Below are 129463 nucleotides of genomic sequence, written 5' to 3'. Positions count from 1 at the left end.
AGGTCTGTTATTCCTAATAAATGCAGCCAAGCACATTTTTTAGAAAAGAATCTTCCTTCACTTGGCTTTTGCCTGTGCCTCAAACAAGGAGGTCTTTCTCATTTGAAAACTTTCTGTAAATGTCCAGGAAAAGCAACCTGATCACCTGGTCCTTTTGTTTATTTGTGAGTCAATCCCATTTCACAGAAAGAAAAACACACCTGACTACATGAAACTGATGCATAAGCATGAATTCTGTTAACAGGAAGAGGACTGTCTGCTTATGTGAAGCATGTTCTCCTGTTTCCCAGAAATTTTTGCTGAGGTGGTCAGTTTCTAAAGTGAGAGTCAACGTTGTTTTTCCTTTGATGGGGTAGGATGCAGGCTTTATCTCAGGAAGTTTAAATAGATTGATGCAAGATAACACCTTCCACGAAGAATGCCTGGAAAGCATTTGGCTTTAGAGAAACAGAGATCAAATCTGTGAAATGCTTTATATTGGATTACATAGACATTCAGAGAAGGTGCAGTTTTTTGAGTTTCACACATCTCTTCATAAGGAAAATAACGCAAATATTCAGATCAGGAAAAGAAATAGAACAAGCTATTAATATCCGTGTTACTTTCAATCCAAGTTACTTCTGCAGACAAATGACAAGATTGGTTGCTAATTAGATTTCCCCCTGGGCACAAGACACTTGTTCTTGCTCATTGCAAGATTACAAAATATGCATATGTCATTCAACTAAAAATGAAATCTGCATGATTCATTTGGTTCGTAACTAACTGCACTGGGATTTTTTTAAAAAATGTGGGCACATAAGTGACACTGGAAGAAGGTAAGTCCACAAGTGGTTCTGCCTCAGCCTATTGCTGAACTCCTTATTTATCCAAGGAAAAGATTTTTTTACGACTCAGTCATAACCTTGAAATCAAGTGAAGTCTGCATTCATAAGAATGTTCACTTCAAAGCTAACGCCCTCAAGATCAACAGGAGTTACTTGAAAACCGCTATGTTTTCTTTATGACAGTTTCAGGATGAGAATATTATAGGGTAATGAACCACTTCTTTGCAGAAATCTAATATGCACAATAAAGCTTCCTCACATTCCAAGTCACTAGGCCTTTTTCTGTGCCCCCACTCTCTGCAAACATGAACTTTCAGTTGAGTTTCTTTGATTAGACACACCAAGTGGGATAATATTTCAATATTTCATGAAAGCTCTTCCATGTGCATTGCCTTTTTTCAACCCACACTTCCCTGTATAAAAAGTTAATAAATGTTTCCCTTCAAAAATAATTTAGGCCATTAGCAGGGTAACCCCTATTATTCAAAAACAGTTTTATTGTTCAAAGACACAAAAGCCAAAAGGAAAAGAAAATATTCAGTGGGCAGCCTTAAGAAGGCCTATAATAAATAGTTCCTTGTATCTTAACAAAATCCGTAACACATAATTGAATGGAAAGTCTTGATGTTATGGCTCATTAAAGAAGACCTGGATGTGGGGGAGAGCCAAATGACAAAACTGTCAGTAATTTCGGGCCCGAGAAACTTCATTTATACTAGCAAGAGTGAATGTAGAATAAGAAGACCAAAGGCATCTCTACTCCAGTATTTCTCAACCTTGGCAACTTTAGGAGGTATGGACTTCAATTCCCAGAATTCCCTAGTCAGAATTCTTGGAATTGAAGTTCACACTTCCTAAGGTTGCCAAGGTTGAGAAACACTGCTCTAGTCCCATGATGGTGAACCTATGGCATGCATGCCACAGGTGGCATGCAGAGCCATTTGGGCCGGCACACAAGCTGCAGCCAAACTTCCCTCACTGCGTATGTGCATAGCTCACAGCTGATTTTTGGTGTTTTCGGAAAAACAGGAAGTGATGAAACAGGGCTAGATTTTGGCCTACAAAGCTTGTAGAAGCCTGCAGAAGCCTTCCTCAAGCCTTTGAGAGGCCAAAAAAGCCCTCAAACCTGCCAAAAATCAGCTGTGAGGTCCAGTGCAGGTAAGGGGGTGGGGGGAGTGGTGGGGATTGTGCGTGCATGCATAGGGGACATGGGGGGCAGGCATTGCCTTCTGGGTGCTGACACATGAGTGCGAGCGTGCAAATGCACGCTCAATTTTTGGCACAGGAGCCCAAAAAGGTTAGCCACCACTGCTCTAGTCCAACATATTGTTTCTCACATTCAGTCAGATATCTCTGACATCAATCAGATGTTTTTAGGTTGCCTGTAAGAAGGACATGAAAACAAGCATTTTGTTGGCTTTGCATCCCAGCCACTAATATTAAAAAGCAATTTGTTTCTACAACTGGAAGAAACATCTAACTATCATTCATAGCGTACCATATATAATGTTCACAATTACTTTATTTGGCCTTTTCTGGCCATATAGTTTATAGGGTGATACCAGTTTTCGGGGGAGTATCAATGTTTTTCCAGGAAACACTTAACAGTTCTATCAAACTGCTCCTCAATTTCCTTCATTTCTAGCAAGTATTCCTTGTTTTCAATCATTTGGGTTGCTTTTTTCAGCATGGTTTCCAGTTCCACAAATCACTAGCTAATGATATTGTTGAACAATTTTCAAAGCACAATCATATCACAGACTTATATGAAAGCCCTGCAATATTGACAAATTGATTGATTGATTGATTGATTTATCTATTTCTATTTATTTATTTCAAACCGCAGTGTGAAATTGGTCTTTTTTTTTTGTATAGCAAATACATGTTAGGTATTGAGCTCCTCAGTCTAAACCCAAGAATTTTTCCCTGAGGGTGACTTTCAGCTCAGATTATACATGCATTTGACTTTTGTGACAACGTGTTTCCCTTTACATTTGGTGAAACTGAATTATATCCGCCATTTTAATGCACCTCATCCCACTACCACCTCTGCGTTTGGGAATCCTTTTGTGATTTATTACCCTAGGTAATTAATGCCATCGATAACCTCTCCACATCCTCTCCGATTCTAAGCAATTAGTATTCAGGCTGAAAAACAAAAATCCCAGGACAAACCATGAATAAATCCACAGTTTTATGTCTTTGTTGTACAAATTGTTCCTGTTTTTTAATTAGCTACAGTTTGCTGTAGTTAGAGAGCCTTTCTTCCTATTTCATGACAGCTGAGTTGGCAAGGGTCATTATAAAAAAAAGACCTTCTGGGTACTCAAACAAACAATTATTGCTATTAATTTGGTTTATATGCCAACTTTCTCTTCAAAATGATTGGGCAAGGAAGCTTTTCTAAAGTGTGGAGGAGTGCATTCCATGGTCTGAAAGCGACTTAGAAGAAAGTTCTCTCTCCTGTGTCCCATTAGGACTCTGAAAGTCAACAAGATTTTTCATAGGAGAGATGGCTCCTCAGGAAAGTCATGTACTACTTGAAAAGTATTTGTAAATCAGTGCAGAATCTTTCAGCAATCTGGCATCTTGCACCAATTAGCAATTTCTGGACATTTCTGGCCACGTGACAGTGAATTGCCATGCAGTCACCAAGACAGGATGTGACCAGGCCATGGATACCTTCTTCCAAATCCCAACCAATGAGGGAATAACTTCAGCTGGTACATTAACCCTGGCTACAGCACAAATGGTTTTCTTGCCATAACAGCTCTATCAGAATAAACAACTCCAAGTCGCAAGTCTGTTTTCCCTTAACAATAACAACAGACAGGCCACGGCCTTTCCCACATGCCTGTAGACATTTTCAGAGAACAAAACAAGTATTGTACATACCGTGTTTCTCATATAACAAGGCCGGGTCTTATTTTTTTTTGCGCCCTGAAAAAATGGCTAGACCGTCTTTTGGGGGGTGACTTAATTTCCCCCCCTTGCATCCTCGGGTGGGCAGGTGGTGACAGTTTGGATGTTGACCTCAGCATTGATGGGGCACTTCGTATTGGGAGACCTTCCGCCACTGTTGCTTTCCCTTCTCCCCGTGCTGCCACAGCATTTGGAGCAATGCCAGGGTGTTTGGCACAGCCACGTGGGGCCGACCAGGGCTCCTCCCTGCAATGCCCCATGCCGTGTCCTCCTCCGAGTTGAGCCCCATCGAGTGAGCGCCTCTGCCCAAGCCGCTGCAGCATTTGGAGCTGGTGGTGCATTTGGAGATGCGTGGGGACTGGGATGGGATGGGCAAGGGGTGGAAAGGATGGGCGGCTTCGGGCTCTCTCCGCCGGACCCACTGGCCAGGGAAGCAGCGCTGCCATCGCCTAACCTCCCTGTCCGTGGATGGGTGGGTGCTATCACTGCCTCGGGCAACCTGTCCCAGTGGCCCCTTCAGGGTCAGACTGGAGGGACTTGGGAAGCCAAGCTCGGGTCGGCCCAGCTCTTTCACTTGGCAGGCAAGCGTGCACCCGCAGCTTGCTTTCCCGGCTCTGTCCAGCCCGCCCGGTTCCGGCGTGGCCCTGGCGGGATGAGCAGAGAGCCCAGCAGGGAGGCGCTTGCTGCCTTGACCAGAGCTCCGCCACCGGGCAGGAGGGCCCACCTGTCAACTGTGCTGGGCACCCCAGGCAAAGCTCTTCGTGCTCTGCCTGGCACCAGGCAGGGATGGCGGCTGGGCGCTTCTCCCGGATTAGGCTGATCCTGCACTGCGGCCCCGAGAGATTCACCTCCCCACATGGGGTTGGGCTGCCTTCTCGGGCAGAGGAGGCTTTGTCATACCGGTAGTAGGGCGTCATTTTTAAAAGAATGGGATTTGCCTTCGAATGATGCCTGGGAAGGCGGTGACAGGAGTGCCTGAAGCTGAGTGTCTCTGCCAGGTTCCAGTTGCAGGGAGGAGCCCTGGCTGGCCACACATGGCTGCGCCAAATGCTGCATGGCTGTGCCAAATGCCACGGCATTGCTCTAAACACCACAGCAGCTCAGGGAGAAGGGAAAGCAACGGTGGCGGAAGGTCTCCCAATACGAAGTGCCCCACCAATGCCGAGGTCAACGCAGGCAGCACCATATCCAGGTGTGCAACAAAAGTACTTCCTAACGGCAAGCCCCCCCACCATTCTCCCCCATTTTGCATGTCTTAATATAGGCCTTAATTAGAGGGGAGGGGCTTAATTTCATTTTATGCCTATAAAACATGCTGGGACTTCCTATTGGGGGATGGCCGTATTGTTGGAGAAACACGGTACATACATGCATAGAGACATATATAAAGAACTGAGTAACTCTGAGAATGTGATTTTTACCTCTGGATAAATGTAAGAGTATGAAACATCTTGTTCAGAAAATTGGTGTGGCTCTTTGCTAATAGGTTTCATGAGTAATAATTGCTTCCTTTTCTTCTTAAGTAAGGAAGTGTATATTGTGAAGCTCTCCATTATACACCTGTATCTTTCCCTACAAGGCAAGCTATGGAGGCCATCTCAAATTCATTTTCAACTTAACCCTTTGAGGGCAACCATAATACTGATGCGGCCCTCAATGAAATGGAATTTGACACCCCTGGTCTACAGGAAACTATCCCACTGCTGCTGTATCTCTTCTGTCTGTTTTGAATCATTGCTGAATACCATTATATGTATGCAGGATATAATAAGCAAACTAATTTGTTTATTCCTCTGGCTGTTTTGCCCTCTCTCTTCCCCAGCTGGTGGAGGAACATCTACCAATCATAGAACTGCTGAGGATTTTTTTTGGGGGGCAGGACTGTGACTGCTGAAGATTGTCTATCAACTCTAGACTCCCTCTGAACTTCTCCTTCTACTGCTCCTTCTGTTGCACCCAGGGTTAAATAAGTTTTACGGGGGAGGGGTGTGTGGAGTTTTGAATCACAAGCAACATTTTGTTCCCCTCTCCTTTCCTTTCTTTATACATGCAACAAATGCCAAGTTCCAGATCTCTCTATGTAATGCTTGGGAAGCAACGAGAGATGGTGGTCCTACCATATGTGATACTACTTCAGCCCTGAGTGTTGCTGATAAGGGGCCCAAAATTACATTACTTAACATGCTGTCAGATGAGTAGCCTGTTGCTATTTCACAATTCTGATGTAAATCGAGGGCATTGGATGACTTCTTTCAGAGGATATAGAAGTTAGAGAACAAGAAAAATGTTCAACCCTTCATTGAGACACCATTGAGCTGACTTCTTGATCCCCAACATACACTGAGGAAAGAACAGAAACACTATAAAACAGTGCCTCCGATTATCATAGGCCAGCCTTTCATAACCTTATTATCCTTTGACATAATTTTCAGGTTTCAGGGAATCCTGCATGAAAATTATACAACAAAAAAACAAAAATGTCACTTGTATTTTTCTTCTAACCTACACAATCCATGTTTTACAATGTTTAAACAATGGCAAAGCAGCAGGTTGGCATCTGCATCATAGTGTATAAAAATTCCCACCCCTGCAAGCACTGCAGTGTGTCAAGTTCAAAAACCAATGTTTTTTTTTAATCACAATCTCTCACAGAAATCACCTCTTGTGGAATTCCAGTTGAGAAAGGCTACAAATAGTCCAGTAAATACCACACTAAATAGTATCAAAACCTAAAGTCGAATAGGACCAAGTGGGACATAGTATCCTATCCAGATCCCTGCACAGGTCATCCAAAAGAGCAACTAGTGCAATCTCTGTCCCTCATCTGAATCTGAATGTTGACTGTCAAAGTGTTGAAATAATTCACTTATTCTAGGGTGTTGAGGCATTGGTCTGCATATACAGATATAATTAAGACAGAAAGTCATTTTTGTTCCCTGTTTTAAAGGTCACATCCATGTGCATTCAGTGACATTTACCATGGAGAAAGCAAACATTTATATTTCAGATACAGATGGTTTGAATGAGACATCTCCTTAATCACTGGTGGCTAAAGTTGAGTTTTTATCCTCTCAGACCCTATATGCTGACATTACGTAGTCTGCAAAAGATGTGAGGAGAATGAATCTGGTTCTTGGGCCTGATGCAGTTTCCCGCTATTCTTTTAGAGTGCACAAGAATTGGGGGCGGGGGGGGGGGGGATAATGTGTGATTCTGGACATTTACTTAAGAAAATGTTGAGAACAGAAACCGTAGGAATACTTGATCAGTATGTCTAAGCTGGGGCTCTACAGAAATCAGCAGAATGTTCTCTGTCCCTCCTCCTGTTTTCCACCTGTGGATATCTTCTTAAAGCTATCTTCAAAAAGATCTGAGTGTGTCTACGTTACATCTTTGAAGCAATTCCAAAACAGCTCTAAAACTGTTTGATCTTATGACATTGACTGTGTTAAACGACTGAGCTAATTTATTTCTGGGTTGGCTATTGGGTATTTGAAGTTGCAGCAAAGTTGGACTTTATATCAGCATTATGGCAGTTCTACAGAGCTTATGGGCAGGCTTTTTTCCCCTCTGGGGGAAATGTTTCATCTTACTTCCTATTTCACAGAGCTTTTGTTTTCCCCAGTGCCTCAGATAAGTCATGGCTTCTTAGCTCGATAGTTGTCCTCCATAGCAGCATTTCAAGGCAGGTGGTGGTGAAGGCAAAATTGCAAGTCAGCTTCAAATGAGTTTGAGAGACTGGGAACTGGAAGTGGCCTAAAACTGTTTAGCAATGTATTTGCTTGAAGCATTTCTGCAGCAGGAACTATCACAATGCATAGTTGATCCAATTATCTGTCTGCTATGAACAGCCAGCATGGTGGCTGTTCAAAGATGGTAACCAGCATCAAGTGAAACTTCTAGAAACTGAACTGAAATGACTGGATGAACTTATCCAATCAGAGAAATATGAATTTAAGCATAAATTTCACTACTAACCTAGTCACCCCAATTTAATTTATCATAGCATTAAATCTATTGACTTTGTATTTCATGGAAATAGCCTCCAGAATCGAATTACAATGACATTAATCTGATACTGAATGCTAACAGAACAATCCAGGTATGTCTAAATTGGGTCTCTACAGAAAAGCAGCAGAATGTTCTCTCTCCCTCCCCCCTCCTTCTGTTTTTCACCTGTGGATATCTTTTTAAAGCTATCTTCAAAAAGATCTGAATTTAGCATTGTTGTTTCCCTTGCCTTTAAATTAAGGATCATTATGGTTAAAGAGAAAAAGAACAAAAATAGAATGATACAAATGTTATGCTCTAGGCTGCCATATGCCATATGGATAAGAGGGGGGAGGGAGAAAGGTTGAACATCAAGTTTGTTGCAAACATACACTGCCATGTACCATTTTTAACATTTGACTCTGACAATAACTGCAAGAGGCTCTGAGGAAGCTGCTAAATATTCTTCCAGATATAGTGCAAGAGTTATAGGCCTTGAAATGCAATCCGCAGTATGAGTTGGAGATAGTGCTCATAATTCTAATTCAAAGTTCTTTAAAAAAAAAAACATTTCTGAGCTTCCAGGCTTTGTGGTTAAAGAACACACGAAGGCAGAACCATAAATTATTTTTATTTACTTCTGTGTCTGCATACTGACGGGTCTATTCAATGATGCTCATTCATCTGATTTTAGTTGGGATTCTTTATGCATGTGTTGTCAGCATCTGCCAAAGGGAAAAAAGAAGGAAACTGCTCTGGAAATGCCCTTGCTAGGCTTATCTTTATTTCTAAAGTATCTGCATATTTCTTTTCAGGCTCCAGCATTAGGAAAACAGAAGTTTGCACTTTTTACGTGGATAACTGCTTTGGAACATTTCAATGATCAGCGGCTGCCTCATTGAATAAATGTAATTTGTTTTGTTTGCATTAACTAAGGCAGTGATGGCTAACCTTTTCAGCATCGAGTGCCCAAAGTGCATGCACACAAGTCCCCCGCACATGCGCCCTGCACCCTGTGCATTGGGCCCCGTCGCCCATGAATGCGCGCACGTCCCCCCCATATGGCCACATCGCTGGATTTTTTTTAGTAAGGTCAGCACCAGGAAACAAGTAAGACAGCAAGATTAAAAGGTTTATCTAAAGTTATATGCAAAAGAAGAAGAAGAATCAGTCCTTAGTTTTGACAGGAATAAAAATGGCTTTTTAGCTTTTAAGAACTTGGATTAGAATTTCAGCTGTTCTGGAACATTGGATTCTTTCTTGGCAAATGTTAGGAGAGCAAACTAAACCACATGTTTCATAATATCAGGACTAATCTGATGACCTCTTTCAAATTCCTGATGTCATGATTGTGAATCTGCCTATAACCATTTACTTTGACCTTTTCAACATGCTGATACTTTGCATAACATTCTACCTCTTTCGGTGTACTCAAAGCCATTTTTTTCCTAAGAAAAAGAATATGCTTGTAAAAATGTCATGCTGAGAAACTGCATTGCTTAGGTTTCAACAAAGGAAAATCTGATCCTTGTATTTCTTTGCATAAATACTCTCAAAGCAATAAACACTTCCAGTAAAAATTGAAATCTTTTTCATTTATAAAACAGCAAAAAGGCTGTACTCCTTTGAAAAGCAGAAAAAAAAAAACAATTTCAAAGTAAAGTTTAATGAACAGATTTAACCATAATATTCTGTTTTAAATCCAAAGATTCAGCCTTTTCATAAATTGTTGTTAAAATGCGAGATTTACTTCTTTTTATATTTTTTCTGTCAGGCACAGATTTAAGATTCACACTGGAAACCCTTCAGTAGATATTAAATAAAGATAGTGAGGCAATTGTATTATGTGAGGCACTTTTTTTTAGCAAATAGATAAAACATTAACGAATAAACTGGTAGAATCCCAGTTTTCAACTTGGGAGGTACTAAAGGAGCTTTCAGAGTAGCTCCTGACATCCACAAATCAAGGACTTTTATAGTCACCACATAATGTTCATGTGTGGTTAAACATTTAAGTTAAAACCATCATAAGCCACGTATCCATTTGGCACTCTGTATTTTCCCAAATGTTTGTAAGAGAGAATTCCAAGCGATCCTGGCTTACCATGAATGATCATCATATATGTACACATGATTCATTTGCAGCTCAATTCTTTGCCAATTCTTCCCACAACTAGGAGCATTTGAACAAATATGAAATTAAAGCTTCATATGTTATCTGACTTTCTGCCCCCAACGGAGTCAGAAATTAATCCAAGGACAAACCCTGTTTATTATTTTTACACACCCTGTTTCTAATACAGTTCATGTAATACTGTATGCTATGTTGTTGCTGCTGGTGCTGGTAGTTAGGAAAACTGATTCCCAGGAACAGTAGTCAATAGGCAGAATCTATTATCTGGAGCTTCTTTGAGATAAACTATGATTCTATGCTATATTTTTTCTTGTACCTACATTCTTACACAATAGCAACAAATAAGCTATGATTTTTTGCTATTAGCTATACAGAATACCAGATCTCAGACATTTTGAAATAATGAGAAAAACACTTGAAAACTAGATACATGGGGAAAATATGCAACCCTTTTTAATATTCTTTATAGATCTAAATACATAGGTAGGTGCTATTGTCAATGTCTAACCTCAATGCTTTGAAGCCTGCTAGAGGAGATTAACTTCTTGATAAATATTATAAAGAAGGGAAAGCCCACAAGGAAAAAAAAGAACCGGGCTTTGGCTCTAGATGAAAATGCCAGTCTCTTGGAAAAGGAATACAGTTTGTCCTCTATGTATAAATTGCAATGATCTGATGCTGTAAACGACCCTAAAATATATTCCCAGTATACGGTTTGTAAAAATTTGGTAGACTGGATAGTAAGACATGAAAATGTCTCTTACCTGCTTAAATGTGTCATCAGACAATGTGTCTTATAGTGAATGGGCAGATAAATATTCCCCTCCACCCCTCTCATTCTCACAGCCTGCCTACTGCCCCCACCCCCACCCCCCGGTCATCTCAGATGGTAAGCTACTGGCTCATGTCGCCATCTGACATCTTCTTTCAAGAGTGATCTTTAGTGCTTGCATACAGCATGCAAAGCCCAGAGTTCCTCAATATATCCTTTTTTGCTAGGGAGGTTGTTGCAAATAAAAAATGACTCAAGGGGAAAGGAGGAAGAAGCTGTATGCTGAGAGAAATAGAGACCTAAGAGAATCTTCCAACCTCTAACTTGGAATTCCCAGGAAGAAAACTCTGGCAGCTAAAAAAAATTGATACAAAGATAGCATCTGTTCCAAGGATCAGATCCAAGGATTGAAGGAACAAGGAAAGCCTAAGAGTTGAGTTTTGTATGTTTTGCAATACACACACACACACACACACCTCTAGTGACTGCTGTCTCTATACAAGCACTGTGCAGTCCTAAAGCGCTTTGTGCAACGTGTTTGGGACAATTCAATATTCTTATCTCCTTTGTTTTATATTTTACATGGAACTATTTAAAGCTAAGAATGCTTTATCTTCTTTTCCCTCTTCTTTCTTTTTAATAAGCTTGGATTCTATTTATCTCCTGTATGAGTGATTTATCTCCCTAACCAAGGAGGAGGAGAGGAGCGGATTTCCAAAAGCATACATATCAGTGCTTACAGGGTCAAAAAATGGACCTATAGAATATCTTCCCCCTAGGTCATTTTTTTTCCTTTTTCCTTCCAAATGAGCTGTTGGGTCTCTGTCTCTCACATTTGATGTGGTTAGTGGGGAAGGTGAAGGCATCCCTTTGAAAGACAGGCAGTGGGAGCAAGAATTGCAGATTACTACTACCTCAGGGCAAGAGTCACAGTTGTGTTATGTAGTGCAAAAGGATATCTGAGAGGAAGACTTTAAGACACTAGCCTGACACTGTAACTTCAAGCAGATACCTGCTGCTTTGCGAGGAACCATATACTTTCCCATAAAAAGATATTGAAGCCCCTAAAAAATACCAAAGCCCCTAATACTGTATTAGCCCCTAATATCCGCTCAGTGTCACTTTGACCATGATATGGGTGGCAGATAAATTTGAGGGGGGGGGGGAGAGGGATATATATATATATATATATATATATATATATATATATATATATATATATATATATATATATATATATATGTCATTGGTTATTCGGGTTTTCTCCCGCTTAAGATTAGAAGTATCTAGGCAACGTTTCGATGAAGTCTCATTCATCATCTTCAGGCTTGTGTCTTCAGCTCTGTGCTTCTCAGAGCCTCTCAGAGCCGGGATAACAACTAACATTTAAATACCCTGGAATTTAAGTTTCATTAAAGATACATCACTCCCGAAGAAGATTGGAAAAAGCAACGAATGAAAGGAAAAGGGGAAAGTTTTTTTTTTCTCACTCTCCTTCCTTACGGTGATAGCAGATGAAGAGAAATCAGAAAAACCCACTTTGGCATCAGCAGGTAATCAAATTGGAAAATTAAAGCCAAGGGGACAATAAAGATTTTTGAACATTGGGGAAAAAAACCTTTTTTTTGCTATAAGTGGGAAGGGAGAGGAAAAGAATTAATATTAAGATTTTGCTGGAGGAGGCTGCTTAGAATATATAAGATCAGAGCTAAATTGTAACAAGACTTCTAAAAGATACATTCTAATTGGAACTTTGTAACTGAATTGTAACCCCAGGAAGAGAAAGTATAAAAAGAAGAAAATGTTAAATGAAACAGTCTGTGTGTATTTGGATTACTTGGTGACTTTGGGACTTTTGGAAATTATTATTTGAAAGACTAAAAACATTTGGGTTGTTTAAAAAAAATTTCACAATGGTATTACTTGTTGATGAACTGAAAATGGAATTTAAAAAGCTAAAAGAAGAGGAACAAGAAGGGAAGGGCTCTTCTGGATCTGTTTTCCATTTTTTAGAAATGGCTATTTCTACCTATCAGAAACTACAAGAACAAGAAGATTGGGATGAAGAAGAAGCCATCTTTAATGAACAAACAACTCTAGCTGGGGAAGAAAAGGGAAAGAGGGGAAAGAGAATGGAGAATTCAAGACTTAAAAAAACAACCAAAAGAAGAGAAAAATAAGGTGAAAAATTGATACAATGTCAGAAAGCAACAGAAAAGAGGAATACAGAAGAGGGTGGAGATTAAGAGGGTGGAGATCAAGAGACAAGTGGGTAAAAGGCTAGACTGGAGAAGTAAGGAAGGGAAAAAAGGAAGAGAAGTTACAAAGGTTTGAAACAAGATGTAAAGAAACAGGATTTATTCAGAGATAATGGGTAAAAATATAATTAAAAAAGAGATTCTGCAAAAGTACATAAGATTGTATTGTTGTATTTATATTAATAATATTAGAAAACTGGAACATTATATGATTATAAAATGGGACAAAATATTAAAAGGAATGTGTAAAATGCTTAAGATTTAATGATAGAGTTTAATTTGCTATGGATTATTGTTTTAATTATATTATAAACTTATTATTCTTTTTTATTTTAAAATGTAGTATGTAGCTTTAGAATGTACTAAGCAGAATCAGAATGAAAATTATATATTATTTTAAGTGTTAAATTTAGGGGAAAGATATAAAGGTGACTTACTTCAATCAGTGATTACAGGAGAAATTTTGTGTTAATGAGAAAAGATAATAGATAATTGTAACAGAACAGACAAAAGATATAAGCATAATGATTTAAATTGAGATGAAATAAATAAAACAGAATTAAGAGAGTGAAAAGAGGGGAGAAGCTATATAGAAAATGTAGAATGGTTAATACGATATGAAATGGGATATAAAGTGAGCATGAATTCAAATTTATGTCTTTACAAAAAGATGTAACCCGGGACTAAGGCGCTTTAAGAAATGAAGTTTTATGTTTTCATGTTTTGTGTTTTGTTTGTGTATGTTTGTTTATTGAAAATCAATAAAAAAATTTTTTTTTAAGGAGCAGCTTTCTGATTCCCCACCCCCACCTATATTTACAAACGCAGAGGAGATTCTAACCAATTCCCATGTGCTGTGGATTACAACAAAGAAAGCAAAGAAGCAACCACACCAGAAGAGGAGACAAGGTAAATGAGCGGGAATTTTAAACAGACTAAGGAATGGGGGGGGAGGAACTCCTCTGCCTTCAATCTTTCTGACTAATTTATGCTCACTGGCTAACAAGATGGGTGAAATTCATCTCTTAAATAGATGGAATTCTGATTGTCATAATTCAGCTGTTCTTTGTTTTATTGAAACCTGGCTTAATCCACAAATTCATGGGGACAACACCATATACATCCCAGGATTTTAGACATTTAGATCAGACAGAATTGAAGAGACATCAGGTAAAACAAAGGGTGGAGGATTATGTTTATATATCAACAAAAGCTGGTCTCAGGATATAACTATAATATATAAGTTTTGTGATGAAAACTTAGAGTCTTTAAACATCAACTGCAAGTCATTTTACTCTCCACGTGAGTTCTCCTCATTTCTCCTAATAGCTGTGTATGTTCCTCCACAAGCCTGTGTAAACAAGGTATTATGAACTCTTGCTGATCAAATTATGGAGGCTGAAGCCAAACACCCAGGTTTCCTTCCCATCATTTTAGGAGATTTCAATCAAGCAAATTTAAGGAAAGAGCTCCTAAAATATTTCCAGCATGTAAAATTGTCCCACCAGAGGCAAAAATACTTTAGACTACTGCTACACAACAATAAAAAGATGCATATAGGTCTTTACCACAAGCAGCTGTGGGACACTCTGACCACTGCATGATTCACCTTGTACCTGCCTACAGACAAAGACTTAAAACCATTAAACCAACAATTAAATCAGTGAAGACTTGGTCGGATGTGGCAAAGCAGACCTGCCTTGATTGCACTGATTGGAATGTTTTTGAAGATGCCTCTGCAGACCTAGATGAGCTCACAGATACTGTAACATCATATGTTAACTTCTGAGAAGATTTATGTGTACCAACAAGGAACCTGCAAATATATAGTAACAATAAACCTTGGTTCACAGCTAAACTTAAGCAGCTATGTCGTTGCAAAGAGGAAGCCTACAGAAAAGGTGACAGAATGCTATACAACCAGGCCAGAAACATATTAACAAGAGAGATAAGAGCAGCAAAAAGAAACTACTCTGAAAAGTTAAAGAATCAGTTCTCAACAAATGAACCAGCAAACATGTGAAAAACTCTTAAAAACATCACTGGCTTCACCAAACCTCCTTCCCAGGCAGAAGGAAATCAACAACTAGCAGATGACCTGAATGTGTTTTACTTCAGGTTTGAAAAGAAACTACAGCCACCTATCTCCGCAACCCACATCTCAAACACACCAACAACAGCCAAGCCTCCTACAACTGGCCCCAATCCATTGGGCTCACAACCTCTGGTGATCACAGAAAAAGAATTTCAAGATCTATTACACAGACAGAAGCCAGGAAAAGCACCAGGGCCACACAAGATAACTCCTTCTTGCTTAAAAGTCTTTGCTGACCAATTGGCCCCAATCTTCACCCGAATCTTCAATAGATCACTAGAGATGTGCTATGTTCCTTCCTGCTTCAAACGTTCTACCATCATCCCAGTGCCAAAGAAGCCCTCCATCAAGGAACTGAATGACTACAGACCAGTTGCTCTAACATCTGTAGTTATGAAAACCTTTGAAAGGCTTGTTCTGTCCCACCTGAAAACCATCATGGATCTGCTGTTAGATCCCATGCAGTTTGCATACCAAGCAAATAGATCGACAGATGATGCTGTTAACATGGCTCTGCATTACATCCTACAACACCTTGAACCTCCAAATATCTACACAAGGGTCCTCCTTGTAGACTTCAGTTCAGCATTCAATGCCATTATTCCAGACACTCTTCTAAGTAAATTAAACCAACTAGCGGTACCTGAACACACTTGTAAGTGGATCATAAGCTTCCTAACAGACAGGAAGCAGAAGGTGAAGCTAGGCAGAATCACATCCGATAACTGTACAATCAGCACAGGGGCCGCCCCAAAGCTGTGTGCTATCTCCACTCCTCTTCTCCCTATATACCAATGATTGCAATGACTATATACCAATGACTACAATGACTGGAAAAAAGATTCCAGCTGACAAATAATCTCCAGTACTTTTATATTCTTGCACAAACTCACTAATCCCACCCAGATGCAACATTCTTTCTACAAGCTCCCACCCATCAGCATTCTGCAAGAATTCACACCATGAACATAAAATTCATCTTGGTTTGCCAACACTTGCATCTGATCCCTGACATATGCTCAAATGTATACAGCAGTATCATTTTTCAAATGGCTCATAGGCTTTAATACTCTTTCCAAGAGACCTTGTTTTAAATGCTGCAAGGAAAAATTGTTTTTGGCAATGGTTCCATTTGTTTACTTTTTTTTCCCTCCTATCTAAGTGATGGATGAAATTATAAGAGACATATTTAGAATCTGGGGAGGAGGGGGAGAAAGATAGTGTTGAAGTCTATATCTGTGGCATTCTGAGATGTCACAGGTTCTTTTCTGAACTGTATCCAATTAGACTGACCCAGGCTCAAGAGAGACACAACTAACACTGGAGTCTGGACAGGTATTTTATAGAGAGAGAAAGTAGAATATAGGAGAGAGACAAATAAGAAAAAAAAAACATTCACATACAGATTGATAAGTTTCACATTTCAGTTTTATATCTTGGGGTTTGTTTGTTTGTTTCATAATGACATCTCCTCAGCCCCCGTCATACTGAAACTGGGGGAAAGGCTTGACAGAGAGAGGAGGAAGGCAGCACTATCCCACACAGGAAAGGAAAAGAAGTCATCATTGAAATAATCCAGGGAATCTCTTCATTTGAATAAGATTGTGTTGCAAAATGTCTATGTTCTGCATTATCTGATAAAGTTCTAAAAGTGCCACGTTTTAGAATTTTAATTCTCTGCCTTTTTGATAACATCATGTGGGAAGAAAATCAGATTATCTAAGAAGAATGTCATAACAGGGAAGGTATTCAAGAGGTACTATTTCTCCAGATAGAAAAATGCTTCTGCACAAAATAGTTTTCCACCTATATGATATTTGGGTTGGTTTTTTCACTGAGTATTTCAGCATGTGACAAACCCACTCCAGCCGCTATTTAAAATAATAAGACGTCAGGTATAGATTTACAATGTCAGCCAAGTTGAAATGTGAAAGATGGAAGATTGGTAGCCTTAAAAGAAATTGAAACCTCATACTGGTAGATTATAAATTTAATCCAAATGCTAATGGGGAAAGCATTGCTCATTTTCCCCTCCCCTACTGCTTTTCTATTCATAGACAAAAAAGAGGCATGTCCTTGAACTTTGCATTAAATAAAGCTCACAAATTTAAAAAGCAGCATAAAATGTCATTTAGTCAAAATATAATTGACTGAACAGTTGCAATTAAAACTGAATTAAGAGTGAATTGAATTAATATCAAATTGACTATTCACATTTAAATGCGTTGAAACAAATTACTCACATATTTTGCATTTTTTCTCTAGGATTTTTCCATACAGGACAGCTTAATTCTCACATATAAACACAATAAATAGCGTTCTTAAAACATTGTTAAGAAAATTTCAGGTACCCATTAGAAGAATATACTTAATAATGTGTGTAAATAAACCAGAAAAAGCAACAGCCTGCAGAACCTAATTTGGTGCTGAAAATTATTATAATGCTCATTGTAGCTTTGAGAATTATAGTTTGCAGGTGTGACAAATTAGGTAACTACCAAACATGAATCAAAGTATTACATCTATACATAATATTGTTACCATCTGGAATAAAATAGCTTTCTTGTAGTAATTATTACTATGCTACATTATTACATATTAAAGCTATACATACATATCAACACCTGGAACGCTCTACCCAACTCCATTGTTACAGCCTCAAACCCTCACGGCTTCAACCTCAAACTGTCTACCATGGACCTCACCCCATTCTTAAGAGGTTATATACATATTAAAGCTGCAACCTACATTAATGTAAATCACATTAAACACAATGGAGTTAACTTTTGAGTAACTACAGATTTCACATTAGATCTAGCAAGTATCCTAAGCTTGAGCTAAAATAAGTTATCTAAGACTATTTAAATTAAAAGTACACACTTCTTTTTTTTGTTGTTGTAAATTTTATTTGAGTTTTCACAAAAAAAATACAAATAAAACATCTTTTTTGAAAGTAGCGTAATCCCAGGTTACATTTCTTCGTACAGACACAAATTCAATTTCATGCTCATTTTTATGTTCTATTCCATATCTTATTACTGTTTTACATTTTCTGCATAGCTTCTCCCCTCTTTTATTTTTCTCAGTTTTATTTTAATTATCTTGTCTCAATTCAAATCATTATATTTATATTTTTTGTCTATCCTGTTTCAATTATCTATTATCTTTTCTCATTAAACAAAGTTTCTCCTGTAGTTACTGATTGGAGGATGACGCCTTTATATCTTTTAAGTTTATCCATTTAACTCTTGTTTAGGCTTCAATATATACCCTAAAGTTATAACATTCAATATAATAAATGACTTCCATTCAGATTCTGCTTGGTACATTCTTAAAATACACACTATATTCTTAAAAAAAAAGAAAAATTATAAATATATGTAATTAAAACAACACATTCCATTCCAATTCAATTCTATCATTAATGTTAATATTCATTAAAATCTTAACGTCTTTAACATTACTTTTCAAATATCATACTTCTATGGGAACAATTATAAGCTTTCCATAATTAATCCCCCCCTTCACTTATATTTTATAAAACATTAACTAACTAAAATGTTCCTGTCCCTTCCAAATTCAATTTTCTCATTTATTTTATTTCACTTATTTTATTAACAAACATTTCACTAAATACACTATTTTATCCCTCATTTTAATCATACATCGTTTCCAATTTTCTAAAGTTATTTCTATTACTAATATAACAATACAATCTTATGTACCTTTACAGAATCCCTTTTTCAGTTAAATTTTCACCCATTATCTCTAAATAGGCCCTGTTTCTCTATATCTTGTTCTGGTCCTTTGTAACTTCTTTTCCTTTCCTTCTTCCCTCTCTTCTTCTCTCTCCCCTTTTTACCCCCTTGTCTCTCTACCTCTGTTTCTCTCTTCTGTATTACCCTCTTCTGTTGCTTTCCAGTATTATACTTATTTTTTGAATTATTTTTCTTTTCTTTGGTTGTTTTTTTAAATCTTAAATTCTCCATTCTCTTTTCCCCCTTTCCTTTTTCTTCCCCACATAGAATTACTTGTTCATTAAAGATGGCTTCTTCTTTGTCCCAGTCTTCTTGTTTTGCAGATATTTCTTGTTGTTTCTCATAGTCCCAAATCTCCATTTCTAAGAATTGAAAAACGAAGCCAAAAGAACCTCTCCCTTCTTGTGCATCTTCTTTATACTTTTTAAGTTCCATTTTCAATTCATCCAGAAGTAGTGCCATTGTATAAATTTTTAAACAATCACCCGATTAATTTTAGTCATTCAAATGCAATAACCAAGAATCCAAAGATCACCAAGTAATGCAAATACATGCAAGCTGTTTCTTTTTGCTCTTTTTTTCACTTTCTCTTCCTGGGGTTCTACTGTTTAGTTACAAAGTTTCAGTTAAAATGTATCTTTTAGAAGTCTTGTTGAAGTTTTACTGTAGATTCTTTTTAATTTCAGACAGTTTCCTCCCTCTTTCCAGATCCTGCCCTTTTATTCTTTTTCTCTCCCTTCCTGCTTATGAAAAAAAAAATAGTGTCCAGAAATCTTTATTATCCCTTTGACATTTTGTTTTATTTTCAGCTTAATTGCCTGTTGATGTCAAAGTGGATTTTTCTAATTTCTTCTTTAAGTCTCTTAGTTGTCAGTACAGGGAAAGGGAGAGAAGAAAAAAAAATCCAAACCTTTCCCTTTTCACTTTCCTTCGCTGCTTCTGACTCTTCTTTGGGAGCGATGTTATTTTTTTGTAAATTTAAATTCCAGGGTACCTTAGTTGTTGCTTTTGCAATTTAACCTGGTCAGCCAAAACTTTCACTTCTTATCTTCCTCCTGCACATTCTTTTCCGGTCGAGTTCTTCTTTGAGGTGGCCATTTCTGACCACCGCTGCAACCGCCTTCGGGAAAGGGAGTAATGGCCAGCTGAGAAGGAGAGATGAGGCTCTCCTCAACCCTGCTGGCAGTCTCCCCCCTCTTCACCACCTCTACGGAGTGGCTTAGCCCCAAAACCAGCTGGCTCGGGGTGCTCCAGCGGCGAGCCCAGACTGAAACAGCACATGATCACGGATTTCTGTCTGTCGCCGAAGGAACTCAAACCGGAAGGGCCAAAAGTACACACTTCTTTTGTTGTTGTTGTTGTTATTGAAGAGCAAACTTTTCCACTTGCCTCGGTGAATTAAACAACAATGGCAGTTATTGTTAAAATATTGTGGCAGTTATATGATTATTTTTTAACTATTTCAGTATTTTTATTTTAAAGATGAATTGAGTGAATGGGGGAATTTGGTGATGGTCTGGTTAAAACCTGATGTGTTGTGTTAGAGAAATCTTAAAGAATAGATGAAATACCAGCAGCTGAAGAAAGGCAAAACTTCTGGCTCCAAAAAGAAGGAATAACAGACTACTCCATCTGACACAGATAATTGGAAAGTTTTTGCAGATGTTTGCATAAACAGCTTGATCTGAGTATAAGCATCTTGAAAACAACATGGCAATAATTGTCTGCAGCATGGATTCGTCAGGAGGAAGGCCTGCCAAACTCAACTTATCTCATTTTTTTAAATTAAGTTTCTTAGAGTAATTGATTGTGGAAGTACTACAAAAAATATCTTGATTTTAGCCAATCGTGTGGTGCAGCAGGGAAATTAAACGTAGGCTGGATAACATGGCAATAAAATAGATTCACATCACACTCAAGGAAAGCTCATTAGCAGAAAAAAATGGGATGTTTAGTGTTGAAAAGAAAAACCTAGAGGGCATATGACAGCCCTCTTCAACTACCTGAAACAATGGTAAATTGAAGAAGATAAAGAGATGGTCTCTATCATCCTATAGTGCAAAGTAATTTATAATAAATCTCTGTTTAGAGAAAGGCAGAATCTGACAATGTTAGGAAGGAAAGTTCAAATGCTAAGAGCTATTGAGCAGATAATGAGCTCCCTTCACAGGGTGTCTTCAATCAGAAGTGAAAAGGCTATCTGCCAGGGTTTATTTCAGCCAGATTCCTTTATTAAGCAGAGGATTGGAACTGATGTCCTAATTGATGTCTTTCAACAATATGATTCTAAGAGGAGGCCCGAGATCTACAAAAAATACATATATATTTGTCTGCAACAGAAACATTGACTCCGTATTGGAATGAACCAAATTAGAAATAATTTCACAGAATCCTCATAGAAGGGGTAAGTAATTGCATTCAGTTAGATCTAAGTAGAAAAATTTTAATAATACCATGAATTCAATAGCTGGAAAAAAATACAAAATTGGTGGTAAGGAGAAGAGATAATTGGAAAAACAACTGTGCTCTGCTGAGCCGTGTCAAAAAGTCATGTATGCACCATATATGGAATTATACTTTATTTTCGCCTAGCATAACTTTAAATTATGTTGTTTATCATTGTTATCAGACAATCTGCTCTTAAGCTGGTTCTTCTCTGAACATGCACTTTTCTATTTATTCAATTTCTATATCTTTCCCATCTCAGTAAGTCTAAATTGCTCTAAATACGTTGCATCGTTTCCTATGATTAGCATCCAATTGATGCCGGTGCTGTGTGATGGGGCTGTGTGTGAGAGCAGGTAACAGGATATTTTTTTCCACAGAAATGAGTGATCAGTAGTGCCCTCAATGGAAAACAGAGCCCACTGAGCTAGTTGAAGTCATTCTTGTTAGTTTTGCCTCTATAGCTGTGAGTTTGCAAAGTAGAATACCCACCATTTTTCTATATTAGTCTTTCTTGCTTGCTTGGTTCCTCTTTCTTTCTGTTGTGGTCTGCCGGCGGCCTGCAGAACTGGCAGCAGAGTTGGACAGTGGGAAGGAACATGAGCCAGTCCTGGAGTCTAGGGAGGACTCAGACGAGGCATCTGTGTCCAACCCAGAGATGGGGCCAGGGTCATCTGAAAGTTATGTGCTGACTCTGGAGCCAGAATCTGACATCAGTGAGGCAGAGGAACAATGGGAGCCTGTTCCCAGTGTGCGCTTGCGCAGAGCTGCCAGAATTGCTAAATGGCAATTTAGACATTGGCAGCATTTCAAGGGAGATAAAGGTGGGTGCTTATCAGCCTCATCCTGGATGACTGTGGCAGACTTCTGTTCATAAACTGTTTGGGACTAATTACAGGCTGTGAATGCATATAATCCATAGCCATTGAAATAAAAACAAGGGTTTTGGGAACGGTGTGTGATTGTTACTGTATCAGGAAGCCTTGGTCAGAACACTTTTTTTCTTTCTCTTTCTTGCTTGCTTTCTAAAATTGTAATGTTGCTAGATGAGGTACTTTTATGTAAAATCCCAATAAATAGAATTTTACAGACATTCTGCATTATTTGTGATCATTTTAGCGGGTTCAAAAAGGGGGATCATTCCCCTTAACAGAGGATAAGGCCTTAGGTACAAAGTTAATTCTTTATCTGTGTAAAGGAAATACTGCTCTCCATACATATATATATATATATATATATATATATATATATATATATATATATATATATATATATGTGTGTGTGTGTGTGTGTGTGTGTGTGTGTGTGTGTGTGTGTGTGTGTGTGTGTGTGTTTTCTGAGGTTCTCACGGGTATTTGTATGTGGATCTTTGGTTGTTCGGGTTTTCTCCCGCGTAAGATTCAAGTATCTAGGCAACGTTTCGATGAAGTCTCATTCATCATCTTCAGGCTTCTGTCTCCGGCTCTGTGCTTCTCAGAGTGATGTGAGATTGCAGCTGCTTCTTCCTTTTAACTGCTAGTGGGGGTGGGACTTGATTGGGTGGGGGCTTGGCTGTGTTCTGATTGGGTGGGGGTGTGTTCTCATTGGTAGGGGGTTTGGCTGTGTTCTGATTGGTTGGGGGGTTAGCCGTGTTCTGATTGGTTGGAGGCGTGTTCTGTTCAGGTGGGGGCTTGGTTGTGCTCAGGTTAGTCTTAGTTGCTGGGGGATTTGAGTTGGTGAGCTGTGATCTTGCTGTTTGGCTTCGAGTTCGTGGTCATGCTGCATCTTCATAGTGGGTGTCGGTTTGCTTCATGTATGGCTCGGAGGGGTTTGAAGTGGGTAGTGATGCAGCTGCAGTGCAGCTTCTGGTCCATGGTCGTGTCTCATCTTCTGAGTGGGTGTGAGTCTGTTTTCTACATGGAAGTGTGGTGGTGGCAAAAATACAAACAAATAGAAGGAGCACCCATGGGATCACCCCTCTCACCTGTCATCACAAACCTCTACATGGAACACTTTGAAACACAAGCTCTAGAAAAATACGACCACAAACCCAAACTCTGGCTCAGATACGTAGATGACACCTTCATAATCTGGCCACATGGGAAAGAAAAACTGAACAACTTCCTCACACACCTCAACAGCCTACACCCCAAAATACAATTTACCATGGAAACAGAAGCCAACAATCAACTTCCCTTCCTAGATGTCTTGGTATACAAAAGATCCAATGGCTCCCTAGGACACACCATCTACCAGAAGAAAACACATACAAACCGCTATCTACATGCACTCTCACACCACCACCCAGCACAGATCAGTTCCGTAGCCAAGACACTCATCTCCAGAACAAAATGCTTAGCCGATGAACAACACCAAAAAACCGAACTACACACTCTCACCAACGTACTTACAGCCAATAGAATTCCAAGGAATGAAGATTACCCACCTAATCCAAAAAGAAATCCCAACCAAAATCCAAGACAGAGAACAAGAAAACGGCAAAGCCCTCCTCCCATATATAAAAGGCACTACAGACAAAATCAGCAAGATCCTCCAAAAACACAACATCAAAACAGCATTCTGCACAAACTGAAAAATATCCACCATCCTAAGAAACCCCAAAGACAAAATCGAATTAGAAAACCAAGGAGTATACGAAATCCCCTGCACTGCCTGCCCTACCACATACATTGGACAAACTAACAGAAGAATAAGTGCACGCATTGAAGAACATAAGAACTCAATCAAAAAGAAGAAACGACCTCTTCCCTGGTCCAACACCTCAAAGCCACAGGACATGAAATTGATTTTAAAAATACCAGAACTATCGCCAAAACCGAACACTTCAACAGCAGAATAATCAGAGAAGCCATAGAGATAGAAAAACGCCCACACAGCATGAACAAACGAGATGACACCTCCGCCTTCCAGCCATTTGGAAACCCGCCCTCATGAACAGACGAGTACCTAACATGAAGAAAGACACCAGACCCACACCCATGAGAGCCACACAAGATGCCACCACCACACTTCCATGTAGAAAACAGACTCACACCCACTCAGAAGATGAGACACGACCATGGACCAGAAGCTGCACTGCAGCTGCATCACTACCCACTTCAAACCCCTCCGAGCCATACATGAAGCAAACCGACACCCACTATGAAGATGCAGCACGACCACGAACTCGAAGCCAAACAGCAAGATCACAGCTCACCAACTCAAATCCCCAGCAACTAAGACTAACCTGAGCACAACCAAGCCCCCACCTGAACAGAACACGCCTCCAACCAATCAGAACACGGCTAACCCCCAACCAATCAGAACACAGCCAAACCCCCTACCAATGAGAACACTCCCCACCCAATCAGAACACAGCCAAGCCCCCACCCAATCAAGTCCCACCCCCACTAGCAGTTAAAAGGAAGAAGCAGCTGCAATCTCACATCACTCTGAGAAGCACAGAGCTGGAGACAGAAGCTTGAAGATGATGAATGAGACTTCATCGAAATGTTGCCTAGATACTTCGAATCTTACGCGGGAGAAAACCCGAACAACCAAAGATCGATCGATCTATCTATCTATCTATCTATCTATCTATCTATCTATCTATCTATCTATTTAATTAAAACCAGTGGTGGGATTCAATTTTTTTTTACTACCGATTCTGTGGGCGTGGCTTGGTGGGTGTGGCAGGGGAAGGATACTGTCAAATCTCCAGTCAGAGGAGGTATTTGCCGGTTTTCCAAACTACTTGAAATTTCCGCTACCAGTTCTCCAGAACTGGTCAGAACCTGCTGAATACCACCTCTGAATAAAACAATGCAGACATTGAAAAAATACTTTAATATGAAGGAATTGAAATTAAATGCAAATTAAATCCTTCACTAGCAGATTTTAAGAAAGTAAATCTACCTACTCAGATATATAAATCTACCTTCTCAGGTAGGCCTGTAATAATTAGTTAACCATCAAGAAGAAAATAATCCAGCCATCAATTTATGATGGTGTCTCATGTAATTAGCAGACCTTTAATTTGCAGTTGCAAATAGGTAGCAAAGTATATCAAGTAATTGATGGCTGCTACATTCAGCATCAGCATACGTTATAGTCTGTGCAGATTTGCCCTAAGGAGAACATAAAATACAGCTGTAGTACTATTTTCTTTTTCTGCATGCAGTAGAATAAATGAACTTGTATGCAACCAGCCATATCAGTTTGTAAAAGTGCATGGAACAAAAATATCTTCCATATGTTGGATTTCCAATTAAACGTGTGTTTTATGTCTTCTTTAGTACAGATACAGATTTGGCATCCAAGTAAAACATAGAATAATCCTGTAACTATTCAATGGCATTTTCAGGATCATTAATATCACTTGTAGTAAATCCTTACTTTTTAAAAAGATTCTGTTGTGTTTTAATGCATAGCCTCTGTTTAAATTACCATTGTCGAATTTATTGTCAACGTCAAACCGAACCTGGCAGAACCCATTGTCTTATTCATCATTGCCACATAGTACAAGAAGGCAGGGGGAATAGTTGGAAGGAGGTTGGAATGCCTTATTAGAACACAACACAGAGCTTTTTCCTGGGAACCAAGGGCATCTCCCCAGGTGAAGAAGTCAGGAAGGAGTTCCTGAGGAGACTACCAATTAACTTAACATGATCAGTGACACTCGGGGGGAGGGATTTTCCTGTTTTAATTATGCTGAAACCACAGGAATTATTCAGTGTTGGTTTTATCCTAAGCATGCCGATATGATGTACCCAATAAAGAATTTCTTTGAGGAAGACAGCAGCCTCAGAGCTCTAATGCGCTTGGGTTGGTTAGTCAAAACCTTGACACTTATTTCATGTCTGGTTTTTGTAATCCCATTCCATAGTGCTACCATGACAAAAGGATTCTTATTCTTCTGATTATTTATTTATATTTCATATTTTTACAGCCCAACTCCCTTTGTATAGCCACTTGATTCACCAAGTTGGATGTGCAAAAAATCATGATAGCTTCAGAATTGAAGGAAACTAAATTTCTACTCCAAATAAAGTTAACCTATTTTAGGCTGAGCGAATACACCAGAGCAAGAGTTTGTACATCAAGTGTATACAAAGCGGGGTGAAAAGTGATCTAATCAAATATGTGCTTCAGAAGATATATAGTGAAGTGAAGTATTGTCCGGTAGGTGGAGCCAGTGCAGGGAGTCAAAGTTATAGGAGACAAATAATAGATTAGCACAACTATTCTAGTTTCTAATACATTAAAGTTCAGATCCACATACCTTGTATTATATACTGTATACTCTTAACATTCAGCAGAAATTATTTCAGTGAAGTTAACTATGCAGCAGCATCTGCACATAAACATCTGTATGTATTAATGCCCCAATCAGCAACTCTCTAAATAATTTATTTGGGAAAGAGTCCTGATTTTTAGTTTTGTCACATATTCAAAATGGTTTGATGGTTTTTAGCTGCCCAGGATTATATTGTGCAAGATGGGAAGCCATATAAATCAAAATGCAGTCAACAAAAGTATTCCTTATTCCTTTCTCTGTAAATAGGTTAAGAACATGTGACAAGTCCTTCTGCAAAACTTTAGAGAATTCAAAAGGGGCGTGTTGTTTTTTTACATAGGTAGAACTACCTACCTTAGTAGGTAGTTTTAAATCTACAGATTACTGTTTAAAAAGAAGTATATGATTATATTAAAGAGATATGCTAAATATCTAGCTGCCTTTTTCAAAATCTTCACTGCAGCAATGGGGCAATATTTCTTTTGACTGATGAACAACATGGGCAGTCCACTTTAATGGCATCAAATTTTATTTTTGTTTTTTCTTAAGAACCCAAAATTTTTTCATAAAAATAAAGGCCACATATTCCACAAAAAATTACAAAATTAGCAATGTTTACAAAATATATTGTGCATGATGGGGGGAAAAAGAACAATGCACTGAAGAAGAAAAGACTATATTTTATATATAATGGAATTTAGGAGAAGAAATTTAAATACAAACTGAGGTTTTTTAAAATAAGATATGCAATTATTATAAAAACAGTACACCTAGCAATATTTCTGCCAGTGTGATTACTGGACCAACAATCCTTCAGTAGAAATTAGAGAAAAGTTTGCAAACTAACCTAAGAAAATCCATGAATTGAAAATGTCCTCCAAAACACAAGATATTTTCAAGTAATAATAACTTATCATTAAGAAATCCACCCACACAGTAGAATGAAACTACAAGGCACTTCTCAGGAATTTAAGTTGCAGTGTCATAGTTAAATGAAAAGGATTTTTTAAAAAAAATGTACAAGAAGCTTTTGAAAATAAATCAAGGCCACACATTCACATGAAACGCCATCTGGTTTAACAAACTTTATACATGTTTGTATTCCAGCTCCCACAAAGAACCAAATGTTTTTCCCTCAGTGATGATGTAAGTTTTTCCATAGTTCTTACATAAACTGACATTTTAAGCAAACTTGCTTAAAGTGCAGGTCTGGATCAGATCAGTGCCTGAGTGAGAAATCATTTGGTCACCGTATTATGTTGCCTTGAATTCTGTGAAAGAAAGATGGCATAGAAGTGGATCTTGTATCCTATCAGGCAACCCTCTCACAAAGCATCCATCTTTAGGTTGTTTTGAGCTTTGTAGGGTGCCAACAATGATCTACGTTTATATGAACCAGCATAGAAGAAGGAGAAAGAAAAGGAGAAGAAAAGAGTTTAAGCAGTGAAGTGAGAAGTCATACAGGTCTTGTATTTAAAACACTGCGTCTACTTCTTAGAATTAATTTACTGTCCAGTAAAAGTTGTTGCTTTTTTGCTCCTTTCTAAAAAGTAAAGCAATAAATATACATCATTCTCTGGAATATCTTGTCATTTGAAAAATGTATGTTTATTCATCAAGTATTAAAACAGACTTAATCTTGAGTCTAGCCAAACAAGTCAGTGTTAATGGAGTACTAAGAATCAAATCCTAAATGGCCACAATTTACCTCCCACACACAAAAACACAATTCCAATTTCCCCTTCCCACTCATAAACATAATTTCCATTATTCTTCCAATACGTGGCAGCTAATTCAGTTTAATTTTTAGTGCATTTCCATTTCTTTCTCCCTCCACCTACTAGCCCTAATCAAGTATTCAGATGTAGGTTTCAAGGACACAAAAAGATGATAGCGAGGACTAGCATGCTGAATTCTCTTTCCACCACCTTTCATGTATTGAGGATTAATTTACAAAATTAAGTTCTGTAACTTAGAAAGGACTTCTGTCTTTCCTCCCTCCCTCCCTTCCTCTTCCTTCTTTCCTTCTCCCTCCCCTTTCTTCCCTCCCTCCTTTCCTCTTCCTTTTTTCCTTCTTTCCTTCCTCTCTGCCTCCTCTTTCTTCTCACATCCAGTTTAAACTTCCTTCCAGTTTTCCCTTTGGCGTAATAAAAAATAATGGGCATAATGCAAGTTAGGGAGGGTGAACATGGGTGCAGTGCATATTGGGGAGGGTGTGTATTAAAGGTGCCGCACAGGTTGCAGAGGATATACAGGGTGCAGTACAGATTGAGAAGTGCACAAGTGGCTGTTACCCTAACCCAAATGGACTGTGGAGGTTGTGTGGATGGTGATACTGAGCAAGTTATGATCTTCCTTGTTGGCTTCCCCTTTGCCTTGTAAGAAGTTGTCAGGGAATACTGAAAATTAATATCGTATTGCTGTGGTAGCATTACACATGGCTGAAGTGGCTACAATTTCCCCAAATTTCATTCCCACAGGAGCCATGGGTCCCGGATTTTTTATGCATTCTATATGTTAGTCCATTTGAAGCATGTTGATTCATAAAACAATTGCCCTATCATGCGCCATTTCACAGACACAAGAGTTTTAATAGTATACAGATTTGTTGACTTTTTCTTCATTTGTGTTATTCTTAGTTAATTATGTTATTAGTGTTATTTTGTGACCTTCTGACAAGCAAAGTCAATGGGGGAACCAGATTCACTTAACAACTGTGTTGCTCACTTAACAACTGCACTAATTCACTAACTGGGGCAAGAAAAGTCATAAAATGGGGCACTTAAATGTTTCACTTAGCAACATCAATTTTGGGCTGCATAAGTTAAGGCCAAAAGTGGAAATACTGATAGAAAGAGCAAAATAAAATGGTGAGCTTTCAGGAAAATCCTCAAAACACCTGTACAGGTTTCTAAAACATGGCCTTTGTGAGTTGCAATGTTCCCAAAGTACTACACTTCCCAGAAGTCAAACTGTTGTGTTAACAATTTGTTAACTATCATAGCTAGTTAGCTATTCTTTTTAAAAAAAAATTTTTTTAAACAAAGCTTATTTAAATTTCATATATTTAAAACATTTAAAAAGAAACAAACATATAAACAAATATACAACAATCAAACAACAATCAACTTCCCTTCCTAGATGTCTTGGTATACAAAAGATCCAATGGCTCCCTAGGACACACCATCTACCAGAAGAAAACACATACAAACCGCTATCTACATGCACTCTCACACCACCACCCAGCACAGATCAATTCCGTAGCCAAGACACTCATCTCCAGAACAAAATGCTTAGCCGATGAACAACACCAAAAAACCGAACTACACACTCTCACCAACGTACTTACAGCCAATAGAATTCCAAGGAATGAAGATTACCCACCTAATCCAAAAAGAAACCCCAACCAAAATCCAAGACAGAGAACAAGAAAACGGCAAAGCCCTCCTCCCATATATAAAAGGCACTACAGACAAAATCAGCAAGATCCTCCAAAAACACAACATTAAAACAGCATTCTGCACAAACAGAAAAATATCCACCATCCTAAGAAACCCCAAAGACAAAATCGAATTAGAAAACCAAGGAGTATACGAAATCCCCTGCACTGCCTGCCCTACCACATACATTGGACAAACTAACAGAAGAATAAGTGCACGCATTGAAGAACATAAGAACTCAATCAAAAAAGAAGAAACGACCTCTTCCCTGGTCCAACACCTCAAAGCCACAGGACATGAAATTGACTTTAAAAATACCAGAACTATCGCCAAAACCGAACACTTCAACAGCAGAATAATCAGAGAAGCCATAGAGATAGAAAAACGCCCACACAGCATGAACAAACGAGATGACACCTCCCGCCTTCCAGCCATTTGGAAACCCGCTGTCAGCCTCAAGATCTCTTCAGGTACCCCAACTGCTATCTATCTCCTTTATTTCTCCCTTAGTTTCTCTACTGCTAGGTTTACTTCTTTCGGCTGTCATTAGCAACGGGGGAGGGGTAATTGTGGGGGGGAAGAGAGCTGGAGGTGTTTTGCATTCCTTTACTGTGGGCAGAAGAAGGAGGGGGTATATGATTTCTTCTTTCCAACTTTCCATTTCCTTGCTAGCCTCTATCCTTTTTTGCACAGCTGCGAAGTCTTATCAAAATATGTCAAGGTCAACGGACAGAGGCCTCATCACCACCTGAAGAGGCCCACATGATCATATTCAGAACTTTTAATTGGAAGAGACTTCTGAACTTCGGGGGGTGGGAACAATTCCATTTCTTTGTATGTGTGATCTGCGCGCCAAATTCTCAGTTTCGGAATTCCATTTGTAGCTTCCTTTTCATCTTCCAGTAAAAGAAGAACTTTGCTCTGAACCATGGAGTCCGAGTATTTCTTTCTTGGATTTTGAAAGGAGCACACATTGACATTATTCCGAAAGTCCCATCAGCCCACCCGGAGAAAACACCAATTTTTCTTCCGAGGGGGTTTTCACATCATGTCATCTCCAGCCGGCGAGGAGGATGAGCAGGGAGCTGTGGGGGGGCAGCCAATGCTGTTACCAGAGATGCCAGCCACCGATTTGTTAGCTGACCTTACACTGGAAGAAACTCCAGCTGAGATGCCTAGATGGTCGTTAGGAGTTGGATGGAGAGATCCGGAAGACCCCCCCCTCCTGGAATCACTGTAAGTCGAAGAGGTGCGAGGGAACGGCTGTGGCAAGAGGGGGAGGAGATGGAATGCAGGCTGGATCAAGCCGGGAAAAGCTTTAAGGATGCTTCTGAGAAACCCGGCAGGGCTCCAACATATGAGGGGGAAGAGAGAGCGAGTTCAGCCTGGGGAAGTCGGGCTGCCACCACCCCCCTGGCCCAGCCCACGCCAGCGCAACCACCAGCCCCCATCTGGGGAGCCCCAGCAGCGGGGGTAATGCCTAGAAGACGCCACCTGCCCTCCTTAGATGTGAAGTTTGGAGGAAATCCCAAGGATTTGGGGTTTTTCCTGGTGCAGGTTGGAAGCTATATGGCAGAATATGAAAGGGAGTTCACCTCTGAAGCAGCCAAAGTAAGATGTGTTACCAGGACCCTGGAGGGGATGGCAGCTGACTGGGTGGTGACTCTGTATAATGATAACTCCCCCCAACTGCGAAGCCTTGATGTTTTCATGACTGCCTTGAGGAGGAGGTTTGAAGACCCTCTGGCGGAGAGAAGGGCCAGGATCAGAATGAAAACCATAACTCAAGGGGGAAGATCAGTTGCTGACTACACCCAAGAGTTTAGACAGCTGGCATATCGCATCCGAGGCTGGTCCCAGGAGGCTCTAATAGAAGCCTACAAAGATGGCCTAAATGAAGAGGTATACCACATGTGCATCTCCAGAAGGGATCCGCATGACTTGCAGTTGTGGTACCTGCTAGCGGAAGAAGTAGAAATAGATCTAGCCCGAAGCAGACGCCGAGGAGGCCCTGCATGGAGCAACCTGCTCCCTCCCCGACTCCGAGAGATCCCTAAACCCCGAAGGGGAGGGGTGATGACAAGGGCCAAATCCACTGCCTGTTTTCATTGTGGGAAGGAAGGCCACCGAATTGCGGATTGTCGAGTCAAACCAGATCCAAAGAAGGGACGGGGCCCTGGAAAGAGGCCCGAATCCTCCCCAACCAGGCCTCGCGAAACCGGGCTAAAGATAGGGGAGGTTGTAGAAGTTGCTCCCCCAGCGGAAAAAGAGCTGGGACCTCCGACTCCTCCCGACGAGAGTGAAACCGACTCGGAAGACGACATCCCGGTAAGTCCTAACCGGGGTCCCCTTACCATCCCAATTAAGCTAAGGGTGCCCACATCTGGTACCGAGGGGGAGATGTTGGCCTTATTGGACTCGGGGTGCATGAGGTGCCTAATTAGCATGAAAGTAGTTAAAGGCATGGGCATTGGACTAAGAAATTTGAAAACGCCCATATCCTTTTGCCAATTGGATGGGTCTGAAGCGGGAGGTTGCCCTGCATGGTTCATAACGGAGCCCTTAGAGATGACCATGGGAACCCACAGCGAGACCTTGTGTTTTATTGTGGCTCCCGGGATGGAACAGTCCCTAATCTTGGGGTTGCCCTGGCTTCGGAAATGGAATCCCCAAGTGAACTGGAGAAAGGGGTGGATACGGATTCGTACTGACCAACCTCCGGAAGGGGAGGAGCAACCCCCCCTGGAACCGGGGGAGAATCCCCATCCGAAGCCCCAAACCCCTGCTGAGACAGCTTCCACAGGGGCCGAGCGCATAGAAGGGGAGGAGAAAATCCCGAAAGAGTACTGGGACCTAAAAGAGGTTTTTAGCGAAGAGGCCTCCGATGAGCTCCCTCCCCATCGGTCAACCGACTGCAGCATCGAATTTCTACCGGGAGTGACGCTACCGAAACCAAAGATGTATTCGATGACCCCAAGGGAGTTAGAGGAATTGAGATCATTTATCGACAAGAACTTGAAACGAGGGTTCATCCAACCTGCCAGACCTCGAGTGGCGGCCCCTGTAATGTTCCGTGAGAAGAAAGATGGCTCCAAGCGCTTGGTGGTGGACTATCGAAATTTGAACGCGGTGTCCGTGGAGAATGTGTACCCCCTTCCTCTAATGAAGGACATGTTAGCTCACCTGGCCAAGGGGAAGATCTTCACGAAACTGGACTTGAGGGAGGCTTATTACCGAATCCGAATTAAAGAGGGAGACGAGTGGAAAACTGCATTCAACTGCCCGATGGGTTGCTTCCAGTTCAATGTTCTCCCGTTTGGCCTACAGGGGGCACCAGCTGTTTTCATGCAATTGATCAACCAGGTGCTTCACGAACATTTATACAAGGGGTTTTTGGTCTACCTGGATGATATCCTTATCTACTCGGAGACCAGAGACCAACATGTGAAACTGGTACGGTCCGTGCTGCACAAACTGCGCGCTGCCAAATTGTACGCCAAATTGTCCAAATGTGAGTTCCATCAAGAAAAGATTGACTACCTGGGATATCGTATCTCACCCGAGGGTCTCGAGATGGACCCAGAGAAGGTACGAGCCGTGTTAGAGTGGGCCCCACCGAGAACCCGAAAACAACTTCAAAGTTTCCTTGGATTTGCCAACTTTTACCGGCAATTCATCCCATGCTTTGCTAAAATAGCCATGCCTATCACCAACCTCCTAAAAACAAAGGGAGAAGCGAAGCCAAAGCCCAGTCAGCCGTTGAATTGGTCTATGGAGTGCCAAGCCACTTTTGAGAAGCTAAAAAGACTATTCGCTGCAGAACCAGTGCTAAAGCATCTGGACATGGATGTCCCCTTCGTGATCCAAGCTGATGCGAGTGATGTGGCGGTAGGAGTAGTCTTACTTCTGTTAAACAAGAAGGGGACACTACAACCGTGTGCCTACACCTCCCGTAAATTAACTGACACTGAACGTAGATGGGCTGTCTGGGAGAAAGAAGCTTTTGCAGTCTGCTGGGCTCTAATGACCTGGAGGCATTTTCTGGAAGGCGCGAGGTACCCATTTGAGGTTTGGACTGATCATAAAAATCTGGAGGCCTTAAAAACGCCTCGGAAATTATCTCCTAAGCAAGTTAGGTGGGCCCAGTACTTCAAACGATTCAATTTCTTTCTGAAATACATCCCAGGAGGAAAGAATTTTATGGTGGATGCTTTATCTAGGATGCCACAATACAACAGTGTTCGAAAAGAAGTGATAAGTCCGATTGTGCCCACCACACAGCTGGCAGCACCAGTGGTCACCAGAGCGCAAAAGAAGAAACAAGAGGCAGATCTGTCCAATGATTTGATCGAACGATTTAAAGAAGCTTTGAAAACAGATGAATGGTTCCAGGCAAATGCGAATAACTGCACCGTTAGAGATGGGTTAGCCTGGATGGGAACGAAGCTGTATGTACCAAAAACATTGAGGAGCCAAGTATTACAACAGACTCATGATTCCAAGGCAGCGGGTCACTTTGGTTTCGTGAAGACCTTACACCTGGTGAAACGGCAGTTCTGGTGGCCCTCCTTGAAAAAAGACATTGAAACTTATGTAGCAAGCTGCCCAGTTTGCGCCTCAGCTAAGAGACCTCCTGGTAAGCCACCAGGTTTGTTACAGAATGTGGCCAGACCAACTGCCCCTTGGAAGGAAATCTCTATGGACTTTATAGTAGATTTACCTGAGAGTGCTGGGCACACGGTCATCTGGGTGGTGACCGACTTGTTTTCCAAACAGGCACATTTCATACCTTGCTCCAAGATTCCCTCGGCGAAGTCGTTAGCCAAACTGTTCATTATACACGTCTACAGACTGCATGGTGTTCCTGAACGTGTAATATCAGATCGAGGGGTTCAATTTACCTCGAACTTCTGGAGGGAATTTTTGAAGTTAATAGGCTCCACCCAAGGTTTAAGCTCCGCCCACCACCCCCAAACTAATGGGGCCTGTGAGAGGACTAACGGGGTGTTAGAGCAATATCTCCGGTGTTACATAAATTATCAGCAAGACAACTGGGTGGATCTGCTACCTTTTGCAGAAGTGGCGTATAACAACTCCGTTCACAGCAGTACTGGTTTTACCCCTTTCAAAGTGGCCACGGGACAAGATTTTGTACCCATACCTGAACTCCCTCGCGAGAAACCCAATATCCAGTCATTGGATGACTGGATATCTCAACTACAACTCAATTGGCCAGTCGCTCGTAAAGCTCTGGACGAAGCGCATCAATCCCATAAGAAGTTTGCGGACAAGAAGAGAGCCCCACAAAAGTCGTATCAAGTAGGCGACAAAGTATTCCTCTCAACCAAATATCTGCAGACCACTCAGAAATCAAAGAAGTTAGGTCCTAAGTATGTGGGGCCTTTCCCTATTGAGCGAATTGTGAATCCTGTGACGGTTCAATTGACTCTACCAAAAACTCTTCGTCGCATTCATCCTGTTTTCCATGTTAGCCTGCTAAAACCCGAACATACCTGTACATTGAGACCGACCCAGACTGATCCCCCCGTCCCATTGTTGATTGAGGGTGAACAACATTTTGAGATTAAAGAGATTTTAGACTCTCGGAAATGGAGGGGTCGTCTACAATATCTTGTAGCCTGGAAACATTTTCCCCCCTCTCATGCTGAGTGGGTGAACGAAAAAGACGTTAGGGCTCCTGACCTGCTAAAGAAATTTTATACTAAGTATCCTGATAAACCATAAGAATGTATGCAATGCTTAACATATCTTTTTATTCTCTCTTACAGGGACTAATGTCCTTTTTCTAGGGGGGTCCGAATGTCAGCCTCAAGATCTCTTCGGGTACCCCAACTGCTATCTATCTCCTTTATTTCTCCCTTAGTTTCTCTACTGCTAGGTTTACTTCTTTCGGCTGTCATTAGCAACGGGGGGAGGGGTAATTGTGGGGGGGAAGAGAGCTGGAGGTGTTTTGCATTCCTTTACTGTGGGCAGAAGAAGGAGGGGGTATATGATTTCTTCTTTCCAACTTTCCATTTCCTTGCTAGCCTCTATCCTTTTTTGCACAGCTGCGAAGTCTTATCAAAATATGTCAAGGTCAACGGACAGAGGCCTCATCACCACCTGAAGATGCCCACATGATCATATTCAGAACTTTTAATTGGAAGAGACTTCTGAACTTCGGGGGGTGGGAACAATTCCATTTCTTTGTATGTGTGATCTGCACGCCAAATTCTCACTTTCAGAATTCCATTTGTAGCTTCCTTTTCATCTTCCAGTAAAAGAAGAACTTTGCTCTGAACCATGGAGTCCGAGTATTTCTTTCTTGGATTTTGAAAGGAGCACACATTGACACCCGCCCTCATGAACAGATGAGTACCTAACATGAAGAATGACACCAGACCCACACCCATGAGAGCCACACAAGATGCCACCACCACACTTCCATGTAGAAAACAGACTCACACCCACTCAGAAGATGAGACACAACCATGGACCAGAAGCTGCACTGCAGCTGCATCACTACCCACTTCAAACCCCTCCGAGCCATACATGAAGCAAACCGACACCCACTATGAAGATACAGCACGACCACGAACTCGAAGCCAAACAGCAAGATCACAGCTCACCAACTCAAATCCCCCAGCAACTAAGACTAACCTGAGCACAACCAAGCCCCCACCTGAACAGAACACGCCTCCAACCAATCAGAACACGGCCAACCCCCCAACCAATCAGAACACAGCCAAAACCCCTACCAATGAGAACACACCCCCACCCAATCAGAACACAGCCAAGCCCCCACCCAATCAAGTCCCACCCCCACTAGCAGTTAAAAGGAAGAAGCAGCTGCAATCTCACATCAGTCTGAGAAGCAAGAGCCGAAGACAGAAGCCTGAAGATGATGAATGAGACTTCATCGAAACGTTGCCTAGATACTTCGAATCTTACGCGGGAGAAAACCCGAACAACCAAAGATCCAAATATATGTACATATATACATTTTGCAGCAGGTATTGAGCATTGGTTACACTGGTTTTTTTTTCTTTTACCCCATAACATTGACGTGATCTACCTTGTTACAATACGTTCCTCGTTCTTTTAACGTTTTAATTTCACAGAATATTTTATGATTAAACGCACGTCCTTCATAGTTTCATAACTTATTCAGTTGTCAAATGTTGCTTTTTCTTTAACCATTCATACCAACAGTTCCAAACTTTATAGTATTCACTATCTTTATTGTTTTTTTAGTAATTTGGTTAGGCTATCCATCTCTGCACACTCGTGAATTTTTTTAATGACCATCTCCTCTAAAGGGACAATAGACAGTTTCCAATTTTGTGCATAGCTTATTCTGGCTGCCGTTATAATGTGCAAGATTAAATATTGATTTTTTTTTCTATTTTTGAATCTACCATACCCAGCAAAAAGGTTTCGGGTTCAAGTTTTACATCTTGCTTAGTTATATTTAGGATCCAATTTTTAATATTTTTCCAAAACTTCTGGGCATATGGACATGTCTACCACATATGAAAGTATGTTCCCTGGACGCAGTTACACTTCCAACAATTTGGGGGGAGGTTCGGAAACATCTTAGCCAGTCTCGCAGGTGGCAAGTGCCAACAATACACCATTTTATACAGATTCTCTTTGTATGAGGCTGACATAGTTAATTTGTAATTTATTTCCCAAATATGTTCCCACTTGTCTAATTCAATACTGTGGCCCACATTTTTTGCCCAAATTATCATACACTCCTTGACTATATTTCTTCTTTTAATTTGTAATCCAAAAGATATTTATATATTTTACTAATCAATTTCCTTTCCTCTCCATGTCAAATCTTATCTAATTCTTGGTAGGTCATATTAAAACCAAATTGTTCTTTATCTTTTTTTGTAATGCGTTTGTATCTGCGCATAGGGCCACCATGCTATTATCTCTTTTCCTTGAATTTGTATTTGATTCCTACTCTTTAACTCTCCGGTTTCATGCAATAGATCTTTATATCTTACAATATTATCAAAATCTAAAATGTTTGGATGTGTAACTGCCTTTGTTGTAAATAACCAAAGTGGGACCTTACAATAATGTATTTTTTTAATCTTTTCCCAAATAGTTAATAACACACTCCTTATATAATGCCTTTGAAAGTACAAGTGGTGTTTACTCTTTCCATCCCACATAAATGTGTGCCATCCAAGGTGGAGATCAAAGCCCTCTAATGTTAAGATCCTTTTATTCATCAAATTAACCCAGCCTTTGAGCCAGATTGCTATCGCAGCATAGTAATATGTTTCAAAATCTGGAAGACCAACGCCTCCTTTTTTACTATTGTCCTGTACTAATTTATATTTTATTCTGGATTTTTTCCCCTGCCATATAAATTTGGATATATGTTTATTTAGTTCTTCAAAAAAGTTTTTTCCCAACTTGACTGGCATCATCTGAAATAAGAACAACAATTTTGGCAAAATATTCATTTTTACTATTGCAATAATAGAGATATTTGTAATTTAGCCCAATTATCTAAGTCTTTAAATATTTGAATTGTTAATTTATCGTAATTATCTTTTTTAATTGACGAGCACCTAGCTGTCAGCCATATCCCCAAATATTTTACTTTATTTACCACCTGTATCCCTAATCTGTTAGTTCTTTCTTTTGATCATTTGTACAGTTTTTTGTTATCACTTTTGTTTTTTCTTTATTAATTTTCAACTCTGCCACCTTTCCAAATTGTTCTATTTCTTTCATCAAAATGGGTGTCATTTCCAGGGGATCTTCCACTTTAAATGCCATTTCGTCAGCAAATGCTTGAAGTTTGTACTCCTCTTTTTTAACTTTTAACCCCCTGATCTCTTGATTTTGTCAGATTTGTACCAGTGTACTACTAATATATAAAGCAGGGGAGCCAAGGGGCATCCTTGTCTTACACCCTTATTTATCCTTATATTATCTCTACTTTCCCCATTTATTAATATTTTTGCAGTTTGGGTATTATATATTGTTTTAATGAATCCTAAAAAAATTTCACCAAATTTCATGCCTGTCAATTGTTTAATAAGAAAATTCCAATTCAAGTTGTCAAAAGCCTTCTGAGTCTCTAAAAACATCAGTGCCATTGTTTTAGTTGTGTGTACCCTCATAGAATTCTAAAACATCCACAATTATTCTTCTATTTGTCTTCATTTGTCTATATGGTAGACACCCATTCTGGTCAGTATGAATAATCCTGCTTAATATTTTCTTTAATCTTTCTGCCAATATTGTGGCCAAAATCTTGTAATCTATGTTTAAAAGTGATATTGGCCTGTAATTTTGAATTTTTTGTAGGTCTGATTGCTCTTTGTGAATAAGACTTCATTATATAAGTCTATCATTAACTCTTCCAATAATTTTTGAAACTCCTTATAGAATTCAGATGGAATTCCATCCAGGCCCAGGGTTTTATTTGGTTTTTGGGCTCCAATTGCCTTTCTAATTTCTTATATCGATATTTTATTATTTAAAATACATTTCTCTTCATCCGTAATTTCCGGCAAAATTTTTTTCCTTCAGATATTGGTTAATAAGTTCCTCTGGTACTTCTTCTTGATTGTATGGATTTGTAAAAAAGTCCTTAGCAATATCTTTCTTTTCCTTAACCTGAGTACATATTTTCCCTTCTTGTTCTTGGAGAGCTACAATCATTCTTTTTCTTTGTTCTTTTTTTATTTTATGGGCTAACCACCTCCCTGGCTTATTTGCATTTTCAAAATAATTTTGTTTTACTAATTTAGCTTTTCGGGCAAGGTCTTCCTGCATACTTAAACGTATCTTATGTTTTACCAAATCTAATTCTTTATTAATATTTTGCTTATTCGGATCAATTTGTCTACTTGCTTCTAGATCTTTAAGTTTCTTTCTCCACACATTTTGTTGTTGCCTTTTTTCTTTATTCTTTTTAATACTGTAGCCAATAGTTAAACCTCTCACGTAAGCTTTTGTTGTATCCCAGAGGTTTTGAAGGGACGTATGTTCTCTCTTATTTATTTCAAAAAATATTTTCAATTCTTTTTTCACCATTTCAATATATTCATTATCTTTTAGTATACTATTATTAAATGTCCATCTTCCAATCATTCTCTTTCCTTTCCATTTAATTTGAATAGGGTTATGATCAGCCCATACATTTGGCAAGATCTCTATATTTTCAATGTTTTCCATTAAGCCTGGGTCCATCCATATCTGATCTATTCTGGACCAAGAGTGATGGGGATTGGAAAAGAAACTATATTGCTTTTTAGTTGGATACAGTTCTCTCCACACATCCTTCATCCTATTTTTTATTTTTTTGGAGCTTTTATAGCCTTTGTCCTTGTCTGAAATAGCATTTAAATCTCCTACAATACATACACTTGTATATTCAGTTTCTACTATCTTGTGATGGAGTTTATTATATAATTCTTTTTGATTTACATTCGGGGCATATACTATAACTAACAAAATCTTTTTCTGGTTTAATATTATTTCTATAAATAACATTCTCCCTTCATCATCCTTGTATACTTGTTTGTGTTGCAGCCAATTTTTTATATATACTACGATGCCCCTTTTTCTTTGATTTGAAAGAGCCCAATACATTTTTCCCAAATTAGTATCCTTTAGGAGGTATGCCTGTTTATCTATGATGTGTACTTCTTGTATACAAATTATGTCTGCATTTTGTTTTTTAAGTTTTTCAAATGACTGTTTTCTTTTTAACGTTGAGTTTAAAGCATTGATATTAACTGAAAATAGGGTGATTTCTCTGTTTGTGTTACTGTCTGTGTAGAACATTTTTTGTTTCTTTCCTTGTTCTGGGTTCTCTTGTACTTGGTCTGTTGTCCTCTTCTACTTCTCTAAGTTTCTGAGGTTCTAACTATGGTGCAAATTCTTTCTCTTTGGAGAGTTGTTCTTCCTGACTTCTTGTATTTGAATTTTCTCCACTTTCATGTTCTTCCTCAGGTCCCAGATATCGTTTGCGAAATTGATGCGCTTTCTCTATTGTGTCAATTTTATATTTTTTGTCCTGCCATGTTACTACGAACCCTTCCGGGGTGAGTCATCTAAATGATATACCATTCTTAATTAACTGAGATGACAAAAACTGGTAGCCCCTTCTTTGCTCCTTAACTCTCCTAGGTATTTGCTTCAATGTTACCACTTCATGATCTTTATATATCAGTGGCTCGTCTCTTGTCTTGCTGTATAGTATGTCTCATATCGTTGGATGTGGACTTCTCGGGGTAGTCTGTCTTCGGGCGTAATGTGTATATATTCTGTAAACCTCATTGATGTCATTCTCAATTTCCTGTTTGTCTTTCTGTAGGGCTGTTGCTATCAAGTTTGCCATTATTTCACGTAGATCTTCCTTTTTATCTTCAACAATGTTCTGGAATCTCCAATAAAATGATGCTTTTTCTAATTCTATATGCACCACAGAATCCAAAGTTCACAATATAAGACTTTCCAATTTTGTTCCAATTCCTCTAATCTCTTTTCCACCACCTCAGTTCTTGCCTCTACTGTGTTTAATTTTTGTTCATTTTTTGTCTTTGTCCCCTGCATCTTTCTGATTTTACTATCCAAATTTTGTATCTCGTCTTCACTCCTCCTATTTCTGTTCTCATTTCTCATTTCATGTCTTTGTGATTCCCCACTATCAGTTTATGGGTTTTTACCATCAATTCCCGCATCATAGCAAGTGTTGACTGTACTGCCTGAAAACTTTGGGTAGAACTTGTCTTTTCTGCCAGTAACATTGCGTCAATCAATCTCTGTCCCAGAGGTGAAGATGTCACTGTTGTAGGTTTCTTCCCTGTTTTTACATTTGTAGTTATTGTTGCCATTTTAACTATTTGTAGGAACTCTCTCCAATCTACCATTAACTATTCCTAGTAAAGTTACATTGTCTTCTCCTTTGAATACACTATACATATTAATACATATATTGTTAATTAAGAGTTTTCTATTATAGATAGTCCCAGACAAATCTTATTTCTATTTCTTAAATACTCAAATATTCTAAGGTTTAGAAAGTTAAATATTAATCCAATATAGATATAGTTAATCCACCATAAATACAATTAAATAGATTCAAGTATGCTTAACCAGAAAACACCAGACCTATATAATTAATTAATTAATGTAAATAGTTAAAGCACCCAGTTCATTAATATATTTGAATTCCTATATATATGAATTTATCTATTTCCTTAAGATTATATATTTAATTGAAGTAAGTCTAATTTATTTTTTTTCCCTAGATTTCTTATATACTATTTTTAAACAAAAATTGATTAGTATAATTTATCAGTAGAAGGATAAGATAAGAATAGTAATATTATATAATTATTCTTTGAATATCTAATTCATATGCTTATAGAATCACTTTCCAACAATTATTCAATTAATCTAAAAAATTCAGTCAATATTAAGCAATATTCTATACACAAATTTCTAATATTTACCTCTATCAAATTAGTTTTCTACCAACATCACTTAAATATGTTTGTATTTTACCAATATCTTTTAAGTCAGATCCAGAGTCTTTTTGTTAACTGTCTTACAACAACTCTTAATTCAAAATGTCCTCATTCCAAGTTGCATAGTCACTTTCTCCATTTCGTTTCTTCTTTCTGTTTGTGTATTTTCTTCTTACTCTTTTGTTCTTTTACTCCCACAGTCACAGTTCCACTTATAAACCTTAAATAGATCTTCCTTGTTTTGTTGTCAGAGTTGTCTATTAATATTTATCAAATTAAAGTTTCTTTTCCCCAGTCCTTTCTTCTGATCTTTCAATGCCTCAAAAGTTCTTTTCCAAGTTTTACACTCTTAACTGTCCTTTCATTTTCCTATACCACTTAACCACTTCTTTTTCTTTTTTTCCCCACTTCTCAAATAAACGGACAATAAGGTTCTGTAGTTCACTCCTCCACTCACAAAGCAAATGTTATTATCTCACCCTTCGTGTCCTCAAGTTTCACGATTCCATTAGTCAGCATAAATCTCTGCTGTTGTTTCGCTCAGCGCTCCTGTCAATAGTTCTGCCGCTTCACCACACCACTCAAATCAGAGATTCCTTTACAATATAAACCAATATTCTGAAAATATTCTTTAAATACGCCTTTCCAGTGCTCAGCTTGCTGTTTCCATCTTTTTGCTTCTTTTAATCAGCTGGGCTGCTGCGTCTCTCATTCCGATGATCACGATTTCCCTCTTCTGCCGTTGGTTTTCAGGGGGTTCTTCTTCCAGTCTCCAGGATCACAGCACCTCCCCAAGACCTCCGTGTCTTCCCCTTTCTTTGCCTACCCCTCTGGGGTCCAACACGCTCCAAAAAGCCACCAACTGGTGAAAATTGGAATCTTTCAGAGCAGCGATCTGCTCCTCAGATCCACACCGACACGGTGCCCAACTGGAAGACTGCTAGTTAGCTATTCTAAACTTTCCTTAAACATTTACTTCATACATTTTTTTCTATCCCTCCTCCCTAATTTCTAATGCAATAAACATAATGTAGTTTAAGAAAGGAAGCATACAAAAATACATTTCCATAACATAACCACAGTTTTTTTCATGTCAAAACTTTTAAACTTCATAGTGGTGAAAAACAGCAGAAATCTGTGTAAAAACGTAACTGTGTTTTGTAACTGTTGATGTTGGCCGACAAGATTGAGTGTCACTGCCAAGCTTTATAATGAGGAACAACTTTAAAAATTAGCCTCAAGGTAAAGCTTTCATAAAAACACTTTTAAAAAGGACAATTAGTGGTAAACCAACAATGACAGTAGCAGAGAAGTAGCCTATGTTTAAATTAAATACCAGTTGGAACAAATTCTAGAATGCCAAACTGAGTGGAGTTCATGTGTATATGTGCATGTTTGTGTGTGTATCTCACAAGACATGTAAAGTTTCTTCACAAAATCCCAAAAACTTTAACCTTAGACTGTCTACTGTTGGCCTCAACCCATTCCTAAGAGGTCTTTAAGGGGCATGCATAAGCACACCAACATGCCTACCATCCCTGTCCTAATGTTCCCTTTTATTATTACCCATTTCATGTATAAATAATCATGTTTATACCTATATCTGTTATCTAATACATACTTGACTGAATAAATAAATAAATAAATAAATAAATAATGCTGTTGATCTGTTTTAGGACATGCTAGGAAATTTAGTTGTCCAAGGAAACAAACAAGACGTCATCTGTCCCATTTTCTGCAGAAGACAAAATGACTGCTGGATACATCTGACATGCTAGTAATGAGTTGGTCTTCTCCATCAAGCATCAGGATTAACAGCCAATTTAAAGGGGGGAAATCTAGTTGACCAGAATACATAGTTCTATGTTTCCCAGGGAATAAATTTGGCTGTATTAAGTGTGAGATTTTGATACATTCTCCCATAATCTTGTTTACACTTTATGTTTAATTGTTTTTAACAGTTATTTAAGACTTTCTTAAATATTGGTTTTATTGTATGCCACCCAAAATCATATGTGTTATAAATCAAAATAAATTTGATGAATAATTGTAAATAAGCAAATTTTGTGAGCTTAGGCACAGCCATAGTTCCTGAGATAGTTACTTCTGTCCCATAGTTGGATATATTCATGATCTGAGTATAGTTGAGTCAAAGCTATTTTTCAGATATTTCATTTAATAACATGTTTTATCATTTGGAAGCCCTAGAGTTAGGTTTTTACCTGCTCAAATAGTATCAGATCACATAAAGTTTTAGTCATACTTTATAGCATCTTATCCATGATGGTGCTTCTAATGCAATGGCAAGCTGGTTGCAATTATGAGTCCACTGAGCAATGTGTTTCTTCATTTAAATGGTAATGAAGCCAAGCACATCTTTAATTTACAAAAATGATCAAGTCATAAAAGATGCTATATAGCAGGATAAGCATTTTGGGGTAATGGGACACACTCTTTGCTGGGGATGATGGGTACCACCAGGAGTGGGATTCAATTTTTTTAACAACCAATTCTGTGGGCATGGCTTAGTTGGTGGGCGTAGCTTGGTGGTAATGTGACTGACTGAGCGTGGCCAACTCAGCATCACTCACATCAAGGCACGCATCTCCTCTCCTGGCCTCTTATGATTGTGGGGATGCTGCAATAGTCACAAGTGTGAAAAATGGTTATAAATCACTTTTTTCAGTGCCATTGTAACCTTGAATGGTCACTCCACACAAGCAAAGTACCAGCAAAGGAGGGAAAAAAACTCCAGAGATGTTCCTGAGACAGGAAGTCTAGTCCTGCCAAGAATGTAATAAGGGTTAACGGAGAGGCAGTTTCTGTAAGCAACACCAGAATGCTTCCTTCCTGCCTTCCTTACAGGATTAGGCCATTTAGTTCTCCGAACTGCTTAGAATGTTAACAACCGGTTCTACCAAATAGGTGCGAACTGGTAGAATCCCACCCCTGGGTAGAAGTGCGCTGCGCAATCATGCGGATCATGCGCACATACGCAGAAGTGCACAGCACGGATAGTGCAGGTTGCACACACATGCACAGGGGGTATGGGGGGCATACATTGCCTTCTGGGTGATGGCATGCATGCGCAGAAGCACGTGCGCAATTATCAGCACGGGAGCCCCAAAAGGTTAGCCACCACTAGCCTAGGAGATTTATACATATATATATATATATATATATATAAGTATCCACCCATGGGAAAGTTATAACCAGGGGTGGGATTCTACCAGTTCGCACCTATTCACTAGAACCGGTTGTTAACATTCTAAGCAGTTCGGAGAACCAGTTGTTAGAAGAAATTACTGGCCTAATCCTGTAAGGAAGGAAGGAAGGAAACATTCTGGTGTTGCTTACAGAAACTGCCTCTCCGTTAACCCTTATTACATTTTTGGCAGGACTAGACTTCCTGTCTCAGGAACTTCTCTGGAGTTTTTTCCCCTCCTTTGCTGATATTTTGGTACTTTGTGGAGTGACCATTCAAGGTTACAATGGCATTAAAAAAAGTGACTTATGACCATTTTTCATACTTATGACTGTTGCAGCATCCCCACAGTTAGGAGAGGCCAGGCAAAAAGATGTGTGCCTCGATGTGAATGATATTGAGTTGGCCATGCCCACCAACTAGGTGGCCAAGCCCATAGAACCAGTTGTTAAAAAAATTGAATCCCACCCCTGGTTATAACTATTTGTAGACCTGTTATGTAAGGGGAGGAGAATTTATTAGGGTTTTTTTTCTCAGCATCCGGCTGGGGTGGATTCTTTATGTTTAATGTTGGATTTATTTGATATCTAGGTCATTGTTTTCCTTTTTTGCACATGATTTTCCCTTTTTTGTTGTTAGTGTTGGATGTATGTTTGTCTGTTTTGCATTTTATTCTTGTTGATAAAACAAATAAATACATATACATAAAAGTAGCCATTCATGACTTTAATGGTAGTGAAAGAGAAAGTGGGGAAAAAACAACGTAACTAAGAAGAGCAATGAGACCACCCAAAAGTCAAAATAGGTAACAAGAGATGCCTTTTCTAATTCCCACTGAATATGGGGAAATTGGTTTAAATATCTCATGTACCAATAGAAGAGAATATTTGTAGATCCTAGTTGAACTGTGGGGTCCTTGGTGCTTTCTGCACTTGGTTGGTTTTTTTGCAGATATTTCATTAGCCAACTACCTAGGGCTCCACATATCTTATCTTACTTCCACCCAGAGAATATTTATGAGTCTGTATAAAGGGGAGGAACTTTTATATTGATTTAGATATAATCCTGAAGGAAGTTCCTGGGAAATACAGCCAAGTTAGTTTGTAAATATTTAGCACTTTAGCAGTAGTGTGGACAATTATGGAATTCATTTTTTCACTGAACAATTTACAGACAGAAAGCAGAATAGCTGTCATACCCATTAGAATCTGACTCTGAGGGAGAGGAGGAACAGCCAACAGGGAATAGGAGTGTGGCTCTGGAGATTGTGGAGGAAACTGGGGAAGGGCACAGGCCAGCTGGGCATTCAGAGGAAGACCCAGGCCCATCCCCTCTTCATCCTAGGGCATTCAGGGAGGAGCGGATAAGGGAAAAATGTGAATGGCGTGGTCTACAGGGGAGGAAAGGGCCTTGATCCTCTTCATGGGCTGCAGCTGTGAGGGCTGTTTAAAAGGACAAACTGCACATGGGCCAATGCTGGAAGCAAAGCATGAAAATATGTCTAGTCTGTCAGTTCTTATCTGAATTCTGGCGTCCTTCCCAGTGTGTGTGTTTTGATATCTGTGGATGTCTTCAAGCCCTTATCCTGCCTTGTCTCATTAATTTTTCAGTGTGGTTTGTGCACTGGTTACCAGTATTTAGCAATACTAGAGGACAATAAGCTGTTGTTCAACAATGGTCAAGGATGCTGAACAACAAGATCCTCCCTACTCATAAGGACAATGCACAGCCCATTACAAGATTGAAATCCCATAGGCCATCTTGGAAAACAGCTCTTCACTTAACTTCTACCCAGTTTAACCCTGAGAAGAGGAATGGTCAAGGTTCCTCCTTGTGTCCTGACAATTAATGATCCTTGCAATAGTGGCAAATATCTGTAGCCTGGAGAAAGGATGAGGGTTCAGGTTTGTTCTCAGAGTTTGTAGTTTGGTTTCCGAATGTTTTGTTACCAGGCTAGGTAACATCTTCAACAGGATTGTCAGTGTCAGCGTTCTATTTATAAGGGCTTCAGGTGTGGGTGTGTCAAGTGATGGTCTTGTGATGGGTCAGCTGTGAATCATCAACGAGTCTTGTGACAAGGAGATTATCTCAGGTCAGGGTCATTGGGAGGTGATGGTGGGGAATTGCATGGGTTGGTTGAGGGTCGGTGCTGTCTCTGATTGGCTGTGCTGTTGATTTGGATTCTGAAGGGTTCGTAGGCTAGTTGCAGGTCAATGTGTCTGTTGATGGAAGTGATGCTTGTGGAATGCCAGGCTTTGATATGAGTGTGGCAGATGGTAGTGTGGCCAATGATTTCTGTGTTGCTCCAATCAAACTGGTGCTGTTCGGTGTCAGGGTGGTAGAAATTAAACATTTGGGACTGTGGCGTTTGAGTGCCAGTCAGTATTTATGGATCCTGGTCTTTAACTTGAACATCCCATGTAGAATTGGTTGCACTGGTTACACTTGATATTGTGGATTACATTGTTTCTTTCATCCTTCTGTAGTTTGTCTTTGGTTCCATTATTTTTTGTTCCTAGAGAATGGAAATAAGTTTCATTTGCCAATTGGAATCTGCATCGCTACTGCAAAGTTCTATATAAGAAATTAATGACCAAATAAACTAAGATGAAAATATCAACCTTCATGCATTAAGCAGAGAAACTGATTCACTTTACTTTATGTTTTTCACTGTGGTGTGTAGACATTTTAAAATGGCATTTTCTTCTGTCTCTTGGACAATTACAACCAGAAGAATGGGGGAGACTTCTCCAATGATACTGCAGTAAAAATAATTCCTTTGTTCTATGCGATCACCGTGGCTTGACCTAGAAAAGCAGCACTGCTGGCTTGTGGATCAAACACTCACCAGCTGTTCTCAGAAGCCCAGCCTTAGCAACCTATACTTAGACATGATATGTGTGTGTGTGTGTGTGTGTGTGTGTGTGTAGCTTTTGTTAAGAACACAAAGGACTCCAATCTCCTGAGCAACAACAGTGTTTTCTGTTTTATATCAAGCACACCAGTCTGACAAACATCTGGTAAAAGAATGCAAATAGATCTACATTAAAATGTATCAGATCGTAACAGAAAAAAGCAAGGTGTCTCCTTTTATTTTCTGCTCCCCATCTTTCACCCTTCTGTTCTACTGTTTCACTACTTTCACACAATGTGTTGCTATTGCTCCTTGCTTCCACCACTTGTGTTTCCCCAAATGAGACTCTTCTGCCTTCATTTTCAAGCTCTGCATCTTTCCTTCTTTGTGGAAAATGAGTTACCCCTCTTGCTACTTCCTGATGGATCTTAACATTACCCCAACTACCACCAGTAGCCTACGCTGCTGTGTTTTAATTCCTTCTCAAAGCTCCTTCTTGGTCCTTTATGTACACATTTCTTCTTGTGGAAAGGAATGAAACTAAGTTCCACACACTAGACAGAGTTGAAAATCCAGTTCTGGTGCTACCCATATTGTCCTCTCCTAAACCGACCAATGTGAAGAAAATGTGTATGTACAATAGTATTGTTATGCCAGATGCTTTTCCCTTGGTCTTGATGTGATCTTTGCTGTGGAGATTTCCTCAAGCAGCTTTCCTTTCTCATAGAATGCTATACTTCCTAAATATCTGTTTCATCTTTGATGTTTCCCATAATACTCAGCTGCTAGTTGAACATCAGCACCTACGGGCCAGTAGTAGAAGAACAGATATGTCTTTAATAGGGAAAAACTTTGAAGTGTAAGCATGCATGAAAAATAAAAGATCCTGTTATTTGATATTGAGAATAGTTAACCTGCGGAATGCTTTGCCAGCAGTTGTGTTAATGGAAAGAAAATGGGGAGGAGATTCTCAACTGAACAGCAAGCATCCTTTCCCTACATCTTGGGAACGTAGTAATTAAAATAAAACAAAACCAACTTCTCATTTCAGGATGATTGTTCAGATTGTGGAGAACATTTTAAATGAGGTCATTTGAGGAAAAAGGGGAAGCTCCTTTTCCTTCTCCTTCCTAGGCACACAACAGCAGGAAAAAGGAGATCTGTGTAGATACAAATGTGATGATGAACATTATTATATCAGGGGAAGACAGGATCTATCAATGATTAGCTTAAACTAAAGGCTTTATTGAGGTAATCAAATTTCATGACTCTGCAGGTTGTGATGAGCTAAAGTTCTGGAAAGATTATGCCTGCATCTCAAGATTTAGTCTCTTCTAATCAAACCAAATTTACAATACTTAGGTTAGAAAAGCTATGTCTGTATACATGGAGGGGGTGCAATGTCTCAGCAGTTGGAAGCTGGAAGCTGAGAGTCCAGGTTCAAGACCTGAGTGCTGCACAATGGGGTGAGGTCCCTTTACTTGCTCCAGCTCCTCCCACTTAGCAGTTTGAAAGCATATAAGACATGGGAAGATAACAGTGTTCCATGCACCTCAGCATATAGTACTGCTGGCCACATAACCATGGAAGTGTCTTTGGACAATTCTGGCTCCCTTGGCTAAGCAAAGGAGATGAGCACCATGCCTCAGAGGTAGAAATGACTCGATGGGGTATACCTTTATCTTTTGTATACATATGTGTAACTGCACCACCACAAAAATGGTTCATATCCTATCCTTCCTTTTGGACTCAGATTTAAAAAGTTAAAATAATTGGTAAGTGGTTTACTTTTGAGTCCTGCTTGAGTTCTGATCATAGAAGGGCTTTTTCGTGTATTGGAATAGAATTTTCCTTTCAACTTCAGGATATGATTAACAAAAATATATTTTTTAAAAACTTCATGACGGTACAAGAATCCCAGATACAGATTTCACAAAGTCCTTCTGCCTAGATTTAATTGTGAATATTCTATGTAAACCAAGGGATTATAATGTCTCTCAATGACCTTTCTTACATTTGATTGAATGAGGATGTTTATTTATTTCAGTGAAGTTATTACAAAGCATAATGCTTGTTCCTTCTTGGGACAGGATATCCAATTACTCGAAGTCTCAAAGACCAGCTTTATGATTCTTACCTATGTTGATAGTCTAGTTGTACAACCCTTGTTCAGGCTAAGGGTTTCACTTTCTTTTGAATAGATTCTATGTTTGCATTCAGAAAAATATTCAAGACCAATACAAACACCAAATGCAATGAGTAATAATCAATGGCACTTTGATTTCAATTTAATAATATTTGTCCTCTGTTACCTTAAATTTTTCGATTCATTGAAGCAACAATTTTTGAAGCTCTCCTTGAAGGCATATTCAGGGCTGGGTAATTGTGTTATAAAGTTACAGGGAATCTTGGACCCTAATTCAAAATAACTGCCTTCTGCCTAAGACAAGGCCAGGATGTTGAAAATTAAAAATATAATTTGATATTTCAGATATCTTCTTCAAGAATGAATTATTGCCTCTAGGCTCTATGAGATAAAGACTACAAACAGAGATGTACCATGGTTCTAAGCCAAATCCCTTACTACTACTAGTGCCAGATTATTAAATCTAAAAGAAGGCTTCCTTGGCACTTCCTAGTAGTAACAGCATGGTGGTTGATAGTCAGAACAGTTAAGCTGGAGAAATGGATTAAAATCCCATTTTCCTCTTCCCAATGACCACTCTTCTTATTCTGGAAAACTTACATGAATTTGGGCTAACTCTGAGAGATAGCAGAGAAATAACAGAACTACAGAGTTGGAAGGGACCTTGGAGGTCTTCTAGTCCAACCCCCTGCTCACTCAGGAAACCCTAAACCATTTCAGACAAATGGCTGTCCAATCTCTTCTTAAAAACTCTTCCAGTGTTGGATCACCCTCTTCTGAAGGCAAAGTCGTTTCATTGATTAATTGTTCCCACTGTCAGGAAATTTCTCCTTTATTCTAGGTTCTTCTCTCCTTCATTAGTTTCCATCCATTGCTTCTTGTCCTGCCCTCAGGTGTTTTGGAGAAGAGATTGGCCATCTTTTCTTTGTGGCAGCCCCTGTGATATTAGAACACTGTTATCATGTCAACTCTAATCCTTCTTTTCAGGACAGAGGAGCCTAGCCTTCTATGGTCCATGCGGTTGCGAAGAGTCAGAAATGACTTAGCAACTGAACAACAACATTCCATTTCTTAGGGTAAGAAAGGGAGACTGGGATTAAGCTGATTATTAAAGAACCTATTATGATAATTAAATGCAGTTTCACCCAGTGCCCAACAGAGAACTAAGTGGAATAGTCAGATTACAAGTTCATAAGAGACATAAACTTTTGGATGGAATCCACAGTGGATAGATAGGTGTATATAGAGGAAGACAACTGCTTGGCAGTTCCCTCAAAAGCTTGAGAACCCTTTAAATCCTGGTGTGGGAATATCTCAATTTGTCAACGTGGAGACTTGTCATAGTTATTAGGAATAAAAAGTGTAACTACCCAGTTGTAGGAATGGGTTATATGTCTCCCATGTCTGGGAAGCAGAAATCCAGGTCACCACTTCATCACAGAAAAAAAAGCTAGTTTTATGATTCTATTTGTCGCCATATAAGGTTGTCAGGATTTGTTACAGACCAGATATGGTAAGCCTGAGACCACTGTACCCCAGCTGCTCATTTCTCTGCATCAAAAATAGTTTGGAATTTTCCACCATAAGGAAAAATCCATCATTATGAATCACTGCTTAAGCTGTAAAATGTTCATGAATTTGTAGAAAAGTGGGAGAAATTAATATTCAGTTTCTGTTCTGAATATGTTACAGAGATTTTGCCTCATGCCTCTTAGACTCACAGAGTAAGAATTCTCAAGGCCTTTAGGTTCTTTCAGGTATCACTAAAACTTGCTCATTCTCATACATCAACATGAAACAAATTCTACCAGTTTTCCAACCCCCTGATAAGATTCTAACCAAAAGCTGGCTCTGGTGAATTCAATACTAAATGCAATATGGGAGAATGAAATCCAACAAGTATTTATTTTATTTATGTATTTATTTATTTTGTCAAGCGATTATAAGATAACAGGTATAAATATAAACATAGTTATGTATACATGAAATACATATAAGAAATATATATAAGATACATATAGGTTAGATTTTTTATTTAACCATTGCTCAATATACGCTGTAAAATGTGTGTGTGTGTGTGTGTGTGTGTGTGCATATGTGTGTGTGTGTGTGTGTGTGTGTGTGTTGTTGATTTGTCTGTTTTAAATGTATGTCAAATAAATGTTTTTTTCTAGAATAAAAATTTAAAAAAATAAAAAAAGATACGTATAGATTACATCTAAGAAAAATAAAAAGAAACAACAAAAGAAAAAGAAATAATAGGACAGGGATGGTAGGCACGTTGTTGTGCTTATGCACACACCCTACAGACCTCTTAGGAAAGGGGTGAGGTCAATAGTAGACAGTCTAAGGTTAAAGTTTTTGGGGTTTGGGAAGAAACCACAGAGTCAGGTAGAGTATTCCAGACATTGACCACTCGGTTGCTGAAGTCGTATTTCCTGCAATCAAGTTTGGTGTGGTTAACCTTGAGTTTGTATCTATTGTGTGCTCTTGTATTGTTAGGGTTGAAGCTGAAGTATTCATTGACAGGTAGGACATTGCAATATATAATTTTATATGCTATACTTAGATCGGACCGAAGACGGCGTAGTTCTAGGTTTTCTAGGTCTAGAATTTCAAGTCTGGTGGCATAAGGTATTCTGCAACGAGTAGAGGAGTGGAGAACTCTTCTTGTGAAATATTTCTGGACTTTCTCAACTGTATTAATATCAGATACGTAATGTGGGTTCCAGACTGATAAGCTGTATTCAAGCATTGGTCTAGCAAATGTTTTGTATGTTCTAGTTAGTAGTGTGATATTACCAGAGAAAAAGCTACATAAGTTTAGGTTAACAACTCTTAATGCCTTTTTGGCTATGTAGTTACAGTGGGCTCTAGCACTTAGATCATTAGAGATGAGTACGCCAAGGTCCTTGACAGAATTTGGATCATTAACAAGGTCTTGACTATTCAGCTTGTATTTTATTTTTTTATTTTTTTGCCAATATGTAAGACAGAGCATTTATTTGTTAAGTTTTGAAGTTGCCATTTGTTTGACTATTCTGATACATAGTCAAAGTCTTTTTGAAGGGTAGCAGTATTGTCTGTGGTGTTGAATAGCTTTACATCATCAGTGAAGAGAACGCAGTTGCTCTTCATATGATCACAGAGATCATTTATGTAGAGTATTAAGAGAGTTGGTCCTAAAACGCTGCCTTGGGGGACACCACTGTTGACAGGTACAGGATTTGAGAAGACGCTCCCAATTATGACCATTTGTTGTCTGTTTGACAGGAATGCTTCCATCTAGTTATGCAGGTGTCCAGAGATACCATTGTGTTTTTGCAATGTAAAAGTTGCAGATTACAGGATAGTTTTTTTCTGAAACCGAATTGTTTATTAGAGTAGGTTGTCTCTAAGTGGAGGATAATGGATTGGTTAATAATTGATTCCATGACAAATTTGGCAAGAAGCTGGTCCTGAAAGATTTTTCAAAGATTATGCTTAGAGGTTCAGCTATGGCAGTGGATAGCTTTTTAAGAAGTAGGCACATATTCCATCCAGTCCAATAGATAGAGATGGTTTTCGATTGCATAGTGCTTTTTCAACATTGTCTTCTGTAAAATCGATATGTATTAGATCATTGTAGTTGTCTGTGGTTCGACTAGGAAATAGTGGGCATAATCCATTGCTGTTTACAAATACTGAGCCAAAGAATGTGTTAAAGACATTGGCTTTAATGGTGTAATCATTGCAGTCTTTACCATTAGGTCCTTTCAGGGGTGGGATGGATCTTGAGTCTTTTAGTTTGTTGTTTACAAAATTGTAGAAAGCGTGAGTGGAATTGGTGTGTAGAAGGTTTTCCTCTTGTTTAATGTGATAATTGGTGAATTCAGTCTTTATATGGTGGCATAAATTTTTGTATCAGCTTTTGAAGTTGGCAACGTGACCAGATTTGTTTTTCCACCAAAGTGATTTCTTTTTGGATTGAAGCTATTGTTATGGGTAATTTGTTTTTTCTGGTTTTGGGAGTTGTTATTGGTACATATAGTTTGATGACTCTTTTGACACCAAGTAAAAATATGTTATAATGGTCTTCAACAGTATTGCATCCAGTGAATAGAAATTGCCAATCAAGAGATGAGAGATCATTGTCTATAAAATCATAGTTGCCTTTTTTGAAGTTATAATTAGGGATCCCGTTGTTATGATGATTTTTGTGTGGACGTATGTTGAGACAAAAGTCAATCATGTTGTGGTCACTGTTGGAAAAGGGTTCTTTAATTTGTATTCGGTAAATTGAATTAATACTATTGCAGAAGATGAGATCGAGGCAGTTGTTAAGTCTAGTATTGTTGGTTATTATTTGTTCCAGTCCCAGATTTGTTACAGCATTGTAGAAGGTTGCATGTATGTGTTCAGTTTTACATTCGTTTAGGGTCCAGTAGGAATGAATATTTACAAAGTACGAAACCAAAAGCAAACAAAAAACTTGTCTCAGAGATTGGAGATTATGACTAGTCTACAGATTGATTTGATTGTCATTCACTGCATCTCTATCCACCAGCTCACCTGATCCACTTTCTGCTATTCCACCCCTGGCACTGAATCACTTATCTAACAAACCGAGAACTTGAAACCCCTGGTCAGGGACATTGCACACTCCTAAAAATACAGTGAACAAATAGTCTGCCTCCGGTTGAAACGAAATGAATTTAAATTCTCACCTTTTGATAATTGCCCAGTGGTGTTCCTTCTGTGCCAGAATTTCATTATGGCAGGTTTCTTTCCCTATTTATAATGATGCAAATGTTTGCTTAGCTGAATAGTTCTATTTATTATTTGCCATGTTTATGAAAGCACTCAAATGCCTTCTTTGCTTGTAACTATAGGTCAAGAAAATGCTCAGATTCGCCCATTTAAGTGGGTTCCATAACTGTAATGTCTCCCTGCCGTCTGCAAAATGTGCTGATGAGCTATTCATTCACGAAGCTGTAAGTCTTCTGGGCTCAACTAGCTTTGAAATGTAGATTTGCAGATTGCCATTTCTTTAATGCTTTAGCAAAAAAAAAGACATTTTCACCTAACAACAATTTTCATGAAGATGTTATATGTTCTAAAAAATGATATGCAGCAAACCTGTGTATCCTCAACTCCTCAATTTCTTTTAAGACGCTCCCCAAAAGATGTAGAATGCTTCAGTATTTGCTTGAAATTAGTTTAGCACTGCTTCCACCAAGCTCTAAATTGCAGTGATCTAAAAAAAAAACATCATGAGTTTTACAAGCCAACCACAATAAATGCTAATCACAGCTGACTAGTTGAGATTAAACAAATTATAGCTCATGTAAAAATGAAATTAAAATGTTATATAAAGTTATAACAGAGAAAGAAAGGGAACAGTCCTTGTAAAACTCAAGTGTTTTAGTTTTTCTGCATCATAATGTAACACAGATCAAATGAACTGATAATTTTCTATCCACTGCCTGTCTCCCATTTTCCATTATGCTATTATTGGAACTAGCAAAATGTAGGCATACTGTACTAAGGAAGGCAGTCAGGATAATACCGTTCTATAAGCAATTCCCATCATAGAGACTAAACAAAGAATGGGCTGTTTTCTAAGGAGACCTTCTTTTTTGTTTCATGCTTTAGCTATGGAAACATTATAGTACCATCTAGTGACAATTTGCAAATATTACAATACAGTAATATTCTACACACAAAGCGGGTCTAAGTCACCATCATATACTGGAAACAAGCCTGGTAAATAAGTTGCTCCTAAGTCCAGAAATAATACAAAAGCTGCAATTTATTGTTGCTGCCACTGTCAGAAAATAATGAAACTCTTTGTGTTGGCTCCATGCAGGATTTTGCTATCTCTGTATTCTTACCAAAAGATGGGCAAATGAAACAGGAAGCAGTTATTAAAATCTCAGTAAGTAGGAATCAGAGGAAGGAACTGTTCAGTCCTACTCTTCAGATCCATACTGATACTTTGTTCCCCCAATCACCCCCAACCTGGTCCTCCCAAACAGCATGGCTAAACAAAGGGAGTGAGGTTTGAGAGGGTTGTTCCAAGGCACCCAGGCAGATATGGTTTTCTTCCTTTTATAATATGTTATTATATAGTATTGTTTTTGAGGATAAAATGTATGACAGAGAAAAAGAGAAAAACGATGTATGCCAAAAATGCAGGTGACTGGCAGCCAGATGGCAGCTAAGAATGGAAATTGGTGTTTTTATTACCATCTCATGGTCACCTAAAGTTTGTAGCCTAGAGATCATGGAAACAGGCACATATACCTAGATACATCTCATGTTCTGCCATCAAAATATTATGGCCTCTATACTCTAAGGCAGGGGTCTCAAACTTGCATCATCACAGCATCATCATGCGACATCATGTGATGTATTGTGACTTTCCCCCCCTTCACTAAATTGGGTGTGGGCACATGATGCATCCAGCCCACGGACTGAGAATTTGACAGCCCTGCTCTACTGCATTTTGAGCCCAGGTGGTGCAGTGGTTAGAATGCAGTATTGCAGATTAACTCTGCCCTAAATTCGATCCTGGCTGGTTTAAGGTTTGCTCAATCTCTCATCCTTCCAAAGTCAATAAAATGAGGACCCAGATTGCTGGGGGCAATATGCTGACATTGTAAACCATTCTTATGTTGTAAAGTACTATGTAAATTAAACACGTAATCATGTGTTAAAAATAGCTTATGGCTTAATACAACGTATAAAATGTATGCCATTATGGATTATTGTTATATATAATCCAGGTTATCATGATTTAACAAACCATGGTTTATAAATCTGGCTTAGTGTAATGTCTGAACAGCACCTAAATAATTTTAAGCTGTGGATTTAGCCTGAATTGATAAAGTCACATCTGAAAGAATCTATAACTTTAGGCTTGTGTTTCTCAACTTTAACCACTTTAAAATGTGTGGACTTTAACTCCCAGAATTCCCCATAGAATGCTGACTGAGGAATTCTGGGAATTGAAATCTACACATCTTAAAATAGCTAAGTCTGTGAAACACTGCTCTAGGTAATGATCATTTCTACTTATGGCATTTTGGGGGGAAAAAATTTGCTCTTTGCCTTCAAAGTTTAAATTGCTTCACACCATCTAAGAGAGAGAAATGAGAAACAATCAATAATAAATGATAAAAGTAAAATCCACTTGGAATTTTACTAATCTAAACAAGTGTTGATCTATATTCTTAAAGTTGCACATCTTGATATTTAAATGTAAATATAAAAACGAAGGCCATTTCCTGCCCTAATAATCTATTGCCCTGACCATTTGTGCTGAGAATTAGACACATGGTCTGTATTCAGTAGGTGGTTTGCATCGTGAGTGTTACTGTGATCCAAGGAATGGATATGGCAATTTTCCTTTTCCTTTTTTCTCTATACTTTTAAAGATAGGTGATTGAATAGGTAGTAGATAATTGATAGGGTACCAATTTTCTTTCCCCATTTTATTTACTGGAATTTACCAGTGTATCAAATCTCAAACCACCAAACAGTTCATGAGAACTCAGTTACATGGGTGCACACAGCTGCCTTAAAGTGAAGGCGCTTCTATTTCACCACTATTTTTATTTCTCAGCCCCCCAGAAGCTGTTTGCTTCTGGAGCTCTAAATGTATTGACTCTCATCACTTTATATTCTGTGGATCACAAAACTGCTGGGAGTAGAGAAAGCAAATAAGAGATGTCCCCTTTGTTCTTTTCTGTATCAGCTTCCCCTTAATTAACACTCTTAAACTCTACTTTTCAGCCTGTTTCCTTCAAGACAAATAATTTATTTCCTTCTAGGGATGCGGTGGTTAGGATGCTGTAGATTGTTAAAGATCCACACCTCAGTAGTTTGAAATCTGAATGCTGTGAGATAGAGTGAGCTCCCACCACATGTCCCAGCTCCTGCCAACCTATCAATTCAAAAGCATGCAAATGCAAGTAGATAGATCCCACATATAACCATGTGGGAAGGTAACAGCATTCTGTGTTTCATCATATGCTCTGTGCTGCGGTGTGATGTCATGCTGGCCATATGATTGTGGAAATGTCTCCATGCAATACAGGCTCTTTGGCTTAAGAAAAAAGAAATTAGTACTGCCACCTAAAGTCGGTCACGATTAGCAGGATAAAACCCACAGGGACAACTTTTTAGGATGATACAAAATATTTCATATAGAAAACATTATATAGACAAAACAGGTAGCTTCGTATCTGGACTAAAACTCAGGAGCCAGGATAAATATGAGTTTTTTCCAACTTGGAAAGAGGATGTCTAAAATATTCCTAGCTTTCCAATAGTTTCTTATTTTGCAAAACTTTCTTAAGTTTCAAAGAAGATAAAATACAAGGAAATGGAAAAAAGTTGAAAGAAAAAAAAGGGAGGTCAGGAAAGAAGCAAAACTGGGAGTATATGAAAAAAGGAAAAGAAAAATATAGAAAAGAATAACTTCCAACTTTTTTGGGGGGTGGGGGACATAAAATACAACAACCTTTTGCTCTGAAATTAATCATTGGACATACTGTAAATAAATAGAAATTTAAAAATTCATAGACATTTTTAATTGTCAAATTGCAAATAAAATAAAATTTTATTTCAATTTATGTCAAGCAAAAATTCCAAAAATGGTTTCAACATAGAAACAAAGCTAGACAAAGCCTTTCATTTAATCAAAGTTGTTTCGCAATTCCACTCTGCAAAAATTTGTGCATTTTCCCATTTCTCTGTGTGGGAAAGTCTTGCTGTTGAGCTTTGCAATAGTTTCCACGGCAGCTGAACTGAAAATACTGTATATCAGCTCAGCTTATGGTCATGATAGTTCTAGAGTTACTTTCAAAGTGGAACAAAATCCTCATGCACAATTACCTTAAATCATACCATTTGATCGTCTATAGCAGTGGCCTCCAACCTTTTTTGTGCCACGGCCCGGTACCGGCATCACAAAATGATCCGCGGCCCGGTACCAGCATCAGCACACATGACAAGGCAAGGCAAGCCGAGCGACCGGCCAGCCAGCCGTCCCCCGCTTCTCCCCGCCACCTTCAACTCCTCCTTTGTACCTTTGTCGATGGGCTTCACTTTGGGACGGCTTCGGGATGATCACTCGGCTCGCCTTGCCTTGGGTGCTGAAAGAATCCTCGCACCTTAGTTTCGTTCGAAGCCCCCCCCCCTTCGATGAAACTAAGGCGCGAGGATTCCTTCAGCACCAAAACGCCACTTTCCAACTGGAAAAGCTCACTTTCTCTTCAAACAAGATGGCGGCACCCAGCAAACCGGTGGCCTGGTAGGAAATGTTCGCCCGGTGGTTGGGGACCCCTGGTCTATAGTGATTCTCAGCCATCCCGGTCACAGTTGTCCCAAAGGTGTTTTTATAAAAGGCAACTGGACTTTCTGGTTTTTCTTTGAAGACATTTTGCTTCTCATCCACATACCAGCCTGATCATTATATTAATTGACAGCACCTCTCCAAAGTTTCAGGCATACGTTTTTTTTTTAACAAAGAAAAATTTGGAGTATTTTATGTGATGGGTGCTAAGATCTGAAAATTGTATTCTAATGAATCATGTGCATGAAAAGCATTTTTCTGTAAAATGGAACTATGATTCCTCTATGTGAAATGTGAATATTCTTTGTCAGCTGTCTCAATATTGCAAACTTATGTAACTTTTTAAATAAACAAGGACATCTGAATCTAAGTATTTTTATATTCCCCTCCCGAAATCAAACACACACACACACACACACCACATATACATATACTATATATACATATACTATGTATACATATACACATACTATGCATACGCATATATACACACGCTCACCTACACATACACATACACCCTGTATTTAAAGAAGCCTTCTCTGGATGTTATTAGATGTCTAAAATAGTAGCATCTTTCTTTGCCAAGATTGAAGACAGTCAATATTATGCTCTAAAGTGCTAACTTTAGCACCTTCATAATCTAATTGCTCTATAGTTTGTACTTATATATAAACTACCTGCTTGCAAAACTTACTTTATTTAGCCAGATGGTCGGCCTGGTGTAAGTGTTCATATATAATCAACTATTTTGAAACAAGGAAGTGCTATTAACATAGAACAATATTTACATGAAATATTGAATATTTGCATGCAATGTAAATAAGGACTCAAGCTATATTTGGTTAAGGAACATTTCCAAATAACACACCATCTACAGTACACTGCAATTCTTGAGAAACCAGTGAGGTTACTTGTAAAAGACTGGTTTCCTGATAACCAATAGTAATTAGGATTGAAAGCTAGAAAGAGATGTTGCTTATCTATGTATCAACTAATATGCTCTTCAGGTGAGGAGTCAAAAAATCCTGCATAATCTAACGATTGTGTGAAGTGAATGTTCTCTTAGAACAGGAAACATTTATAATGACTTCATACATACAAGATGATTCTGCCTTCTTGATGAACAGCTTCTGCCTTCTTCACTACAATTATGGCAATTCAATTCCAAAGTACTTTTCAAAATTAAAATAAAAAACCCCAAAGCATTATTCTGTTGAAAATCTGTTACAGAACAGATAATATAGACTTTGATGATCAGAAGCAAGCCCAGAAGCCATCACCTTCAACTGATATTTGCAAGCCTGTTCTTTTGTTGTTGTTTTTCTCAGTTAGCTTTTTATACTCACAATAATGCTGTTTTCTTAATGGACAGAGGTTATTAATACCTACTGGTTAGAAGGGCCCAGGGAATATGAATCAGAGAGACTGTTTAGTATAGTGATACACTTGATCAAGAGCAAGTGAGGTACTAATGCCACTCAATAAAGCCTTAGTAAGACCACACCTAGATTACTGCATCAAGTTTTGGTCATCACACTATAAAAAAAGAATGTTGAGACTCTAGAAAAAAGTGCAGAGAAGAGCAGCCAGGATGATTAGAGGGCTGGAGACTAAAACATATGAAGAACTGTTATAGGAACTGGGCTTGGCTAGTCTGGTGAAGAGAAGGACCAGGGTAGACATGATAGCAGTCTTCCAATATTTGAGGGGCTGCCACAGAGAGGAAGGGGTCAAGCTATTTACTAAAGCACCTGTAGGCCAGACAAGGAATAATGGATGGAAACTGAACAAGGAGAGATTTAACCTGGAAGTAAGAAAATTTTTGACAGTGGGAACTATCAACCAATGGAAAAGCTTTCCTTCGGAAATTGTGGGAGCACCATCACTTGAGACTTTCAAGAAGAGATTGGACTGCCATTTGTCAGAAATGGTGCAGGGTCTCCTGCTTGGGCATGGGCATTGGACTAGATTACCTACAAGATCCCTTCCAACTATGTTAATCTATAATCTAATCTAGTGCTTTAAGTCACCAGACTAGAAATTGGGGGATTGTGAGTTGTAGTCTTGCTTTAGGCACAAAGCCAACAGGGCCACCCTGTTTTTCTCTTGGCCCTAGGACAGGGGTGTCAAACTCACAGCCCTTGGGCCAGATACATCACACGCTAGCCACACCCGCGCCCAGTTTAGCAAAGGGGGAAAAAGTCACAATGCATCATGTGACAATGCTGTGATGACATGAGTTTGACACCCCTGCTCTACAAAAATGGAAAACCATTTCTGAAAACTTTTCAAGAAAATTGTAGGGACTAATCCAGGCAATTGCCAAGAGTCAATACTGACACTCATCTAAAGTGCATAGGTATTCTCTTACCAATTTCTTGCCTATTTTGACCTGCCTTCCTGATTTTATCCCACTGATTTTAATATTAATTCTGAAGAACAGATTAGTTCCTAGTTTTTTTTTTAAAAAAACCCTCTAATTCCCATCAATGAGAGTGAATATCAAATCAAATGTTTCCCCAAACAAGTTCTTATGCATGGGGAAACAATATAATGAAGATGGGCATAAATGTAGTCTCATCTCCTCAGCTATCTGTTGGGAGTGTGGTTCATTTACCATGTAAAATTCCTATAGCTCATTTTGATGCTACTCCCAGAAATATTGAGTATACTTGTGAAATATAGTTTTCCTGTGGTTTATGTATATCGCTTCCAGGGCTGGGGTTCAGCCGGTTCGGGCCGGTTCAAGTGAACCAGATGTTGACATCCAGTTCAGCAAACTGGTAGTTCTATCAGCTGGCCCCGCCTACCCCGCCCCTTACAGGAGTCCCCACGAGGCCTGTCTGGCTCCCAGGTAAGTATAGGAAGCAAGGGGGTAGAGGTTCAGCCTCCTGGGAGCAAAAAAGGCCCCGGGGGGTGGTGCTGGACCCTCTGGGCACTGTTTTGGGCCTAGAAAGCCTCCCTGGAGCCTCCTTGCAGCAAAAAATGGGTGCAGGGAGATCCAAAATGGGGCACGGGGGGGGGAGTCAGGAGGCTTTCTAGGCCCTAAACAAGGCAGGGGGAGAAAGTAAGCCTTCAAGGGAGGAAGAAAGGAAGAAAAGGGAGAAAGAAAGAGGGAGGGAAGGAAGGAAGGAAGGGAGAAAGAAAGGGAGGGAAGGGAGAAAGCAAGCAAGAGGGAGGGAGGGAAGGGAGAAAGAAAGAAAAAGAAAGAAAGAAAGAAAGAAAGAAAGAAAGAAAGAAAGAAAGAAAGAAAGAAAGAAAGAAAGAAAGAAAGGGAGGGAGGGAGGGAGGCAGGGAAGGGAGAAAGCAAACAAGCAAGAGGGAGGGAGGGAGGGAGGGAAAGAAAAAGAGAGAGAGAGACAGAGAGAGAGAGAAGAAAGAAAGAAAGAAAGAAAGAGAAAGAAAGAAAGAAAGAAAGAAAGAAAGAAAGAAAGAAAGAAAGAAAGAAAGAAAGAAAGAAAAAGGGAGGGAAGGGAGAAAAGAAGAAAGAGGGAGGAGGGAGGGAGGGAGGGAGGAGGCAGGCAGGCAGGCAGGCAGGCAGGCAGGGAAGGGAGAAAGCAAACAAGAAAGAGGGAGGGAGGGAAGGAGAAAGAAAAGAGAGAGAGAGAGACAGAGAGAGAAAGAAAGAAAGAAAAAGAAAGAAAGAAAGAAAGAAAGAAAGAAAGAAAGAAAGAAAGAAAGAAAGAAAGAAAGAGGAAAGGGAGGGAAGGAGAAAAGAAGAAAGAGGAGGGAAGGGAGAAAGAAAGGAAGGAAAGGAAAAAGAAAGAGGGATGGAGGGAAGGGAGAGATAGGGAAGGGAAAGTGAATGAGATATAGATGGATGGATGGATAGGAGGAGGGAGGGCGAGAAAAAGGAGAGGAAGGAAGGACCACAAATCCTGGCACTAGATGCAGCTTCAGAGGATGCTTCGAAACAGCACAGCAATCCAGGGGTGGAAGGGATCTGAGGTCACCTAGTCCAACCCCATCTACAGCAGGAGACATCTGGGTTATTTTGGTGCCTCACCCAGTCACATGACCACCAAGTATGACCAAGCCACTCCCACATAACCGTTGTTAAAAAAATTGAATCCCACTGGATGGCTTCTCCCTACCAGTAGTTGCATTTATTTCTGCATATCTGGTAATCGGTTATGTCTTCAATATGTGATTAGTCTGGTTTTCTGGTTTTAGCAGGATATGTAAACTCACCCATTAATGTTTAGTGTGAACTTAGTACTGGTGAGTTTAGTATATTGGAGCTCAGCCAATGTCGGTTGGTACAGTTCAGCATTTGTTCATTCAAATTTTCATCTGAATCTCTTGTTGCTAACAATGCTGTATGTGGACAGTGAAATAGGCAGCATATAAATTTAATAAAAATTGTAAAAGATATAATAAAAAGTTACAGAGAAAAAAACAATTCAAACCTTAAAGATATAACATTAATATTGTAATACAAGGTAGCAAGGGAATTATTCCAGTTAAGATTTCAGATTAGATCTTCCTGTTGCTCCAGAAAATAAATACCAAGTTATTTTACGCCTTCCCAAATAACTCGAGTCCTCCTGCTATTTCAATTGCTCATTCCCCCTACCCACCCACCCCCAACAAAGTTTGAAATGTGGGTCTCAACCAAGCAGTGGTCTCATTGACCAAGGGAGAAATGTAGCTTTCTTAAATTATTTCCAATCTTTCCGACCGGTCCTTTTTCCGGCCACCGTTTCGTTTTCAAAAAAAAAAAAAAACACTCCGAAATGGACGCACACCGAGTAACCTTTCGCGCACAGACTACATTTCCCAGAAGCCCGAAGACTAGTAGAGGTGGGAAGAGGAAGTGACGTACGCGCTGGTGCATGGGCAAAAGGGTAAAGGTGCAGGCAGTTTGGGGCATGTGGTTAGTCTTCCGCTTTCTCTACACGAGGGCCCTGCGGTGGTAGTCATGCCCGTGGGATAGAGGTGGTTGCTTCCCGCGTCCCCTTCCCACACGCGCGCGGCGAGAGCATGGCGAGAGCCGAGCGAGAGCAGAAAGAGCTGCTGGCTCTGATGCACCATCAGTTGGTCCAGATGGGTTATGAGAGAGCCGCCGAGGAGTTGCTGGAGCAGAGCGGCCAGGTAACAGCGCCGTGGCCCACGTGGCTGGAAACCTGGGGAAATTGTGGAAAGGCAGCCCTTTCTTGGAAGGCAGCTGCGGGTCAGGTTGCAAGTGGAACTGGTCCTTCCCTTCGCAAGGTTTCTCCTTTGGCCTGATAACGAGGCTGTCAGTCGCTTCTCTGGATCTTTGAAACAGGGCACCCTGGTCCTTGGATTACTTTATTGTGTCTACCCCCACTCCCTTTTTTTAAAAAAAATTTTTGGAAGCCACATAATTCTAAGCTGGAGGGATTCATTCATTCAGTTGGTCCAGGTTGCAAGTGGAACAGGTTGCATTCTCTGAAACTGGCCATTTACAATGATTTCGAGAGCTGAAATGAATGCCCTCTTGGATGGACTGGAAAGGAATCTTGTGACAGATCTCATGTAACACTTCTGCCTTGTAAGATACATTGGTTGTGAGTTTGCTTCTGAATGGGTTACAAGGTACTGGTTTTACCTAGGGCCTACTTACTTGAGAGACTGTCTGTCCTCCATAGTTCCACAAAGCTCAGGCTGCCAGGATTGGTGCACTCCGGGTTCCATTAATTAAACAGTGCCATCTATCAGGATTCTTCTCTGTAAGAGAGCTTGATAGAAGTTGGCTTGACATAAAGTATCTTATCAGTTCCAAATATTAAATACATTTAAAGCATAAAGGAAGAAAGGGATTAGGGTGGGCCTCAAGCCCTGCCTCAAAATATGAAGTCTTAATAATGTTAAATTTGACTCTGTGTATATGTGCGCACACCTGCAAATGCCAGTTCACTTTAATGAGTAATATATGAAGCACTTCTTTGAGATCATTTTTGAATTGTGCACAGCTCTGCTTTGTGGGATGGACTTAAAAATGGTGAGTGACATCACACATTGTGCAAGCCGTTGATCTCTAAGTACTGTGTATTTTATGGAATAAACTGTAATTTACAATGTTTGTAAAGCATTTAGATTGAAGCCATGGTTACAGCAGACCTTGACCAGCAAGAAATTACTTTGAGAAGAAATTTGCATGTTGAGATGAATGCCACTCATCAGTGGGTCCCACATTTTCTCCCTTGATGCTGTCATTGTCCACTCAGGGTTGCATGGGAGATGGGTTTCTGCAAAAATAGCATTTAGCTCCTCCACAAATGTGGGTGTTCTATGGCAAATAAAAAAGTATTCTTGTAGCTGTCAATTTGCTCATAGCATAATTCATGTGCTCCAGTAAGGATGCTAAGGTAGAGGGCCTGGGAGTTGAGAATTAGCAAGTAGCTTTCAGAACCTTGCAATATTCTTGGGAGTTCTTTTAATGGAAACTTTTTTGTTCTGATTGTAGTTGAGAGGAGCAACATGAACTTGGATTCAGTTATGGGCTCTTTGACAATTTATTAGATTTTAAATTCTTTTATTGCTGTTTAAAATAGTGACAAAAATGAGAAAATCAAACACAAAGAGAAAAATGCATTGTCAACACACATAGACAAAAGACACATAGAAAGTGCTTTTAAATGTTGGACAAGGTGTAAAATTCCAGGAATAGATGAATTCCTATAGAGCAGTATAAAGCATTTATAGGTCTTTTGATGTTAAAACTTTGCCAAATATATGACAGCATTCTGTTGGAGAATGGAATAAGGATAATACATATTTTTGCACATACTAGGTTTGGGAGAAAGTACTGAGTTATATCAATAAGACTGTGTAACAAAATAAGACAGTAGTAACAAAAGCTAAAATTTTCAGATGCTAGTATTCTTTTTTGAACGACATATCTAATATTTGGAATTTGGGAACCAGACAACATAAAGGAATTTCATGTCCTTATTGCCAACTGTTACAGCATTAGAAAGATAAATGTATGGCCCCTTAAACTCAATGGATTTACACTTGTTACTTACGAGCATATTGCCTATAGATGTAGATTTATATAGACAAGTATAATGATATAATGATATATAGAGTTCATTCATACATAGGTTAAACATCATAGCTATATGTACTTGAATAATAATTGTATTAGATAGCCATGCAGAGAATTGTAACTACTGCTAAAAAGACTTAATTATAATGTGAGGAAGAATAAGTATGCTAAAAATATTACCATTTCCTGCAGCAATGTGATTAGCAGTTACCAGGAATTTGTAGAAGGATATCTATTATTGTCATAGCTAATAGTCATCAACTATTTTAATTAATTTATCAGTGTTGCTAATTTGTGTTTCTTGTTGCTCTACTTAACATTTATTAGTCATTTTGATCTATTAATTAGCAGTGATGTTACAGTAAGCATGGTATTTCACTATTTGATATTCTAAAGATATGAAGACCCTTTTTCCCTTATTTTAATTTTGTGTCAACTCAGAAAATTGAGAGTTTTGGGACCACTGAAAGAAATATACTTGTAAAATGTCTTGGAATTAGTAAAATGCTCTTTTTTCACCAATATATTCATTTAAAAAAAAAAAGAATTTGAAGCAATTCCCATCTGCTTTGCTCAATTTTGAGTAGAATTATTTTAACTTCTACCATACCAAGAACATGATGAACAACCATATTCAAACATCTGAGGACACAAGATTGCAGAAATTTTGGTTTTCCAGGTGTATTGTATTCCATCTTCTTAAATAGGTTTGGGATTATTTGAGTTGTGATCCATAACATGTAGACAACTATTGCCTACCCCTACATTAGAAGGATATAAAGAGAGACATTTAAACCCCACAAATTTAATACATTTTTGTTCCTAGAAAAACAAAAATTGTTGTTTATTTTTATAAGAGCCATACACGTAACCTTGTTTCATTCAGTTAAGTCTTTGGTGGCAAATACCCCATTACTATTGTTCTTTTAACCTATTTCCTCCCTATTGATTGGCCTTGTCACTTGGCCCCTCAAATTATAGATTAGTAAGCCAACAACCATTTACCTTTTGTTGTTGTTGTTGAAAAGTAAAAGATGGGAAATGAGGATGTTCTACTCTGGATATTAAAGCTTCAGAGGAAAAAAAAATCTGGGAACTTGGGTGAGACAAAGCTATCTGGAAGTTTTCAGTAAATATTCACTATTTATTTCGGTAAAATTAATCAATGTGCTGATTGCATTTTTTTTTTTTTGCACCCCACTGAAATCAACAGGCATTATTCCTAAATAACACTGCCTATGATGGTACTGTAAAAATCCTAGGCATACCTTTAAGACAGATGCGGGTGTTTTAAGGCCCAATTCAGTCCATGGTGGGGGTCAGGAGTGGAGGCTGTGGCAATCCTCCACAACAGTTGCAGTTTCCTATATGGCCTTTGGGGAAATTAATTACCCACCTCTGTTTTAAGGACTAAAGTTCTACTTAATAGATTCATGTTTAGAATTGTAACTTTAATCCAGAATTTTTGTACTAAAGATTCTATCATAAAATGATTTCATCATACGGATCCAATGTTTTTTCTTCCTGTACAGACGTCTTTCCCATCAACTCATATTTCTCTGAGAGAGATCATCACTCAGTGGAAAAGGTAAGCTTTTCTGATTATTTTTGGAGGGTGGTTAGAGATGATTTGCTTGTTGCGACATTATAGCTATACTTAATTGTTATTTAATTTTTTTGCACTTGGTTTAGCAATCCTGATCTTGTGAATAGTGTATCACAGATCCAGTACTGGGTTTTGGACTAGTTTCAAACAACAGTATAAGAAGAGAATGTGTTTGTTGTCAATAACTTATTCAAAAAAGCTGCTTATAGTTGCAACTATATTAAGACAGATACTTAAATTAGCTTTCTTACTTCATAATATCACTAAAACTAAAGCTTTTTGGAACTATTGGTACCCGAATAATCCTTTTTACACAATAAATTAATACAAAGTGTGGTAATCTAGTGCATTGAACAATATGAATATAAAACTATGTTACATTTAGCTAAGCCATTTTGTCCTTTGTGTTTGTTCTCTTCTGTATGATATGGCTTAAACTTTTACATGATGCGTAGAAATACTTGAAGAATATCCTAGGACCATTGCAGTTTAGATTTTTACTGGACTTAATTAAATTTTGTATTGTAATTTCATGGTCATGCATAGTATGAGTATAGTTCTAATGATATTTTTAATATTAAATTAAATTTAAAGTCTGTTGGCCTTATATTTTCTTGAGAAAATGATCGAGCTGTATCAAGTCAGATCAGATTTGTGTGTGTGTGTGTGTCTGTGTAAGGCAAAGAAATGCCAGCTTTTATTTCTCCCACAATAAAGAAAGTGCTTCTGAAGAGGGGCACACAATTGAATATACTTTGAGAATCTTAGCAAGCCTTATTAACTCCAATTCAGCATCCTTATAAAATCTGTCTAACAGGGATTTCTCACAACTTCCGAAACAAAAGAGAGGCATTCCAGCAAAGCTCAGAATTCCTGACCCCAAGAGCAGTTCTGAGAGCTCAGAGGAGGAAGAGGAAGAAGAAGCAGCACAAACCATACAAAGTAAGAACCAATGAGAATGAACCATTCAGAAAAGTATTTAAATGATTGACCTTGAGAAGAAGGTAGGTCCATGAAAAGGGGAGATGCAGATGTCTCATTAGTACTACAAGAAGCTGAACTAAAGATACGTAAATCTTAAAACCTGCTGACTTATGGTTTCTTAGTGGAAACAAAGTAAGTTGGAAGGCTGCAGCATTAGTGTGTTCATAATAGCATTGTTATTGTTTAAGAACATTGTACCTCATTCCCTATAAGCTCCAAAAATGCTTAAAAATGTGAAATAAGCCTCTACTCGTAATACAGAAGGAAATGAGATTTGGGAACAAGAGGGAAATTTTAGTTTTTATTTATTTATGCATTTATATGTTATTCTGGCAACATTACAAATTCACAATATTTGGAATACTACATCACCACAACTTTGTGACACTTATTTCTATATCCTATAAGCATTCCCATTTCATTAGATTTGTGATTTGACACTTTAGGTATTTAAAATTCAAATTTCATCCATGACTTTTTTTCAACCTTATCTATAGAACTTGCCTTTGAACAATACTTTTAAATCATTATCTAAAAGTTTCCATTGTTAAGATACAGATTTTGATAATTATAAAGCAACATATTTTTAATTATGGAGATCAACTGTTTTTGTTAATCCTTTTCTTGCAATACTTGGTTGAAAGTCTATTTTATTTCTTCACAACTTCTCATCTCTGAAATAATAAAACAGAGAATTCAAGAGTAGATAATAATTAACTTTGAGAAGATTTAAATCAGGACAACTGCAGTATACTTTCATGTATTATTGCTATTTGACAAAGCTTGTGCACAGATTGTCTTAAATTGAGATTATTGAGACTGTGTCAATTTGCATAAGCATGGACCAAATCATTTCAACCAGGTGCTTAAAAGGAACTTTTTAAAATCAGCATATTTTATTTCCTACCTATCACTCAGTGGTTATTTATCCTTTGATAGAAAAGGTAGAGAGCAGAGCCTCTTCAATGAACACTAACCCTACGATTATGATTATAGAATCTTTTCCATTCTAATTGGTTGTAATATAAGTTGGGCGTGGGGGGGGGAGTTGCCTTCAGTCTTTCAATATGTTGTGCTTTTATATGGGTGTTCCAGCTCATCTGGGTGTGAATAACGGCACCAAGCCAACAAAGACGGTAACTAAAGAAGAGAGTAGTAGCAGCGAAGATTCAGATTCATCTTCTGAAGAGGAAGCAGTTGCCAAAAAGACTGTAAGCAAAAAGACTTTGATTATTGCTCTTCTGCTGGAAAATATCAGGACTGTATCTAGGATGATCAATTAGGACTGTACCCAAGAGTCTGTTTATTTTAAACACTATGTTCTTAGAAAATATTTAAAATCTGCTGTCAGGTGCAATCTAGAAAAGTGACTCTTGACTAAATCCTTGCCTGCATTTCAAAAACGAGTCTGTAGATTGCTTTGTCTCAGTTGTTTTTTACAGATAAATTCTGGTGCCTCAGTAGCAAATGATATATTGCTGATCTTGGGATTAAGAAAAAGAAGAAAGTTTACTTGGAAAACGTCTTCAATATGACTTCAGAATGATGTCTTTAATTCGGTTCTGTAAAGTATCAGAACACAGAAAGACACCTACACACAAGGAAAAAGTTCATAATTTTAAAGTATACTGGGTATAGTATACTGAAATATACTAAATTATCTGGGTATCTTCAGCCTTTGCAAGATTTAAGGTATCCAGTTTTTTCCTTAACCCTCACCACTTAAGGGGTGGGTGAGAGGGCTGAAACAGCCTCCTCTGGTGATCACAAAGGGAGTGCCATTGTTGGCCAGATCCCACTTTTATACCCCTAAATAAGGGTGAACATCATTTTGCTATACAGATCTCTATCATGATTGATGGGGAAGCATCTATTACACAAGCTGCTAGGTTCTGCTGGGGACAAGGTATCTCCCCCATGCCCTGTTTCAGATAGTCGTTTTGTGCTCTGTTGAGATGATAGCTCCTGATTGATGTGCTCATCAATTTAGAACTGGGAATGAAGACCGTGGGGTCTCTCCAGAGCACATATTTGGCATGCAATTGTTATTATAAAATCTGAGGGAAAACTTGAGCCAAAAAGTTTCTTTCAACATAGGATATGCTGAAATATCTATACAAATTATTTGACAAATATCATGGAATGTCTTTCTCTTTTAACCAACTTTTCTTGTTGTAGGAGAAAACCCCTGTGGCTGGAAAAAAACCTGAATCGTCCAATCAGAATACTAATTCTGTCCCAGGAAAAGGGGTGACTGTTGCTGCCGCCCAAGCAAAAGGAGAGCAGAACAAAGCTGCTTCAAATAAGGCCCTGACTCCAGCTGCAAGAAAAGCAGGGGCAAATAAAGGCCTTTCTAGTAAAGCAGGACCTCCTTTGCAGTCACGGATTTCAGGCGGACAAAAAACAACACAGACCCCAAAGACAGCAGAGTCCTCTGAAAGCAGCAGCAATAGCAGCTCATCGGAGAGTGAGGAAGAAACAACTTTGACCACAGTAAAAATCCCACCTTCCAAACCAAGTAAGTATATGGCTTAAGATGCTCATTGTGGTATTGCATAGATAGTGCTCTAAATTTGCAGAAGGGTCTCATCTTTATTGTCTTACCGATAACAGGGAAGATCTGCTACAGTAATCTCAGAGTTCTTACTCAAAGCTGAAAAAAAGTTCTAAGCTCACTGTCAAAGAGAACATTCCCATTGCCAGTTACAAAAGTATCTGTAAGATTTCCTTGCCCAAACAGTATCCTTCAGAAAGGCTTGAAAGGGTTACTGGAATTTTTGGAACTAGAATCAGGGAGCCTGCCATAAATGACCTATAGGATGGGTGTTTATGCAGCATAACATCTCTATACTGAGCTGGCAAAAATAAGTTTCTTTTTATGCCAATCCAGATGCTATCTGTAAAGACTGCACTTCAAGAAAAACAGATATTAAGAGTTTTTCTACAAATTTGGGACTCAAAACAACTTCTTGGGCTAAAAGGAAGCTTGTCATGATGGTGTGTGATTTTGTGGCGTCTAACATGTGATCATTGTGTTCTGAATATGTGGATAAGGATTGATGGGTATCTTTGCAGTGTCATAGAAACTTTTTTTTTTGTGCTTCAGCATCTTTTGCAGAGGTAGCAGAACATACCTGTTACAATGCAAGAACCTTAGATGCTGAATCTACTTCTGGTTACTGTGTTTGGTGATGTTAGGAATGGATTGGCCCCACTTCCAAATTTCTAGTTATATTTTAAAACTTGATATGCAGAACAACAAAGATGACTATAGGATAATGGGATATCCTATAATTTAGTATTGGTAGCTATAAATGCTGAATATTTTTAAAAAGTTATCTCCTTTGGCATCAAATCCTCTTTTCTATATTTTAGCTTTAAAGAAGGCGGTGAGCACAAACAAGGATTCAAGTGATGATTCTGACTCTGAAGATGAGACAAAAGCACCAACCGTCCAAGTAACTCTAGTTAACAGTTTTCTAAATTAGTGGAAGGGTGATTCCTTTTTGTCTGTGCTTCAAGCTGCTAAATAATTCACTCACTCGACAAAGGCAGAACAGGAAAGTGCCTTTGAGAAAAAAAATCCCCTTTGCTTCTCCGCATTAGGCTATTTCCAAAGGGGAGGATATATTGAGGAAAATTTATAGGATTCATGCATCAGCTCCATTAGGTCAACCTCCAGGCACTGCTCATTTGTTTAGTGAGAATTTTTGTCCTCAGAAGATGCTCAGAGAAGACATTACAAGCCCAAGAAAATAGAAATGGGGGGATATACTGGTCCCCTAATGACCAGTAAATACTGTAGAGCTAATTAAAATATGCACTCAAGTTTGACAGGGTTCTAAATTAAATGAACCTGCCCCCATTATTTGAATTTCTTGCCACATCGCTACATTTTTTGTCTTAAGAAAACCTGAGATGTTGGGATAGAGCTTTCCAACCTCTGCTCTTGTGTCAGACAATAGCTCTTATGCTTGGATACTTTCAGAGGAATTGTTTTGTCCCATTTCTTCCATGTGCATTTTTGAATCGACAACAGCATTATCTCCAGTGCTAAAGTCTGAATTGGCACATGAGGACTTTGTTCCAAGAATGGGGAAAGGAATACATTATAAGCTATTCTCCTACTTCTATAAAGGAGGAAAGTGGACATCAGGATGGTTATGAGAATGTGAAATCAAAATTGTAAGCAGAACGTAATTCCTATTGCAATAATGGAAGAGCAGGCAGGCTAGCATTGATTATTATAGCCAAGTTTAGCATCTCACTTTGAAGAGAAGTGATATGATTTTGTTTGACTGAGGAGGAAATAGGATTGATTTATCTCTGTAACTTTTGACATGTAAGCCATGGGCAGGTTCAGTTTTCCTTTTCTACCTCCCTCCCCAATCATAATTACTTTACATTTCCTTTTTCTTCCCCTCCAGGCTCCAAATTGCTTTTCTCAAGAGGCTCTGTTGCGAAGCTGATCCTCCTCATTTCCTTCTCCTAGTGGGAAAGGAGAAACTCCTGCCCAAAGGGGTTCCAGGAAATGCAAGAGAACCATACCGACCTTTTGCTTCCTTTGTCCTAAACCTACATAGTGGATATAGAGTCCTCTACTTTATCTCCTTCAAATTAGAGCAATAGATTAGACTTGATAGAATGATGTTACTCAGTGGATCAAGGATTAATCCTTCTCTTGTCCCAACTTGACTATTCCAATGCATTAGCTAGAGCAAGGGTCTTCAAACTTGGCAAATTTAAGACTTGTGGACTTCAACTCCCAGAATTCCTGAGCTAACATGACTGGAGGAGGAATTCTGGGAGTTGAAGTCCACAAGTCTTAAAGCTGTCAAGTTTGAAGACTCCTGAGCTAGAATATGCACCTTTAGTAGCCAATATCTATGCTATTCACTCCGCCCTGCGATACAAGCAACATTTTTTTTATCTTTCCTTCTAGATTAAAGCAGCTGTGCAAAATTCCCTGATCAGTAGCCCACTGCTGAACAAGTTGCCAGTCACTCCTGGCTCTTGTGCAAGAAATACAGTAAAGGTAACAACAGCAAAGCCAGCCAGTGCAAAATCTGGAAATGCAAACAGAAGCCCAGAATCAACAGATACTTCAGAAACTACTGACTCATTGGATAATGAAACTAAAGCACCTGCTTCAGTATCACAGGTGAGATGCATTAGTAAAGTTGGCTAAGACACTGATTCCAACATCTGAAGTCAATAGATACAAAACGTAAGAAAGGAAAACAGCTTGAAACTGGTCAGTCTAATCAAGTGTCTGGAAATCTGATGCATAGGAATTATTGGGCAAATACTATCTCATTACCAACTATTCCTATGGAATCTAAAGAGCTGTGAGAGCTGATTTATAATTTGGAGAGATAAGAATGTCATAGTGACAACAAGGTTCTCCCTTTGGTATGATAGATTGAAATTGGAATATAAAGTAGCCAAGTGTTTAATTAACATAACCGTCTGTAAATTTCACCAGACTTTATGATTACAGACAATGCCGACAAAGATAATTTTTTTCACTTGCTGCTGAACAAAGATGTCACCCTTATGGCTGTTTTCAGGCTGTGAATTTACCAGATTATCTTTTACCCTGCCCATACAGCATGTGTGTTCTGTAGGTATATACACACAAAATACATACACCAAGAAGTTACATTTTTATTTAAATTTTTGCATTGCTCTGTATTTAAAAATGAAGTTCAGGGAAAAGAAGTTGACACAGCTTCAGAACAATTTAATATGCTTCCCAAGCCTTCTCAAGATCTATTACACCAGGATGTCTTGGACAGGTTCAGGAACTTTGACTTTATACCATTTCTCTCATCTCTTAACAATAGTTAAAATTATCTCAAAAAAATCCTCAGGCCTTCAAAACAGCAGCAAAAAATGCAGCATCAAGCCCATTGAAGAAGACAGTTTCTGCTTCTGTTCCATCAAAATCCACGCAGAAGGCCCCCACGACCAGCTTATCAAAGCCACCACCCCCTTCAAAAGAAGTCCAGAGCTCAGACAGCAGTGATTCATCATCTGAGAGTGATAGTGAGATTCCGCCGGTTCCCATAAGTCAGAAGGTTGGTGTTTTCCCTTCAAAACTCTGGGAAAGGTGGTCTTTGTTTTTACATGAGCTAGCCATTATAAGATGATTTGCTTATTTTTTAATAAGACATTTACAGCCCTTCCAGGTAGCATTTCTGGAGAGTATAACAAAATAAAACAATATGAATGCTAAACAGGCAATTCAGGGTCACTTTTAAATACCAGTTCTGTTTGTTACCCTTTGTTATGCATGTACAGTATATATAGTATAATTCTATTCTTACCCTTGAACTTCTTGAAGCATTTGGTAAATTGTGTAGACAAAATAGTTATTTTTCTTTATTTAAATTGTCTAATATTGTGTACTTACAAAGTTAAGGGGAAAGAAATTGTTCTGACAGAGTTTCAGAACAATTTAACCTATTTCCCAAGCCTTTGTTTTGATTTATTACACCAGAATGTCTTATTCAAGTTCATGAACTCTAATTTATACCATTTTTCTAATATCTAACCATAGTTAAAATTGTCTCAAAAAAAAATAAATCCTCAGGCCTTAAAAACAACAGAGAAAAACGCAGCATCAAGTCCATTAAAGAAGGCAGTTTCTGCTTCAATTACACCAAAATCCTCTCAGAAGACTCCCACAACCAGCTTATCAAAGCCTCCTGCAAAAGAAGCCCAGAGCTCAGACAGCAGCGACTCATCATCTGAGAGTGAGAGTGAGACTTTGCCCGTTCCCATAAGTCAGAAGGTTGGTGTTTTTCCTCTAGGAACGGTGGTCTTTGTTTTTGCATGAGCCAGCCATTGTAAGATGATTTGCTTATTTTTAATAAGGCTTTTACAGCTTGCCAGGGTAGCTTCTTTGGATGGTGTTAAAAAAAACATGAATAGTAACCTGCTAAAATATAGTAACAAGCCAAAAATGTCATAATTCAGATAAAATGGTCATCCCCCGTTTCCACAACTGGACATCAGAATCGTCAGGTTTTGAATGACTTCCTAAAAATATAAAAAGGGGTGAAAACAACTTTTATATTCCATAGACTCTGACCAAAAATATGGCAGGCTTCTGGTCCATGAGTCTTTTAGCTCTCATGTCAGTGATTTTTAAGCAGGCTTCCTCTAGAGCAGAGGTGAGGAACAATGGCCCTTTAATGACTTGTGGACTTCAACTCCCAGAATTCCTGAGCCAGCATAGCATAGGAATTCTGGGAATTGAAGTCCACAAGTGATAAAGGTTCCATCATTCCCCACTTCTACTCTAGATAATCAAATAGAATAATTTCGCACACAATGGTCCTTTCTTTGCCAGTGTGTGTACCCTACATCTTAAAGCAATATAGTTCTAGCTCTCTCCATTGGCATCTTGGAAGCCTAGTATACAGTATACCTATTATCTGACCCGTCTTCCATCTGTAAAATGTTGGTCTCTATCTCTTGCTGCACCTTCCTGACTTTTCCCTTCAACGAGATAAGTCTGTCATTCTCCATAGCACTGCGTTTGTACCCTTCCCAGTAGAAGGTAAATGGATACGTTCCTTTCCGAATGATTCACATATGTCTCCTGTGGTTACTCCACTGTGAGCACCATGGGAGCCCGCAGAACCGGGTCTTCAAACTCTTTTGAAAGATAAGGAGAAAATACATATTATGAATGAAAGATTTGTATAAAAGCAGGCACCTACGTCATCCCAACATATCCGTTCAGTTAGTACAGTTAGGGTAGTTACATTGATTTGGAAAAAAAATAGGCCAAAAATAAAAAAATTGTGCATATCAACTGACTAGTAATAACACAAACATCCAAATTATTGGAATTGAAGACTTACAAAGGGGGAAGAAAGAAAGAAAAAGATCCATTTAGATAACTCCTTTCCCCTTTTAAAAGAACATGCCTTTCCTCGCCAGCAATTGTCAGGTGTGTTTTGCACAATATTTTACACCGTCTTACAATATTCATTGTTGTCACACAGAGGAATAAGAAAGAAAGAACTGCTGTTAGAGATCTAGCAGCCTCAGTATTGTCCTGTTTAACAGATGAAAGCTGCTCAGAAAATGATTTCTTTTCTTGCCTCATTTCTTTGTTATTCTCCCCAGAGTTCTTAAAAATACAAGAGACCAGATGCTGAGTTTTTTGAAAAGACAGCTTTGATTTAGCTTCCTCTGGGAGGCTTTGAAGTCTGGTGTAATTCAGGCAACTGTAGCTTGTATTGCTCACCGCTGCGTGGCTTCCTTCTAGGGCAATTGAATGGCCAGTTTTCTTTTGTAAAAGTAGTGCTTTATCCCCCTTCTTCTTTTCAAAATAAACTCAATTGCAAATACATCTCCATGAGGATGTAATGTTTATACCATGGGCATGGTCCACCTTTAGTACTAGCAAGACCAAAGGATTTCAAATCGGGAATTTGTTGTGTGTCATTCAAGAAGCAGTTGATCTACAAATTAACCAATTTAAATGTTAATCATTCATTTGTTGTTTGTTTATAAATTTCATTGGCAGCCCACAAAGTAACTCTGGGTAGCTTACAATCTTAACAGACTAAAAACTATACAAAGCTGAGACATTTATAAAATACTATGAAATGCATTTTTTTTAATTAAAAATGAACTTTATTAAAGATTAAAAAGAACACTATGTACATTACATAGAATACAACATTTCTTTGCAAACAAAATCAATATACAGATACATAACAAACATAAAAAACATATGTTTCTATGTGGTCTTTTATTGAAAACAATTTTACTACTATTCATTTCCTATTTTTGGTAGATGTTCTTAATCTAATCACTCCATTTTTGAAATCCTTATCTTTTAATTCCCTAATCCACTTGTACCATTTTTCCCAAATTGTAGTTTATCTTGAGTTTTCCTTATCCCTAAGTTTTTGTGTAAGTAGGTCCATTTCAGCGCAATCAAGAACTTTCTGAATAATCAAATTATTTGTTGGCATTTGGTCGCCCTTCCAACAATGTGCCAACGCAATTCTTGCCGCCGTGATTATATGGAGAATTAAATATTTCATTTCTTTTGCATAATCCCCTTTTAACATTCCTAACAAAAATATTTCAGCCTTAAATTTTAGTTGGATACTTGTGATTTCTTTTATCCACAATCTAATTCTTTTCCAGTATTTTTTACTTTTTGGGCAGAGCCACCAAGTGTGGAAGAAGGTACCCCTCATTTGCTTACATTTCCAGCAAATCGGACTTAAGTTTGGGTACATGTTAGCTAACCTTGAGGGTGCCAGATACCACTGGTAACACACACATTTTATATTGATTTTCTTTATAGACAGCCGATTTTGTTATTTTGTAATTTTGATTTCAATTTTTTCCCCAGTTTTCCAAATTAATGTTGTGCCCTATATTCCTTGCCCATGCAATCATTGGGCCTTTAACTATTTCTTCCACCATTTTGAATTCTAACAAGTAATTATACATTTTAGAAATTAATTTTTCATCCATTCCCCCCAATATTTCATCTAATTGGTTCAGTTTTGCCTCAATTCCAAATTCTTCCATGTCTTTTTTATACCTTGTCTTGAGTTGTAAATATGGCCACTGCTCTATTTTATGAAATGTATTTTACTGTAAATAAAATGTTACAAGAAAAAAAATCTGACATTTAAAGATATTTAAGAAGCCTGGCAGGCAGATTAAGTTTTTGTATCTGTTTCAGGCTATGCAGGTAATCCTCGGGTTACAATTCATAATTGGGACCAGAAATTTCTATCACTAAGTGAAGCAGTAGTTAAGCAAAGTGTTGCACTTAGCCACGGCAGTCCCAGTTGTGGTCATTGCTATTGGGAATACATTGTTTTGATTCTGTTAGAAATTAAAGAGGGAAGAAAAGGTGTATGAGAAATCAATGAATTTTACATGTATGTCTGCTTGTTTTTTCCCCTCATGGTGCAGAGATTGTCAACACCACGCCCTTCTGTGAAGGCCAGACAAAACCAGGCCAATCAGCCTGAGATCTTACCCAAAGCTGTACCAGGTGTTTTGAAGGAGAAGGAAGCACAGAATGAAAGCAGCACCTCCTCTGACAGTGAGGATGAAACTGACCTTACACCATGCAAACTGCCAGCTCCATCTAGTAAGAGAAGGCTCCAGTCTTGTTGGTGCTCAGGGGAAAAACCTTTTATTTTCAGCAGCTCTATTAGTTTATTTGCTTAGCTGCTTGACAGGGAAAGGACAGAAATAACAAGGGGATGCACAAAATGCATTCTGAAGTGCTAGCACTGATGCCAGTTATTTCAAAACTAACACAAGAGATATGTTAGCATCTTCAATTTTGCCTTTAGCCTATAGTTTCAGTGTGTTTCATCAATTAACTGATGTTCCCTTTATTTTGAAGGAAATTGGATCTTCTTGTCCTTTGTGGTGTTGCCAAACCCTGATTAATTTCTGAACAATGAGTTTTTCTAAAGATGAAAGAAAACCAGTAATAAACAGATTCATGATTCTGGATTATTCACAACAGAAAGCAATTGATGCCTCTTAATCTGGTTAATTTAATTTTTTTTTTCTTATGAAAAAGCCCTAGCAAGGCCAAGCATAGTTGTTTGGTGATTTAAACCATCACCGTTTTTTGGCTTATTTTCCTCCATCATCTGTAGGCAGTAATTTCATCTGTTAGACTGAAACGGTACAGATTTTTTTAAACTGCATTAAAGATAAAGTTTCTACTTTTATTTGCAATTTTCCCCACCATATTGTACACAGATTTTGTACAAAACTTCCCTTTCTTAATATAAACTTCAGAAATATTTTTAACTTTAACTGTTCTCATTGTTACTTTTCTGTGCAAATTCTTCTTTTAAACCTGTGCCCTATTTTACAAACACCTGAAAACATACATTTTTTTCTCAAGTGTATCTCAGAAATAGTTTCTTGTGTGGTTTTGCCTAAAGAAATACAGAGTTTAGCAAATTGTGTTCAGTGTTTCTATCAGGGCTACAGCAGTTGACAGATCTCATAAATTTGTTCTCCCAGAAATCTATGAAAAATATGTTACAGCTGTAACCAGTGTTTTGAGTTGTTAATAACTATGAGAGATGATGACACGTGGTACTTCAAAAAAATTGACTAAGGAATTCAAAACATCTTTAGAATATTTTTTAAACAAATCTGATTTTCTTGTAGCTTAAAGTCTCTCTTCACCAGTTCCTTTGTGTAGTAGTTTTGGCACACAGCTTTTAGAACTGCAGCAGTTTTCAGTGGTGTGTATTTTGAAATTTTAAACTAAAGGCATCTTCCTGCAGTTAGCTTTTTTAATTGTTATAGTGCTATGTACAAGCTACTTCTCAACTTACAACTCAAAACTGAGCCCAAAATTTCTGATGAGCAAGACAGTTGTAAAAGGTATCCCATTTTTTGCAACCTTTTTGCTGCAGTTGTTAAATGAATCATTGCCGTTGTTAAGTGAATCAGATTGTTAAGCGAATTTGGCTTCTCCCATTCACTGTTTGTTGGAAGTCTGTGGGGAAGGTTAAATCATGTGACCCTGGGACAGTGCACCTTTCATAAATAAATACCAGTTGCCAAGCATGAAATTTTGATCATGAGGCTGCAACAGTGGTAAATATGAAAAAAAAAACACCAGTCCTAAGTCACTTGTTTCAGTGCCATCTAAACGGTCACTAAACAAATGATTGTAAATCTAGAACCACCTCAAATTTGTTTATTGAAAAACTTGCAGCATCCATAGTCATCCCCACTCTTATGGTAACTGGCTTCACAATGAGGAAAATACCTTGTCTGTCATAACCAAGTAATTGCTAACAAGATTTATTGAATGTCAATGCTGTAAATTGAAATTACACACAGTTCTAGCCTTTTTGTCCCAAAACTGGCTTGGGGGAAAAAAAACCCAGCGTGACTGATTTTGGTGTTGTTGTTTTTTGGGAAATTGTGGATTGTTTCACAAAATAATTTTTTGAGGAACACAATGGCTGTTCCTAAGATGTGTGGTTTGGGGGGGGGGGCGTTCATAGCATGCCAAGAAAATGCAGATATCAGAATGTATCATGTCTTGAAATCATCATTGCTTGAGCTGCCTGGTCAAACATTTGAGAGAAAACCACTGAGAATTGATGCATCTTTGGAGCTCTTGGTGAAAGTCAGCAAAGACAAAGAACAAAGTGAGGCTGTGGCTTCTAATTGTGCAGCCTTTTAGAAGTAGCTGAGTTTTCACTTTTCTGTATCATGCTTGCTTTCAGCCCCCAAAGCAACTCCTGCAGCTAATAGTGTATGTACAGTGAAGCCCCAGCCTCCAAAGGAATTGCCTCAGAAAGCCCAGCGGAGCGATGATAGTAGTGAAGATTCAAGTGATGACTCTGATTCGGAGGAAGATAGAGTGGCTGCTCAGGTAACCATAGAGAAATCTCTGGAAGGGGAAATTCTGTGCCCTACCTTTTTTTTTTTTTTTTGCAAAACCCAATGGAGGGATTTTGGTTTGGTTTTTTTTTTCCGTTTGTTTAGGCTGTGAATGTTCTGGCATTGTTTGTAATTGGTTGTTTTATCAGTAAGAAGGAAAACAAGGGGCTGAAAGGGTGCTTTCTACCTCAGGAATGAAATTATGAATGAATGAATAAAGATGCAGATAGAGTATTTGGTTAATTTTATTATTGCATCATCATTGTACAAAAGTGGGCAATTATGTGATGTAAGAAGATGTGTGATTAAAAATACTACAATTAATTCCACAATTATCGCTCAGTACCACTGCTTTGTTACTTAGAAAGCATGTCTATTTTTAAAAAATATGTCGGATGTATACATTTATATGTTGTTGTCCCAGGTGATGAATATGAAGGGTGCATGGGAACACACACAACTAAAATCTAGTGTTTAGAATTGATCAGGAGAAGTAAACTTGAAAGACTATTTTGTGTGACAATTAAAAAAAGAGTCAGGATTGTAGATAGAAATATAACATTGGACTGTAAAATCAGTCTAGTGCGTATTTACTTTGAAATAAGCCCCATTGAGTTTAATGAGTGAGCCATCTGGGGAAAGCAAATGCAGTTGGTGATTAATTGCTACTGATTATGAACACCTTAAAAATATCAATTGCATGGAGTTCAGGAGAAGCTATAGGGTTGTATTCTGAGAATCTCTTCTTTCTGTGTTTTGACACAGTGAGATGATTTTATGTACTCAGGGCCAAAAACTGACATTTTTTAGGGACATGGATCTGAAATATGTCACACAAATTCTATTCCATTACTTAAATTTACTTTTGTTATTCTGAATCGCTGAAGATTTGCAAAGTCTCAGCAAAGGGAATATGGGCAGCTGGAAACATTTGTATACAATTAGATGTGCTCTAAACCAAAAAGAAACCTCCTGATCTGCCATATATACAGTAGCTGGAAGCCCATCTGTGCACACTTGCTTAATATTTGTAGTTTCTCCTGCCTTTTTTTGATGATAGAAACGAGAAATTCTGCAGGGCACTCTTGTTTTGTAGCTCCTCAGTGTTGGTCCTCAGATTAGAAATTTACAGTATTTTTGTTGAAAGAAGAAAAGACTGAATTTATGTTTTATGCATTGAGGGATTAAAAAGGGTCAGTGAAGAAAAGGAAAGAATAAGATGGCAATTAATATAAACCATAATTCTATGTTGCTTCATTTCATGTTTTTAACTTTTTCTTATTTTAATTATTTTAATTTTTATACCTCTATTGTATTGGAAAAAATCTAATTTTTTAAAAAATGTTAGTGCTTAAAACTTGAGCTCTGCAGTTTCTTCCAGATAGATCCTGAAATTTCCCCAAGTACTTCACTTTGTTCCACTTATTTTTATTACCTTAAGAGGCTAGAATCTGATTTTGTAGGAAAAAAATAGGTAATAGCCAGCTTTTTCTCTAGAGTGCTATAATTTGTTTTCAGTGCGGTTCAAATATAGCAACCCAAACTCAAATAGCAAAAGAAGTAAATAAAATAAAAATGTACTACCCTTAAAAGTAGGAGCTTGTAGCTAAATGAAGGCCGAAGAAAATCAGCCTATAGCTCTGTTGACAACACACGATCAGTATCTGTCGACAAACACAGTCCCATTACTGAATGCCATGCATTTCCCCCAGACAAATCCCTCTTTAACACTCTTGATTCGTAGATTGGATTCCAGTTCCAGCTCCAGGAAGACAATAAAATCACTACAAGGCTCTTTGAATAAGCTTGTCCTCAAGGCAAAACAAAAATTCTTCCCTCACAAAGGATTCCCATATTTTGAGAGGGAAATGTGATCCCCTTTCCTACCCTGTCTCTTGTTGTATATCTCTCCACCTGACAAAAAGGGCAAAATTGAGATTGCCCCTTTCCAACAATGAAATGTTGTTTGTGCTAAAGGGAACATAGTTCTTTTATGGCACATTTTAAAAATAGCCTTCAGATTGCTGACATTAAGTCCTAATCAACATCCTAAATATTTATAAATCAACCACACACCACACCCCCATACTTTTTTCCGTTCTTTCAGGTGAATTAGGGAGATGCTTGGAAATTATAGGGCAGAGCAAGGCAGATGAAGTTGCAATCTTAGTTTTTCCCACACACCTTTCCGTTTTTTTTTTAAAAAAAATTTTTTTATTAATTTTTAAAAACAATACACAAACAAAACGTAGAATATAGTAGCATAGAACATCTTTTCTGAAAAACAAATAAAACAACTTATTTAAAGACAGGTTAATTCCAAATTATCACATTTCCATACAAGCACAGTTTAATATATATATTTATCTTATTTGTTCAGCTTCATATCTCTTCCCAACTTCTCTTTATTTCTCCCTTTCTTTCTATTCAATTATATTTCTATTGCCTTGAATTGTATATATTCATTGTATCCATCTGTGTTATACAATTTCGTTATTCTCTTCCAACATTCTTCTAGCATTTTATTAATTCAAACATAGACAAACAAAACACAAAACATAAATACATAAAACTTCTTTTTGGAAAGCGGCTTACCCCGGGTTACATCTTTTTGTACAGGCATAAATCAAATTCATGCTCACTTAATATACTATTTCATATCTTATTTAACATTCTATATTTTCTATATATTTTCTCTCTTCATTCACTCTCTTAATTCTATTTTATTTATTTCATCTCAATTTAGATAATTCTACTTGCATCTTTTGTCCGTTCTCTTTCAATTATCTATCTTTTCTTTCTAATACAATATTTCTCCTGTAATCACTGGTTGAAGTATGACAAACTTTATCTTTCCCCTAAATTTAACACTTAAAATAATACATACTTTCCATACTGATTCTGCTTAGTACATTCTAAGTATTACATTTTAGAATAATAAAACAAAAGAGAGAGAATTAAGTTTATAAGATAGTAAAAACAGTATTCCATAGAAAGTTAAACTCTATTGTTAAATCTTAAACATTTTTATACATTCCCTTTAATGCATTATTAATTCATATAATATTTCAGTTTTCTAACTCAATTTCAAATACTAATATCTACAATACAATCTTATGTACTTTTGCAGAATCATTTTTTAAATTATAATTTACCCTTTGTCTCTGAAAAAAACCTGTTTTTTAACATCTTGTTTTAAACCTTTATGACTTCTCTTTCCTTTTTCCCTTCCTTTCTTATCAATTCTAGCCTTTTTGACCCCTCATCTCTCAAACTCCCCTCTCTTAATCTTCTCTCTCTGTTGTATTTCTCTTTTCTGTTGCTTTCTGACATTGTATTGATTTTCCATCTTATTTTTCCCTTTCTTGGTTGCTTTTTTAAGTTCTAAATTCTCCATTTTCTTTTCCCCCTTTCTCTTTTCTTCCTCAAGTAAGATTGTCTGTCCATTAAAGATGGCTTCTTCTCCTTCATCCCAGCCTTCTTGTTGTTGTATTTCTTGGTAGGTAGAAATCGCCATTTCTAAAAAGTGAAAAATAGATCCAGAAGAGCCCTTGCCTTCTTGTTCCTCTTCTTTTAGCTTTTGAAATTCCATTTGCAATTCCTCAACAGATAATGCCATTTTTTTTCTTAAGAACAACCCAAATGTTTTTAATCTTTCAAGAAATAGTTCCCAAAAATCCCAAAGTCACAGAGCAATCCAAATCAAAACAAATTGTTTCATTTAGCACTTTCTTCTTTTTATATTTTCTCTTCCTGGGGTAGAGTTCAATTACACAGTTCCAAAGTATTTTTTTAGAAGTCCTTATTGCCTGTTATTTCTGGTCTTATAAACTCCAAGCAGTCTCCTTCAGTACAATCTTAAAATAAGTTCTTTACCTCTTCCCTCCCACTTATAGCAAAAAAGGTTTTAGTTTTTAATTCCAATGTTCAGAAATCTTTTATCCCCTTGGCTTTAAATTTCAGATTTAGTTACCTTCTGTGCCCAAGCAGGTTTTTCCGATTTCCATCAGTTATTTCCACGGGGAGGGAGAGTGAGAGAAAGTAACTTTCCCTTTCAATTTTCTTCCGCCGCTTTCCAGTCTTCTTAGGAAACAATGTATCATTCAAGCAATTAAAATTCCAGGGTGTTTAAAAGTTCCTTATTGTCCCGGTTCAGCCAAAAAACTTTCTCTTTCTCCAGCTTCCTCCTGCACAATCTTACCCAGCTGCAGGCTTCTTTGTGGCGGCCATTGCTGACCGCTGCTCCACCGCCTTGGGAAAAAGGAGTTTAGCCGGCTGAGGAGTGGGTTTGTGATACCCCCAAACCCCTATCCGGATCTCCTCTATCTTCAGTTGCCTCTATGGGGCAACCATATCCTCCAGATCCAGCTGGATCGGAGACACTTCGGCGGCGAGCACAGCAGGAACCACACATGATCGCGGATTCCTGCCGCCGCCGAAGCTTTGCAAACTCCACACACCTTTCCTTTTAATAAAAGGAAGATTGGCTGAAACAAGATAGCGAACTGCTTAGTGGTAATGGGGCTCCTGCAATGGAGGTTGCATGTAAACAAAGTCTGTTGGTATCTTGGAAAATACAAATGTGTAGACACACTGGGGGTATTTTTTCCAGAAAGCGAAATGAAGGTTGACATTTGCAGATTGAACACCATCTTGGAAGCTAATGTAGAAGCAGACTACAGCTTTTATAAGATTCCCTTGTTTTGAAGCAGACCCATAAGTGAATTGACACCAGGACAAACAAAGGAATGCCTGCTCAAATTTTTGCCTGTCCATGTTTTAGGCCATTTTCTGTTTCTACAGAGCTACGACCAGATGGGAGCAGCCTGTGTATTGAAAGCTGCCACAACCTAATTCCTATACTTACCAAGCCTCTAGAGAAGAATTGAAGGAACTAGTGATAGTGGTTACGCAACTGATTGATGATGTGTCATCAAATCAGTATCAACTCTTAGCAGCCACATAGATCTTCTCTGACAGTCTGTTCCTAACCTGTTCTTTCAGATCTTTCAATAATGTGCCCATTGCCACCGTACCTTGAGTCCATTCACATTGTTGCAAGTCACCTTCACTTACCTTTCCCAGCATTAAATGCTGTTCCTAAGAGCTAGGTCATCACATACTGTACCAAAGTAGGATAATTTGAGCCTGATCACGTGTGCAGTGATCTGTTTGTTTTCTTTACTGTCTGCAGTGTCCTCAGAAATCTTCTCTAACACCAAACTTCAAAAACACCAGTATTCTTCCTATTCTGAAAAAAATCTTATTTTTCAAAATCCAACTTGTGCTTCCCTAGAGTATCACAGGGAATACTAAGGTTTGCATGATTCTAATCTTTGTAGAGATAGCTACGCATAACATTTCAATATCTTTTCCAAGACTTTCATGGCTGCTCTACCAAGTACTAGTCTGTTGCATATTTCTTGAGTGCTTGCTCCTTTATTGGTTGATCCTAAAAGGTGGAAGCTATCCACCACTTCAGTATCTTCATTGCCAATTCTGAGGTGGCTATTCTCCATGTTCAGTCAACTGAAATACTGATTTAATTCCCTTGAATCAGAAATTAGTCCATAGTCTAATTCTGCAATACTTTATTTCCATAGAAACCAGCTCAGGTAACACATAAACCTGGTACCAATCACGTGAAAAGTGTGACAGCCAAGAATGCAGGGCTCACATCAAGCAAACCTCAGCCAGCAGGGAAAGGGGGGAGAACCTCAACAACAGCAGGAACTGTCCCTGTTCCAAAAGCCTCTGAGAGCTCAGAGAGCAGCAGCTCCGATTCTTCAGATAGCAAAGAAGCTGAGAAGCCAGCAAAGCAGGTAAAAGGAGAGGTCATTCTTGCATACAAGAAGCCACTCTTCACGGATGTTGTTCTCAGGATAGATAAGATACTATAAGTGAAGCCACACAGGTCAGGCTAATCTTACAGGTTCTCTTATTGGAACCGGGTGTGTGTGTGTGTGTTAACATCATGACATTGTTGGAGTGGGCAATCTAGTGGTTCATTTATTTTATTTTTTTGCAGCGCAGATAATGTAGAAATTCTTTATGTAAATTTTGGAATGGCTAATTGCATTAAAGATAAACTGTTTTATCTCCAAGGGTATTTTGTGTATGTATTGAACTTCTGTGAAACTGTCAACAATAGAAACTGGAGCATCCTGAGCAGACCTGCATAGTCTATGGTTGATGGCAATATAGTATTGGTTTTGTTTCCGACCAAATGTCTGTTATTTCTGAGAAGATACACATTTTATCCCTTAGCCATACACGATTTTTAAATGCATTTCCGGTTATGTTTATTTTCCCCACTACAGCCTCCTATTCACCCTTTTTTTAAGCTGGTGGCTGGAAAAGCAGCCAGTTCTTCAGGAAAGCTTGTACAGACCAACTTAAATACACCCAATGCTGCTTCCACCAAACCCCAGGGATCTGCCACAAAAGCAACAGGGAAAGAAGAACAAATTGCCTCTCCCAAGGTTAAACCAAGCCAGGGACAGGCTCTGACTGCTACGCCCTCTGGAATCACTAAACATAAGGAGAGCTCCTCAGACAGTTCCTCGGACAGCAGTGAGGAAGAAGCAGAAGCTTCGACAACAGCCAAACCTCAGGCGCAGCCTGGTAAGAGAAGCTACAGTCCACTAGGGGCGGGTGGCAGGATAATCTCTTCAGAAACACTTGAAGTTTGGAAGCCCAGTGAAGAGTAGATACCATATTTGGAAGCACAGTTTGTTATGCACATAAGATGGCATTACCCACCCAATGCAGCTTGCTCCTAAAATAAATAAAAAAATGTTGCCCACTTGAGGCATATTTATGTGAAAATCACACCTCTGCATTTGCTTTTAGTTTTTTTAAAAATATATATTGAGCTTCTGAAATTCTTTCCTTTCTTGAAGTGTTCCTCCACTTCAGCCTCCCCCAGTCTTGGGATATTTTGGGTGCAAACACTTGGGCATAACAGTTTATCGTGTGTGTGTGTGTGTGTGTGTGTGTGTGTGTGTACATATGTTTGAAAGTTTTAATAACAATAGTAAAAGAAAATGCAAGCTAAACTCAGAAAGAAGAGAAAGAAGAAGAAAAAAAAGGTGTACAGTAAAAAGAAAGGAAAAGGAAAAAATGAATATAAAAAGGTAGTTTCATCACAAGTACAAACTTAATATATCCCGTTATCATATGCAAATATCTCTTCTTCCCATATCCCATCCCTTAGTCATACACAAATATATAAATCGTTAACATTTCAGTCGTAGTGTCAGCAAGAAGTCCATAAAGGGATCCCAGATTTATGCAAACATGTCTTATTTTAACCTTGATCAGTGTCCTTTAAAAGGCTCTGCAGTTGGGAGCATGACGGTTCCCTTTGTCTCCCAGTCCTCAAACTCAGGGGAAATCACTGTCTTTTGGTTTCCTTGTGAAGAGCAGTCACCTGGAGCACAAGTGGGCCATCTTCTATCCTCTCCTTATCCAGAGAAGTTCCATGAGACCGGTCTCCTCACCGATCCTTGGCTCTTAGCTGTGGTTGTCATCTCCGCTCATTCGCAAATATTTTAGCTTGCCATTCATCACCCAGAAGAAGCCTACTGATTCCTCAGATAGAGTCCCACAATAGTTCATGTATCTGAACATTTAAATCACCAGCATCAACAAGTCTGATTCAGACTAACATTGCAGTTCTCCGTTGTTGACATTTGTTACTGTAATTGTTCTTGTGAAAGACATGACGGTGTGATTGAAATAGGAATTCTGGAAGTAACTTGTTTGGAGAATTGCCTGGAGTAGTTTCAGAACTGCTGCAAGGACCTTTTCATTGCATAAGATAAAGGTAATTCCCATCCCCTGCAATTCCCATCTCGTGAACTTCCATGAAGCCTTTATAATAAGCAAAGCTAAAAATCTTAGAGTCTCCCTGTGTAACTGGACAATGAACATAAATCTTAATTTGATTTGACCTTCCCAGTTCCCACACTCTTTATGTCACAGCAGTTTTTAGTTTTCCAAGGACTCTGATGTCTGTTTGCTTTTTGCAGCCACCCAGCAGAAACAAGAGGCAAAAAAAGAGTCAGAGAGCTCATCTGAGGAGTCCAGTGATGAAGAACAAGAAGCTTCTCAGGTATTTTTTTCATGATCTCGTGTATAAGTCCACTTAGCATTGTTGGATATTTTGTCTTATCTTACAGAGAGGGAAGGGAGGCAGAAAGCATGCAAACTAGGCACCCGAAGATGGAGGAAGTAGTCATTAGGAAAGAATATGATCCAAGTTGTCAGGCGGATCTGTTGTGCTGGTGAATCCAGTGGGCTTGAGATTCAGGTTGAACAGCCTGGCCCAGTGGAGAAGGTCAGGATTTTGTACTGGTGTTGTTGGGAAAGGCCTGTAGCCAGACATCAATCCTGGAAGAAGGCAGTCCTGATGAAAGGCCTGGCAATCAGATCAGGTCTGGGACCTGGCAAGTGGCTTAACCAAGTTGAAGAGTTGCACTTACAGGGGATGCTAGGGAAAGCAGCAGCTGGTCACATATGGATGGAGGGCCAAGTGTGGCAGCAAAGCCAAGAGCAGGGACCGTCCCAGAGCATACAAACACCAAGGAGAGGGAAACTTGCAAGGAAGAATGTCAGAGCAGCCAGAAGGGAGTTGAGGTGGATTCCTGGGAAGGAAAGAAACCTGGAAGGAAAGGAAAGCGCTGAGAGACACAGAGATGAATTAGGGGCTTACATAGACTGAAACTGAAGCCTCCCAAGGTCTTGAAAACCCTGTCCCAGTGCTAATAATAGGTAACAGTAAAAGCAGTGCCCCAACCAGCAGATATCTCATCTATGGAGAGCTGGTTGATGGGACTGATATCAATAGCACTAAGAGAATTGACAAACTAGAATAGGATGCGTAGAAAGAAAATCTAAAGGAAAGAAAAGGTCAGGAAAGGATATTTAGGATCTACAGATAGGGGGATAAGAATGGAGGTAATCAGAACTTAACTAAAGCATAATAATAGCAGGGAATAGGACAGAAATTGTAGAAGATGGGAACAGCCATGAAGGACAGGAGGAAGAGCTGCTGCCAAGACAAGTCAGATAAAAGTGGCCTGAGCCTGAGCCAAGAAAATAACTTGGGAAAGCATCTTAGGCAAGCTTCTCCCTGGTTCACATGAGGATGGAGGAAGAAGCACCTTCAGACTTTAAAGATTCTGTTACTATAGAGTCTACCTAGTAAAGTTGCCAAAAATAGAAATTAAAACAGCTAATTAAGGACAATAGAATAGAGTTCAAGAAAGGTCTTAGAATGGTAAGATGAAAGATAAAGTAACTTATTATAAATAAAAAAGTGATAGGTCGTCTTTCTTTTATGGTATAATCACCTTTTCCGTGGGAGTCGACAAGTGTGCCTTGTCTGCACAAGCCATGAACCTACAATATGCCTCTGAACAAAGGATTATAAATTCTGAACCTCCATAGTTAGCATGTTGGGTGCATGCTTTCTGAACTTGTACTAACCAGGACGGATTGATTTAATGAAAATACAGAGCTTTAAATAGCTGCAGGAGGAACTGTACTATGCATACAGCAGCAGTTTTCAGTTGCAGTTTAAGCTGTGCCTTAGCTATGAAAGTTGTCTTCATGAGCAATGTGTGGTACCAATTGTAGATCTGTGACACGTTAGATTTACATGCATGCATGGGACTGTAGTAATCGCCAACAACCTCCCGAATGCATATTTAAGAGGGAATAAACAGAAGCAAATTTATCCTGCAGGTCATAAATCCATACAACATATAAATACTTCCCCTCTTTTTCTAGAAAATTGGAGCATTTAACAGCTCCCCACTCTGTTTGCCTTTTTTCAACAACTGTGCTGACAGCCTACACATTTTTTCATGGCTTAGCCTACACATTACACAAGCTCATGAGAGGAAAAAAACAAAAGTTTTGAAGGAACTTGGACTTGCATGGCCGTATGTGCTCAGCTTGAGCCTTGTGTTGTGTGTCTTTTTTTTTTTCAAGAGCTTAAGTTTGACAGCCCTCTCCCTTCAATTTTTAGCCAGAATGTCACCCCCTAAATGCATGTATCCAAGTAGCTTATTGGGGGAGGCACACTTAGACATGATACAGGGGAAGTGAATCCCGTGGGAATGAAAACTGACTACCTTTAGACTTCCTCCTCTCTATGGCAACCACCTGCCTACCAGTACAGGAAGGAAGGAAGGGCATATTACAATTAGGGTTTGTCATTTGATGAGACAACAAAAAAGGCCCTTCTCAGGTCTGCCATCTTTGCCTTGGCACCTTGCTAGCATCCTGCCATCAAAGGCTAGGGGAGAGGAAAGGATTATGCTAGGGAACAAACAGGCAATCAACCTGCTTTTGTGCATGATGGGAAATTGGGAGGGGAGATTGACAGCTTGACGAAGAGCAAGAGAGCTTGGAGCCAGTTTGTGCCACCACCAAAGACTGTGCACCCTGAGAAAGAATATGAATTACTCAAAAAAATCTCAGCATTCTCAGTGCACCTAGGCCAGGGGTCCCCAGCCCTTGGGCCGTGGCTCACTACTGGGCCATGACCTATTCAAAACCAGGCCATGCGAGTGGCAGACCGGTTCCCCCCCCCCCCAGCCAGACTGCCAAACCTCAAAGGTTGGGGCCCGGTGACCCAGGCAAATTCTTATTGGCTGAAGACAGACTGGTCATGGGGTAGAGCTGCAATGGGAGGAAACTTTCTATATCTTTTTTTTTTTACAAAATTTTATTGGCACACCACAGCAACAAGGTTCACCATCACTGCTCTATTGGGTTCACATAGCGTGATTGAATTTGTTGGTATGCCCATCATCCCAATTCTACAAACTTTCTATATCTTTTGAGCACAGGAAATTTAGTTCTAGCCTGACTTTACTGCAACCAATATTTTTTAGTAAAAGAACCTGTCACTTCAACCAAATGGAGTTGAGAGTCTTGCTTTCCTAAGAGATTAGACTGGGGCAGGTCTGACAGGTGGCACCTTCTTTTGGGTACAACATTCACTCCAAGGTACAAATGTCCCCCACTCTGATTCTTTTCCGAAAGGGCCTAAAAGTGGCTACTTCAGTGGACCCTGGAATCGCAAATGGAAATGCAGCTAATTGAGTAGCTAACATAATTGTTCTGTTACTGTGGGGGATGCCATGGGGGATGGGGTAGGGTTTTTAAATGGTTTTATTATATGATAGATCTTTTACATTTTTAAATGTAAGCCTCCCAGACTCACCTATGTGTGAGTTGGGCAACTATATAAACTTGTTTATTAAATAATACATCTAAAACAGGCTTCCCTATCCAGACTCTTTCATACAGTATTGAGAATGGAGTTCTTCCTAAAATGTCCAGTCAGAATAATGGACATCAGACTTGGAAAGCAATAATAAAAGCTCTGGTAGGTCTTTCTTTCATGCCATTTCTGTCATGTGTCAACACTACTATGAAGTTGTGAAAAGTATTGAACTAAACAGATACTGATAAATTTTGCTAATTGAAGAGATTGGGATATATCACTCTGTTAACTGGCCCTTGCTATTAATCACATGTTCATTCATTATTTCTCTCCTTTCTCCTTTTTTCACTCCTAGTCTCTTTTAACGGGGCTATCAGGTCCTCACAAGATCCAAGCATCCACTGTGGTAGCAAGTCCTCTGCTCTCCAAACAGGGTTCTGTTGGTGCTCAAGCAAAGTCTTCTGGGAAGCCAGCACCTCCTGGCAGCACGTCATCAACTGACAGTTCTTCAAGCGATAGCGACACTGAGAAAACTGTCACACCGAAAAAAGGTTGGCTTTGAAGGAACTATTGGTACAGAAGACTTAAAGGAAAGGATTTTTTAGGGAGTCTATGACAATTCGCCATGGCCAATTTTGCCACGGCAAACTCTCTGCAGGTCAAGAGTTGCACTAATATTAAAGAAATAGTGGGATGGAATCATTAAAGAAAAGGTGCAAAAAAAGGGACAGAATGAAATGTGAATAGCAAAAATTTAAATATTTTTAAATTTTATTTTAAATAATTAAACTAAACTGTCAATTGTCCTGCAGCGAGTTGGCTGTAGCAAGTTGTCCCATTCCGCTTTTTAGAAATTCAGGAACTATCTGTATATCCCAACAAATTCATTTTCCAGAGGTAACTGGACTATCTCCCCTTTTTCCAAATCCAAGTTTATACACTTATTTCAATCTTCAAGTGAAGATTTTCTGGATCAAGAAAGGATCCTGCTATATTTGTTTTTCTCAGAATCTCATTATGCTTTGAGGGATTCTCTGAGATTTGTGTTGTGCAGAGAGACATTGAATGGTTCGGTTACAGCTGAAAATTTGTGATCTTGTTCTATAACGGGCTTGATGATTCTTTCTAAATGAAGATACATTTTCTGTAATTGGGTAGCCTGGCTTATTATTATTATCGGTTTATTAATTTTATTTATTTATTTATCTGTTATTTTCACAAATAACTCATGTGCCACAAATATTCAACACTTTCCTCTTCCTATTTTCCCCACAACAACAACCATCCTGTGAGGTGATTTGGGCTGAGAGAGAGAGGTTGGCCCAAAGTCACCCAACTGGCTTTCATGAATGGGGAGGCCGGGTGCCTTAACCACTAGACGAAACTGTCTAGTGGCTATGGAGCGTCTGAGACTGGAGAATGTTTAATTCTTAATCTAATGCAACATTTTTTCATATTGTTAAGACTAAATTTTAAGGCAAAATTCTGAGATAATGCTCTTTTGTTCAGGAGAAAATTGCCCTAATAAAATGTATTTTTCTTTTAATTGGACAGATTAGAATAGACATACATCCAGCTAGGTGTAACTGTAAAACAGTTCTGTAAATTAGAAAGTGTCTTGTTTTAAAAGTTAATTAGGCCAAGCCTTTCCCCAGCTGAGTTGGAATGATTTCCCCACAAATTAGCAGTACTTTATAGGGATCAGGTTCTTAATAGTTGCTAAATTGTAAAACTTTGTTTCTACAGAGACCACCTTGTTGCCTTCTTCTGGAAAGGAAGCAGCAGCTGCTAAGGGAAAGGGGGCAGGGAAACGGGGGCTGAAAAGCAGCAGCTCCAAGCCTCCCCCAGCAAAGAAAGCTGCAACAAAGGCTCAGAGCAGTGGCCAAGGCCAAGAGACATCTGCTGTACAGTTGCCAGAGTCAATCTCCCCATCGTTCAAAGCGCTCCTCGGGAACAAAGAGCAGGACACGCAACAAGGTACCCCAGAAGGGGCCCAGGCTAACCCTGTGGCCAAGGCCAAGGCATCGAAAAATGAGAAAAAAGAGAAGCCATCCAAGAAACGGAAACTGGCAGATGGGAACACTGGCTCTAAGGCTTCAAAGGGCAAGAAGCTTAAAATGCAGAGTGCGGAAGAGACACCGTTAAAAAAGAAGAAAAAGAAATCCAAGTCTTCAGACAGCATCAAATCAACAAAGAAAAAAGACAGCAAAGAAAAGAAGTCTGATAAAAGTGAGAACCGCATCCCTTATTCCATGTGGGCATATCAAAGCTGGGTGCTAATTAATGTTCCTGGTCCTATTTTTCTTTTTCTTTTTTCTTTTTTTCATTATTTAGTGCATTCTGCTGCCCTCATGTAGTAAAGAGGTATTGCTTACCAATAAGCACTTATCAATGCTTTATCAATTATTACCAGCTCAGTTGTGTTGGTAAAAGGGAGTAATATGTGGGGAAAGGTTTATTCGGTATATGCACGTTGATGTCCCATTGCCCCCTTCCCTCCTTTATACTTGTGTAAAGAACTATTCCAACATACATCTTGGTTCCAGTCTAAAGAAAAGTGATTAAGTGAAAAGGGTAGGCAAGAAACTTTTCAGAAGACATATTTAGGTTTGCTCTTTTAACGTTCTTCTGGTTCCTGTTTTGTTTCGTTTGCAGCCTCTTCCTTCCTCATTCTATGGGCTTGTTCTGCTTTAATTACTTCCCCTTTTCTCTGATGCTCCCAGTCCTTTTTGAGTCCCAGAATCTGAGGTAGAGTAGGGATGGGGTGGGGTGGGGTGGAATGGAATGGAATAGAATAGAATCTGAAAGGGACCTTGGAGGTCTTCTAGTCCAGCCCCCTGCTTCAGCAGGAGATCCTATACCATTTCAAATAAGTTGACTGTTTTGTCTCTTCTTAAAAACCTCCAGTGACGGAGCACCCATGATTTCTGGAGGCAAGCTGTTCCACTGGTTAATTGTCCTCACTGTTAGGAAGTTTCTCTTTAATTCCAGGTTGCTTCTCCCTTTGATCAGTTTCCAACCATTGTTTCTTGTCTTGCCCTCTGGTGCTTTGGGGAATAATTTGACCAACTCTTCTTTGCGGCAGCCCCTCAAATACTGGAATACTGTTATCATGTCACCCCTAATTCTTCTTTTCTTTAGACTAGCCAGACCCAAATTCTGCAGCCATTCTTCATATGGTTTAGTCTCCAGGCCTTTGATCATCTCAGTGGTGACTAAAATTGGTTGCAGTATTCCAGGTGTGGTCTTAACTAACTTTGAGACTTTGTAAAGTGGCACTAATACTTCACGTGATCTTGATTCTTTGCCTCTGTTTATACAACCCAGGATTATACTAGCTTTTTGGGTGGCAGCTGCACACTGCTGGTTCATATTCAAGTGATCGTCTGAACTGATTCCAAATTATCTGATCTCACTCTTGATTCTCAGGGTCACCTTCCTTTTTTTGTTCTTCTGTCCAGGGTTGGTCCACAACATTTGGATGCACAAACTACAGTTTTCCTTAAAATGTGATGTTACCTACTTTATGATTGTTCTGTAATATCCCTTTTTTTAAAATCATAGACACTTTTGTGTCAGCAGGTGTCTTCAAGTCAATTCAACTAATTGGCCTAGTCCCTGCAGTGTTCTTGGCAAGTTTCCCAGAAGTGGATTACCATTGCCTGCTTCCTAGGGCTGAGAGAAAGTGACTGGCCCAAGGTCACCCAGTTGACTTTGTGCCTAAGACAGAATTAGAATTCGCTTGGTGCCTTAACCACTACACCAAACTGCCTCTCCTATTTTGGAGGTTGTCAGTTTTTTAGTAGAAAAAGTTTGAATCAACACAGAACCAAGGTTAAAAACAAGTTTAACCAACTCCTTTACTTTATCCCCATATGAATTAGCCCACCAAATCAGTTTTCCTCTGACACCATCCCAAACAAGCAGTCCTTTGGTTTTGGATTTGTTCACCACCCCTGAATAAAATGTCCCTCAGTGTTCCCAGCTGGAGTAGTGCTTCTGGTGGAACAGTTTCTACCTTCTGAAGTGGAGGTACAGTAGCCCTTCACTGTAGAAAAGCACATGCTGGTCTGGGTGCAAAATACAATACACCTGTATTTAACTTGTTTGATACACAATTATCCGTTATTTCTTTCTGATTTTCTGGCTGGAACAGATGGAGGAGGCTGAAGAGCCTAGCTAGGATATGTCTTAGAAAATGGCTTCCTTTGCCGCATGGCTTTAAAACTGAAATGGAGGCAACTTTCCCAGCTCAGGCATATGCTCACAGTGTTCACAGATAGAGCAGAAAAGGATGCTTCAGCTACCAAGGCTGCTGAGTGATCATATTCAGCAGTACCTGAATAAAGCATCAATATCAGCACAGATGAGTCGATCTTAAGAAGGCTGCATTTAGAGAGCCACTGTAAACCCTAAGAGAGAGGCAGTTGCTGGGGTACTATTAATGTTGCTATTCAAAGAGCAGCTCCAGGCAATTCAGTAATTCCTGCTGAGGCATTTGAGTTGCTGGCCGGATTCTCAAAGAGAAATGGCTATAGGCTTCTGCTAGGAAAGGGAGAACAAGAAGGAAAGAGCCTCTTGTATGGAGACTCAGATTTTACCGATCTTAATATAAGTTACCCTCTTTACTGAGAGGGAAAAAAAACCATTTATTTCCATACTCTGCTTCACTTGACTAATGTATACAAGAAAAGACCTCAAATGCTATAGAAAAGAACATATCTAAAAAAGGGGAGTGGAAATTATTTGTCATGTATAAAAACCACCCAGATATTCTGTTCTCTGTACATACTGCATTTGTCCTCTTTTAGATTTTTCTGGTTTTTATCCTATTTTTGCCAGGGTCTTATGTGAATCTGAGTAAGACTATAGGTAGACTATATTTATACAGGTATAAACATATAAAAAGATGAAGTGCAGAAATAGTGCTGACATTTGACCAAATGACAGATTTCATTTCAGAAACAAAATAACTCAACGTACAAATAATTGCTATTTTAGATTCAGTAACTATTTTACTCTTTTTGTAATTAACAATGTTGTACAAGAATTCTGGCCTATTCCTCCATTACTTGTTGCTTTTTCCATAATCCTACACAACATTTCCATGAGGTTTAGATCTGGAGTTTGCCTTGACTATTCCAAAATATTGAATTTGCCTCCTTCGTCCATTTTGTTGTAAAGTTCCTTGTAAGTTTGTACCTTTGAGATCATTGCTTTGGTTTATGAATTTGTAATGGTCTGCCAGCAGCCTGTGGAGACTGCAGCAGAGTCAGACAATGGGGAGGAACATGGGCCAGTCCAGGTGTCTGGGACATTAACCTTTGGAGGAAGCAACTTTGTTTGTACTGGTCAGTTTGAAGCCTGAAGCTCTGTGTTGAATTTGTGTTCTGTTTGGCCTTATATAACTAATTGGAAATTTAGACATTGGCAGCATTCCAAGGGAGATAAAGGTGCATGCTTATCAGACTTATCCTGAAGGACTTTGGAAGACTTCCATGGGGCTATTTACAAATCGTTTGAGACTCATTATGAGCTGTGAATGACTAAAATTCACAGCCGTTGAAATAAAGAAAAAAGGGACTAACATATGTTTGTTAGTGTCTCAGTATGCCTTGGTCAGAACAGAATTTCAGAATAACTAACAGAATAGTTAGGTGAGTCTATCCTGTAAAATCCATACTTCCTTCAATGACAGCAGATCATCCAGAAAAATATCTGTCAACACATGACATTGTTATCTCCATACTTAATAGCTGATACGAGATTCTTATTTTAGAAAACAGTGTTTGGTTTCCCATGTACCCACTTTTATTTCATGTGTTGAGAGAACATTTCTGTGGAAGACGCTGTATATTTTGGCTAACTTGTTCTTTATCAGCAGTAGCTTTTTGACCCTTTTACTCTACTGAGACCCATTTTCCCCCAGTGAAAATTACTTGCATATTGGGTTGAGTCATTCACATTGACTTGAGTCAAGATAACAGTGATCTAGAGAACCATAGAGGTTCTCTTGCAATTCTTTGTGACTTATGAGGTGATTTTATGTTGCACGTTTGTGATATCAAGTTAATTGATCTTGGGAAGATTCACTATTGTCCCAGATCTCCAATTCAAGATTAAGTGTCTGATTGGTGAAGCCTTAATGAATGTGTAATCTGTTTCAGACTGATAGATATTGATTTTTTTTTTTAATGGAAGTCTTAAGAAAAATTATTTTGTGTAGGGTATAACATACCTCTAAAATCTGTGTAGTAAGAGTACCAGAGGGTCATAATTTGAAATATTAATGGCAGGGCTACCTCAAATTAATTTTGATTGTGTAATGATGCACTCATACAACTGACTGGGTTGCTTCTTTATTTGAATTGCTTTAACTGAGGATAAGGAATTACTTTTTCACATTGTAACATGTTGTGGCGGGGGGAGGTGAGAGATGTCTTCTAGATGAGCTCTCATTTTTAGAAATCCCCAAACTAGATGTATCTCTATGTGTAATTTTGATCTGCATTTAATCAGGGCTTTTAGGATTCTTATGAGTCACGGTGGCTCAGTGGTTAGAATGCAATACTGCAGGCTACTTCTGCTGATCACTGGCTGCCAGCAGTTTGGCAGTTCGGGTCTCGCTAGGCTCAAGGTTAACGCAGCCTCCCATCCTTCTGAGGTGGGTAAAATGAGGACCCAGATTGTTGGGGCCAATATGCTGACTTTATAAACCGCTTAGAGAGGGCTGTAAGAGCACTGTGAAGCGATATAGAAGTCTGAGTGCTATTGCTATACTTAAAATGTTATTATTAAATTGGACTAAACCCTCCAAGATTTTTAAGCCTGTTGAATCTCCTTCTGCTAGCCACTGTACTTACTTGGTGACTTCTAATTTGAAAGGTTAATTACAAATGCCACATTCAATTTCTCCACTACTCTTTTGTCCAAACTCACATTACTAATATCTTTCAATGAGATTCTAGTCTAAATCAACAGTCTTGGTTTCTCCTGTCAGTGAATTTTCCAGAAAAACTCCGTGATCTTAACAGTCAGAATATATCAGTAAATATGAGAATTTAAACATGAGTTAATAATATTCTTTTCCTCTCCAGTTCTTTTTTTTTTTTTACTCCCCTAACACTGTCTCTATAATGTTATCTTGCTTTTGGAGGGTTTCATCTTTCATTGTCTGTAACATGATTGATAAAATCTCTCACCATCACTCAGGAGAAAGGAGTACATTTTATGGCAACCTGCCTTCGGCAAGGACTTTAGGGAGCAAGGTTCAGCGTATTCAGAGGATGACAGTTTAGGAAATGGTGGATTAGCATTTTTATTCAGAGTTTCAGGAGATCATACCATCTCTTCTATTTGAAGTCACTCCAGAATGAGTGTATAATACATAGTAACTCAACTACAAATACATTGTTAAATCAGATTATAAACACTGAAAATATTAATTTTTCAGAGGAATACCAACCATCTTTTTTCCTTAAATCGAGCAATCTTCACTCCTAGGAAGAGGAGCCAGGAAGGTGTTGTATGCTGTGCATTAGTCTTATTTATGTGTCCAGGTAGTGAAGCAGATTTGGTTTCACTCTGGATATGCTTTAGCATGGTGTTATGTTTGGGTTTTAACAACTCTCTTAGCCAAGTTCAAAGTTGAACCACCATGATAGTGTGGATTATTATTGGGATTTTCTGTGTGGTGCCATGTATGTGAAGTTTCAACAGTAACATGGTACAAGCCAACTTTAAGAGTTATCTTTGTGCCCAAGGAAGACTTGGGAATTATCCTCCTAGGAATTCATAGAAAATAACAGCACATGGCTGCAGATAAATTTAGAGATGTGCCCATCTGTTCAGGAAAAAAAGAAAAGGTGTGTTGGATGGTGGTGGTAATAGCATCATAGTGACAAAAGGGAATGATAAGGAGCATTAACACCAATTAGCCTCCTAGTAAATGGCTATTTTATAACCCCAAGTCCCCAGAGCAGCTGTTCCTGTGACATTATCCCAGACATGCTGTTAACATTCTATATATACCTGAATTGAAAGTTTGCAGTGTAGGATGAAACGGGGTGATGAGCATAAACATTGTTTTATTCCTCAATCTTGCCCAGTGAATGTCTCTGCCAGCAAGCAATTGTGGGTAGTCCTTAACTTACGATCACAATGGAGCCCAAAAATTATGTTGTTAAGTGAGAAATGTGTTGAGAGAGTTTTGCCTCATTTTAATACTTTTCTTGCCACATTTGCTAAGTGAATCACTACAGTTGTTAAATTAGTAACACGGTTGTTAAGTGAACCTGGCAGAAGGTTGCAAAAGGTGATCACATGACCCCAGGACACTTCACCCATCATAAGTGTGAAAACTGGCCATAACTCACTTTTTTCAGTGTTGTAACTTCAAACAGTCATTAAGCGAACTGTTTTAAGTCAAGGACTACCTGCATTAAAAGTTCCTTATGGGCTGACTTCAGTTGCGTAATCCTGTCTTTTCTTGCCTTCACAGGACTTCCTTATTCTACCACCTCTTTTGCTATCCTATTTAGTGAGAAAATAAATACCTGAGTCCTCATGCCTGGATTAAATTAGCAGCAACACAGTGAAACCTCATTATAATGGTCAATTTGAGGAGAGGGTTTTGAATTACATTACTGAGGCAGTTTATAGGCAAATGGTATAAATTGCTCTGTAATAATTAAATGAAGGAAAATTAATTTAACTGGCTTATCTGGAATATTCATTTGCAATGTATTTATCCCTTATTGGGGTGGGGGAAGGATCTTTGGATGGTAAATTGATCCATTGCGCTTGAAGTTGCTAAATGTGGGTTTGTTCAAATCAAGGCATCTTTGCATATAATTTTAGCTGCCCCCCAAAAAAAATCGCAATGCAATAAACAGGAGATTCAGATGCAAATCTGGATGTTTGTAGAAAAACAACTGACTTGGCACTAGATTTTTCTAGCACAACTTTGGCACTCATTCACAATATGCAGGTTCTTGACATGTTGTAGTAAACATTTCCTTAAATGGCATTGGAATCCAAGAAATAAAAGTATCCTGGGGAATTTGGTACAACTGATCCTGTACTTAAAATCATTCAAAGCTGGAAATGTGCTTTTATATGGCCCCAGAATGTGTGTTGTTGTTTTTTAAAGGTGAAATCTGAATTGTTTACCCTGTCCTGTTAAATGTCTTACAGAGAAAAAGAAGAGCAAAAATGTTGAGAGACTTGATGCAGATGGGTCACAGAAGAAAAAGAAGAAAAAGAAGGTAGGAAAGAATATTCTTGTTTTGAACTGTCTATGAAGATGCTCAGTCATCCAGGTCATGGTTGTCCCCAAAAGTGCTTTTTTTTTCAAGAGGCAACTGGACTTTCTGGTTTTTCTTTGAAGACATTTCCACTTCTCATCCAAGAAACTTCTTCAGCTCTGACTGGATGCTGGGGAATAAAGGATTTATATTCCTTGTAGAACTCTGGTCATTTGCATTCTTTTAGAGAGTCATTGAGGCCACTTGGAGATTTATCTATGTCCTCAGGTTCACTTGAGTGGTACAAATAAGTGTAGAGCAGGGATGTCAAACTGGCAGCCGCAGATGTGTCATATGTTGGCCACACCCACCTCCATTTTAGTGAAGGGGGGGAAGTCGCAATATGTCATGTGACAACGCAAGTCTGACACCCTGGTGTTGCGCCTTCTTGGAACTGTTGAAAGGACTGTTATAGACTGGAGATAGATGATGTTGTATCCCTCTCCCTCTGTTGAGAGAGACCTGTTCAGTTTTGACATAGATGGCCTCTTTGACCCCTCTTTCAAACCAGCGGTCCTCTCTGTCCAAAAGGTGGACTTTGCTGTCTTCAAAAGAATGGCCTTTCCCTTTTAAATGAAGAGGGACCGCTGAATCTTGTCCCGATGGGTTTGTTCTCCTATGTTATGCGATGCGTTTATGAAGCGGTTGTTTTGGTTCTCCAGGGTGCAGATCTGCACGTAGTTCACTGAGAAACGTTTTCAAAGAAAAACTAGGAAGTCCAGTTGCCTCTTGAAAAAGCAGCTTTGATAAATGTATCTGGTACAAATTGAACTCTTCCTATCAACCAGCACAAGATTGAGTGTGCAGAGGGGAAATCCCCCCCCACCATTAATTGGATTCGTTACAGTCCGGAACAGGGTCATATTGAATGGGTCAGTAGACTTTGAGTAATTGGTCTCATCGTTTTGTATTTATCTGACTCAGGCGTATATTTAGTTCAGTGAGTATAATAGAGCTACCCTTAGACTCATGGCTTTTTTTCTTTAATGCTCCAAAACTGTTTTTAGAGTACAGGTGTACAATTTGAGGCCACACGTGGCCCCCAGAAAGTTCCCTAGGTTGGTTATTATTAATGTGATGGAAGAGAAAAACTGTTAAATGGAAGAGTAATTTTCTTACGCACTTCTGCACAAAAGCAGTGTTTCCGGGAGACTCCTTTGGGGGAAGAGGTGCTTTAGCCTAAGTCAGGGATCAGCAACCTGCGCCTCTGGAGTCGCATGTGGCTCTTTCATCCCTCTGCTGTGGCTCCTTATCACTCAAAATATGTGTCACAACCGCCAATGTGCGACACCCACCAACATGCAATTTAGTGAGCTTTTCAACCCCGGGTAGGGCAGCCATGGATAAATCCCAAAAAAGAAAAGTTTCATAAGAAAACAGAATCTTGAATTCAACTACCTATGCTAGTTTTGTGGCCGCTCAGGAAATAGTCAGGTGTGGGAAGGGTTTTTGTGGCTCCCATTGTTTTCTTTTCTGTGGGAAATGGGTCCCAGTGGCTCTTAATTGCCAACCCCTGGCCTAGGTAGTGGATCGGGTAATATATCAGGTGGGATACTGAAAAACATACCTCACTTGGAAATACAGACAGGGTCATAAATAAATCTTCTAATACAATCTAAAAGGTTTACTTCTTCTAGAGTTCAGTATTGGAAGGGATTAAACCAAATCAGGAAGGAAGTGACAGATTTTGTTGTTTTTGTATTTTAGAGGCCAAGAGTTCCTTAGTATGAAACATTCCATCTGTTCTTTTGCACGCATGTTGAATAAGACAAATTGCACTCTTTGCTTTGCTTAGCTTTTACCGATCTTCCCGAAACTTCAGAACATATTTACTCAAAAGACACATTTCCCCAATGATGTATCTTTCTTCAACACAAATGAAAGCCAAACTGTTCTTTTGAAACTGAGCTCTTGATTCCACTGAAGAATTGAGAAGTCTCTGTGGTGGGTGTTTTTTTCCCCAAAACACATTCTGTATTTCTTAGCATATTATTCATCTCTCTCTGTTATTTATGTGTGAAAAGAACAAATTGAAATCATTTGCTTTCTGATTTTTTTCAGAAAACGGATAACCTTCCAGAGGAAGCATGAACATGTAAGTATGCTGAGCCACCCCTGCCTATTATATGTTAGATGAGCACTCCTTAATCTATTGCCTTCCCTGTGCTCAGTTGGAACAAGAGGAGCTGTAGGTCTGTCAGGAGGTTATCAGTCATAGAAAGGCAATTACATGAAACTGACTTCAAAGTGAGTGAATGGGAAAGAAATCGTTTTTCATTTAGAATTTAACAATGAGTTTCACTTGTCTGCCAGCAGTGCTTAGAAGAGAACAGATAGAAGTAAAACTCTTGCAGAATAATTTGTCAAGTTGTAATAAAGTCAGCAAATCAGATAACAGAATAAACAGGAAGGGGCCTTTTCGTTCAACTCCTTGCTCAAGCAAGAAACCCTATACCTGCAACTCTATGGACCCGTGTTGGCAAACCTTTTCGGCATCAAGTGCTGAAATGGGAGCGCGTGCGTGAGCAGGGGAGTGCCGGAAACCAGAAGAGCGGCTCCCCGGCACACATGGCTGTGCCGGGAAGCTCAGCTTTCAGTTTCCAGCGCTCCCATGCACGCGAAGACCAGCATGCACGCTGGAATCAGAAGAGCAACAGGCGACGGCTGGCGTGCCCAGAGAGATGGCTCTGCGTGCCACTTCTGGCACGCGTGTCATAGGTTCGCCATCACAGCTATAGACAAATTGTGGTCCAATTTCTTTTTAAAAAACCTCCAGTGCTGGAACATTCACAACTTCTGGAAGCAAAGTCGTTCCACTGATTAATTGTTCAAACTCTAGGGAAAATTTTCAACTTTTCAAAAAATGTGCTGAAAAACTCAGCTTATACTCGAGTCAATAAGTTTTCCCAGTTTTTTGTGGCAAAATTAGGTGCCTCGGCTTATATTCGGGTCGACTTATACTCGAGTATATACGGTAAGTGTTTTTAAAGAATTTCAGAAATATCATTTATTTTCTCTCACCTCCCCATCACAATCCTTTTCCTAATTTTGTCTTTTGTCTCCTCTTTGCAGTGGCTTTGTAATTCAACATGAAGAATGGAAGTACATTAATTAGCAGAGAATTATTCATTTATATTTTTCAACAAAACCAAATGTCAGAGATTGAATTTAATTTATAACTATTTTTACTGATGACTTTTAAAGCTGAGAAACTGTGATTCAAGTGACCTGGATGTGGGCTTGGTAGAAGGATACAACTTGTATCATTAAGTGAAAGGATCTGGATGTCTGAAGGGATCTCTCAGAAGAGTCACGTGCAGAGAAAAAAGTTGGCTTTGTTTACTGAAATATTTTTAAATTGCTGTTTCTCTTTCCTTTTTTTCCTTTTCCTTGACACTTGAGAGTTATATTTTTAAAGAAACACCATATCCCTTCACTCCTGCTACTTTTTTTTTTTAAATCAACTTTTTATTTTCATTTTTAAGAAGGGACATCTTTTGTCTCTCATTATGTCCAGCATGTAGTAAATTGTGTTGTCGCTGGATTGGCTTTCTGTCTCATCCTTCCTCTTTTTATTAATAAAAAGATAAAAGATTTTGACTGGAAAAATTAGGTGTGTGCGTGTAAAACCTAAACAAGTGCACAGTCTCTCCACCACACCTGAACATTGCTGATAATTTGGCAAATCTCTGATTTCATACTGAATATGCTCGTGCGTTTATGTTCACCTTTTTCATTTTGAGACATTCACGTTCCCAGGTCTCAGATTTTCATGGAACGTTTATGGAATCTCACTCTTTATTCCTCCAATTTGTTAATGCTTAGTGAGACTAAGAGGAGGTTTTGTATTTTGTAGTAGATATGGAAATGATTCTTAGTCATTCCATCACCTCCAGAGGGCCTCCCACTCTATCCCCATAGAGATTTCCAATTTCATACTCTCCACAGGCATCTCTGAAACGTCTGAAGAGTAGAATAGAGGAAGTCAAGTAGTATCGATTCCAAAAACAGCCAGGCTGTGAAGAGCATCTAATATTCTGCATAAGAAGCAACTAGATTCTGCAATTTCTATCAAATAAAAGTCATGTGTGTTTTTCATATCCAATTCTTCTTTTATTCAGTCCAGTTTTGTACTAGAAGTGAGACTTGACAGCATTGTAGGAATTCTGGTAGGAAATTCCAACTTGATTATTCCAGGTAAAGGAGATTTTCCCTTTGCAACCTAACCAAGAAAGTCCCTGAAACATTAAGGTTCTTCCTGCCCCCATTACCTTCATCATGACAGCATAGAACTTTGTGGTGTTGGGGCAAGTTATAATTAACTGGCCTTGAAAACTATTATTATTATTATTTTGGATTTCTTTAAGGTTTAGCTACAAAGGATGTAAAGAAGAAGCGTTATTCCTACTTCCTCTCTGCATGGCTCGTGGCCTAATTATATTGTCCTGAAGGAATCGAATCCTAGAGAAAAACAATGCTTCTATCAAAAACATACTTCTGTCACTCTAGGAAAGGGCAAGGAACCCTTTCCTGGAAGAGCAGGAGAATCACAGATCTCAGATACACAGTTTGCACACGGTGATTTTAGAAAATGACAAATGAAAGATGCGTGTAAAACCTCAACTTTTTTTTTTAATGTCAAGTAGGATTGAAAACGTCTTGATTCCTGACACCTGTGCCAGAAACTGAATAGAGAATGGAAGGGAAGAATTATTTCAGTTCCTTGGGGACTCGGTGGCTTCTGTTGTCACCAATCGTTCGATGGAGGGGAGTCTCTTCTGCAATGATTCTGATTCATTTCTCTTGGGTTATATCCTCCATTCTGTGGGGATGAAGGACTAGTGTTTGGCACCTTGGTAAAAAGCCGATATTGAGCAGAGTTTCAAATGCCCCTTAATATCTACTTAAGTCCACAGGGTAAGCCATCCAGAGCTGCCTCAAACTGGAAGAATGGTGGGATATAAATTTAATAAATCGCAAAAAGCTTTGGAGATGCCTTCTCTAACTCTAGGGAAGTAGTTGATAGATCTGCACTTGTTTCCAATACTTCTTTGGCATATCCGGAGAATTACTTGGGAGGGGGCATCTCTTTTGTTAAGAACTTGGTAAGCATGAATAGCTAGAGGAAAACTTTCATGATATTTGTTGGGTATGCAGGAGAGGGTTTTCTCCTGTGCTTGGAATCCTCTCCATGGTTAGAAGCTTCTTCAAGTGAAGCATGGAACATTACTTCATGCTACAAGTTACATTATTTCAGTTATTCTGACAAGTGGGCTGCTTTCCATTTGGTTCACTCCTCCAAGAGATCCACTAGCCCTCACAACTAGTTATGCTGAAAAAGTGATTGTATTGGCTTAACTCCCTTGTGTACGGTTTGCCAGGTTTTTCAGTAGTGTTCCTTGTTCATACCATGGCTTGAATCACAAACCAGCTGCACAGGCAAAAATGGCAGAGGTTTGGTTTATGGTTTAATGCAGGGGTCCCCAACACCCACCCCCCACCCCAGCCCATGGACTGGTACTGCCCCATGGCCCGTTGGGAACCAGGATATGCAACCAGCAGGCGAGTGTACAAAACTATCCTCACTTCCTTCCCCCAGCCCACCCCTGCCGTTGCTGGTCCACAGAACTGGAAAGGTTGGGGACCGCTGGTTTACTGTATTAGGCTACGTATGTTATTACAAAATTTGAAAACAATTGTATGGAAGGGGGAAATGGTGGTGTTTGAAAAAGGTTCTTCAAGTAAGTATTTTTATGTAAGCCAGCTGTTCGTTTTGATCTCTTAAACTACTCCACCCACCCCTACATAACTGCAGTGGCATTTTGCAAGTCCATTGGATCTGACCAAATTTTATTAAAACCATTTCTATGTATCGCACCTTGTGGTGGCCAAACTAGTGTGAATGTCAGCAAAGTGCAGGTGACTGGCAAGCTTCACTTGCTCTATGCAGAATTCAACCATGGCCTCAATCCTTCACACTGTTACTATGGAAGGAAGCCCATTAAAGCGGTTGCAACTTGCTTCTGAAGGTCGTGGGTGGGACGTTCTATGAAAGCCGTTCTTGATGTAGATCCCCCTTCTCTGAAGTCTGCAGTGGCCAAAAAAGAAAGGCAGCATCCCCATCATGCTTGCCTCCTGATGGCACACACAGGCAAATGAAAGCGTGTCAGGAATAATAGCTTCATTAGCAATTACTGAGCAAAATAGTGCAGCAGCATCTTTCTGCCACTACAGTTTTTTCAAAGGAGAGGATATTTTGGCAGCCTGTGCGCATTGCTAGAACGTGAAAGGGTCAATCATCCACTTCAGCAGAAGAGTGCTTCATCAGTTGGTTACTTTTTTATTTTGCAAAAGCTTATAATTAAAATCAGCTTAGTTTGTTATCAGTGATTATATATTCAGTGTGCATCATTAACAGACCATAGACTAGGATTGGTATATAAACTTGAGAGCCTATCAATTAGAAGTATGTTTTCAAGACTTCTTTGGTGATCTTATCTTGCTCAATAACTATTCTAAAGATTATGTGAAGGATACTACTAAAGAAAGCATGCATACACATCATCAAACCAAAGTCTAATATTCTACTAAGCTTTTCTTGAGGGGAAAAACATGCTACCTATGCCATCCAGTTAGAAAAGTTGGCCTTTCTGGAAATAAGGATTTCTCTTTCCCTGTAAAAGAGTCCGCTACATCCTGGTGTCTGCCAGATGGCTGCAACTCCCAGAATCCCTAGAACAGGTTTCTCAACCATTCTTAGCCATTCTTGGCTCAGTTGAAGCCCAAACATCTTAGATTGCCGTGGTTAAGAAACACTGTCTTGGAGAGGAACATTAAAGATCATGCTGGCCTAGATTTCTGATCTTACAATAATGCACCTGGAGGGCACCAGTTCAGGAAAGTTGTTTTAGAGATTTTGTTCTAATCATTCACATAAAATATAGTAGGCCTTCTTAGCTTCAAGATGGGTAGACTTCAAATTCTAGGAGTTGAAGTCCATCCATCTTTAAGCTGCCCAAGGTTGAGGAAATAATGAAGTAAATAATGATATGAATAGGTGGGCTTTGTAAAATCAGGAGAAGCAATCTGAGGGAAATAAACCTTGCAAAGAAAGCATTTTGGAGAAATGGCATCTTTGTCATGGTTTAAATTCCTGTTTGATGGCAAATGAACATGGAACAAGATTGATGTTGAAATATTTGCACTGAGTGATCTTCTCAACTGATTAACTATCAAGATCTGACGGTATGAATTGATTATTCAGGGAAACATCTAAATTTCTTGCTCATTTGTTAAAGTCCTGGATAAGCATAGGTCACTTTTCTAAAACAGTAATTCTGCACTCAGCATTGTTGACAGTAATAATTAAGCTACTTTCCACCCTTCCCTCCTTTCCATTTAAGCATAATTTTTAAACTAATAAATTTAGAAACAGGTTGCCGTTACAGTAATTCTTGAAATCAGTATCCAAGCAGAGCAAAAGTGAAACAAGCTGAAGAGAATTTGGCTTTCTTAGGCCAATGTGCTGACCTCCTTGTTTCATATTTTCTAAGGAGAAAAAAGAAAAAAGAAAGGTGAATAGTAACCACACTAGTTACAGAAACAAAACTATTAATTATTGAGAGCTTTGAGTCTAGCTTGAGCTCTCTAAAGTGGGAAAGTCCACCTCATATTTTCAAGATCGTATATGTTTTAATCATATTCACAGATTACTGTAGCATTATTAACTTATCCATGTACTGCCACAAACATCTTTTATTCAGACCTTTTCCCCTGCAAATTATTCTAAACATTTATTTAATGCACAGCTATAAATATTTAAGGTGCCATTTCAATAAATTTGATCAAACCAAGGAAGTTGCTCATTTAGCTTTTATATCCATACATATGTTCTTCACACATGCATATAGCTAAAAAGCTTTTGTTGTTGTTCCAGCATTATGAAGCCTAAAGACATTTAGATGTTTTGCAAACTAGTTGGACATGCAACTAAAACATAAGCATGGAATCTGTGAAACCTACAGATCCAGCAGTATATTACAGCTGACATAATCAAGATTTTTTCCCCTTCAGAATAACGTTCGAACTGCAGTACTTTATTGCATGGTAGACTTTTGTAGCTAATGTAAGACACAAGTGATATCTCTACACCATTTCTGAATCAGAGGTGGGTAGCATTAGCTGGGAAATGAGGAATATGGATTAGGAGCTATGGACCTTTTGTCCTTTATTGTCCCACTAAGCAAGCCCTACTTAACTTGGTATCTCCAGATAGATGGGAATTCAACACAGTTCCTAACCAGCAAGCCAGAGTGTGCAAACAGAAGAGCTGGCCATTTAAAGAGTATTAAGTTGGGGGAGGCTGCCATGACTATCTGTGGCTAAGCATTTTGGAAAGCAGGATACTGCCCTAGAGAGCCCTCTGAGCAGATTGAACAGGGTTCTCCTCAAGTTACCTCAAGAGATCCATCAGTTTTGGTCTCCAGAATAGGTCACGTTCTCAGGATCCAAATTGCCTGCAAAGACAAAATATTAGCACATTTAATGAGCTGGAAAAATATTTCTTAATTGGAAAGAATTAATTAGTGCAACAAATACTACCTCCTTGGGGGGCTTTTGTTGGGGGAAGGTGGTGAGTGAGGTGGACTGGTGGTTCAGTGTGACCAGCTATTCCTACAAATAAATAAATAAATAAATAAATATATGTAAGTGTGTGTGTGTGTGTGTGTATATACACACATATATATACAGATAGATAGATAGATAGATGATAGATAGATAGATAGATAGATAGATAGATAGATAAATGCATACATATATATATATATATATATATATATATTGAATCTCATAAAACCGAACAACAAAGATCCATATATATATATATATATATATATATATATATATATATATATATATATATATATATATATATGGCATTCAGCTTTGTTCGGGTATTTTCCCACGTCATTGTAGTTGTTTTAAAGTTGTAGCTTTGTAAATGAAATGTTTTACAACGTAAAAAATACAATACAAATTTAAGAAAAGAAATAAGAAATACAACAGAAAAGACACAAAAGAAAAAAAAAGATATAAAGAAGTGGCTTCTGAACTTTACAGCAGTTATAAATGCATTTATATATTGTCCTCCCATCTCTTTCGCTCATCACTTCCTTCTTTCCATATTCTATTTTTTTCTAATCCCATAAATCCCAAATTACATTTTTTTCCATTTTCAGCAAAAGAAAAATCAATAAAAGGTATCTAGTCACTGACAAATGTAGTTGTCTTTTCCCTAATCAAATCCTTACCTCTACAAATGTTCCCATCTTTACCAACATTCCTTTATTGGGTGTATTTCAGAATCCTCAGCTATTCTTTTCCCAGGAACTGTGCAACTGACATATTATTTAAACCTGGGATGAAGCTGCCTTGGGGTTACAAAGATCCTCTAGAACAGGGGTGTCAAACTTGATTTCATTGAGGGCCACATCAGGGTTATGTTTGACCTCGGGGGGCTGGGATGCGGTGGGTGTGGCTGGCTCGATGTCACTTGTGCTAGGGGGCACCTGTAGTGGCCCAAGCACTATGCCAGCGAAAATGGGCTCCCAAACTCTGTTTTCAGCTGCAGCGGCCCTCCTGCAGCCCTCTGCCAGCAAAAACAGAGCTCAGGAGAGTTGCGTGCGGCCCTCCCAAGCTCTTTTTGCTGGCAGAGGCACCGTGAGCTGGTCCTTTGCTGTTTCCAGGGTGGTCCACAGCTAGATCTTAAGCACCCCATGGGCGAGATCTGACACCCCTGCTCTAGAAGCAAAGCCCCTTGATCTTCTATTAGTGCACAAAGACTAGCTTTTCTCTGATCGGGATGTACCTATAATCCTAGTTTAGCTTGTCTATTAACCATCAGCCCTTCCCTTTGGTCTAAAAGGTTAACAGAGTTAGAAGGGACCTTGTATGTCTTCTGGTCCAACCCCCCACCCAAGCAGGAGACCATACACCATTTCTGACAGATGGCAATCCAGTCTCTTCTCGAACGCTTCTAGTGATGAAGCTCCTACGGCTCCTGAAAGCAAGCTGTTTCATTGGTTGACTGTTCCCACTGTCAAAAAATTTCTTCTTATTTCTAGGTTGAATCTCTTCTTAATTAGCTCCCATCCTTGTCTGGCCTTCAGATGCTTTGGAAAATAGGTTGCCTCCCCTCTCTGTGACAGCCCTTCAAATATTGGAACACTGCCATCATAATCTAGATCATGTGTGTCCAGCCTGCGGCCCACATACGACCCTGAACAGCTAGTAACGTGGCCTCAAGATTGTAAACTTTTAACATTACGAGAGTGTTAGCTATATTTTTCATGACTCAATTGCACAATACTCAAGTATGAACTGCGTAGGCAATAATCGAACGCTGTGTAGAAGAGGGCACAGAGCTGTATTAACTGGGGGGCGGGGTTTGGAATCATCACCAATTCCAGGAATTCCTTAAAAGTATGGATGCTAGTTATGGGGGCATCATTTACTTTTCTGAGGTGGCTAAGGTGGCTAAGTCAGGGTAAAGTGTTGAAAAGGTTTTATTCTTTGTGAAATGAAATTGAGCCATTAATGGAATCAACAGGAAAATTTCTGCCAGAATTTGAAGATGAAAAATGACTCACAGATTTAGCAAAAATTTTGGTGAATTTGATTGCTCATTTAAAGGAGTTAAAAATATGCATATTCAAGGTGAAACTCAACTTATCTGTGCTATGTTTCAAACCATTTGAAATGACACTTTGGTTTAAATTATGGTACTTCACATTATGGCAAATAATTTTATGCATTTTCATATATTCGCTAAACAGAGTCTTGTGATCAGTGGAAAATATGCTTTCTGCTTTGATGCAGGAATTTCATAACAGGTTCAAGATTTTCAGAATATCAGAATATCTTCCCAGAAATAAAATATCCTTCACTTCACAATCACGCTTTATTGATGCCATTGCTTTTTGGCATGGTGTACATTTGTGAACAACTTTTTTTTCAAGAATGAAGCACACAAAAAGCAAAATTAGATCAAAATTTTCTGACGAGCAGTTGAAAACTCACTAGGAATTTCAACCACTTCCCATCCAACCAGACACCAATTGCATTGGCTCATGCATAAAAACAAGCACAAATATCCCACTCATTTCATGTATATATTATTGAAGGATGGTTGAAGGGGGGGTCTCTGCCTCAGAGGAGAGAGATGTCAGAGTTGAGGGAGAAGGATCCCCTGAAAGACATAGGGTGGGGCAATTCATTCAAGTGGTGATCGGCATGGGGCATAGAGATGGAAGCCAAAGGGCAGGCCTTTGCAGGGGAAGATGTCACCTATGCTTAAGACCAGTGCTGTGCTCCAGCCCTCTGAACTCACTCCCAGACCCTAATCATTAGCCTCTTGGAGGCCCAGGGTTTTGATTGTAAGGATGAATGCCAAGCCAGTTAATAATAAGCCCACCCCACCCCACCCTTATTTGAGATTTAGGGAGAGGCAAGTCGGCCTGATATGCATTACCAAGATCTGTCTAATTGAAGAGGGGGGGAGTATTCCCCTCTCTGAGATGTGGGGGTGGGTGGGTATTAGGATTTGGCAACAACCAAGGTCACAACAAGGCAGGGCAGGGGTGGGGGTGGCAATTGTCATTTGAGCATCTCTTGGCCTTCAGGGCCCATGTTCCCCATGTTTCCAGATGGGAGGCCCTGTTTCTGAGGCTAGGCTCACAGGATCAGATGGGAGTGTGTTGCTCTCTGGTGCATAACAACCTCCCCGCCTCAGCTGCCGGAGGCAAATCTGCTTCCAGGTGCAACTCAGTGTGTTGGTTATTCCCTTTAAAGCTGCCTAAACGAAAGCCTGTATCTGTGGAACCATCTTTTCCCAGTGGGATTGGCCTGTCCCATTCATGCTGCAAAGGGGCCTACTGCAGGTCTCATCAGCCAAGGAATTGGACTGGTGAGATCCAAGAGAAGGGTTTTTTCTGCTGTGGCCCCGTTCTTTGGAATATCTTGCACAGGAAGTAAGATCTGCCTTCTCCTTTTTTAGCCTTCAGAAAATATCTTAAAACTTGGCTATGGGATCCTGAAGGAAAAGCTTTTGGCTGGAGGTGGTTGGTGGTGCAGTTAGCAGAGAAGGTACTCCTGCTTCTCCACTCCAAACCTATGGATTTTTAGTTTTATTTTATTTTTTGTAATTTTAATCTGTTTTTATATTTACAATTGTCTGGATATTTGTATCATGAAGTAAGCAACTCAGAGTCGCTTCAGATTGCAAAGAGGATGGCAAACGAATTTAATATTCACAACCATAACCATCCTATGAGTAACTCTCCCCTTTGATAGCAGAAAGAAGCTCTTTACCAGCACAGTCTGGACGTCCACGGATTTTAGAGCCCTCAATTATTGTGCCATTTTTGTAGACACACCAGCAATAGCCGCTGCTGGAATGGCACTGCATAGGCAGATAGCTCCCCTCTCCATCACAATGGGCACAGAATCTTCCTGGGTGGACACCCTTAACACATTCTTCCTTCTGGCACTTGGTTTTCCCTTTGAAAGAAAAGGTGGAGAACCAAGGAAATTGTAATATTTAGAGCTGATTGCCAGTACTCTCGCTGTCCTTTTAAAGCACTTGTAAATCACAATAATTATATATCCCTTGCCTTCAGAAGAGCGCATATGATGTTACGTAGTATATGGCCTTTAGTTCAAGCTGTGGTGCCAACTCCCCTCAGCCTCACCCAGCAAGGACAATAACAGAACAACAGAGTTGGAAGGGGCCTTAAAGGTCTTCTAGTCCAACCCCCTACTCAAGCAGTAAATCCTATGCTATTTCAGACACATGGCTGTTCATTCTCTTTTTAAAAAAGAATGGCCAGGAATGGTTGGAGTTGTCAAATATCTAGGACAGGGCTGTCAAACTAGCAGCCTGCGGGCCTGATGTATCACAAGCTGGCCATGCCCAGTTTAACAAGGGGTGGGTGGGGAAGTCATGATTCATCACTTGATGACGATGTGACAGTACAAGTTTGACACCCCTGATCTAGAATATTTGATCCTGGACAGATCAGTGTTAATGACTGCAGTGGTGTATGATAGATTAGAAATCATTGTGGACTTTCTGTGAGTTAATTACAATAATAGATTGTTAACAGAGTGCTTTAAAGTTTAGCTTTGCTGTTGGGTTCCTTTTTCTACAGTAGATAAATGGTGAGTCAAATTGATTGGCTAAATAGAGTTGTAGAAGTTCATAAACTGTGGAGCTGTTTGGAAGGAGGGAACTATTATTGTTGAAATATATTTATCAGTATTCAGCTAGGAGGGAACAATATGTGTGTATTTTTTGTTGTTGTTTTATGTCCATGTTTGTCTTGTTTATCATTTTGCCTTGCCTTGTCTTTTTTCTTTTTTTGAGTTTGTATTTTAACTTGGGATATAAAATTTTAAAAAAATTATGAGGAGTGATAGGAGTTGTACTGTACCTCAACTATGTCTGAAGAGATGCAGTTCTCCAATGATGTGGCAATTAAATATGACAAATTTATAATCTGAGCATAATTCAGAAATGAAGTGTTTCTCGGAATGTGGCACAACTACACTCCAGGAAGCCAGTCTCTCAGGGAGAAGCATTCAATAGAGCTTGCCCCAGGATGGTGAGGCTTTTGCATACACAATACACATTAGAAGGGAAGGAGAGCTACCTAGTCTACTGTATAGCCATCACACCTCACATAAGCAGCCTGGAAGGTCCAAGCAAAGTTTTAACATATGGCTTGGCTGACTGTGCTGGATGCTCCCTAATCATCAAAACAGGTTGTTCCATTGCAGCTACACTAAAGGGAAGGGAAGGGTAAGGAAATAATGCTTTTTGTAACAATATGCCACTTTAATTAGGACAGCTATTTCATTGGGATGGCTCCCAGGGAAACCATTTAGCCTAATGAGAGCAAACATAATGAGTAGTTGAATGGAGGCAGTATTAATATAAATTCAGCTAATGGGGGCAGTGGCTGATGACTGCTGGGCGGCTAATTGATATGAAAATCTCAGCCACTGGGTTTGATTTCAAAAACTGCAGAAATCATAGAAGGAAGAATTCTTCTTAAATACAAGATTGGTGTTCAAGTTTGTTACATAAAGTTACTGAGCTCACTGAAGCATTATTGAATCATTTACAGAGGGAGCTGCTGAAATGCCCAAGATGGTCCCATGGGTTTTAAATTATATTGAAGAGGCTCTTAATTTGCACCTTGGGTCTTCCTTCCTCACAGATGCAACTTCTAGCTTGTAACTGAAGTATTAAATGAATCACTTATTGCCAGATGTGTGTGTGTGTGAGAGAGAAGGTGGGGGAGGGAGGGGGAGAGAAAGAGAGAGCACACTTTTCTTTTGCTTTGTGACTTCCAGTGTTTTCTCTTCTTCCATTTAAGTTCTAGGCTCTACAGCACGAAAAGCTCATCAACCACCCCAGGCTCAATAAATTAACAGGTAGCCCTTGACTTACAAATAGATCACATGACCCCAGGGCACTGCAAGCATCATCAATATGAGTCAATTGCCAAATGTCTGAATTCTGATCACAGGACTCTATGGAAGCTACAACGGTCGTAAGTGTGAAAACTGGCCGTCAGTCACTTTTTTCAGTGCCGTTGTAACTTTGAATGGTCACTAAACAAAATGTTGTAAATCAAGGACTACCTGCATTGTGTACCTTTAGCCCATTGCCTCTTCTCTGTAGAAAGGCAAGGAGATACAAAGGATTCCCAAGTCAAGCATCCTGTAGTAGTCTATGGAGATTGTCCATCATTCAGGTCATGGTTGTCCCAAAGGTGCTTTTTCAAGAGGTAACTGGACTTTCTGATGTTTTTTTTTAAGATGTTTTGATTCTTATCCAAGAAGCTTCTTCAGCTCTGAAGAAGCTTCTTGGATGAGAAGCAAAACACCTTCAAAGAAAAACCAGAAAGTCCAGTTGCCTCTTGAAAAAGCACCTTTGGGACATCATGTAGTAGCAAAATAATCAGTACTACATAAATAGCTTGTTCCAAAATTAATTTGTATTAATTGATCCAGAAAGAAACACCCACCCACCCTACCCCAAATGATGTCCAATATGTTGAAAGTGATCTTTCCAATGAGTGACAGGGAGCCCTGGCAAAGAAGAAGAGACAACAAGAGGAATTCCACATTGTAATCCTTCTTGGTCTCTTGCTCACTGGCATCAGCCCTAATTTCCTTCTGACATGGAGCATCCCTCTTGATAAATGTAGGTACCTAATAAAGATGGGCATTTTCTTCCCAGCTTAAAACATTGGCCAATTTACATCAAGAGAGGCTTTGAATATTTTACACAATCTACCCAAATGGCAATATTCCTTGTCATCCTTCAGTAATCCCCCTGGATATGTTGCTCTCAGAAATAAATTGTTGCAGGGACAAAGGCAAGTGGTTTATTTTATGCAAAGAGGAACCAAAGGGCACAGAAGAATGCACTGATATAATTTTACAGCTGGCAATAAGAATACTGAATTCAAGCAACATTGGCACGAAGAGAGGAGCAATTCCCTTGGCATCAATTAAAAAACACATTTGCATCTAGAAAAGCCTTCTGGGCAGAGCATTGCCTTTGAGTGAGGGGCTTGCCTTGGCTTGTTTGAGAAAGAAACCAAACTTTCATCTAGTTCCCACCAATTAGTCAGTTTGGGAAAGACAATTCTCCTCCTCCCACTCTCCATCCCAGCTAGTTCAAAAGATGGGAGGAACAGGTAGGATGGAGAGCTGCAACTCGAGAAGGGATGTGTGGAAATGGCAAAATCCCTTTTGCAATCAAACAAAAGATTTGCATTTCAGATCATCTTCTTTTAATGACCCCATAATCCCTTGCAGGGTAGAGTCTGGGCAACTGAATGGAGCTGGGTATTTACTGGCCAGATGCCCTTCCTGTCACCAATATGGAGTTTCATTCAGCAGATATATTGTCATTGTGCCCAGAGAGAGAAATATCTGCCTCTACCTAGGATCAAACTCACAGCCTCCTGATTGTGAGGTGAGAGCTCCACCTCTAGGCCACCGCACTAGTCATTTGCATTTACAAGATGGTGCCTTTGAATTCTTTCCTTGAACATGGGGCTTCTCTCCAGCCAAAAAAAAAATCCCAGTAACTACTGAGTTCTTTCTCTAAAGGTAAAGGCCTCCCCTGTCCAGTGGTCTCCGATTCAAAGGAGCATCTCTGTTTCTTAGGCAAGGGAGCCAGCATTGTCTGAAGACATTTCTGTGGTCATGTGGCCAGCACGACTATACTCCAAGGTGCATGGAACACTATAGCAATAGCACTTAGACTTAAATACTGCTTCACAGTGCTTTACAGCCTTCTCTAAGCGGTTTACAAAGTCAGCCTATTGCCCTCCCAACAATCTGGGTCCTCATTTTACTGACCTCAGAAAGATGAAAGGCTGAGTCAACCTTGAGCCTGGTGAGATTTGAACCACCAAATTGCAGGCAGCCGGCAGTCATCAGAAGTAGCCTGCAGTACTGTGCCACCGAGGCTCTGTTACCTTCCTACCAAAGTGTAAAGGTAAAGGATTCCCTCGCATAGACATGCTTGGTGTTTTCGGCTCTAGGGGGCGGTGCTCATCTCCGTTACAAAGCTGAAGAGCCAGCGCTTTCCAAAGATGTCTCCATAGTCATGTGGCTGGCATGACTAAGTGCCGTAGGCACACGGAACACTGTTACCTTCCCACCAAAGTGGTCCCTATTTTTCTACTTGCATTTTTACATGCTTTTGAACTGCTAGGTTGGCAGAAGCTGGGACAAGTAACAGGAACTCACTCCGTTACGTGATGCTAGGCATTCGAACCACCGAACTGCCGACCTTTCTGATCGACAGGCTCAGCGTTTTATCCACTGAGCCAACGCGTCCCTTAGACTTACCAAAGGCTATTTATCTACCTGTATTTACATGCTTTCAAACTGCTAGGTGGGCAGGAGCTGAGGTAAGTAAGGGGAGCTCACCCTTTTGGGGGATTCTCAGGTCTCAAATCTGAGCTGTCAGCTTTCCAACTGACAAGCTCAGCATCTTTAACCAATGACCCATTGCATGCCCCCCATTCTTCCCCTATGAGCCACGGTCATGCGTACAGTATATTACAGTGTGCCCTGATGTGCCCATGCTGTGCACTTCCTTGACCTCTTCATTCAATATTGCTGGTTGGACGTAATTAAACCAAAGGCATCTTTCCTGCAATTGGCTTTCTTCATTATTATAATGCTATGTACTCAACTTACAACCACAGCTGAGCCCAAAATTAATGTTGCTAAGCAAGGCAGTTGTTAAGTGAATTGTGCCTCATTTTAGGACTCTTTTTGCCACAGTTAAATGAATCATGTGGTTGTTAAGCAAATCTGGCTTTTCTCATTGACAGCTTGTTAGAAGCCAGCTGAGAAGGTGTACCAATGGTGATCACACCACCCCAGCACAGTGCAATGGTCATAAACACAGGCTAGTTGCCTAGGGTAGAAATTTTGATCACATGACCATGAGGATGCTGCAAACAATTGTGAAAAATGACCATAAGTCACTTTCCTCAGTGCTATTGTGACTTCAAATGGTCACTAAACAAATGTTTGTAAGTCAAGTACTACTTCTACTGTATGGTACTGATGCTAAATTATGAAATAAGCAAAGCTACAAAGAATGGGACAAGGCGGGGAGAGACCAACTTTATTCTATCCTGACCCTTCTGCATATACCTCAGAATTTAACTTTCCTCTTGATAACATCACAACACTTGGAAATGCCTTCTAGGATATTGTTGCTGTTCCTACTGATTTCCTACACCTCTTTAAAATGATAGGCACAAGTAGAAAATGATACTTTGATGTGCTCTGAGTTGAATGAATTCATTCTTTGCTTCCAAGAATTTCATGCTTAAAAGTTGTTTGTTTCCTACAAGTCTAGCGTACATACCTTTTTCTTCGGTGTCCTGTTTTTGGGCCATTTGGAAGATCAGCCATTTGTGCATCCAGGTTTCAAACTCCTGCAAACACACCATGTATCGTTACTGAAGGCTAATGATATGAAATTAAGGCCACTATCGTTCTGCTCCTCCTTGTTAACCCCTTGGAGAATAATCCGTATCTCCTAAAGAGGGCTGTTGAAGATTCAAAGGAAGGTGCAGATGTTTCTTATGTAAGAGGAGAGATAGGTAGAAAGGCTCTCTGGTAGGACTATACGTGACCCTCCCATAAATAGTGGAAATCAGAATAAGTCTTGATAAGAAAATGAGAGAATCACAGAAGAGGGATGAGGGTTCAGGAAAGAAAATCAGTAGCATCCAAGGAGGAGGAAGGGGACTCTAGAGATGACAGAGATTTACCTTCCAGTCATCGTAAGCCATGCGGATCTTCAGGTGTCCCATATTTTCCTGGAAGGTGCTTTTTAATTCAGGAAAAGTTCTGCTTGGGTTTTCTCGCTGAAGAAAAAAGACATATTTACAGTACAGATACAAGAAGGTCTGTTGTTCAAGACCACCACCAAGGCCAAGTTCATATGCTGATTATTATTTTCATTTCATTTTGGCTTATTATGTGGCTGAGCCTCTACAGCTTGGTCAAAAAACTATGTTTTGTACATGGTTTAGGGTTATATACAAATCCACATGTTATGCCAAACTATAATTTGTTTAACTACGGTGCATTGAAACAACCGATAGCCCAAATGAAGCAACGTGTGTGTGATGACTTTGTATGTTGTATGAACCAGGTTGAAGACTAGGCTTAGTTTATACATTATGAGCAACTTGGTTTCAGTAGTTTAATGAAGCGTCCTAATAAGTAAGATCATGTAGACGTGACTGCAACAGTTCTGTATGTTTGAACTGGACCCATCACTTCATTCTTCTGAATGGTAATTTAAAATAGAAAAGGAGTTGATGGGATAAGAGTTGCTGGCATGCCTAACTCATAGTTTTCCTCACTCCATTTTCCTTCCTAAATTATCTTCCTTGTAAAGAATTAGGAAGCTGACCTGGATGGAGACATGCAGCTGCTGCCTAGACAAAAGAATCTGAAACATTTTTTTAAAGTCCAGAAACAGATGACATTAGGAAGTGGCTTAGGCAGAAACCTCCCTAATTGATTAAATTATAGGAAGAGGGAGAAGGTATAGCACAATGAGACTGTTGCAAGAGACTTATTACATCCAACCTCAGAGCAGATTTAACCTTCCTAGCTAAAGGAAGACTAGAGCTATTGTAGAATTTATTTCCTAGCCTGCTCTACTTAATGGTGCTCACAATCTGTCTCAGTAGGATTCCAAATCCGAATGTAATTCTCATCACAAGAAAAGCAGGTAGGCCAAAGAGGTTTTGAAAATATTAATTTCACTCATATAGCACAATTAACATCGAATATATGTGAATACCTAGGCTGGGGAGTGGTGCTAAAGCACACCGATCAAGCAAAAAAGGAACTTGAAATTAAAAATACTCTTTGCACAGTTAAAGTGAAAGCACTTAGCAAGAGGAACAAACTCTCTGATCAAGGTCCAAAGCAGTTAGTAACATGCCTGACTGTGAAAAAATGGCACAGAATTACAGTTTGTTCTTTGTTGCTTGAAGGGGGAAAAAAACTGCTAATCAACTTATCCGGTGTAAACTGGTACACCAAAAGTTCCAGCTTGATATGCTTTGCTTTCATTGGCAGCTTCTTTAAATCTTGGCAGAAACTACTGCTAGGTTCTGTAAGATTCACTAGAAGAAGGTCCTTCCCTTTTTTTGAGTTTCAGTTCTTCCATAGACTGTATGTATCTGCACTCAAGGATTGTTGCTGATTCTTATGTCTAGAAAAAAACATCATTGGTCAACTTCGCTGCTTGAAAAGCAAAGTAGATTAATGAGATTTTAACTACAGTTAAAATGTGTGTCTCATATAAGCAGCCTAGCCTGCCTTCCTCTTTCTAAATCCTGCCTGCTCTCCTACTGTCATAATCTTACTAGATAGAGATGGAGATGCCATCTTGCAAAGTTTCTCCATCAGGACAATCCATTTTCTGACAACTTTGGCAGGCTCATCAGGAACAGAGTTTGCAGGAAGGTTTACATTACATTGCCAGGACAGTCTTCTTGAATTTAATATATACTGTGTCCAAACTGCATACTTCTTCCCTGCCTAATGTTGGGTGGAAGGTAGGTTCAAGGAGGAGCCACAGCCTTGAGAGAGAGTTTGAATACATCAACGTGTGGCACCTGCTGTGCCTTTTCCCCCAAGCTTTCATGCATCACACTGAATGCAGATTGTCTGGAGTATCTACTGTCAGGTCACAATGCTTCGTCACAAATGCAAAAGTAACAAGATGAGATCCCTCACCAAGAGCAGGCGCTTGACTTGATCCTCGGTGCTGTTAGTCAGCTTGTTTTCCATCTTCAAAAACTGTAAAAAAGAAAATAGGAATTTATTCCAGAAAAGGAGAAAATTAGAAGGAGCTCCCATGTCGCTGGAATTATAGTAGGCAGTGGCAGGAGGGGTTGTTTATCCTTGTGATCATAAGGGAAGGAGGGAGGGACTGAGACGGTGGTGGGATTCAATTTTTTTTACTACCGGTTCTGTGGGCATGGGTTGGTGGCAGAGGTGGTATTCAGCAGGTTCTGACCAGTTCTGGAGAACCGGTAGCAGAAATTTTGAATAGTTTGGAGAACCAGCAAATACCACCTCTGACTGGAGATTTTACAGTATCCTTCCCCTGCCATGTCCACCAAGCCACACCCACAGAACCAGTAGTAAAAAAAATTGAATCCCACCATTGGTTGGTGGGTGTGGCAGGGGAAGGATACTGTAAAATCTCCAGTCAGAGGTGGTATTTGCCAGTTCTCCGAATTACTCAAAATTTCCATTACTGGTTCTCCAGAACTGGTCAGAACCTGCTGAATACTATCTCTAGACTGAGATAATTTAAACATAATAGTTGCCTCACTTTGTGTGTATCAATTCTAAATATACTTTGTGGGTAAACTTCTAAACAATTCTAAATTGTGTGTAACCATGATCCATGAAAGTTTGTGCAAAAATAAATGTGTTGCCTTGAGAACACTACATAACTCTTGGTTGAAGTGCTGTGAAAGGTGAACTTTTAAAACTAGCCAGTTTTTCAGTTTTTCAGAAGTTGCAGAACTACCCACTGAAATAGTTCAAGAGGAACTATTGGGAATCCAACACAGTAAGACAACAATAAGTCATGGAAGGGAGCTGTGGCCTTCACCATCTGTCATATTTACCTCCGGTTCATTCAGACCCAAAGGCATCACATTAGCTATTGCCATCTTTGGGCCTGGTCTTTGGACCTCTGTGGAAAGAAAGAGAGTTGTAAAATACATGCAGAAAGGGGTAAACAAAAGAGCATTCACAAGTGCTTTCTACCCTTCTAGTTGTGTCAAACTAGGGACATAAGAACTTGAGTCCCTGGTTATTATCCAAAAAAATCTCTGAAGCATGACAAGGGAATGTTTACTTTTGTGCATGTGTGAGCGTGCACAATAGAAATTTTGGCTAGCTTTCTTTGAGTTGGAAACCCAGTCCTTCATACTCAACCACAAATTCAAAAATCCCTTTTCCTACCGGATGGCTTTTTTCTAGCAGGACTAAATAAAAAGATCAGACAAGCCTGTGCAATTGCAAACAAGCTGTCACAAGTAAACCTTATCTAAGGTCTATCCATCATCTTTCTGCTCTGAAGCTGAAAGCGAAAGGAAGGATGGGTAGCTGACTAACTTTTAGAGATGCTGCTGGTCAGGGAGTCCAGTTTCAGTTGCTGGGTGTTCTTGGTCAGCTTGGTGATCTGGTTGTCATGTTGATACACAAAGTAGACAGTCACAGCCTGGCCAGCGAGGAGCAAGACCCCCAGGAGAGAGAAGATGGTGTAGGCAGTCCCCCGGCTGCAAGAATTTCTGCCAAATATAAGAGGTGTGTGTCAGTACTCACTCAGCCATCCTAACGTCTGTCCCTCCCTCTCTAAACTGGGACCCTGTACCAAAACATCTGCATTTATGTGGTGACGAATACACATCTGCAGGATTCTGCTAGAGATACACGTTGCTTAGACATTTCTTCTATTTATCATGCAGACCTCTTCCTATTGCAGTAATTACCAATTAGCTGAGATAGCAAGAAGACTCTGTGATCCACCCCCTTGTGAGTTTGTTAACATTAGAAAGAACTATAGAGAAAGAGCAAATGAAGTCATTACAGGCAGTAGTTCTTGTCTTACAACAGTTTGTTTAGTTCAAAGTTACAAAAAGTAATTTATGACCGTTTTTCACACTAACAACCATTGCAGCATCCCCAGGGTCACGTGATCAAAATTCAGGAGCTTGACAGCTGTCTCATATTTAAAATGGCTGCAGTTTGTGCGAGTTGGAAGAAGTTTCCAGTTCCATCTTCTTGAATACAGGTTCCCCACCAGGCTGTGACTTGAGTTTGTTACCGTTCATCTTGATGACCCATGACTGCTATGTCAAATCTGCTACAAATCATATTGTGAAATATGCAGATGACATGGAAGTGGTGGGTTTTATCTGGGACAATGAAGATGCTTACAGGAGAAGATAAAGGCTTTGGTGGACTGGTACAATAAGAAATAACCTGGTTTTGAATGTTAATAAAACAAGGGAGATTTTTTTGTTGTGGTTGATTTTAGGAAGAGTCAGCATAGCCATACTCCACTTTATATCAAGGCTGCAGCTGTGGAGGTGGCCAACAGTATTAAGTATCTGAGGGTGCTGATAATTAACAATCTGACTTGGTCTCTCCACATGTCACCCTTAGCAAAGCGGGCAAACCAGCATTTGCATTTCCTGAATCAGTTGAGGAGAGCACATCTTTCTCCTTCTGTCCTGGCCACTTTTTACAGAGGCACGATTGAGAGCGTTTTAACAAACTGCAGGAATGTTTGGTTTGGTGGCTGCAATGCCTCAGAGAGGAAGTCCATACAGAGAGTGGTAAGGACAGCCAAGGAGATTATAGGATGCTCACTTCCCGTTATTCAGGATGCTGCTTATAAGCGCTATGTGCTTAGAGCTCAAAGCATTGTTAGAGACCCCACACACCCACTTCAAGGTCTTTTTCTGTTGCTCCCCTCTGGGAGGAGGTTTCGAAGTATTTCTAGCAGGACTAGTACTGTAGCCGTAAAGAGCTTTGTTCCTTATGCCATCTGCCATATAAATTCACAGGATTCCTTTCCCCCCCTACATATATGGACACATTCGAACTAGACTGTGATGTTTTTCTGTGACGTGTGTGTGTGTGTGTGTGTGTGTGTGTGTGTAATGGTTATCTTTTGAGAGCTGAAGGCAACAAAATTTCATTTTAATGTATGCTGATTAGCGTGCGTTTAAAGTGACACTAAAGTTCTGTTCTGCTCCGTTTTGTTCTATCATGTGATCTCCTTTTGTGACCTTCGGACAAGCAAAGTCAATGGGAGGAAGCCAGATTCACTTAACAGCCGTATCACTAATTTAACAATTGCAGGGATTCACTTAACAACGGTGGCAAGAAAGGTCGTGAAATGGGGCAAAATGCACTTAACAAATGGCTCACTTAGCAACAGAAATTTTGGGCTCAATTGTGGTTGTAAGTCAAGGACTACCTGTATTTTTTTCCCTTACACCAAAGGATTAATTTCCCTCATGGAAGTCCCTCCCTTTGGAAGTTGCCAAAGAAGCATAGCTTTGAGGTAATATAAGTATATACTCTACTACTACCCTCCTGAACAAACATTGCAAGATAAGGGCGTGGGTTTATTTATTTATTTATATATATATAAATATATGTGTGTGTATATGTGTATAATGGATACAGTGGAATAGGCTTCAGATTTAAAAGAAAACATGACCAATTAAAAAAAAAAGTCCCCTACCAAATTATAAAAAAACCCTATCTTTCCCAACCTGTATCTTATCCCTTCCCATAGCTCACAAAATAACCTAGTCGAAAAACAAAATTAGGAAATTCCCAAGAGTTCTATATATGATTCATTAATTTGGATTTGTTGCTTGCAAAATAGAAGTTAAAAGTGAAAGCAAAGAAATGTTTTCCAGCACAAGGTAGAGTACAACAAATCAAGGTTTTTGTTCTGGCTACTTCTCTTGTACGTTTGTACTTTGTGACTGCTCCAGGGAGGTCTACAGAGTATGATTATACAAAAAAAAAAAAAAAAACAAAGATGTGCGACATGTAAAAAACAGGTGGAGTTTTGAATAGTGTACATATATTCACTGATTATAGAGGCAATTACAGGCTACAGAAGGAGAACTTTTGAAATGAAAAGTCAGTTTTTAAAAAAAAGATGGAATTGTTGGACAACACTATCCTAGAAGAGCCTTTTCCACATGCCAAGTTTTATATGCAGGTATCTTTTAAAAAAGCAACCAAGAAGAAGTTTCAGTCTAAGGTTTCCTTCAATTGTATATAGAACTAGCAGATTAGCTTAACCTCATAAAATATTATTATGCCTGCTTGCTACTAGGGTGGTCATGTTGTCTCCAGACAATTCTGGGAAAGAGGCTAAAAAATACTTGAACTACATTAACTGACGTAACAGACATGACAACCAAGGGAGAGCCCTTCCAGCAGTTTAAATAATTCCACTTATGATTTAAATAATTATCAGAAAGCCACATTGTCTGATTGTTCCAGATTTATTTCCTCCTCCCGTTGAGAGAGAGAGAGAGACTGATTGACTTAGATATTGCCATGCACTGAGTGTCCTGATATACTCTGGGCAGTCCTCCATTTTAAAATAAGTTAGAGTGGATTCAAAAGCAGAATATACTGTGGGAGGTTGTCTTGGGGGGAAAAAACTGTAGCTAGTTTAGCATTTTGGCTGCAAGTTATACCAGTATGCATTCAGTGGGAGTTAGAAATGAGCTGGTAACTGAAGTATAGATGAGAAGTTTTTGAACACATTTCACCCTAGCAACAGCTAATCATCTGGAAGCTATTAAATGTTTGGCTTTGATTATTGGCTTGTCTTATAGTGTCTGTGGCCAGCTTTATAGCAGTATAATTCCCTAAAAATGGTCTCCTTTATTAAGAATTATTTTTCACCATGTAAAACTTTACAGCCTCTGAGGACATAATATACAACTTTTGTCACAATAAAAAAAATACAAATATGGTATGGAAATATAAGAACTCAGCTTCACATTTCTGCTGATTTATGAAGCTTTGAACATTTTACAGGACTGTTATGAAAGTAATATCATAGATTTTTAGCTTTTCTTAAAGAAGTGGTAAGATGCCTATGTAATGAATTTTGGGGAACAAAGATGAAAGCAATATGTCTTTTTTTAATGTACAAAGTAGTTCTATTGGGCAGAATAAATAATGATGAAAAGCAAAGGGCAATTGGTGGCTACAAATACGTTTTTAAAACAAGACAGTTAATGTTTAGTGAACATTTTTACTTCTTAGAAAAGAAAGAAAAGAAGAAGGAGAGAAAATTAAGTTATATTTCCAAAGCACCATTGTAAAACAAAATCGAAAATAGTGAAATACTGGAGAAAATGTATAATTCTTTGCCAATGATTAAAAAAAATAGCTCTAGTACTTATTTGGTTTTAGCACATAATATATTACTAAACTGATGGCACATACTGTGGCTTCCTTATAACCTGACTGGTTTTCTTAAGCACCAAGCACCGTGTTTCAACTTTTTGGTGAGATTGAGAGATTTATCCTAGATTGATTGTGCTAATGAAGCAAGCCCAGCATGAAAAGATTCACGGTTAAGAGATATGCCTATACTTGAACAAGGTTTATAAGTGCTAAGCCAAAATATGGTTGGTTTGAGACTTAGCAAAAAGTGTGAACCCAGCCATTGCGATTTATAAAATCTAGTTTATGACGTCTCATGAGTGTAAAGCCAATTATAGGTTATTCAATAAATCATAGTTGAAGACAAAAATAAGAAAAATCTAAGCAATATAATCCCACCCATGTTTATTCACACAACCCCATGGATATAAATGGGCTTATTTCCTTTAAATTTTCATAATGCTACAGCTTCAGTGCTTCCCACGATTCCTGTTCCTGTGACTTTTGCCACCAGATTTCATCCAGTTGGAACGTGATATCTCCCATTTAGCAGCCACCAGCATATAGGATGGGATGCTGGGAATTGTAAACCAACTCAGGCGGAGGGCATCGTATATGGAAAACCGTCACTAGACTTTGGCCAATGCACTAAGGTTCAACTTAAATGCTTGTCTTAATTCCTTCTTATATCAGCATAGATGATTCTAGACACATGGGGGGGTTGCAGAAGAACAACCCCCCCTCCAATTATTACATTTCTTACCAACATCAAATGTCCCCTACTTTTCAATACGATGGTAAGTGCAATACTGGAAACTCAAAACTCAGCCCAAGGAAATAAAGGAGTGGTAATTACAAATACCTTGCTTGTTGTCCTGTAGAACCAGTTGGTGGGAGAAGAATATGATCATCCTCCATGGTTTTTATCGCCTCAGGAGCTGAGTTCTGGCAATGTGGTTGATGACTGGGAAATGTGAATTTTTAAAAGTTTGCTGGGCTTTTCAAGTGTTTCTTGAAAGGCAAATGAAGGAAGTGAAAGTAGAAAGACCTAGGTAGCTGGAAATACCCTTCGATATTCTGCCCACATTATTATCATGAAGGAATATAATTGGGCATTTTTATTCTAGATTTAATTGTCATTGGGTACTCAAATGACATCATCTGTTGGCAGGCAACCTGTGGCTGTTCTTTGTTCCATTCAACTGTTAGTGTACAGAAGCATTCGCAAACCAGTCTTTAACATTGCTAATGATTTTGCAGCTACTTCACTAAAGAATAGAATGCTTCTGGGAACAAAGACTTTTGAGGTGTTAGGAACTCTG

At 39.1% G+C, this 129463-nt stretch overlaps 2 protein-coding genes across 5 annotated transcripts; one reads left to right on the top strand and one right to left on the bottom strand.

Moving 5' to 3' along the window:
• The first annotated feature begins 64834 nt into the window (after positions 1–64834).
• Positions 64835–106160, top strand: TCOF1 (treacle ribosome biogenesis factor 1). Of its 3 annotated transcripts, none has more exons than XM_026696605.2 (19): positions 64835–65067; positions 68521–68576; positions 69412–69536; positions 70674–70789; positions 71757–72096; positions 72954–73036; positions 74521–74739; positions 75452–75658; positions 76174–76374; positions 79542–79722; positions 81848–81996; positions 87608–87826; positions 88325–88628; positions 90038–90120; positions 93602–93797; positions 94993–95475; positions 102442–102512; positions 104613–104646; positions 105624–106160. In XM_026696605.2, the coding sequence occupies exons 1-18, from the start codon at positions 64957–64959 to the stop codon at positions 104640–104642; spliced, it is 3174 nt and encodes a 1057-aa protein (XP_026552390.2). In that variant the 5' UTR covers positions 64835–64956; the 3' UTR covers positions 104643–104646; positions 105624–106160. The 3 variants fall into 3 exon arrangements, with proteins under 3 accessions (XP_026552390.2, XP_026552389.2, XP_087780405.1); XM_026696604.2 differs by having other exon boundaries at positions 75425–75658; XM_087924279.1 differs by lacking the exon at positions 87608–87826 and having other exon boundaries at positions 75425–75658.
• Positions 106161–108871: 2711 nt separating this feature from the next.
• On the bottom strand, positions 108872–129116 carry CD74 (CD74 molecule). 2 transcript variants are annotated; one of them, XM_026696608.2, is made up of 10 exons: positions 129004–129116; positions 124320–124495; positions 123827–123894; positions 122922–122984; positions 120932–121027; positions 120523–120592; positions 114921–115109; positions 111153–111224; positions 111008–111067; positions 108872–110099 (listed from the first exon to the last, which is right to left on the bottom strand). In XM_026696608.2, the coding sequence occupies exons 1-9, from the start codon at positions 129057–129059 to the stop codon at positions 111021–111023; spliced, it is 837 nt and encodes a 278-aa protein (XP_026552393.1). In that variant the 5' UTR covers positions 129060–129116; the 3' UTR covers positions 108872–110099; positions 111008–111020. The 2 variants fall into 2 exon arrangements, with proteins under 2 accessions (XP_026552393.1, XP_087780406.1); XM_087924280.1 differs by lacking the exon at positions 111153–111224.
• Positions 129117–129463: the final 347 nt, after the last annotated feature.

Source organism: Pseudonaja textilis, chromosome 2, assembly GCF_049901715.1.
Source record: "Pseudonaja textilis isolate UNSWEBS1 chromosome 2, rPseTex1.2, whole genome shotgun sequence".
In the NCBI taxonomy this organism is placed as follows: domain Eukaryota; kingdom Metazoa; phylum Chordata; class Lepidosauria; order Squamata; family Elapidae; genus Pseudonaja; species Pseudonaja textilis.
Note: the sequence above shows the minus strand (reverse complement) of the source record. Positions and strands in the feature narration are given on the sequence as shown.

Coding starts and splice junctions, on each gene's coding strand:
- TCOF1 (XM_026696604.2), top strand. CDS start 64,957: ATGGCGAGAGCCGAGCGAGAGCAGAAAGAGCTGCTGGCTCTGATGCAC. Junction 74,740..75,424: donor CACCTGCTTCAGTATCACAG/GTGAGATGCATT, acceptor TCTTAACAATAG/TTAAAATTATCTCAAAAAAA. Junction 75,659..76,173: donor CGGTTCCCATAAGTCAGAAG/GTTGGTGTTTTC, acceptor ATAAATCCTCAG/GCCTTAAAAACAACAGAGAA.
- CD74 (XM_026696608.2), bottom strand. CDS start 129,059: ATGGAGGATGATCATATTCTTCTCCCACCAACTGGTTCTACAGGACAA. Junction 124,496..129,003: donor TCTACAGGACAACAAGCAAG/GTATTTGTAATT, acceptor TATATTTGGCAG/AAATTCTTGCAGCCGGGGGA. Junction 111,068..111,152: donor AACAAAAGCCCCCCAAGGAG/GTAGTATTTGTT, acceptor TTGTCTTTGCAG/GCAATTTGGATCCTGAGAAC.